Here is a 144179-nt window from a genome sequence, read left to right on the forward strand (position 1 = left end):
GAAGTACAAACACCCCCCTGTTTCAGTAGTAACAATTATGATCTTTTTTCTTATTTCTACTGAATATGCAGCAAAACGGCTTCATGCAGATTAACAATGCCTATTAACTTTAAAACCCATTTTTGAGCCTTTTGAAGATTTTTGGATACAATTTCTGGACTTTGCAGGCGCCTGCTCGGCCAATAAAGCATTTTTTCCAATAATAATTCATCAGGGTGACTTTTCGTAATCCTTGTTTATCATCATGATTAAAATAGAACACATTTCATGACGCGCATTTCTTATTTTACGCGAAGAATGTAAAAGGAACGCGTTCATAGCGACGGCCGTTACAAGGGGCGCAACACTAAATAAGCGTCCCATAGGATAACGTGTGATTTTGGCCTACTTCGAGCGCCATTCCTGGCGTCCCTGCAATACTTGGCAAAATAAATTTGGTATCAAATTAAAGCTCTGTTTCTGTAGATTCCAAAACTTTTGTCGGCATATATCGATGACCGTTGACTTTTTTCGCTATTTCGCGGTGCAAAAAATATGGCCTAAAAATATACTAAATTCACCACTCACATTTCAAAATCGGAAGTTGTCTTCATCCGCCACAGAGAATTGCTTTTGAGATAAAATGTCCGGTTTTTTCTGCATGTTATCATTGAAGACACTTGTCGAATTCATATGAGCTGATATTGAGTGATTTAAAGTGAACATGTCGGTAGATATGGTCGCTACAATCTCATACTCACTGTGGACTATATTAGCCGAATTTCGTTCTTACATAAAATGCGTAGTGATTTAGTGTTGCGCCCCTTATAAGGATTTAAAAGTTTTCAAAATCCACATTTGTCACTTATTATTAATTAAATTAGAGAAAATTTGTAGCTCAACACCGAAAATTTCATGTCTCTGCGACATTTCGTTCAAGAGAAATGATGTTTTAAAGATCAGTGCCGAAACGCGGAAAATCGCATATTTCGACTTTTCCTCCAATATGCGAGAGTTTGCACAAAACTCACTAAACTAGTGACAGACAACAATTTAAGCACGTCTTTGAACCAAGTTTAATTTCTTTTCTAGATTATCTGTCTTGCCATTTTGTTTTGGCAAGCACTTGTTAATGAGTGTGAAGTACAAACACCCCCCCCCCCTGTTTCAGTAGTAACAATTATGATCTTTTTGCATAGGCCTACTGAATATGCAGCAAAACGGCTTCATGCAGATTAACAATGCCTATTAACTTTAAAACTTATTTTTGAGCCTTTTGAAGATTTTTGGATACAATTTCTAGACTTTGCAGGCGCCTGCTCGGCCAATAAAGCATTTTTTTCCAATAATAATTCATCAGGGTGACTTTTCGTAATCCTTGTTTATCATCATGATTAAAATAGAACACATTTCATGACGCGCATTTCTTATTTTACGCGAAGAATGTAAAAGGAACGCGTTCATAGCGACGGCCGTTACAAAAGTTTTCAAAATCCACATTTGTCACTTATTAATTAAATTAGAGAAAATTTGTAGCTCAACACCGAAAATTTCATGTCTCTGCGACATTTCGTTCAAGAGAAATGATGTTTTAAAGATCAGTGCCGAAACGCGGAAAATCGCATATTTCGACTTTTCCTCCAATATGCGAGAGTTTGCACAAAACTCACTAAACTAGTGACAGACAACAATTTAAGCACGTCTTTGAACCAAGTTTAATTTCTTTTCTAGATTATCTGTCTTGCCATTTTGTTTTGGCAAGCACTTGTTAATGAGTGTGAAGTACAAACACCCCCCCCCCCTGTTTCAGTAGTAACAATTATGATCTTTTTGCATAGGCCTACTGAATATGCAGCAAAACGGCTTCATGCAGATTAACAATGCCTATTAACTTTAAAACTTATTTTTGAGCCTTTTTGAAGATTTTTGGATACAATTTCTAGACTTTGCAGGCGCCTGCTCGGCCAATAAAGCATTTTTTCCAATAATAATTCATCAGGGTGACTTTTCGTAATCCTTGTTTATCATCATGATTAAAATAGAACACATTTCATGACGCGCATTTCTTATTTTACGCGAAGAATGTAAAAGGAACGCGTTCATAGCGACGGCCGTTACAAGGGGGCGCAACACTAAATAAGCGTCCCATAGGATAACGTGTGATTTTGGCCTACTTCGAGCGCCATTCCTGGCGTCCCTGCAATACTTGGCAAAATAAATTTGGTATCAAATTAAAGCTCTGTTTCTGTAGATTCCAAAACTTTTGTCGGCATATATCGATGACCGTTGACTTTTTTCGCTATTTCGCGGAGCAAAAAATATGGCCTAAAAATATACTAAATTCACCACTCACATTTCAAAATCGGAAGTTGTCTTCATCCGCCACAGAGAATTGCTTTTGAGATAAAATGTCCGGTTTTTTCTGCATGTTATCATTGAAGACACTTGTCGAATTCATATGAGCTGATATTGAGTGATTTAAAGTGAACATGTCCGTAGATATGTCGCTACAATCTCATACTCACTGTGGACTATATTAGCCGAATTTCGTTCTTACATAAAATGCGTAGTGATTTAGTGTTGCGCCCCTTATAAGGATTTAAAAGTTTTCAAAATCCACATTTGTCACTTATTAATTAAATTAGAGAAAATTTGTAGCTCAACACCGAAAATTTCATGTCTCTGCGACATTTCGTTCAAGAGAAATGATGTTTTAAAGATCAGTGCCGAAACGCGGAAATCGCATATTTCGACTTTTCCTCCAATATGCGAGAGTTTGCACAAAACTCACTAAACTAGTGACAGACAACAATTTAAGCACGTCTTTGAACCAAGTTTAATTTCTTTTCTAGATTATCTGTCTTGCCATTTTGTTTTGGCAAGCACTTGTTAATGAGTGTGAAGTACAAACACCCCCCCTGTTTCAGTAGTAACAATTATGATCTTTTGCATAGGCCTACTGAATATGCAGCAAAACGGCTTCATGCAGATTAACAATGCCTATTAACTTTAAAACTTATTTGAGCCTTTTTGAAGATTTTTGGATACAATTTCTAGACTTTGCAGGCGCCTGCTCGGCCAATAAAGCATTTTTCCAATAATAATTCATCAGGGTGACTTTTCGTAATCCTTGTTTATCATCATGATTAAAATAGAACACATTTCATGACGCGCATTTCTTATTTTACGCGAAGAATGTAAAGGAACGCGTTCATAGCGACGGCCGTTACAAGGGGCGCAACACTAAATAAGCGTCCCATAGGATAACGTGTGATTTTGGCCTACTTCGAGCGCCATTCCTGGCGTCCCTGCAATACTTGGCAAAATAAATTTGGTATCAAATTAAAGCTCTGTTTCTGTAGATTCCAAAACTTTTGTCGGCATATATCGATGACCGTTGACTTTTTTCGCTATTTCGCGGTGCACACAATATTGCCTAAAAATATACTAAATTCACCACTCACATTTCAAAATCGGAAGTTGTCTTCATCCGCCACAGAGAATTGCTTTTGAGATAAAATGTCCGGTTTTTTCTGCATGTTATCATTGAAGACACTTGTCGAATTCATATGAGCTGATATTGAGTGATTTAAAGTGAACATGTTGGTAGATATGGTCGCTACAATCTCATACTCACTGTGGACTATATTAGCCGAATTTCGTTCTTACATAAAATGCGTAGTGATTTAGTGTTGCGCCCCTTATAAGGATTTAAAAGTTTTCAAAATCCACATTTGTCACTTATTAATTAAATTAGAGAAAATTTGTAGCTCAACACCGAAAATTTCATGTCTCTGCGACATTTCGTTCAAGAGAAATGATGTTTTAAAGATCAGTGCCGAAACGCGGAAAATCGCATATTTCGACTTTTCCTCCAATATGCGAGAGTTTCACAAAACTCACTAAACTAGTGACAGACAACAATTTAAGCACGTCTTTGAACCAAGTTTAATTTCTTTTCTAGATTATCTGTCTTGCCATTTTGTTTTGGCAAGCACTTGTTAATGAGTGTGAAGTACAAACACCCCCCTGTTTCAGTAGTAACAATTATGATCTTTTTGCATAGGCCTACTGAATATGCAGCAAAACGGCTTCATGCAGATTAACAATGCCTATTAACTTTAAAACTTATTTTTGAGCCTTTTGAAGATTTTTGGATACAATTTCTAGACTTTGCAGGCGCCTGCTCGGCCAATAAAGCATTTTTTCCAATAATAATTCATCAGGGTGACTTTTCGTAATCCTTGTTTATCATCATGATTAAAATAGAACACATTTCATGACGCGCATTTCTTATTTTACGCGAAGAATGTAAAAGGAACGCGTTCATAGCGACGGCCGTTACAAGGGGCGCAACACTAAATAAGCGTCCCATAGGATAACGTGTGATTTTGGCCTACTTCGAGCGCCATTCCTGGCGTCCCTGCAATACTTGGCAAAATAAATTTGGTATCAAATTAAAGCTCTGTTTCTGTAGATTCCAAAACTTTTGTCGGCATATATCGATGACCGTTGACTTTTTTTCGCTATTTCGCGGTGCAAAAAATATGGCCTAAAATATACTAAATTCACCACTCACATTTCAAAATCGGAAGTTGTCTTCATCCGCCACAGAGAATTGCTTTTGAGATAAAATGTCCGGTTTTTTCTGCATGTTATCATTGAAGACACTTGTCGAATTCATATGAGCTGATATTGAGTGATTTAAAGTGAACATGTCGGTAGATATGGTCGCTACAATCTCATACTCACTGTGGACTATATTAGCCGAATTTCGTTCTTACATAAAATGCGTAGTGATTTAGTGTTGCGCCCCTTATAAGGATTTAAAAGTTTTCAAAATCCACATTTGTCACTTATTAATTAAATTAGAGAAAATTTGTAGCTCAACACCGAAAATTTCATGTCTCTGCGACATTTCGTTCAAGAGAAATGATGTTTTAAAGATCAGTGCCGAAACGCGGAAAATCGCATATTTCGACTTTTCCTCCAATATGCGAGAGTTTGCACAAAACTCACTAAACTAGTGACAGACAACAATTTAAGCACGTCTTTGAACCAAGTTTAATTTCTTTTCTAGATTATCTGTCTTGCCATTTTGTTTTGGCAAGCACTTGTTAATGAGTGTGAAGTACAAACACCCCCCCCCCTGTTTCAGTAGTAACAATTATGATCTTTTTGCATAGGCCTACTGCTTATGCACCAAAACGGGTTTATGCATAGTAACAATGCCTATTAACTTTAAAACCCATTTTTGAGCCTTTTGAAGATTTTTGGATACAATTTCTAGACTTTGCAGGCGCCTGCTCGGCCAATAAAGCATTTTTTCCAATAATAATTCATCAGGGTGACTTTTCGTAATCCTTGTTTATCATCATGATTAAAATAGAACACATTTCATGACGCGCATTTCTTATTTTACGCGAAGAATGTAAAAGGAACGCGTTCATAGCGACGGCCGTTACAAGGATTTAAAAGTTTTCAAAATCCACATTTGTCACTTATTAATTAAATTAGAGAAAATTTGTAGCTCAACACCGAAAATTTCATGTCTCTGCGACATTTCGTTCAAGAGAAATGATGTTTTAAAGATCAGTGCCGAAACGCGGAAAATCGCATATTTCGACTTTTCAAATATGCGAGTTTGCACAAAACTCACTAAACTAGTGACAGACAACAATTTCGCATATATCTTTGAACCAAGTTTAATTTCTTTTCTAGATTATCTGTCTTGCCATTTTGTTTTGCCTAAAGCACTTGTTAATGAGTGTGAAGTACAAACACCCCCATTTCAGTAGTAACAATTATGATCTTTTGCATAGGCCTACTGAATATGCAGCAAAACGGCTTCATGCAGATTAACAATGCCTATTAACTTTAAAACTTATTTTTGAGCTTTTTGAAGATTTTTGGATACAATTTCTAGATTTGCAGGCGCCTGCTCGGCCAATAAAGCATTTTTCCAATAATAATTCATCAGGGTGACTTTTCGTAATCCTTGTTTATCATCATGATTAAAATAGAACACATTTCATGACGCGCATTTCTTATTTTACGCGAAGAATGTAAAAGGAACGCGTTCATAGCGACGGCCGTTATAAGGATTTAAAAGTTTTCAAAATCCACATTTGTCACTTATTAATTAAATTAGAGAAAATTTGTAGCTCAACACCGAAAATTTCATGTCTCTGCGACATTTCGTTCAAGAGAAATGATGTTTTAAAGATCAGTGCCGAAACGCGGAAAATCGCATATTTCGACTTTTCCTCCAATATGCGAGGGTTTGCACAAAACTCACTAAACTAGTGACAGACAACAATTTAAGCACGTCTTTGAACCAAGTTTAATTTCTTTTCTAGATTATCTGTCTTGCCATTTTGTTTTGGCAAGCACTTGTTAATGAGTGTGAAGTACAAACACCCCCCCCCCTGTTTCAGTAGTAACAATTATGATCTTTTGCATAGGCCTACTGAATATGCAGCAAAACGGCTTCATGCAGATTAACAATGCCTATTAACTTTAAAACTTATTTTTGAGCCTTTTGAAGATTTTTGGATACAATTTCTAGACTTTGCAGGCGCCTGCTCGGCCAATAAAGCATTTTTTCCAATAATAATTCATCAGGGTGACTTTTCGTAATCCTTGTTTATCATCATGATTAAAATAGAACACATTTCATGACGCGCATTTCTTATTTTACGCGAAGAATGTAAAAGGAACGCGTTCATAGCGACGGCCGTTACAAGGGGCGCAACACTAAATAAGCGTCCCATAGGATAACGTGTGATTTTGGCCTACTTCGAGCGCCATTCCTGGCGTCCCTGCAATACTTGGCAAAATAAATTTGGTATCAAATTAAAGCTCTGTTTCTGTAGATTCCAAAACTTTTGTCGGCATATATCGATGACCGTTGACTTTTTTCGCTATTTCGCGGTGCAAAAAATATGGCCTAAAAAATATACTAAATTCACCACTCACATTTCAAAATCGGAAGTTGTCTTCATCCGCCACAGAGAATTGCTTTTGAGATAAAATGTCCGGTTTTTTTCTGCATGTTATCATTGAAGACACTTGTCGAATTCATATGAGCTGATATTGAGTGATTTAAAGTGAACATGTCGGTAGATATGGTCGCTACAATCTCATACTCACTGTGGACTATATTAGCCGAATTTCGTTCTTACATAAAATGCGTAGTGATTTAGTGTTGCGCCCCCTTATAAGGATTTAAAAGTTTTCAAAATCCACATTTGTCACTTATTAATTAAATTAGAGAAAATTTGTAGCTCAACACCGAAAATTTCATGTCTCTGCGACATTTCGTTCAAGAGAAATGATGTTTTAAAGATCAGTGCCGAAACGCGGAAAATCGCATATTTCGACTTTTCCTCCAATATGCGAGAGTTTGCACAAAACTCACTAAACTAGTGACAGACAACAATTTAAGCACGTCTTTGAACCAAGTTTAATTTCTTTTCTAGATTATCTGTCTTGCCATTTTGTTTTGGCAAGCACTTGTTAATGAGTGTGAAGTACAAACACCCCCCCCCCTGTTTCAGTAGTAACAATTATGATCTTTTTGCATAGGCCTACTGAATATGCAGCAAAACGGCTTCATGCAGATTAACAATGCCTATTAACTTTAAAACTTATTTTTGAGCCTTTTTGAAGATTTTTGGATACAATTTCTAGACTTTGCAGGCGCCTGCTCGGCCAATAAAGCATTTTTTCCAATAATAATTCATCAGGGTGACTTTTCGTAATCCTTGTTTATCATCATGATTAAAATAGAACACATTTCATGACGCTCATTTCTTATTTTACGCGAAGAATGTAAAAGGAACGCGTTCATAGCGACGGCCGTTACAAGGGGGGCGCAACACTAAATAAGCGTCCCATAGGATAACGTGTGATTTTGGCCTACTTCGAGCGCCATTCCTGGCGTCCCTGCAATACTTGGCAAAATAAATTTGGTATCAAATTAAAGCTCTGTTTCTGTAGATTCCAAAACTTTTGTCGGCATATATCGATGACCGTTGACTTTTTTCGCTATTTCGCGGTGCAAAAATATGGCCTAAAATATACTAAATTCACCACTCACATTTCAAAATCGGAAGTTGTCTTCATCCGCCACAGAGAATTGCTTTTGAGATAAAATGTCCGGTTTTTTCTGCATGTTATCATTGAAGACACTTGTCGAATTCATATGAGCTGATATTGAGTGATTTAAAGTGAACATGTCGGTAGATATGGTCGCTACAATCTCATACTCACTGTGGACTATATTAGCCGAATTTCGTTCTTACATAAAATGCGTAGTGATTTAGTGTTGCGCCCCCCTTATAAGGATTTAAAAGTTTTCAAAATCCACATTTGTCACTTATTAATTAAATTAGAGAAAATTTGTAGCTCAACACCGAAAATTTCATGTCTCTGCGACATTTCGTTCAAGAGAAATGATGTTTTAAAGATCAGTGCCGAAACGCGGAAAATCGCATATTTCGACTTTTCCTCCAATATGCGAGAGTTTGCACAAAACTCACTAAACTAGTGACAGACAACAATTTAAGCACGTCTTTGAACCAAGTTTAATTTCTTTTCTAGATTATCTGTCTTGCCATTTTGTTTTGGCAAGCACTTGTTAATGAGTGTGAAGTACAAACACCCCCCTGTTTCAGTAGTAACAATTATGATCTTTTTGCATAGGCCTACTGAATATGCAGCAAAACGGCTTCATTCCGTTTAACAATGCCTATTAACTTTAAATCCCATTTTGAGCCTTTTTGAAGATTTTTGGATACAATTTCTAGACTTTGCAGGCGCCTGCTCGGCCAATAAAGCATTTTTCTCAATAATAATTCATCAGGGTGACTTTTCGTTATCCTTGTTTATCATCATGATTAAAATAGAACACATTTCATGACGCGCATTTCTTATTTTACGCGACGAATGTAAAAGGAACGCGTTCATAGCGACGGCCGTTACAAGGGGCGCAACACTAAATAAGCGTCCCATAGGATAACGTGTGATTTTGGCCTACTTCGAGCGCCATTCCTGGCGTCCCTGCAATACTTGGCAAAATAAATTTGGTATCAAATTAAAGCTCTGTTTCTGTAGATTCCAAAACTTTTGTCGGCATATATCGATGACCGTTGACTTTTTCGCTATTTCGCGGTGCAAAAAATATGGCCTAAAAATATACTAAATTCACCACTCACATTTCAAAATCGGAAGTTGTCTTCATCCGCCACAGAGAATTGCTTTTGAGATAAAATGTCCGGTTTTTTCTGCATGTTATCATTGAAGACACTTGTCGAATTCATATGAGCTGATATTGAGTGATTTAAAGTGAACATGTCGGTAGATATGGTCGCTACAATCTCATACTCACTGTGGACTATATTAGCCGAATTTCGTTCTTACATAAAATGCGTAGTGATTTAGTGTTGCGCCCCCTTATAAGGATTTAAAAGTTTTCAAAATCCACATTTGTCACTTATTAATTAAATTAGAGAAAATTTGTAGCTCAACACCGAAAATTTCATGTCTCTGCGACATTTCGTTCAAGAGAAATGATGTTTTAAAGATCAGTGCCGAAACGCGGAAAATCGCATATTTCGACTTTTCCTCCAATATGCGAGAGTTTGCACAAAACTCACTAAACTAGTGACAGACAACAATTTAAGCACGTCTTTGAACCAAGTTTAATTTCTTTTCTAGATTATCTGTCTTGCCATTTTGTTTTGGCAAGCACTTGTTAATGAGTGTGAAGTACAAACACCCCCCCCCCCCTGTTTCAGTAGTAACAATTATGATCTTTTTGCATAGGCCTACTGAATATGCCGCCAAACGGCTTCATTCAGATTAACAATGCCTATTAACTTTAAAACTTATTTTTGAGCCTTTTGAAGATTTTTGGATACAATTTCTAGACTTTGCAGGCGCCTGCTCGGCCAATAAAGCATTTTTTCCAATAATAATTCATCAGGGTGACTTTTCGTAATCCTTGTTTATCATCATGATTAAAATAGAACACATTTCATGACGCGCATTTCTTATTTTACGCGAAGAATGTAAAAGGAACGCGTTCATAGCGACGGCCGTTACAAGGGGGCGCAACACTAAATAAGCGTCCCATAGGATAACGTGTGATTTTGGCCTACTTCGAGCGCCATTCCTGGCGTCCCTGCAATACTTGGCAAAATAAATTTGGTATCAAATTAAAGCTCTGTTTCTGTAGATTCCAAAACTTTTGTCGGCATATATCGATGACCGTTGACTTTTTTTCGCTATTTCGCGGTGCAAAAATATGGCCTAAAAATATACTAAATTCACCACTCACATTTCAAAATCGGAAGTTGTCTTCATCCGCCACAGAGAATTGCTTTTGAGATAAAATGTCCGGTTTTTTCTGCATGTTATCATTGAAGACACTTGTCGAATTCATATGAGCTGATATTGAGTGATTTAAAGTGAACATGTCGGTAGATATGGTCGCTACAATCTCATACTCACTGTGGACTATATTAGCCGAATTTCGTTCTTACATAAAATGCGTAGTGATTTAGTGTTGCGCCCCCTTATAAGGATTTAAAAGTTTTCAAAATCCACATTTGTCACTTATTAATTAAATTAGAGAAAATTTGTAGCTCAACACCGAAAATTTCATGTCTCTGCGACATTTCGTTCAAGAGAAATGATGTTTTAAAGATCAGTGCCGAAACGCGGAAAATCGCATATTTCGACTTTTCCTCCAATATGCGAGAGTTTGCACAAAACTCACTAAACTAGTGACAGACAACAATTTAAGCACGTCTTTGAACCAAGTTTAATTTCTTTTCTAGATTATCTGTCTTGCCATTTTGTTTTGGCAAGCACTTGTTAATGAGTGTGAAGTACAAACACCCCCCCTGTTTCAGTAGTAACAATTATGATCTTTTTGCATAGGCCTACTGAATATGCAGCAAAACGGCTTCATGCAGATTAACAATGCCTATTAACTTTAAAACTTATTTTTGAGCCTTTTTGAAGATTTTTGGATACAATTTCTAGACTTTGCAGGCGCCTGCTCGGCCAATAAAGCATTTTTTCAATAATAATTCATCAGGGTGACTTTTCGTAATCCTTGTTTATCATCATGATTAAAATAGAACACATTTCATGACGCGCATTTCTTATTTTACGCGAAGAATGTAAAAGGAACGCGTTCATAGCGACGGCCGTTACAAGGGGCGCAACACTAAATAAGCGTCCCATAGGATAACGTGTGATTTTGGCCTACTTCGAGCGCCATTCCTGGCGTCCCTGCAATACTTGGCAAAATAAATTTGGTATCAAATTAAAGCTCTGTTTCTGTAGATTCCAAAACTTTTGTCGGCATATATCGATGACCGTTGACTTTTTCGCTATTTCGCGGTGCAAAAATATGGCCTAAAAATATACTAAATTCACCACTCACATTTCAAAATCGGAAGTTGTCTTCATCCGCCACAGAGAATTGCTTTTGAGATAAAATGTCCGGTTTTTTCTGCATGTTATCATTGAAGACACTTGTCGAATTCATATGAGCTGATATTGAGTGATTTAAAGTGAACATGTCGGTAGATATGGTCGCTACAATCTCATACTCACTGTGGACTATATTAGCCGAATTTCGTTCTTACATAAAATGCGTAGTGATTTAGTGTTGCGCCCCTTATAAGGATTTAAAGTTTTCAAAATCCACATTTGTCACTTATTAATTAAATTAGAGAAAATTTGTAGCTCAACACCGAAAATTTCATGTCTCTGCGACATTTCGTTCAAGAGAAATGATGTTTTAAAGATCAGTGCCGAAACGCGGAAAATCGCATATTTCGACTTTTCCTCCAATATGCGAGAGTTTGCACAAAACTCACTAAACTAGTGACAGACAACAATTTAAGCACGTCTTTGAACCAAGTTTAATTTCTTTTCTAGATTATCTGTCTTGCCATTTTGTTTTGGCAAGCACTTGTTAATGAGTGTGAAGTACAAACACCCCCCCCCCTGTTTCAGTAGTAACAATTATGATCTTTTTGCATAGGCCTACTGAATATGCAGCAAAACGGCTTCATGCAGATTAACAATGCCTATTAACTTTAAAACTTATTTTTGAGCCTTTTTGAAGATTTTTGGATACAATTTCTAGACTTTGCAGGCGCCTGCTCGGCCAATAAAGCATTTTTCCAATAATAATTCATCAGGGTGACTTTTCGTAATCCTTGTTTATCATCATGATTAAAATAGAACACATTTCATGACGCGCATTTCTTATTTTACGCGAAGAATGTAAAAGGAACGCGTTCATAGCGACGGCCGTTACAAGGGGCGCAACACTAAATAAGCGTCCCATAGGATAACGTGTGATTTTGGCCTACTTCGAGCGCCATTCCTGGCGTCCCTGCAATACTTGGCAAAATAAATTTGGTATCAAATTAAAGCTCTGTTTCTGTAGATTCCAAAACTTTTGTCGGCATATATCGATGACCGTTGACTTTTTTCGCTATTTCGCGGTGCAAAAATATGGCCTAAAAATATACTAAATTCACCACTCACATTTCAAAATCGGAAGTTGTCTTCATCCGCCACAGAGAATTGCTTTTGAGATAAAATGTCCGGTTTTTTCTGCATGTTATCATTGAAGACACTTGTCGAATTCATATGAGCTGATATTGAGTGATTTAAAGTGAACATGTCGGTAGATATGGTCGCTACAATCTCATACTCACTGTGGACTATATTAGCCGAATTTCGTTCTTACATAAAATGCGTAGTGATTTAGTGTTGCGCCCCTTATAAGGATTTAAAAGTTTTCAAAATCCACATTTGTCACTTATTAATTAAATTAGAGAAAATTTGTAGCTCAACACCGAAAATTTCATGTCTCTGCGACATTTCGTTCAAGAGAAATGATGTTTTAAAGATCAGTGCCGAAACGCGGAAAATCGCATATTTCGACTTTTCCTCCAATATGCGAGAGTTTGCACAAAACTCACTAAACTAGTGACAGACAACAATTTAAGCACGTCTTTGAACCAAGTTTAATTTCTTTTCTAGATTATCTGTCTTGCCATTTTGTTTTGGCAAGCACTTGTTAATGAGTGTGAAGTACAAACACCCCCCCCCCTGTTTCAGTAGTAACAATTATGATCTTTTTGCATAGGCCTACTGAATATGCAGCAAAACGGCTTCATGCAGATTAACAATGCCTATTAACTTTAAAACTTATTTTTGAGCCTTTTGAAGATTTTTGGATACAATTTCTAGACTTTGCAGGCGCCTGCTCGGCCAATAAAGCATTTTTCCAATAATAATTCATCAGGGTGACTTTTCGTAATCCTTGTTTATCATCATGATTAAAATAGAACACATTTCATGACGCGCATTTCTTATTTTACGCGAAGAATGTAAAAGGAACGCGTTCATAGCGACGGCCGTTACAAGGGTGCGCAACACTAAATAAGCGTCCCATAGGATAACGTGTGATTTTGGCCTACTTCGAGCGCCATTCCTGGCGTCCCTGCAATACTTGGCAAAATAAATTTGGTATCAAATTAAAGCTCTGTTTCTGTAGATTCCAAAACTTTTGTCGGCATATATCGATGACCGTTGACTTTTTTCGCTATTTCGCGGTGCAAAAAATATGGCCTAAAATATACTAAATTCACCACTCACATTTCAAAATCGGAAGTTGTCTTCATCCGCCACAGAGAATTGCTTTTGAGATAAAATGTCCGGTTTTTTCTGCATGTTATCATTGAAGACACTTGTCGAATTCATATGAGCTGATATTGAGTGATTTAAAGTGAACATGTCGGTAGATATGGTCGCTACAATCTCATACTCACTGTGGACTATATTAGCCGAATTTCGTTCTTACATAAAATGCGTAGTGATTTAGTGTTGCGCCCCTTATAAGGATTTAAAGTTTTCAAAATCCACATTTGTCACTTATTAATTAAATTAGAGAAAATTTGTAGCTCAACACCGAAAATTTCATGTCTCTGCGACATTTCGTTCAAGAGAAATGATGTTTTAAAGATCAGTGCCGAAACGCGGAAAATCGCATATTTCGACTTTTCCTCCAATATGCGAGAGTTTGCACAAAACTCACTAAACTAGTGACAGACAACAATTTAAGCACGTCTTTGAACCAAGTTTAATTTCTTTTCTAGATTATCTGTCTTGCCATTTTGTTTTGGCAAGCACTTGTTAATGAGTGTGAAGTACAAACACCCCCCCCCCTGTTTCAGTAGTAACAATTATGATCTTTTTGCATAGGCCTACCGAAGATGCAGCAAAACGGCTTCATGCAGATTAACAATGCCTATTAACTTTAAAACTTATTTTTGAGCCTGTTTGAAGATTTTTGGATACAATTTCTAGACTTTGCAGGCGCCTGCTCGGCCAATAAAGCATTTTTCCAATAATAATTCATCAGGGTGACTTTTCGTAATCCTTGTTTATCATCATGATTAAAATAGAACACATTTCATGACGCGCATTTCTTATTTTACGCGAAGAATGTAAAAGGAACGCGTTCATAGCGACGGCCGTTACAAGGGGCGCAACACTAAATAAGCGTCCCATAGGATAACGTGTGATTTTGGCCTACTTCGAGCGCCATTCCTGGCGTCCCTGCAATACTTGGCAAAATAAATTTGGTATCAAATTAAAGCTCTGTTTCTGTAGATTCCAAAACTTTTGTCGGCATATATCGATGACCGTTGACTTTTTTCGCTATTTCGCGGTGCAAAAAATATGGCCTAAAAATATACTAAATTCACCACTCACATTTCAAAATCGGAAGTTGTCTTCATCCGCCACAGAGAATTGCTTTTGAGATAAAATGTCCGGTTTTTTCTGCATGTTATCATTGAAGACACTTGTCGAATTCATATGAGCTGATATTGTGTGATTTATAGTGAACATGTCGATAGATAAAGTCGCTACAATCTCATACTCACTGTGGACTATATTAGCCGAATTTCGTTCTTACATAAAATGCGTAGTGATTTAGTGTTGCGCCCCTTATAAGGATTTAAAGTTTTCAAAATCCACATTTGTCACTTATTAATTAAATTAGAGAAAATTTGTAGCTCAACACCGAAAATTTCATGTCTCTGCGACATTTCGTTCAAGAGAAATGATGTTTTAAAGATCAGTGCCGAAACGCGGAAAATCGCATATTTCGACTTTTCCTCCAATATGCGAGAGTTTGCACAAAACTCACTAAACTAGTGACAGACAACAATTTAAGCACGTCTTTGAACCAAGTTTAATTTCTTTTCTAGATTATCTGTCTTGCCATTTTGTTTTGGCAAGCACTTGTTAATGAGTGTGAAGTACAAACACCCCCTGTTTCAGTAGTAACAATTATGATCTTTTTTGCATAGGCCTACTGAATATGCAGCAAAACGGCTTCATGCAGATTAACAATGCCTATTAACTTTAAAACTTATTTTTGAGCCTTTTGAAGATTTTTGGATACAATTTCTAGACTTTGCAGGCGCCTGCTCGGCCAATAAAGCATTTTTCCAATAATAATTCATCAGGGTGACTTTTCGTAATCCTTGTTTATCATCATGATTAAAATAGAACACATTTCATGACGCGCATTTCTTATTTTACGCGAAGAATGTAAAAGGAACGCGTTCATAGCGACAGCCGTTACAAGGGGCGCAACACTAAATAAGCGTCCCATAGGATAACGTGTGATTTTGGCCTACTTCGAGCGCCATTCCTGGCGTCCCTGCAATACTTGGCAAAATAAATTTGGTATCAAATTAAAGCTCTGTTTCTGTAGATTCCAAAACTTTTGTCGGCATATATCGATGACCGTTGACTTTTTCGCTATTTCGCGGTGCAAAAATATGGCCTAAAAATATACTAAATTCACCACTCACATTTCAAAATCTGAAGTTGTCTTCATCCGCCACAGAGAATTGCTTTTGAGATAAAATGTCCGGTTTTTTCTGCATGTTATCATTGAAGACACTTGTCGAATTCATATGAGCTGATATTGAGTGATTTAAAGTGAACATGTCGGTAGATATGGTCGCTACAATCTCATACTCACTGTGGACTATATTAGCCGACTTTCGTTCTTCCATAAAATGCGTAGTGATTTAGTGTTGCGCCGCCTTATAAGGATTTAAAAGTTTTCAAAATCCACATTTGTCACTTATTAATTAAATTAGAGAAAATTTGTAGCTCAACACCGAAAATTTCATGTCTCTGCGACATTTCGTTCAAGAGAAATGATGTTTTAAAGATCAGTGCCGAAACACGTAAAATTACATATTTCGACTTTTCCTCCAATATGCGAGTTTGCACAAAACTCACTAAACTAGTGACAGACAACAATTTAAGCACGTCTTTGAACCAAGTTTAATTTCTTTTCTAGATTATCTGTCTTGCCATTTTGTTTTGGCAAGCACTTGTTAATGAGTGTGAAGTACAAACACCCCCCCCCCTGTTTCAGTAGTAACAATTATGATCTTTTTGCATAGGCCTAGTGAATATGCAGCAAAATGGCTTCTTGCAGATTAACAATGCCTATTAACTTTAAAACTTATTTTTGAGCCTTTTGAAGATTTTTGGATACAATTTCTAGACTTTGCAGGCGCCTGCTCGGCCAATAAAGCATTTTTTCCAATAATAATTCATCAGGGTGACTTTTCGTAATCCTTGTTTATCATCATGATTAAAATAGAACACATTTCATGACGCGCATTTCTTATTTTACGCGAAGAATGTAAAAGGAACGCGTTCATAGCGACGGCCGTTACAAGGGGCGCAACACTAAATAAGCGTCCCATAGGATAACGTGTGATTTTGGCCTACTTCGAGCGCCATTCCTGGCGTCCCTGCAATACTTAGCAAAATAAATTTGGTATCAAATTAAAGCTCTGTTTCTGTAGATTCCAAAACTTTTGTCGGCATATATCGATGACCGTTGACTTTTTCGCTATTTCGCGGTGCAAAAATATGGCCTAAAATATACTAAATTCACCACTCACATTTCAAAATCGGAAGTTGTCTTCATCCGCCACAGAGAATTGCTTTTGAGATAAAATGTCCGGTTTTTCTGCATGTTATCATTGGAGACACTTGTCGAATTCATATGAGCTGATATTGAGTGATTTAAAGTGAACATGTCGGTAGATATGGTCGCTACAATCTCATACTCACTGTGGACTATATTAGCCGAATTTCGTTCTTACATAAAATGCGTAGTGATTTAGTGTTGCGCCCCCTTATAAGGATTTAAAAGTTTTCAAAATCCACATTTGTCACTTATTAATTAAATTAGAGAAAATTTGTAGCTCAACACCGAAAATTTCATGTCTCTGCGACATTTCGTTCAAGAGAAATGATGTTTTAAAGATCAGTGCCGAAACGCGGAAAATCGCATATTTCGACTTTTCCTCCAATATGCGAGAGTTTGCACAAAACTCACTAAACTAGTGACAGACAACAATTTAAGCACGTCTTTGAACCAAGTTTAATTTCTTTTCTAGATTATCTGTCTTGCCATTTTGTTTTGGCAAGCACTTGTTAATGAGTGTGAAGTACAAACACCCCCCCCCCCTGTTTCAGTAGTAACAATTATGATCTTTTTGCATAGGCCTACTGAATATGCAGCAAAACGGCTTCATGCAGATTAACAATGCCTATTAACTTTAAAACTTATTTTTGAGCCTTTTTGAAGATTTTTGGATACAATTTCTAGACTTTGCAGGCGCCTGCTCGGCCAATAAAGCATTTTTCCAATAATAATTCATCAGGGTGACTTTTCGTAATCCTTGTTTATCATCATGATTAAAATAGAACACATTTCATGACGCGCATTTCTTATTTTACGCGAAGAATGTAAAAGGAACGCGTTCATAGCGACGGCCGTTACAAGGGGCGCAACACTAAATAAGCGTCCCATAGGATAACGTGTGATTTTGGCCTACTTCGAGCGCCATTCCTGGCGTCCCTGCAATACTTGGCAAAATAAATTTGGTATCAAATTAAAGCTCTGTTTCTGTAGATTCCAAAACTTTTGTCGGCATATATCGATGACCGTTGACTTTTTTCGCTATTTCGCGGTGCAAAAAATATGGCCTAAAATATACTAAATTCACCACTCACATTTCAAAATCGGAAGTTGTCTTCATCCGCCACAGAGAATTGCTTTTGAGATAAAATGTCCGGTTTTTTCTGCATGTTATCATTGAAGACACTTGTCGAATTCATATGAGCTGATATTGAGTGATTTAAAGTGAACATGTCGGTAGATATGGTCGCTACAATCTCATACTCACTGTGGACTATATTAGCCGAATTTCGTTCTTACATAAAATGCGTAGTGATTTAGTGTTGCGCCCCTTATAAGGATTTAAAAGTTTTCAAAATCCACATTTGTCACTTATTAATTAAATTAGAGAAAATTTGTAGCTCAACACCGAAAATTTCATGTCTCTGCGACATTTCGTTCAAGAGAAATGATGTTTTAAAGATCAGTGCCGAAACGCGGAAAATCGCATATTTCGACTTTTCCTCCAATATGCGAGAGTTTGCACAAAACTCACTAAACTAGTGACAGACAACAATTTAAGCACGTCTTTGAACCAAGTTTAATTTCTTTTCTAGATTATCTGTCTTGCCATTTTGTTTTGGCAAGCACTTGTTAATGAGTGTGAAGTACAAACACCCCCCCTGTTTCAGTAGTAACAATTATGATCTTTTGCATAGGCCTACTGAATATGCAGCAAAACGGCTTCATGCAGATTAACAATGCCTATTAACTTTAAAACTTATTTTTGAGCCTTTTTGAAGATTTTTGGATACAATTTCTAGACTTTGCAGGCGCCTGCTCGGCCAATAAAGCATTTTTTCCAATAATAATTCATCAGGGTGACTTTTCGTAATCCTTGTTTATCATCATGATTAAAATAGAACACATTTCATGACGCGCATTTCTTATTTTACGCGAAGAATGTAAAAGGAACGCGTTCATAGCGACGGCCGTTACAAGGGGGCGCAACACTAAATAAGCGTCCCATAGGATAACGTGTGATTTTGGCCTACTTCGAGCGCCATTCCTGGCGTCCCTGCAATACTTGGCAAAATAAATTTGGTATCAAATTAAAGCTCTGTTTCTGTAGATTCCAAAACTTTTGTCGGCATATATCGATGACCGTTGACTTTTTCGCTATTTCGCGGTGCAAAAATATGGCCTAAAATATACTAAATTCACCACTCACATTTCAAAATCGGAAGTTGTCTTCATCCGCCACAGAGAATTGCTTTTGAGATAAAATGTCCGGTTTTTTCTGCATGTTATCATTGAAGACACTTGTCGAATTCATATGAGCTGATATTGAGTGATTTAAAGTGAACATGTCGGTAGATATGGTCGCTACAATCTCATACTCACTGTGGACTATATTAGCCGAATTTCGTTCTTACATAAAATGCGTAGTGATTTAGTGTTGCGCCCCTTATAAGGATTTAAAAGTTTTCAAAATCCACATTTGTCACTTATTAATTAAATTAGAGAAAATTTGTAGCTCAACACCGAAAATTTCATGTCTCTGCGACATTTCGTTCAAGAGAAATGATGTTTTAAAGATCAGTGCCGAAACGCGGAAAATCGCATATTTCGACTTTTCCTCCAATATGCGAGAGTTTGCACAAAACTCACTAAACTAGTGACAGACAACAATTTAAGCACGTCTTTGAACCAAGTTTAATTTCTTTTCTAGATTATCTGTCTTGCCATTTTGTTTTGGCAAGCACTTGTTAATGAGTGTGAAGTACAAACACCCCTGTTTCAGTAGTAACAATTATGATCTTTTTGCATAGGCCTACTGAATATGCAGCAAAACGGCTTCATGCAGATTAACAATGCCTATTAACTTTAAAACTTATTTTGAGCCTTTTGAAGATTTTTGGATACAATTTCTAGACTTTGCAGGCGCCTGCTCGGCCAATAAAGCATTTTTTCCAATAATAATTCATCAGGGTGACTTTTCGTAATCCTTGTTTATCATCATGATTAAAATAGAACACATTTCATGACGCGCATTTCTTATTTTACGCGAAGAATGTAAAAGGAACGCGTTCATAGCGACGGCCGTTACAAGGGGCGCAACACTAAATAAGCGTCCCATAGGATAACGTGTGATTTTGGCCTACTTCGCGCGCCATTCCTGGCGTCCCTGCAATCCTTGCAAAAATAAATTTGGTATCAAATTAAAGCTCTGTTTCTGTAGATTCCAAAACTTTTGTCGGCATATATCGATGACCGTTGACTTTTTTTCGCTATTTCGCGGTGCAAAAATATGGCCTAAAATATACTAAATTCACCACTCACATTTCAAAATCGGAAGTTGTCTTCATCCGCCACAGAGAATTGCTTTTGAGATAAAATGTCCGGTTTTTTCTGCATGTTATCATTGAAGACACTTGTCGAATTCATATGAGCTGATATTGAGTGATTTAAAGTGAACATGTCGGTAGATATGGTCGCTACAATCTCATACTCACTGTGGACTATATTAGCCGAATTTCGTTCTTACATAAAATGCGTAGTGATTTAGTGTTGCGCCCCTTATAAGGATTTAAAAGTTTTCAAAATCCACATTTGTCACTTATTAATTAAATTAGAGAAAATTTGTAGCTCAACACCGAAAATTTCATGTCTCTGCGACATTTCGTTCAAGAGAAATGATGTTTTAAAGATCAGTGCCGAAACGCGGAAAATCGCATATTTCGACTTTTCCTCCAATATGCGAGAGTTTGCACAAAACTCACTAAACTAGTGACAGACAACAATTTAAGCACGTCTTTGAACCAAGTTTAATTTCTTTTCTAGATTATCTGTCTTGCCATTTTGTTTTGGCAAGCACTTGTTAATGAGTGTGAAGTACAAACACCCCCCCCCTGTTTCAGTAGTAACAATTATGATCTTTTGCATAGGCCTACTGAATATGCAGCAAAACGGCTTCATGCAGATTAACAATGCCTATTAACTTTAAAACTTATTTTTGAGCCTTTTGAAGATTTTTGGATACAATGTCTAGACTTTGCAGGCGCCTGAGCGGCCAATAAAGCATATTTCCCAATAATAACTCAACAGGGTGACTTTTCGTAATCCTTGTTTATCATCATGATTAAAATAGAACACATTTCATGACGCGCATTTCTTATTTTACGCGAAGAATGTAAAAGGAACGCGTTCATAGCGACGCCGTTACAAGGGGCGCAACACTAAATAAGCGTCCCATAGGATAACGTGTGATTTTGGCCTACTTCGAGCGCCATTCCTGGCGTCCCTGCAATACTTGGCAAAATAAATTTGGTATCAAATTAAAGCTCTGTTTCTGTAGATTCCAAAACTTTTGTCGGCATATATCGATGACCGTTGACTTTTTCGCTATTTCGCGGTGCAAAAATATGGCCTAAAATATACTAAATTCACCACTCACATTTCAAAATCGGAAGTTGTCTTCATCCGCCACAGAGAATTGCTTTTGAGATAAAATGTCCGGTTTTTTCTGCATGTTATCATTGAAGACACTTGTCGAATTCATATGAGCTGATATTGAGTGATTTAAAGTGAACATGTCGGTAGATATGGTCGCTACAATCTCATACTCACTGTGGACTATATTAGCCGAATTTCGTTCTTACATAAAATGCGTAGTGATTTAGTGTTGCGCCCCTTATAAGGATTTAAAAGTTTTCAAAATCCACATTTGTCACTTATTAATTAAATTAGAGAAAATTTGTAGCTCAACACCGAAAATTTCATGTCTCTGCGACATTTCGTTCAAGAGAAATGATGTTTTAAAGATCAGTGCCGAAACGCGGAAAATCGCATATTTCGACTTTTCCTCCAATATGCGAGAGTTTGCACAAAACTCACTAAACTAGTGACAGACAACAATTTAAGCACGTCTTTGAACCAAGTTTAATTTCTTTTCTAGATTATCTGTCTTGCCATTTTGTTTTGGCAAGCACTTGTTAATGAGTGTGAAGTACAAACACCCCCCCCCCTGTTTCAGTAGTAACAATTATGATCTTTTTGCATAGGCCTACTGAATATGCAGCAAAACGGCTTCATGCAGATTAACAATGCCTATTAACTTTAAAACTTATTTTTGAGCCTTTTTGAAGATTTTTGGATACAATTTCTAGACTTTGCAGGCGCCTGCTCGGCCAATAAAGCATTTTTTCCAATAATAATTCATCAGGGTGACTTTTCGTAATCCTTGTTTATCATCATGATTAAAATAGAACACATTTCATGACGCGCATTTCTTATTTTACGCGAAGAATGTAAAAGGAACGCGTTCATAGCGACGGCCGTTACAAGGGGCGCAACACTAAATAAGCGTCCCATAGGATATCGTGTGATTTTGGCCTACTTCGAGCGCCATTCCTGGCGTCCCTGCAATACTTGGCAAAATAAATTTGGTATCAAATTAAAGCTCTGTTTCTGTAGATTCCAAAACTTTTGTCGGCATATATCGATGACCGTTGACTTTTTCGCTATTTCGCGGTGCAAAAATATGGCCTAAAAATATACTAAATTCACCACTCACATTTCAAAATCGGAAGTTGTCTTCATCCGCCACAGAGAATTGCTTTTGAGATAAAATGTCCGGTTTTTTCTGCATGTTATCATTGAAGACACTTGTCGAATTCATATGAGCTGATATTGAGTGATTTAAAGTGAACATGTCGGTAGATATGGTCGCTACAATCTCATACTCACTGTGGACTATATTAGCCGAATTTCGTTCTTACATAAAATGCGTAGTGATTTAGTGTTGCGCCCCCTTATAAGGATTTAAAAGTTTTCAAAATCCACATTTGTCACTTATTAATTAAATTAGAGAAAATTTGTAGCTCAACACCGAAAATTTCATGTCTCTGCGACATTTCGTTCAAGAGAAATGATGTTTTAAAGATCAGTGCCGAAACGCGGAAAATCGCATATTTCGACTTTTCCTCCAATATGCGAGAGTTTGCACAAAACTCACTAAACTAGTGACAGACAACAATTTAAGCACGTCTTTGAACCAAGTTTAATTTCTTTTCTAGATTATCTGTCTTGCCATTTTGTTTTGGCAAGCACTTGTTAATGAGTGTGAAGTACAAACACCCCCCCCCCTGTTTCAGTAGTAACAATTATGATCTTTTTGCATAGGCCTACTGAATATGCAGCAAAACGGCTTCATGCAGATTAACAATGCCTATTAACTTTAAAACTTATTTTTGAGCCTTTTTGAAGATTTTTGGATACAATTTCTAGACTTTGCAGGCGCCTGCTCGGCCAATAAAGCATTTTTTCCAATAATAATTCATCAGGGTGACTTTTCGTAATCCTTGTTTATCATCATGATTAAAATAGAACACATTTCATGACGCGCATTTCTTATTTTACGCGAAGAATGTAAAAGGAACGCGTTCATAGCGACGGCCGTTACAAGGGGCGCAACACTAAATAAGCGTCCCATAGGATAACGTGTGATTTTGGCCTACTTCGAGCGCCATTCCTGGCGTCCCTGCAATACTTGGCAAAATAAATTTGGTATCAAATTAAAGCTCTGTTTCTGTAGATTCCAAAACTTTTGTCGGCATATATCGATGACCGTTGACTTTTTTCGCTATTTCGCGGTGCAAAAATATGGCCTAAAAATATACTAAATTCACCACTCACATTTCAAAATCGGAAGTTGTCTTCATCCGCCACAGAGAATTGCTTTTGAGATAAAATGTCCGGTTTTTCTTCTGCATGTTATCATTGAAGACACTTGTCGAATTCATATGAGCTGATATTGAGTGATTTAAAGTGAACATGTCGGTAGATATGGTCGCTACAATCTCATACTCACTGTGGACTATATTAGCCGAATTTCGTTCTTACATAAAATGCGTAGTGATTTAGTGTTGCGCCCCTTATAAGGATTTAAAAGTTTTCAAAATCCACATTTGTCACTTATTAATTAAATTAGAGAAAATTTGTAGCTCAACACCGAAAATTTCATGTCTCTGCGACATTTCGTTCAAGAGAAATGATGTTTTAAAGATCAGTGCCGAAACGCGGAAAATCGCATATTTCGACTTTTCCTCCAATATGCGAGAGTTTGCACAAAACTCACTAAACTAGTGACAGACAACAATTTAAGCACGTCTTTGAACCAAGTTTAATTTCTTTTCTAGATTATCTGTCTTGCCATTTTGTTTTGGCAAGCACTTGTTAATGAGTGTGAAGTACAAACACCCCCCCCCCTGTTTCAGTAGTAACAATTATGATCTTTTTGCATAGGCCTACTGAATATGCAGCAAAACGGCTTCATGCAGATTAACAATGCCTATTAACTTTAAAACTTATTTTTGAGCCTTTTTGAAGATTTTTGATACAATTTCTAGACTTTGCAGGCGCCTGCTCGGCCAATAAAGCATTTTTTCCAATAATAATTCATCAGGGTGACTTTTCGTAATCCTTGTTTATCATCATGATTAAAATAGAACACATTTCATGACGCGCATTTCTTATTTTACGCGAAGAATGTAAAAGGAACGCGTTCATAGCGACGGCCGTTACAAGGGGCGCAACACTAAATAAGCGTCCCATAGGATAACGTGTGATTTTGGCCTACTTCGAGCGCCATTCCTGGCGTCCCTGCAATACTTGGCAAAATAAATTTGGTATCAAATTAAAGCTCTGTTTCTGTAGATTCCAAAACTTTTGTCGGCATATATCGATGACCGTTGACTTTTTCGCTATTTCGCGGTGCAAAAATATGGCCTAAAAATATACTAAATTCACCACTCACATTTCAAAATCGGAAGTTGTCTTCATCCGCCACAGAGAATTGCTTTTGAGATAAAATGTCCGGTTTTTTCTGCATGTTATCATTGAAGACACTTGTCGAATTCATATGAGCTGATATTGAGTGATTTAAAGTGAACATGTCGGTAGATATGGTCGCTACAATCTCATACTCACTGTGGACTATATTAGCCGAATTTCGTTCTTACATAAAATGCGTAGTGATTTAGTGTTGCGCCCCTTATAAGGATTTAAAAGTTTTCAAAATCCACATTTGTCACTTATTAATTAAATTAGAGAAAATTTGTAGCTCAACACCGAAAATTTCATGTCTCTGCGACATTTCGTTCAAGAGAAATGATGTTTTAAAGATCAGTGCCGAAACGCGGAAAATCGCATATTTCGACTTTTCCTCCAATATGCGAGAGTTTGCACAAAACTCACTAAACTAGTGACAGACAACAATTTAAGCACGTCTTTGAACCAAGTTTAATTTCTTTTCTAGATTATCTGTCTTGCCATTTTGTTTTGGCAAGCACTTGTTAATGAGTGTGAAGTACAAACACCCCCCCCCCCCTGTTTCAGTAGTAACAATTATGATCTTTTTGCATAGGCCTACTGAATATGCAGCAAAACGGCTTCATGCAGATTAACAATGCCTATTAACTTTAAAACTTATTTTTGAGCCTTTTTGAAGATTTTTGGATACAATTTCTAGACTTTGCAGGCGCCTGCTCGGCCAATAAAGCATTTTTTCCAATAATAATTCATCAGGGTGACTTTTCGTAATCCTTGTTTATCATCATGATTAAAATAGAACACATTTCATGACGCGCATTTCTTATTTTACGCGAAGAATGTAAAAGGAACGCGTTCATAGCGACGGCCGTTACAAGGGGCGCAACACTAAATAAGCGTCCCATAGGATAACGTGTGATTTTGGCCTACTTCGAGCGCCATTCCTGGCGTCCCTGCAATACTTGGCAAAATAAATTTGGTATCAAATTAAAGCTCTGTTTCTGTAGATTCCAAAACTTTTGTCGGCATATATCGATGACCGTTGACTTTTTTCGCTATTTCGCGGTGCAAAAATATGGCCTAAAATATACTAAATTCACCACTCACATTTCAAAATCGGAAGTTGTCTTCATCCGCCACAGAGAATTGCTTTTGAGATAAAATGTCCGGTTTTTTCTGCATGTTATCATTGAAGACACTTGTCGAATTCATATGAGCTGATATTGAGTGATTTAAAGTGAACATGTCGGTAGATATGGTCGCTACAATCTCATACTCACTGTGGACTATATTAGCCGAATTTCGTTCTTACATAAAATGCGTAGTGATTTAGTGTTGCGCCCCCTTATAAGGATTTAAAAGTTTTCAAAATCCACATTTGTCACTTATTAATTAAATTAGAGAAAATTTGTAGCTCAACACCGAAAATTTCATGTCTCTGCGACATTTCGTTCAAGAGAAATGATGTTTTAAAGATCAGTGCCGAAACGCGGAAAATCGCATATTTCGACTTTTCCTCCAATATGCGAGAGTTTGCACAAAACTCACTAAACTAGTGACAGACAACAATTTAAGCACGTCTTTGAACCAAGTTTAATTTCTTTTCTAGATTATCTGTCTTGCCATTTTGTTTTGGCAAGCACTTGTTAATGAGTGTGAAGTACAAACACCCCCCCCCCCTGTTTCAGTAGTAACAATTATGATCTTTTTTCTTTTTTTTACTGAATATGCAGCAAAACGGCTTCATGCAGATTAACAATGCCTATTAACTTTAAAACTTATTTTTGAGCCTTTTTGAAGATTTTTGGATACAATTTCTAGACTTTGCAGGCGCCTGCTCGGCCAATAAAGCATTTTTTCCAATAATAATTCATCAGGGTGACTTTTCGTAATCCTTGTTTATCATCATGATTAAAATAGAACACATTTCATGACGCGCATTTCTTATTTTACGCGAAGAATGTAAAAGGAACGCGTTCATAGCGACGGCCGTTACAAGGGGCGCAACACTAAATAAGCGTCCCATAGGATAACGTGTGATTTTGGCCTACTTCGAGCGCCATTCCTGGCGTCCCTGCAATACTTGGCAAAATAAATTTGGTATCAAATTAAAGCTCTGTTTCTGTAGATTCCAAAACTTTTGTCGGCATATATCGATGACCGTTGACTTTTTTCGCTATTTCGCGGTGCAAAAAATATGGCCTAAAAATATACTAAATTCACCACTCACATTTCAAAATCGGAAGTTGTCTTCATCCGCCACAGAGAATTGCTTTTGAGATAAAATGTCCGGTTTTTTCTGCATGTTATCATTGAAGACACTTGTCGAATTCATATGAGCTGATATTGAGTGATTTAAAGTGAACATGTCGGTAGATATGGTCGCTACAATCTCATACTCACTGTGGACTATATTAGCCGAATTTCGTTCTTACATAAAATGCGTAGTGATTTAGTGTTGCGCCCCTTATAAGGATTTAAAAGTTTTCAAAATCCACATTTGTCACTTATTAATTAAATTAGAGAAAATTTGTAGCTCAACACCGAAAATTTCATGTCTCTGCGACATTTCGTTCAAGAGAAATGATGTTTTAAAGATCAGTGCCGAAACGCGGAAAATCGCATATTTCGACTTTTCCTCCAATATGCGAGAGTTTGCACAAAACTCACTAAACTAGTGACAGACAACAATTTAAGCACGTCTTTGAACCAAGTTTAATTTCTTTTCTAGATTATCTGTCTTGCCATTTTGTTTTGGCAAGCACTTGTTAATGAGTGTGAAGTACAAACACCCCCCTGTTTCAGTAGTAACAATTATGATCTTTTTGCATAGGCCTACTGAATATGCAGCAAAACGGCTTCATGCAGATTAACAATGCCTATTAACTTTAAAACTTATTTTTGAGCCTTTTGAAGATTTTTGGATACAATTTCTAGACTTTGCAGGCGCCTGCTCGGCCAATAAAGCATTTTTTCAATAATAATTCATCAGGGTGACTTTTCGTAATCCTTGTTTATCATCATGATTAAAATAGAACACATTTCATGACGCGCATTTCTTATTTTACGCGAAGAATGTAAAAGGAACGCGTTCATAGCGACGGCCGTTACAAGGGGGCGCAACACTAAATAAGCGTCCCATAGGATAACGTGTGATTTTGGCCTACTTCGAGCGCCATTCCTGGCGTCCCTGCAATACTTGGCAAAATAAATTTGGTATCAAATTAAAGCTCTGTTTCTGTAGATTCCAAAACTTTTGTCGGCATATATCGATGACCGTTGACTTTTTTCGCTATTTCGCGGTGCAAAAATATGGCCTAAAAATATACTAAATTCACCACTCACATTTCAAAATCGGAAGTTGTCTTCATCCGCCACAGAGAATTGCTTTTGAGATAAAATGTCCGGTTTTTTCTGCATGTTATCATTGAAGACACTTGTCGAATTCATATGAGCTGATATTGAGTGATTTAAAGTGAACATGTCGGTAGATATGGTCGCTACAATCTCATACTCACTGTGGACTATATTAGCCGAATTTCGTTCTTACATAAAATGCGTAGTGATTTAGTGTTGCGCCCCCTTATAAGGATTTAAAAGTTTTCAAAATCCACATTTGTCACTTATTAATTAAATTAGAGAAAATTTGTAGCTCAACACCGAAAATTTCATGTCTCTGCGACATTTCGTTCAAGAGAAATGATGTTTTAAAGATCAGTGCCGAAACGCGGAAAATCGCATATTTCGACTTTTCCTCCAATATGCGAGAGTTTGCACAAAACTCACTAAACTAGTGACAGACAACAATTTAAGCACGTCTTTGAACCAAGTTTAATTTCTTTTCTAGATTATCTGTCTTGCCATTTTGTTTTGGCAAGCACTTGTTAATGAGTGTGAAGTACAAACACCCCCCTGTTTCAGTAGTAACAATTATGATCTTTTTGCATAGGCCTACTGAATATGCAGCAAAACGGCTTCATGCAGATTAACAATGCCTATTAACTTTAAAACTTATTTTTGAGCCTGTTTGAAGATTTTTGGATACAATTTCTAGACTTTGCAGGCGCCTGCTCGGCCAATAAAGCATTTTTTCCAATAATAATTCATCAGGGTGACTTTTCGTAATCCTTGTTTATCATCATGATTAAAATAGAACACATTTCATGACGCGCATTTCTTATTTTACGCGAAGAATGTAAAAGGAACGCGTTCATAGCGACGGCCGTTACAAGGGGGCGCAACACTAAATAAGCGTCCCATAGGATAACGTGTGATTTTGGCCTACTTCGAGCGCCATTCCTGGCGTCCCTGCAATACTTGGCAAAATAAATTTGGTATCAAATTAAAGCTCTGTTTCTGTAGATTCCAAAACTTTTGTCGGCATATATCGATGACCGTTGACTTTTTTCGCTATTTCGCGGTGCAAAAATATGGCCTAAAATATACTAAATTCACCACTCACATTTCAAAATCGGAAGTTGTCTTCATCCGCCACAGAGAATTGCTTTTGAGATAAAATGTCCGGTTTTTTCTGCATGTTATCATTGAAGACACTTGTCGAATTCATATGAGCTGATATTGAGTGATTTAAAGTGAACATGTCGGTAGATATGGTCGCTACAATCTCATACTCACTGTGGACTATATTAGCCGAATTTCGTTCTTACATAAAATGCGTAGTGATTTAGTGTTGCGCCCCTTATAAGGATTTAAAAGTTTTCAAAATCCACATTTGTCACTTATTAATTAAATTAGAGAAAATTTGTAGCTCAACACCGAAAATTTCATGTCTCTGCGACATTTCGTTCAAGAGAAATGATGTTTTAAAGATCAGTGCCGAAACGCGGAAAATCGCATATTTCGACTTTTCCTCCAATATGCGAGAGTTTGCACAAAACTCACTAAACTAGTGACAGACAACAATTTAAGCACGTCTTTGAACCAAGTTTAATTTCTTTTCTAGATTATCTGTCTTGCCATTTTGTTTTGGCAAGCACTTGTTAATGAGTGTGAAGTACAAACACCCCCCCCCCTGTTTCAGTAGTAACAATTATGATCTTTTTGCATAGGCCTACTGAATATGCAGCAAAACGGCTTCATGCAGATTAACAATGCCTATTAACTTTAAAACTTATTTTGAGCCTTTTGAAGATTTTTGGATACAATTTCTAGACTTTGCAGGCGCCTGCTCGGCCAATAAAGCATTTTTCCAATAATAATTCATCAGGGTGACTTTTCGTAATCCTTGTTTATCATCATGATTAAAATAGAACACATTTCATGACGCGCATTTCTTATTTTACGCGAAGAATGTAAAAGGAACGCGTTCATAGCGACGGCCGTTACAAGGGGCGCAACACTAAATAAGCGTCCCATAGGATAACGTGTGATTTTGGCCTACTTCGAGCGCCATTCCTGGCGTCCCTGCAATACTTGGCAAAATAAATTTGGTATCAAATTAAAGCTCTGTTTCTGTAGATTCCAAAACTTTTGTCGGCATATATCGATGACCGTTGACTTTTTTCGCTATTTCGCGGTGCAAAAATATGGCCTAAAATATACTAAATTCACCACTCACATTTCAAAATCGGAAGTTGTCTTCATCCGCCACAGAGAATTGCTTTTGAGATAAAATGTCCGGTTTTTTCTGCATGTTATCATTGAAGACACTTGTCGAATTCATATGAGCTGATATTGAGTGATTTAAAGTGAACATGTCGGTAGATATGGTCGCTACAATCTCATACTCACTGTGGACTATATTAGCCGAATTTCGTTCTTACATAAAATGCGTAGTGATTTAGTGTTGCGCCCCTTATAAGGATTTAAAAGTTTTCAAAATCCACATTTGTCACTTATTAATTAAATTAGAGAAAATTTGTAGCTCAACACCGAAAATTTCATGTCTCTGCGACATTTCGTTCAAGAGAAATGATGTTTTAAAGATCAGTGCCGAAACGCGGAAAATCGCATATTTCGACTTTTCCTCCAATATGCGAGAGTTTGCACAAAACTCACTAAACTAGTGACAGACAACAATTTAAGCACGTCTTTGAACCAAGTTTAATTTCTTTTCTAGATTATCTGTCTTGCCATTTTGTTTTGGCAAGCACTTGTTAATGAGTGTGAAGTACAAACACCCCCCCCCCCTGTTTCAGTAGTAACAATTATGATCTTTTTGCATAGGCCTACTGAATATGCAGCAAAACGGCTTCATGCAGATTAACAATGCCTATTAACTTTAAAACTTATTTTTGAGCCTTTTTGAAGATTTTTGGATACAATTTCTAGACTTTGCAGGCGCCTGCTCGGCCAATAAAGCATTTTTTCCAATAATAATTCATCAGGGTGACTTTTCGTAATCCTTGTTTATCATCATGATTAAAATAGAACACATTTCATGACGCGCATTTCTTATTTTACGCGAAGAATGTAAAAGGAACGCGTTCATAGCGACGGCCGTTACAAGGGGCGCAACACTAAATAAGCGTCCCATAGGATAACGTGTGATTTTGGCCTACTTCGAGCGCCATTCCTGGCGTCCCTGCAATACTTGGCAAAATAAATTTGGTATCAAATTAAAGCTCTGTTTCTGTAGATTCCAAAACTTTTGTCGGCATATATCGATGACCGTTGACTTTTTTCGCTATTTCGCGGTGCAAAAAATATGGCCTAAAATATACTAAATTCACCACTCACATTTCAAAATCGGAAGTTGTCTTCATCCGCCACAGAGAATTGCTTTTGAGATAAAATGTCCGGTTTTTTCTGCATGTTATCATTGAAGACACTTGTCGAATTCATATGAGCTGATATTGAGTGATTTAAAGTGAACATGTCGGTAGATATGGTCGCTACAATCTCATACTCACTGTGGACTATATTAGCCGAATTTCGTTCTTACATAAAATGCGTAGTGATTTAGTGTTGCGCCCCTTATAAGGATTTAAAAGTTTTCAAAATCCACATTTGTCACTTATTAATTAAATTAGAGAAAATTTGTAGCTCAACACCGAAAATTTCATGTCTCTGCGACATTTCGTTCAAGAGAAATGATGTTTTAAAGATCAGTGCCGAAACGCGGAAAATCGCATATTTCGACTTTTCCTCCAATATGCGAGAGTTTGCACAAAACTCACTAAACTAGTGACAGACAACAATTTAAGCACGTCTTTGAACCAAGTTTAATTTCTTTTCTAGATTATCTGTCTTGCCATTTTGTTTTGGCAAGCACTTGTTAATGAGTGTGAAGTACAAACACCCCCCNCCCTGTTTCAGTAGNAACAATTATGATCTTTTTGCATAGGCCTACTGAATATGCAGCAAAACGGCTTCATGCAGATTAACAATGCCTATTAACTTTAAAACTTATTTTGAGCCTTTTGAAGATTTTTGGATACAATTTCTAGACTTTGCAGGCGCCTGCTCGGCCAATAAAGCATTTTTTCCAATAATAATTCATCAGGGTGACTTTTCGTAATCCTTGTTTATCATCATGATTAAAATAGAACACATTTCATGACGCGCATTTCTTATTTTACGCGAAGAATGTAAAAGGAACGCGTTCATAGAGTCGGCCGTTACAAGGAGGCGCAACACTAAATAAGCGTCCCATAGGATAACGTGTGATTTTGGCCTACTTCGAGCGCCATTCCTGGCGTCCCTGCAATACTTGGCAAAATAAATTTGGTATCAAATTAAAGCTCTGTTTCTGTAGATTCCAAAACTTTTGTCGGCATATATCGATGACCGTTGACTTTTTTCGCTATTAAAAAGAGCAAAAAATATGGCCTAAAAATATACTAAATTCACCACTCACATTTCAAAATCGGAAGTTGTCTTCATCCGCCACAGAGAATTGCTTTTGAGATAAAATGTCCGGTTTTTTCTGCATGTTATCATTGAAGACACTTGTCGAATTCATATGAGCTGATATTGAGTGATTTAAAGTGAACATGTCGGTAGATATGGTCGCTACAATCTCATACTCACTGTGGACTATATTAGCCGAATTTCGTTCTTACATAAAATGCGTAGTGATTTAGTGTTGCGCCCCCTTAATACTAATTATGGCGTGTCTGTCCTCTGTCCGCGCGCTATCGCGTGCGCGTGGCTCGCTAACGCGTGCTCGCGGTGCGTATAACGCGAGCGCGCGGTGCGTATCGCGTGTGCGCGGTGGGCTCTCGCGTAGTGCTGCGGAGTACCGACGGGCGCAGTGCGAGCATCGGAAAGTATTACAGTGACTAACAGGTGCATCTCATCGGACCAATAGGCCTATTTTAAAGACATGATTAACATACCCGTTTGCGTTCACATTTCTTCCGATTGAATTGACGGCCTACATCCAGACACTACTAAAATTTCGGGGTATTTTTGGGTCCTCCGATGTGGTTGCAGGACAGGGTTTGGAAGAGGCGAACGATGGGTTTTCAGATTATAGGTTCCGAAGTAAGCGTCACAGCTACAAAACAGAGTTGATAGTTGTGTCATGAAGCAATTCCTGGAGAGGGCAATCCCTCATTTGCATGTGACGCTTTCTTATTTAAATTAGCCATTGTGTTATTGCTTAATATTCATATGTTATGGGGAGCACTTTACACCACCAGGTTGGGCAAGTCATGAATAATTGAGCGTTGTGAAGCCAAATAAACTTATTATTTCCCAGGCTTGAAAAAAAATTACAGGCAGAGGTGGGAATCGATCTCGGTACCTCCCGGTTAAAAAGCACAGTGCAAAACCGCTAAGCCAGCTAAATATCTGTTGTGAGACGTGTAACATTAAATCAATAATAAAAGACGTAGATTCTTATTTTGGGCTCAAATTGTAGAAAAGGGGAAATATTTGTCTCTGCTCTAAAGAAAATAAAAATTGAGATCTTCAAAACAAAATGTTACGGCACTATAAAAAAAAAAAGATTGATATCAAAATAACTTCATTTCACGAGGCGGCATTGTCACAGACGAACACTGTATAGGCTAAAACTAGGTCCTCACCACTAGACGACGTCGTAGCACAGTGGTAGAGCATCAGACTGGTGATGCAAAGATTGTTGGTTCGAGTCCTCCTGTCAGCAATGTTTGTTTTTGTGAATGCAATGCTACGATACCATTTGTTCAAATTTTTCTTATTTATTTGTTTCTTTTTTTATTTCTTTATTTCTTTATTTGTTTATTTATGTAAATAATTATGCTTGTATTTATTTTGTTTAATCACTCACTCACACTCTTTAGAAAAAAAGGGCTCTTGGTCGATCAGTTCATTTATTCGTTGTTTGATGGTTTGATATGATATGTCTATTGATTGAAATTGAATATCATATAATTTATTCATATTCATATTATTCATATTTATTGTTTGTGAATTGATTGATTAATTAACTGATTGATTGATTTGTTGAGCCGGTGCACGTGAGTGCGTGAAATGTTAGAGGTGAGTTACTTGAACAAGCCTAAATAAATAAATAAATAAATAAATAAATAAATAAATAAATAAATAAATAAATAAATAAATAAATAAATAAATAAATAAATAAATAAATAAATAAATAAATAAATAAATAAATAAATAAATCGCTTTCCCCTCTCAGCCTGCAAAAATATTGTGACCACCCCTGTTGCACATTCAAATTATTGGGATCCCAAATAATGATTAAATACATCAGATTTGTAGATGTAGGCCTACAGTAAAAAAAACTTTTTTTTAAAAACTAAACCGATATTTACATGGTAGGCGAAACCGTCAATAGTGATTAAAGAATTTTTGTTCAAAATAAAATTTCCATATCATAAGCGTTTCCGGACCTTTACTATTATCCTCCCCCCTCCCCAGAAGGGTACTCACGTATAAGGTTTTCCACGAAAATCCATAGACATGGGTCTCCCTTTTAGATTTTCGGTGCTATGTGTGAAAAACATGCCGGAAAACATGTTGCTTTTACGATTTTCAAGCTCAAATCCTTAGATATGGGTCCTTACTTTCCTGACAATCCTTAGATATGGGTAGGGGGCCTACCTATTTTCGGTAAAATCGTGACCCTTAGAAATGGTTATGGGTTCGGAAGCTTGGGCCGCACATCTCCGTCGAAAAATAATCCAAGTACCCGCCCCCTGGTTATCCTAAGCCTTTTAAAGCGTTTTAAGGCCAACATCGCACCCCTCACCCCAATTTTACCCTCCCCAGGACTCATAATTATTCACAGCCCCTGATAATCTCCTAAATTATTCATTATTGTTTTTTCGATGGACCTAAGCTCCTGTAATATGCATGCACATATTGAATACAGCAAGCTACATTCAAATTATACATGCACGATGCAAGTGCTATTCCAGAAACGCTGCACATCAGTGACATCACTTAATTAATATTACTACCGGTAGTGAATAGCGAGCTTCGAAGGTTGAAAGTGCGCCCGCTTTACTACCTGAGAGCAATCCGGTAGTGGCGTTTCAATTTATTACGTGTTGGGAAATCCACAAGATCAAATAGAACGGTGAGTGATGATTATTTACTTATTTTTAAAACAAACTTCTTAGGCCAGTTATAAACTACGTTCACGGCCGACAACTATAGTTTGAATGATATTTATTATCACACGAGGAAATAAAACAAACGAATATGGCGCCTCACGTGCTTCAGGTCAGGTCAGTGGTCAAAGGTTTTTTATCGCTAAATCGCTGGCTGAATATCGTATCAAATTCAAGTGATACACTACCGTCGTATTATTGACACCAATTCCTAATTTCGACATTACTATTGCGAAAGGTTATTCCATTATCAAATTAGTAGACTTTCTGTAAAAAACAAATCACTGGTGCCTGATGGGAAATACTAGTGCGCCATCACCGGATTGCTCCCTGCTCTGCTAGCTGGCGCACTTTCAAGCTTGCTACTCGCATTGAACAGGCAGAGTTCGCAAAACTAACGGCGTCGTTATTTGCCAACCCTAAAGGGATCGAAATTAATTATTCATAACCGATCGATAACTGGCCTCATTTTCTAACTAGCAAACCAGCGGGATTTGTCATAGGTTTGCGTTGATAATAGAACAACCGTGAAGTTAGTGTCACCCCCTTGGTTGTGTCTTAATCATTGAGAGACATATATATCGTATAGGTCAGGACAAGTATTATAGGTAACGGGCGTTGGGTAATATTAGAGATAGGCCTATCACGAGAACCGCCCAACCCGAGAACCGCGAAATCTAGTAATCTATAAGTTTGTCTTTTAGTTTGATTTCATGATTAAGTAAAATGTTACAGTGATTTATTAATATATAAAAACATGAAAAAGAAACTCACCAACAGATGTTTTCCCATCTTGTGCCAACTACGCATGCCTAACGAAAATCGATGCAAAACTCAGATTTTTCTTTAGTCTGCTATCTACGGATACAACACACAGGTATACGTGGAGCTTTACTTACATCACTATCAGCCGCTCTTGCAGAATCATGCGATACACGATAAGTTTCACTCAAAGCGATTCGAAAAAGGTCCCTTAAAATTCAACTTTTTCATTTTTTTAAATTCAAAATTCATTTTTTTACCAGCGAAATTGGGAAAATAGGGGTATTTAACTTGGACAGTCCGCGAAATTTGACCTTGAAATCAGCAAAATAGGGGGTATTTAATTTGCACTGTCCACGAAATTTGGATAAAAGGGGTACTTGGGAAAATCTGGTTATTTTAAGTCAATATTTAGTGTCACTGAAAAGGGGTGTTGGAAATTCTGGTCATTGAAAACCACAAAAAAGTGGTTGTTTTTGGCCAAATTTTGTCCTCGATTATGCATGAAAAAGGGGGGTAAATTTGATGAAAAATCATTGCAAAGGGTGTCTTTGTAAGATTTGGTAACTCTCATTGTTGCCAACTTTTGTGTTGAGTTGGGGGGGGGGGCGGGTTTGAGGCACGGCCGGAAGAATATAACTGAAACAATACTTAGCCTACTGAATAATTCCCAGGGCTATGAAAATTTTAATCAATCAATTGATTAGAAAAATATCAACAGTTAACAGTTTGTATGACGTGTTTATTTATGCAAGCAGGGAAGATGAGCAAGTCAGCCAGGTCAGTACGGTACATTTTCTGGGTACATTTCATTCACCGTAGCGTAGGCCCCTCGGTCCCGGGAGCTTTGTTCTATCATCAAATGCATTTATGGGCCTAAACCTCTATAATTTAAAAAACAATAAAACGAAAATACTTACGTTTTGTGCCACATCTTCTTCATGCATCGTCCAGGTCAAGTTTTCCTGTGATATGTTCTCGATAGAGCAACGTTCCACAACGTTTTTGGAATATAACTTACGGAAGACACTTACGGAAGACACAGCCGATTCGGATAACAAAATTTCGAGAAATGTTTGCATTGCATTTGCGACCGCATTACTTCGTGGTCGTCTGCTGCGCCCAATGTTTCAAACGTGAACAGAAAAAGTTTACAAGAAGCCGACGACATTAAAGTAAAAGAATCTTCTTACAATTTGCTGCAATATTTTACCTGTTGTTATAGATGGGTAAGAATGACTTTTAATTCAATTCGACTCATATCCAACATTCCAATGGCACTTGTTTCCGTGCGTAATAACACGAAAATAAAGTTTCACTTTGGTGCACCGCCCAGGACGCCGACGGAGAATGGAATGCGGAGAATGCGGTAGAGCAGGGGCATGCACCTGTTGTTTAATTCATAATTAATTAGCGACATGTATGGTTAGGGTTAAGGTTTAAGATTTGGTACATAGCACTGCGGGTTTTATGAATGTTGTTTTAATGATGAGATTATTATCAGAAAATAAAATGAAATGATATTCAGCTATAGGCCTACGGATGACAGTATTGACTTGACATTAGTAAACTGTTATTTTTTTAAAGCAAAAACAAAACAAAAAACGTTTATTAACTAATTAATTATAATTAATATTATTAACTATTTTAGCCCAAATTGAAGCTGAATTTTGCTATATAGTAGGCCAGTACGCGCGAAGCGTGCAAAACTTTGCAATTTTCGTACCCTATTTTGGCCAAAAACATGGTGTTTTTCGGCTAAAATGGAAGATGCACACTGCATGGTAAATCCGGCCGTCATCATCATCGTCGTCGTAATCATCATCGTCATCATCATAATTATCATCCTCATCATCCTTGTCATAATTACCATAATCATCATCATCATCATCATCATCATCATCATCATCATCATCATCATCATCATCAATATCGTCATCACCATCATCATCATTATCATCATCAACATTATCATCATCAATCATCATCGTCATCTTGCCGCGTTACCCTTTTGTCATGACACTATAGATATAAATACAGCCAAATAAAAAAGTCGCCACTAGTTCCATCCCCATTTAAGCAGAGTCTGATGAGTTTATGGCAAAATAATTTATATAATAATTTTCTATACACTTTTCTTCGAAGGTTGATACCAAATTTGATATCAAAAATTTAATCATCGTGAGCATAGGAGCCGTTGTTTGGAATTTCGTGCAATTTAATTGACCACGCAAAAGGCCAATGCATGGTATCAGCTTATTATGTGGCCTGAAGCAACCTGTACAGGAATCATTGTTCACTTGACTGCGCACAATTAAAAGAGCGGGGTATTTGATTTGCATTTTGACATGCATGGGTAAACCTTTAACCTGCCGGCCTATTCAGGCGACGTAATTCTTGGCACTCTCGCTAGCTCCGTGGCGTGATACAACTCCCCATGTGTTGGGGTGCACTAGGCCTATTACTTGAAACACTTTTATGATGATCACTGTCTTCTCCCCCGAATCCAACTATACCTCCTTTTTACTGGAATCCCTTGGCATGCAATAGTAGCATCAGGATCTCCGATTTGTAGACCCCACACATGACCACCTGAACAAAAACTAAATATTCTCATCAAATCAAGTACATGTACAAATATTTGTTTTGATGGACGAAATATGGGGGGCAAACTTTGACAAAAATGGGCTAAAAATTACAAAAAAAGGCCTCTCACAGGGAAAAAAGACTTCTCACAAGGGGGGGGGGCAACCGTCCAGTATAGGCCTACGCCACTGGTGAGAAACTTGATTAATAAATCCTGGGGGTGAAATGGGGGAAGTAGGCTTACTTCCAATAGATGACAGGTATGTGCCTACCACCCCTCAAAAGTAGGGGACATTTTAGTGAAATATAATTTTTGAACAAATTGGGTCATTATGTGCGCAAACTTAGAGGACCATTAGGTAGCAGATTGGGAGTGTCATTGGGTAAAAGTTGGTTTTTTTTAAACAAAGTGTTACCATGATCACTGGATAGAAGTATGAAATAGCACACTGTAAGTTTGGAGATGTTTTCTCAAAATATTAATAGCTATCTTAAGAACCATTGAACCAAATACTAGGCTTATACAGTTGTGTAAGTTCATACTAGTATTAATGCTTTTTTCATTCTGATTCCAAAATGGCCATGAAAATTCATATCATGAAAAGTTTTTGATTTTTTAAACTTGTCGAAGTTGTCGTCATCCGCGTGGAAAAAGTCAGGTTACTGAAGGTAGGTAATTGGGTTTGAAAAATAAATTAGGGGTTCGCGGGGTAGCAGGTAATGAAAAGGGGGTACTAGAACAAGGGGTTGTGGCGCCCGGGGCAAGGATGTATTATGGCGCCCCGCACCCATTTTTGAAACAATTACGCGCTCGCGCTCACACCACTTTAATGAAATTTGGTTACAATTTGAGATTTTGACTTTCACCGCTTGGAGCCTGGGGCGCCGAATCGGATTGTTTTTTATCCACCGTCATTTCGCCGCCCCCTAAATAAATGTGACGCCCAGGCACGTTGAACCCTTGCCCCCCTAGTTTCACCACTACAAGGGAAATGGGTGTCATTGGGCAGAAGCTATTGACAAGCACATACCCGTCACCTGAATCCTGAGCTGAGAGGGCCCAGCAAACACACAACTTTATACAGAAAAAGGCTTCAATGTTAGGTTATATCAAGGGTAAAAAGACGCTTTAATAATATTCATAAAACATTTATCACATAATCACAAAATTTAAATACCACAACGCGCTTGGCGCCAAAAGCGCGTTATGTTTATAATCATTTACTTTTTGAATGTAGGCAAACTGCTAAATTTCAACACATTGAACTACCCCCTCCAAAATAACCGGGGTTGTCTCTAAAACACTTAAAAGTTATGTGCTATGCGGCATTTTTTGTATTTTCCTTGTTTACCCATACTTATGCCTGTAGGTTTGAGTCACAACCCTTTTATTTTTCTTGGACCTAAGTCCAGAAAGATAGACACTTTTGACTTGATACACTTTTAAGTTAATAGCTGTTAATGCTGATACAGTATACCAACAAAGCACTCAAGTTTGCCATTTTACGTTATTTTTATTTGGCAGGTTTTTGGACAATTTAATTTCAGAACATTTCAGAGTAGAGACCATCCATCAATGTAAAATCTTTCCAAATGTTGTAAATATTGCAATATGATTGTTGCATAACATTTAACTTTTTGTATTACACTGCACTCTACCTTTAATGAATATTCAAAATTTCAGAGCGAGCTAGCAAGTCACCTGAGCATTGGGATCAAATGGTAACTTGCAGTCAAAATCATAAATGCATTGGCCGATTTCAATTCTGCTTTTGTTTTTGCAGTATTGCTTTGCCTGTAAATAACATATACATTACACCCAAAATCACATAATTTGGGTTAAAAAAAAAAGAAGAAATGTGTAAAAATAAAATAAAATAAAATAATCGCCTGACCTAATTGTTTCAGCCTGTTCTACCAATGTCACACATTTTTAGGCCTTAAGAATGAGATAATACCCATTCAGTATGCTATATGATATTGAAACCAAAAGAAAATATAATTACACAGCCTACTTAACTATCATAAGACACCATCAGCTGTTATTTTGAAGGTTCATCGTTCCACAGATTCATATGTGTAGGTGGAGCAACGGCCAAAGTGTTATGTCCTTGGGTAAGACATTTTATCTACCATGTCCCACTCCACCCAGGTATAAAATGGGGAGCTGTTAGGGAGTATAGGCATACCGGTGATGTTATTGTTGGCTGCCAAATGGTAAAGTGGTATGATATAACCAAGCGGCAGCAGAATAAATTTTAAGTGCTTTGATATCCATTTAAAGAGAAAGTCCCGCCAGAGCAGTTATTCTGGGGTGAACCAAACCTGCCTGGTTATCAAATCAGTGACAAGGTTATCTCTTAATTTGACAGGTGCTAATTGATGTTTTAATGTTATTGCATCAATTAGCACCTGTCAAATTAAGAGATAACCTTGTCACTGATTAATATGATAACCAGGCAGGTTTGGTTTACCCCAGAAGAACTGCTCTGGCAGGCTTCCTCTTTTAATTACAGATCTAAGGCACTATGACTACATTTACTTAAAAAGTAAAAAATACACAAGGATGTCAGAAATCATAATTATTAGCACTTTCTTAATCAAACAGCAATGCATCCATTATAGCATTATAAGGGACGCACCATTAGACTTCAAGGGTGGGGTTATAGGAAGTTTTGAAAAAAAAAACTTCCTCCACTACATGAGCAAAAACTGTAGAACTACAAATGCAACAAGTATTTGGCGACGAAAAAAACAACAACTTCGCCACCAATTTGTTTTTCCCCGACCCCAATTTGCTAACCCCCTTGAGGTCTAATGGTGCGTCCCTAAAGTTTGGAATGCATAAACTTCAAGATAGCTAACATGGTATCGCCCACAACTCGGAACATTTTCTTACATTTTTAAAAATAAAACACAGTTATAACAAAGTATTTTGGTACATGTTCATTATTATATTTTAAGAAAGAAATTAACATGATACAACCACATGGCAATGACAGCCCACAGCGAGGCCCCAATGAGGCTCATAGCTAGGCGTTCTGCATGGGTGTCATGTACTGGTTGCCAGGAAAAAGGAAAATTATGATGAAGTATCTCATGTCCAGCATACAGCAGAATTGAGTTCATTCCTACAGAGAAATCAGATATATAATTATTGCACAAACAGTCTATCATATCGAATTGATTAATTCGTATAAAACAATTCATCGAGTGGCCATGGGCAGCGCCATTAGACATGTTACAAGACTACCAAGTGACAGGTGATGGACCGTACACACACAAAAGAATAGGCACTTTTTTGATAATTTTCATAGAGGTTACTCACAATTTACCTAGCTAATTTATTATACAGCAGGGGTCTCTGCCTTTTTAATATGTTATGAAAAACTTAATTAATTTTAAAAATATTTACCAACGGAAATAAAAATCTATCAACAGAAAGTCTTGTTATGCTCTCACAAACTTAGAAAAAAATCATGAAAAATCCAACATTTTGGCCTAAAAATTGGCCGAGGTTACTGTTGTTCCATTCAAAAGCACAGGAAGGCCACCCACAGCATTGAGGTCACCTTTCCAGACTTCCTGTCTACTGGCAGTAATGGATACTACCAGTGCTAGCATCAATGAATTGTTTAAACAAATTAATAAATTCGGTATTATAGACAAGACAAATATTATCCTTTTTGTTTGTATTAGTTGGTGCTTGATAGAGATGTTTTCCCATATTTTGGGGTTAGACACTAGGATCCACGACATGCTCATCTATCAGGGGCACAGTTCTTTAACCCCAATACATTTGTACATTCATTGAATGACCTTTGAAAATTTGGGTACTAAAACTCATACTCTGCAACTTGAGGTCAAATTTTGCACTATCATTGTTTAATTGAGGTTATTGAACTATGCCATTAGGATGAGGCCATTGTGGTCCATAGTTAGATGATGTGTTCTTAAGAATGATCAGATAAAGACCTTTCAGTTGTCCTGCAATGCAATGATTATGAAACATGATCTTTATCCATGGTGTTGTCTTTTTTAAAGAAAGTTCTTGTTTGGATTAAAGTTTCCAAGGAAATAATTCCTAAGGATACCACACAGAGAAATATTGGACTATTTATTAAGCTAATTAAAAGCATACTGTCATGTTTTGGCTATGACTTTTTTTTTAAATCCCGACCGACCAATTCTGAAAAAGTTGTGGAAGACAAGTAAACAATCTATAGTAGAGGAGCATGGTTGTATTATCTCACATGTATGTATCGGACCAGGCTCAAACAAAATGCCTACAGTGTGTCCTCTCAATCCATGTCCCATTCAGCACAAAAGAATGACAAGTTAAATTGCAATACAAAGTAATTTATATGCATTAGCACAAGAAATTTATATCTGCAAAGGATGCCTTATATCATATTTTGAAATTGCATTAATTTTTTGCAGAGGAATCTGAAAACTTGACAAACGTTGACAAACGTTTAATCTTACAAGGCTTTGGGTTTTGAGAATGTTCCTCATTATGATTTATTTTGCTCCTGAAAACATCATTAAGTCCCACTACCATCAGCAGGGCCAGATTTACCATTGGGCCAAATGGGCCCGGGCCTAGTGCCCCCAAAATTGCCATCTGTATCTTCCTTTTAAGCCCCCCAAAACACCATGTTTTGGGCCAAAATAGAATAAAAATTCAAGATTTTGCCCGCTTCGCACGCACTGGTCCGTTATATAGCAAAATTCACCTTCATTTTGGGCTTTAATAATCTAAATTTGAAATTGTGTAAATGTCCCAATAAGATCTATGCTTGTCTCCCTTTAAATTGTAATCCCAGGATTGTAATGCTGCCGCCACAACTGTCGATATTATACCTAAACCAAACAACTTAGTTACTTGAGTGCACATGCCTTCCTAAAGGTGAGTTTGGGGCCCCCCAAAAAGGTAAATCCGGCCCGGCCATCAGACTGAACACCTAAAATAAAGGCTGATGCCTTTTGTCATTTAAAAATGACAAAAGGCATCAGCTTTGCACATACAATTTTCTTGCACGCATATGACAATTATTCATTTATATTATCACATTATAAAATTGAATACCTGAAGTGGAAGAAAGGCTCAACTCCATTTTTACAAAAATGAGGTAGACCCAGCATTTTATTGCTAGCATACAGTTTTTCCTTGTGTGTGAAAGAAGGGCTCAAATCCACTCTCCAAATAGTCTTCCAAGTACACTTAATCATGGTTCCCATGGAATAAAGGCCCAACTCCATTTCTTCCACAAATATGGGGAATATTATGGAGATGGACTTGGGCCCTTCTTCCACTTAGGTACTCAATTATTTGATTTGTATGCTATTTGGACTCAATTGGTTAATTGTATAAGCTATAAAATATACTATACAAATAGAACAATATACACAAATATTCACCTAAATAACAATTTCTGGGAAAATTTCCCCTATAAAGCCCATTTCAAATTTAACACTAATTCAACTTTCAGCACAAGTGTCCATATAAAAAATTGATATCTATAATTATAAAGGAGCTATAGAGGCCGTCAGCGCTTTTCAAGCGTTACTCATGACAATTCGCTGTAGAAGTGACGTAATTAATCGGATTAACTGCCATAGTAATAGATGAATACAATTTTGAATATATCGTCCTGCACTACAACGTTCACGCGGTACCTATGCATTGAACAAGATGGCCACTATGAGTATGATGTCACACTGACAGCCTCTATAGGACTGACAAAACCTTCATAATGTGACGGTACATCACGAATCAGCCGTAAAGTTGGCACCGGTCAATTTTGTTTTATTTCGTGTTTAGAAAATATATATCATATGCTTTAAAATGGTATATCATTTGACTTCAAACGATATCCAGAAGCGGGGTTATGGTTTGTTGTACTCTGCTCCTTCAACAAAATGGTACCTTTTTTCGGTTCTACATGTGTCTCTTTTTCCACATTGCTGGTAATAAACATCAACCAGTCATAATTGGCAGTAATTTCAAATCATCCCCAAGTCAACAAGGTTCAGGAATGTCCTCTCATTGTTAATTGTTGATTATACATACCTAGACAAAATACTGTAATAAAGCTACTTTTGGCCCTTTATGTTAAATGTATTTAAATTATCGTAGGCGTATTATATTTCTATATAATGTGTGGTATAAATGTGCTGGTTAACTAAATAATTCTTTAATATAAAGTAGGCCTTAAATTTCAGCATCATCAACTACAATGATGTCCGCGCTGCCCTGGCATGATCATACGCCCTCTATATTATTGTGGGCGGAGTCAACCTGGCTGGAAGTTGCCGCGCTAAACCAATCAGCTAATTCTGAGGAGTTGCGCATGAGCATTGAGACGGACTTTTGGCGTCGCTTTTTAAAACAAGTAGCGTCATTCCGACAGCAGACTTGATTCGTGAGAGACATAGTTTTTTTTTTAGCTCAATTATTTAGATTTACAGTTGATTTCTATTTCAACAGACAGAAGATCTGCAGGTGAGATGTAAAAGGGAAAAAGAGCCACTGCCATGCCGGCAGTGGCCCCTGCCAAATCCGGTATTTGGTACTAAATTTTAGGCCTAATTAATGACTAAATCAAATCTGGACATGTAACTTTTTATGTATTGTAAGCCGGCTCGCTGATGATATGGAGGCTGATAGGCCTCCTGCAGGTTCCTGATGGAGATGTGGTTACTACAATGGCTGTGCAAAAGGTTGAGTCTTTGCTGTATAATATCTGGTATCTTCAGCCGTGCGACCCATTTATGAGAGCTTCTTTGCTCCAAGGTGTCAATGCACATTTAAGATGACTGATACTGCCGGATGAAGCAAAGGTTAACCAGGGTTTTTAATATTTGGTTTAAGCTTAGCATATACTGTTTGGCCTATGCAGTGTGCGTGCATCGGTTAAGCTTTAACCTCAGCCATTGTAGTGAACCATATCTCTGTCATAGAACCGAGCCATGTACTTTTAAGCTAAACATCCCCCTCATTATTATAAATCAAAATCTTCCTGTGTCAACATTTGAACATCAAAAATAATAAACAACCCGCATGAACGCAAATGGAGTCTTGCCAATTTATCATTATTTCAATACTGTATGCACTCATGTCTAAGGCATGAAGAAGCCTAGGCATAAGCCGCGTGATATTTAATGCATGTTTTCGAATAGGTATTTAATGCTTGAGGTCGGCTGGCCTGGTGCTCGTAATTTGGTGTTAAAAATAACACCCTCTATTTTTAAAGACTCCCTTTCTGTATCTTGCTAGGTTGCGTTAAACTTTAGGCCTAAATAACAGGTAGGCATTTGTCAACTCCTTTGTAAGCTTATAAATGCCTTGTCATTTCTATCCCTCATTACAGCACGTAAGTCCACACAAAAACATTGTATTAACTTACGGCTTTGACTACGACTTTATGTAGACAGCTATTGCTGTTGATGGAATACAGTGATGAAAAGAAATAATAATATGAGAACTGTGAACATTCTACATCTTGTGTTTCGTCTGCTTACTATAATTAGGCCGTTCATTTTCATGTTGTCGACCCCAGCACGGGTCCGGCCCGTCCGTAATCTTGGTATACCGCCCTCTTAAAATTCTCATAATCCCCTCCCGGTTTTCCTGTTACACTGGCGTAGCGCGGCAGGATAAATTTTCTTTCCTATCAGGAAAATTGACCTCAAATTTATTTTATAAATCAGGAAAATGGAGAGTTTTATGAGAACGTACCGAAACAGGATAATAACTTTCCAATCTGGTGAAAATGGTTACAAAAGGGTAAAAAAAAAAAAAATGTAATGCCCTGTCAAAGCTTACGTGCAGATCCGATTTTGGATAAAAGAAATCGGGATGTTCCGTTAAAAATGGATTTATATAGACATGGGGCATCAGTCTCCATAATTAGTAAGCCTAATCATGTTTTTGAGCATATCACTGTAGAAACGGGTCATATTAGAGCCTATTGATTAATTGAAAAGGTTTTGATCCAAATGTGTTATGAAATTAAATGAAGGCAGTAGGCTAGGCTATCTATGAGCAAGAAATGTGAGTAGCAAAGACTCCTATTAATAGGCCTACATGGTATCGTTAGGACAAAATTTCCTGCATGATCACAACTGTCAAGTAAATTTTCAAAATTGGTTAACGGAAAGTATACATCAGAGTCTGGTACGGTATTAAAACAAAGATATTGTGGTGCTGTGCATGTCTTGTTAAATCTATACTAATAAAATAATAAGCGGTCTCTATCTGTCTATCTATCTATCTGTCTGTCTGTCTGTCCCGGCTATGCGTTTCGCCGCACTTCGCCGCATCGTGCTGAAATTTGGGATATAGATAGGTATTGGGAAAAGCATGTTGGCCATGTGGTTTTGAAGGTCATCGGAGGTCAAGGTCAAAGGTCAAAATTTCAAACTTTGTCCGATCGGGCCCAAACTTGGTGGGTGGAATCCATGATAGGAGGGGAATATAATGCGCGAAATAAAATCGAGGTCAACCGAGGTCAAAGGTCATTACGGAGGGTCAAATTTCAAACTTTGCCCGATTGGGCTCAAACTTGGTGGGTAGAAACCTTCGTAGGCCTATGAGGGGAGCATGAAAAACATTATATGGAGGTCATCCGAGGTCAAAGGCCATGGATTTCAAACTTTGTCCTCTCAGGCTCAAACTTGGTGGGTGGAATCCTTGATACGAGGGGAATATATGCGCAAAACAAAATTGAGGTCAACCGAGGTCAAAGGTCATGTAGGGGCTAAATTTAAACTTTGCCCTATTGGGCTTAAACTTGATAGGTGGAATCCTTCATATGAGGGGAGCATGAAACAAATTACACTGAGGTCAAAGGTCATCTGGGGTCAAACAGTATCGCTATCATGCCAGTGCTCTCACAGCATCAGGGCTCTCACAGCTACAGGTGCACTAGTATATAAATAAACAAACACTTCCTGGCCCTAAGAAGCGTGAACATAGGCCTAGATGAAATTTGTTTAAATTAGAGAAAATTTACCGGTAAATTGACTGACGTTGAAACTGAAATTAAGCAAATATAATTAAGGAGGGTCTATTTTATATCTTCAGGAAAGTCAGCTGATTTGGAAAGATGGAAACCCAAGAAAGTAACGTGATTTTACGATCGGGGAAGCAAATAGGATCAGCGAGTAATCAGCCCTCAAATGAGCAAATTTCAGTGCAAGAAGGTGCTAGCGCTAGCTCTGCAAATGGAACGACAAATCAAACCCCAGTCCCTGTCAGAGAGGCCCTGGTCCTTCTAATAACCAAGAAAATAGAGATGGTCTATCTGATGGTTCTGTACGTAGAAAGAACACAGAGACTGTGAGCCATTCCATTCCTCAGGTTCAAGAGGAGGAAGAGGAAGTTCCTTTTGAAGATGCGAGTGCCCTTCATGAATGGGCTGGTGGTGATCAAGGCAACGATCTTGCTGGTATGGTTAAACAGATTAGCGAGAATATTATATCTCAGTTAGAGCTCGTCTCCAAAAGAGATCAAAATACCCAGCAGATTTCTAGTAACCCAACTCCACCCAGGCCTTCTGAATCTAGACCAAATCGCAGAAAAACTGAAAGTAAGCCACGAACTTACGATGGTACTTCTTCCTGGCCTGATTACCTGATACAGTTCAGAATGACTGCGAAATTAAATGGGTGGGCTGAGGAGGAAAAATTGTTGCATTTAGGAGGATCTTTGGACGGTGTTGCTCGTGAGATTTTGGGGATATAGATGTTAGTAAGCGAGATACCTTTGAAGGCCTAGTCCAATGTATGGAAGATCGTTTTGGGCCCAGTAGGAAAGAGGAGATCTTTAAGACACTCTTGTGGAATAAGGTGCAGAAACCAAACGAAGATTTCCCAGATTTGGCTTATGGTATTCGTCGCATGGTGCGAAATGCTTACCCCAATGCTTCATTTGACATGTTGGAGCTAATGTCCAAAGATCACTTCATGAAAGCAATTAGAGATCCTCATATTCAGTATATGGTACAGTTCAAAGAACCTGACACCCTTGATGAAGCCATTCGCACTGCAATTAAACTAGCTGCTCGCGAAGAAAACGGAAATTCAAAAACTGGGGTACAAAGGTAGTATCGGTTTGCCGATCTATCCGATCAGAAAACCCGGATGAAACTGTTGCCCGTAGCCTAGTTAGCCTTGATAAGAGGGTGAGCAACATTCAGGGTCAACTTGAGCAACTGTTAAACATGATGAAGAATATGAAATTTTCTGAGCAACCCCGTCATGTCAGAGAACCATTCCCAAGCTCCAACACCATTAGGCTTACATGTTACTTCTGCAATAAGAAGGGTCATGTCCAAAGAGACTGCCCACGTAGAAATCAGAGAGCAAATTATCACTAAAAATTAGATCAAGTTGATCTCGAGGGTCGGAGTTAAACACCGGAAAGACCCTTTGCAGCGAATGAAAACATTAAACTGAGAAAGGATGGTGCGTATATTTCAAAAAGGTTCAAGATGTAGATTTATCTTGATATTGATTCTGGATCATTTGTCACTGAATTCTAATATTTATGAATAAACTCCTGTCACATTTAAACCTCCGTTTCTTTGACATTTCATCATGTTCATGATGACCGCTAGCGGTGTAAATTGAAGTTAAAAGGAAAAGGCATTTTCAAATTAGATATACGGTAGATAATAAAACAATTGAGCATGGGTAGCCGTAATAGATGATATCTTGGGCTACGATTTCTGTGCGCATCATTATGGTTGTTTAGATCTATAGTCAGTGGTGAGTTACCATTTGGGGAGTTACCTAAGTCACCATGCTATTGACGAGTTCATTGAATCGCAATATTGTAGTATATTATAGCTAGCAATCAAGATGTGATATTGCCGCCTGATGTGAGTGAATTAATGCTTATTCCTGCATTCTTCATAGATATTCCCTATTTTTATGCGGAGTTGCTGAACCTATACCTTTGAGATTACTGAGAGATGTGATTAAGTGTAACCAAAGGAGTTGTATAAATTCGGGATTCGAAAACGTGGTAATATTAGGATGTGTAATCCAAGTGATGAAATTCAGAAAATTGATAAAGAGACCGTTTTGCTACTTGAGCCGATTTTAAAGTCAGAAATAGTGATTCAGTTATTCAGAGTTTAATAAAGAAGAACTTAAACAATGTCAATAAGACCCCGAAATTGGGTAGGTTATAGATGTTACACCGATAGTACTCAGAAACCAAAATGGGAAGAAGTGAGTACTCGTGTCTCGTAATCTAACATTCTGTAGAAATTGGGAATGTTGGCGATGACTTGGTATAGCAGAAGGTGTGTTGTACCTTGTACGGTTGATTAGGGATTCCTTGAAACATGCCAGGGTAGTGTTTCCTGAAAGATTGCGTAAAAGCGCGCTTACGACAATTGCACGATGCGAGATGTTCTGGGCATTTGGGTCAAGACAAAATTTTCGAACGTGTTAAGGAACACTACTTGTGGGTGGGGCAGCATCGGGAGGTCGTTGAATGGGTACAAAAATGTCCCAAATGCATGCAAAAGCTGAAACCCACGACTACGTAAAACCCTCCATAACAAGCCACAATGTTGATGCCCCGATGGAGCGATTATAGATGGATGTATACTGCCCTTGCCAGTAACAGACCAGTAATGCGTTTCATGTTGTGTATTGGAGAAAAGTTCTCCAAATGTGTAACTTCTATACCCTTGCCAAATCAAGATGCTGGTAAACCATTGCTTAAGTTCTGATTTACCATATTATAAGTATTTTTGGAGTTCCAAAAAAATATACATTCAGATCTATAGGTAAATGTTGAAAGTAAACTTTTTAGTCAATGATGGTATTCATGCTCATAGTAGACGTGTTAGGAGTACGTAAGAGTATACTAGAAAATAAAAACAGGACCTTATAACAGGTGCTCAAATTAAATACTCAACAAAATCAGAAAGACTGGGATTTTATCTCCCGTATGTAAATATGGCCTACAGATCGTCTGTGCAGAGTATAGCACTGGGTTTACACCCTGAGGTATTTCCAGGTAGAAATGTGAAGTTGCCCGTAGAATCTGGTATTTTAGGCCTGCTAAGAAAAAGGGAGCGTGCCAAAAATTAAAATCTTTCTGGGACGGTCATATAGGCCTACACTAGCGTTGAACAAATAAATCGTAGGCCTATTTTAGACCGTATGGATGGTGGTAACGTATGCATAAGAAAACTAGAGCTGGACAAATCTGAATCTATATAAGCGAAGAAATTGATGATTTTTATGAGTCATAAGTCATTAGGCCTATGACTGCTGATATCCCAGAAACCCGGTCAAAAGGGGACGAATACTAAATAAACCCCAGTGGTATGGGATCAGTAGATAAATAGCAGATAACAAGGCCTACTAAAATAATTCATCGTAGGAAATATATGCATGACACGTCTATCAGTCTGAACAGGAAGTGGCAAAAATAAAACTTTTGTGATTAAAAACGTTCGAGAAATACGTTTGTTTTGTTTTTTCAGATTTCAAAATAAGTACCTTGGTATATAAATAATAAAAGAAAATTTATAAAAATAGAAATATGAGGGTTTATCCTCATCTAAATAGAAATATGAGGTTTTATCCTCATCTATGAGGGTTATCCTCATGACGTCAACTCTGGAAGCAGTGTTTTCGGAACAAGACTTCACCTCCAACTTTAGCGGACGGTAAAACGCGTACGTACAGATACGGCCAATCGGAAACGTGGCTAATCTTAGTTGTCAAGCAAACCATAGATGTTAAATGAGCAAACGGAGCTGCGACCACGACATGTTGTCTCAACCAAGCAGGAAGCTAAATGGCAGAGTTTATTGGATTTCGAATTCGGAGATACCAAAAAGACCAAAAAAATCCGGACAAGGGAAATAAATTTTATTATTAAATGCTAACAGTAAAGGTTGTGAGGAAAGCCTATGGTAATCCGAATACGTGCTGCTCTGGCATGTTCGACCACCACTGTTTGGGGCATTTAAATACTGGTTTAATAGCTTTTAATCATTTTTTTGTGCTGAGAAAGGTCCTGGTGTTTTAACACCAGGTGACTTTCGAATACTTGCTACTTGGGCAGGTGCACTTGAAGTTGACCAGTTCTTGTTCATAAAAAAAAAATTTATGGCTGAGAGGCATGATGACTCCAAATTGTTTAAATTACTGCATTGTTTTAACTTTAAATCTGATGTCAGAGTTGCGCGAATTTTCAAGCAAGAATTTAACATGCTTTAGCATGGTTTAGGAATGTGTTTTTCAAAGGTACGAGACCTGTTTGAGCTCCCCGTATGGGCTGGTAGTTGTTTTCAAAACTCGCGGGTATCATCCAAAACTTTTTGATAAAAGTTTCTGCGCACGCGTATTGTCATCAAATGTTTTCTTTGACACTCGCGAAATTCCAGTGCAAATCGTTTCTCTAAAATTGTTTGATCGTGATTCCTCAGCCATAATTTGTGACATTGTTATATGTTTGAATTCTTCTGAGAACTCTTGGAATAATTCAAGAGTATTGTTCAATTGTTGGTTTCAGAAGCAATAATAAAAATTTAGAATGTGCGTTTAAATATAGAATGTTTCTTCAATTTCGGATGACCTTTGACCGTATTTCCAGCTGCAGGATGTAAACAAAGGTACCAACAGGTATGAATGAGAAAAGCCGTGTAAAAGGTCGATCACAAAGGTCGAAATTAGAGACATTTTGGTAAGTTGGGATATGGTCAGAGTAATCAAAATGTATGGGTACGTCAGTTGACATTTATGGTGGATCGGTGAGGTCTTTCTACTGTGTTGTTTTGAAGAAAATAGAATGCACGAAGGTTAAGCTTCTGGTACTAAAACGTACTGGCAGTGGTAAATAAGCTGTGCGTGAGTTTAATACCTGTGTAGTAGAAGTAACCTCATAGATTACCGTGGTGTGCAGATGAGGTACTTGTTTATAAGGATTTCATGTGAGTCTTATTGGTTCAGAAAGTCGCTTCATTATTTTTATTGTTTGTAGTACGGTATGTCAGATTATTTCCCCCTGGAAATAATGTTCCGCCCGGTTGGGAGGAGGGTAATAAAGCTACTTTTGGCCCTTTATGTTAAATGTATTTAAATTATCGTAGGCGATATTATATTTCTATATAATGTGTGGTATAAATGTGCTGGTTAACTAAATAATTCTTTAATATAAAGTAGGCCTTAAATTTCAGCATCATCAACTACAATGATGTCCGCGCTGCCCTGGCATGATCATACGCCCTCTATATTATTGTGGGCGAGTCAACCTGGCTGGAAGTTGCCGCGCTAAACCAATCAGCTAATTCTGAGGAGTTGCGCATGAGCATTGAGACGGACTTTTGGCGTCGCTTTTTAAAACAAGTAGCGTCATTCCGACAGCAGACTTGATTCGTGAGAGACATAGTTTTTTTTTAGCTCAATTATTTAGATTTACAGTTGATTTCTATTTCAACAGACAGAAGATCTGCAGGTGAGATGTAAAAAGGGTTAGAAAAGCCACTGCCATGCCGGCAGTGGCCCCTGCCAAATCCGGTATTTGGTACTAAATTTTAGGCCTAATTAATGACTAAATCAAATCTGGACATGTAACTTTTTATGTATTGTAAGTCGGCTCGCTGATGATATGGAGGCTGATAGGCCTCCTGCAGGTTCCTGATGGAGATGTGGTTACTACAATGGCTGTGCAAAAGGTTGAGTCTTTGCTGTATAATATCTGGTATCTTCAGCCGTGCGACCCATTTATGAGAGCTTCTTTGCTCCAAGGTGTCAATGCACATTTAAGATGACTGATACTGCCGGATGAAGCAAAGGTTAACCAGGGTTTTTAATATTTGGTTTAAGCTTAGCATATACTGTTTGGCCTATGCAGTGTGCGTGCATCGGTTAAGCTTTAACCTCAGCCATTGTAGTGAACCATATCTCTGTCATAGAACCGAGCCATGTACTTTTAAGCTAAACATCCCCCTCATTATTATAAATCAAAATCTTCCTGTGTCAACATTTGAACATCAAAAATAATAAACAACCCGCATGAACGCAAATGGAGTCTTGCCAATTTATCATTATTTCAATACTGTATGCACTCATGTCTAAGGCATGAAGAAGCCTAGGCATAAGCCGCGTGATATTTAATGCATGTTTTCGAATAGGTATTTAATGCTTGAGGTCGGCTGGCCTGGTGCTTTCGTAATTTGGTGTTAAAAATAACACCCTCTATTTTTAAAGACTCCCTTTCTGTATCTTGCTAGGTTATGCGTTAAACTTTAGGCCTAAATAACAGGTAGGCATTTGTCAACTCCTTTGTAAGCTTATAAATGCCTTGTCATTTCTATCCCTCATTACAGCACGTAAGTCCACACAAAAACATTGTATTAACTTACGGCTTTGACTACGACTTTATGTAGACAGCTATTGCTGTTGATGGAATACAGTGATGAAAAGAAATAATAATATGAGAACTGTGAACATTCTACATCTTGTGTTTCGTCTGCGTACTATCTAGGCCGTTCATTTTCATGTTGTCGACCCCAGCACGGGTCCGGCCCGTCCGTAATCTTGGTATACCGCCCTCTTAAAATTCTCATAATCCCCTCCCGGTTTTCCTGTTACAATACAATGCTTTGTAACCTAACACTTGAACAGGATTTAGCCAAAGCAAACAAAGACTGCATCTATTTAAGGATTTTATAGAAATAGGTAGAAGCTTATTATCCTCTTCAGCAATAGGATTATTGATTGGTTCAAATGAGACACATGTCGCAACAAATTGAGCTACCTATGAATACGACCTTCACACACATTTTACACTGTAACTCAGAATACAATTTGCCGACTTTACGGCTCATCCCGGTACGTAGTGTACAGCCACATTTGTGCTACACGTTTTGATACTCTCCTGTAGATATTGCAGAAGCAGTTCACAATGTTTTTTATTTGACCGAATGAAGCTCTCTGGCATGACAAAAACTAGTGTCAATAAAAGTGGACCACATTGCCACAACATATTTTCAAAAATATCTTTATCAATTTAATTTGATTAATTTCACGTAAGAAAATTCACATGATATGTGGTGGTTAAGCTCTCCACAATACCAATAACATTGGGCTATTCCAGTTGAAATCCACACTACCCCTGTGGAAGATTTTGGAAATATGTTCCATAGGGGAGGATGTTTTTCAAATGTAATTGGTCAGGGTTAATCATTTTGAAACTCATACTCCCCCTGTATTATGGCTTTACCTATATATTCGACAACTGGAGTGAGTATTTCAAATGGAAGCTACCCAATTGTCTATTCTATTTGAAACTCATACTCCCTCTGTGGAAGACTTTAGCTAAATCTTCCACAGGGGGAGTCTGGATATTAAATGGGCTATCTGAGTTGCTTTTACACTTTGCTTTTCTCAATAATTCTAAATAACCCAGCAAACACAAAATGTTTGACAGAAAATGTTTAAATGTCTGGTTATATAAAGGGTATAAAAAGTTTTAATAACATTCCAAAAAGGAGGAAATAACCAAATTTGTCCCTTTTCAATTGGTATAACTTGGAATAAAATTGTATTGTGCCGAATGAGGCATCAAAATACGCAGAATGAAATTCTTTATCTATTGATTGATTTATGTGGTAAATTAGGCTTAGTGTTATAAGATATTTCTTTTGTTTGAAATGTATGGATACTTTTTTTGCGCAGTAAATAACAAACTTCTTATACGAAAATAAAATTATGAAACAAGCTGCAGTGCATGGAAAATGCGCTAAGCTTTTGTCAAGCTTTGGGCGATTTTGACTCCTTTATTTGCAAAATTTTCTGTCTCTCTGAATGGCCACCATGCCAAAAAGTGGCCCACCCAATTTGACACATGAAGTAATCCAAAATTGTTTAACCCCCTTTCAAAAACCTGGATCCATACCATAGCATAGGCACTATAATAGGCCTATCCTCATAATGAGCTTTTGTACCCAACAATTTATAATGAAGAACCCCCATCCCAAGACCTCCATCTGCTACATTAACCCCATGGACACTACTGGTCATCTAACAGCATTTCTGATTGGTTGATAACTTCAAATGCTCATTTCAATTACCAATTATGACTAGGCTTTAAACTATTTATGGTCAAACTTGCATTTGCAGATGATCTTACTAATACCCTCCTTGATTGGTTCAAAATTGGACACAATATTCATTTTGGCCAATCAGCAGGTAGTTCTCATGGGGTTAAATCTTCAAGAAGAATTTGATCCTAAACCAGTGATAGGACAGAGCGACCCATAAGGAAGTGGCAATCAGATGCATAGCAATCAATTCACTGTGTGTATTATCCAATGGTTGCCATGAGAAAGGGAAGTTGTTGGCGAACAAACCATGAGCAGCATAGAGAAGTATAGAATTCATGCCTAATAGAGAAAGAAAGCAAACATATCAGGCTGTCAGCAAGCAAATAATATTATATACATATTGATACATAATTTTATTGAAATTCATGCACACCCGCTATAGAAGACAAAACCTTAATCTTCCACACAGGGATACAGATTTCAAATGAAGTCACCCATTGAGGAAATTCCATTTGAAATTTGTGTCTTCCAAAGGCATGATAGGGGGTGTGTGGATTTTTTCAACTGGAATTAAAGCAGATTCAACCCATCGTGGGACGTTTTTCAACCTAATTCAGTCTACCGGGCGATCATGCATATTACGCTAAAGACGAAGTAAAGATGATTGACCGGCAGCCTGGATATGTTGGAAAAACATCCCACGATGGGTTGAATCAGCTATAGCCCATTACAAAAAGAGTCAATGGGAAATGGCTATGTGTAGCAATGAAGCAGTTTATTGCATGTTTTTGCAGATCATTGCTGCAGCTGTCATGAAATTTGCAAAGCATTTTGCCCCTGGCTGTTGGCATAGAAATATCAGTGTCTGTGTATTAAGTAAGCAAGTAATACCAACAAGCACATTCTTATCAACGGGGGTAAAGATAATATTGATTTGGTTCATGTTTTGCTAAAAATTTATGATGGAGCGGGAATCTGTATTTCAATTCTTCTTACAGAAGAATCCAGCAGCCTACCACCACCTTGCGTGTTGCTTACAGGATGGGAAAAATCACACCTACAGATTGTTTACCATGGCTCCTGACACTCAATTTGATCAGCAGGTAATGCATTGGGTGATAAGTGCAAACCTTTGTATGGCTGATTCTTTACGAAAATAATAATTATCAATTTCGGTCCTACTCCTTTGTTGATAAGTCAAAGGCATAATTATTTTTGTCCCCATATGTGACAGGCCAATGTGGTAGGGCTAAATCAGAGGCAGCCCACAAGCTAGATCTGGTCACCGTCCAATTGTAGCCGACACTTGAGCAGCTCTAAACATAGCAAGACAATGAGTATAAGCACACATTGATTTTGGCTCTCTGTGACCCACAAGCAAATATAATTGAGAGCCACTGGCCTAATTAAGCTATCCTACAATGGCTGATGTAAGGATAACAACTCCTATAGGTCACCCTCCTTTACAAACACACATGAAAACAATTGTTGTAGTAAATCTTATACAAAAAGTTGTTAGCACTTTATTTACATCATGATGTAACACAGGTAAAGAGTACTACATAGGCTAAATATTTGAGTTGAACATACAGATAAATTATGTAACATGAAATACAAGGAAACTTGTTGTTTTTGTATTAAAAACAAAACAAAAACACACCCCTTAGTAATTTATAGTGTACAATGCCAAACCTGCAAAGCCTCTGTCCACACTTTACCAGGGACATCGCAAGACCAATATGATTTGGGGGGTGTACAGCATGTTTTGCTGACGGAAATATTTTGTGAATTGTAGACCCAAATTTTTTTTGCCAGGACGGCGCTCCAGAATCTAAAAATGGGGGGGGGGGATTTTGTTTTTGACAAATATTTTAAAATTAGTAAATACTATAGCATTCACAACAGGTCTATTACGTAACAACAGCACAATTTCGTAACACATTAATATTTTATATGACATATGACTCTTGCAATTTGCCGACAATCACAGAGCTTTGACTACATTTGCCGACAATCATATGGTTTTGATGACAACAGTCAATTTTTGCTGACATAATTTTGTATTGGGGTGTCACCCCCCCACATACCCCCACCCTCTAGCGTCGCCCCTGCACTTTACAGATATATATTGGCTCATATTTTGTGGGTTGGTTGCGGAGGGCAAACAATTTTTTTCTTGGCCTTAGTATACAAATATTTAATGCCTGAGCATGCAATGGTAAAAAATATAACACATTCTTATTCAATGGGTGCGTCTTGCAAAGAATTCACGTAATTTGATTGGTATTCTGGTGTATAACATCTCACAATAGTTGATAGTGATATTAGTCAAGGTGCGTGCCGCCACGCAACGGCGGCACGCTTGTTGCTCCTCAATGATCGCGCGATAATGTGTTCGCGTAATACAAGTGCGAGAACTAAGAACGCGTTTCGGCGGCTTAGATGTTCGTGATGGTTTCGCTCATTTAAAACAACGGGATGTCCTCACAAAAGTAACTTTATTTTTTTCTGAAAAAAGGCATTTTTTCTCGCAAAAATTACATTAAAACTGAAAAAGAATGAGAATAAAATATAGGATTTTGTCTTTTGCCTTCCAATATCGTGTCATAATGGATGAGCTGGCCAATATTTTTATTGTAGTGGATACCGTCTGCGCCGGCAACCACTACTCAAAATATTGGCCATCCCATCCATTATGACACGATATTGGATAGGCAAAAGACAAAATCCTATCTTTTATTCTCTGAATGTCAAATTTGGACTTTTCCCATCACAAGGTGAAGCCGGGTAAAATGGAACAGTCTAAATATGACTGGAGTGTAATAAACAGTACTATTGCACTAACATAGGTATGCAATATTTGTCCTATACAATAATACACACAAATTATTTTCCTGCCACTGAATAATACCAAATATTCAATCGCTAAAGGTTAATAACTTTGCATCAGTTATAATTAATGTCCGGTATTGTGAAAAAATCTAAAAATTTTGCTTTTGAAACCAAGATATATCCCGATATCCAAAGCAAAATGTTTAGAACTTTCACAATACACAAAATACCACTGATGTCAAGTTACTAAGGAATTAATCACCATCACTTTTAGCACCTCACTTTCCAAAATAACAAAATTTCATTCTCTGAAATTTGTCAAAATAAACCATTTTAATCACAACTTACAGTTTGTCCTCAATAAAAAGAAAAAGAAAAAAGGAAAATTGAACAGGCTGATTTCTAATTCTATAAACTTACTCAACAAAGTTGCCAAAGCAATATTATGCTGAGAAATAAGGCCCCAAAAAATGTTTGGTTGCCCTCAGAGACCAACCAAAAAAATTGGAAATCTTGGGTCAGGTTTTTTTTTCAATCACTTTTTTTTAGAAGAAACCTTAAATTTGGACAGTATGAAGGACATTTAAATTTAGTCCAAAAATGCACAATTATTTACCAAAATTGATCAAGCATTTGTTAATACTAGCCTTTTCAAAATGGAGGAAGAGCCCATTAAAAAAAAAGGATCGCCCTTCCCTCCAAATTTTTGTCTTGGAAGGGCAACCAACATGGCACTGGATGAATCATATACTACACTTCAATTAGAGAATTTAAAAAAACCAAAATGCACCATAAATGTATAATTATTAAACAACAATGATGGTGATATATCTTAGACATAGTAAAAACATTAAGTTACATAAATATCATTCAATATAAAATATATTTCCTTGACTTCTATATATATATATTTATTTATATGTACATAAATTGTATACAAGCAGTTAACCCTGCATTGGTACCAATGTAGTTACAAAATTGTAAAATCGATGATAGCGATCAAAATAATGTTAGTACCACGACAACAAGCATTTTTTGATACACATTTATGTCCAACATTACAATATATACATGTAATATGAAAAACACAAGTTACACATGTTCATTAAACAACAAAATTGTTGGCTTACAAATGCTTGATCTGAAAGTAACTGGCTATTTCCTGATTTGTATATATATCACATTTTTCTTTCCAATGTAGAGGAGCAAAACCGTGTCTTTCTTGGGTCAAGTTTGATAGAGCACAGAGATGAGGCTTGACCTTACCCCACACAGGGTGAGTCAACAATATGTAATTGGGGTCAGATACATTCGAATAGGGCATAATTTAGTGTCAGAATTTTGCATAGCAAAATTGTGACAAAGTTCCATTTGTATAGCAATAATTATGTATACATAGCAATGACAAAAGTTTGTGTGATTGCATAGCAATTTGCCTAGATTGTGTAGCAAAATGTGATGCGATACCGGTTATATTATGCTCTCTTTGACCTCCTCACCACATTATCTTGTTAAATTAGCTGAAACTGAAAATATCTGTACTCAACTTTGTTAAGTCTTTGTGGAATTGTGGCCACTCTGGATATAATTCTGTTTTTGAACTTTTTTCAAAAAGTTGTACTTTTTTCTTGAAATTTTGAAAATACAGGTGAATCACTTCCTTTCCAAAAATATAAACTTTCATATATTACTCAAAATAGTCAAAGGATCAGACTCTGACAATCCCAATTTTCATACTTTCTTTTTTGTTCTCATGGTACCGAACAAATTGTTTTTGACTCTTGAAACAGATTCATCAGGATCGTTCATAGTTCATTTGATTGATAAAGGTTCTTTTTCAGATCCAATTAAAATGATACTCACTCAAGAAATATTTCAATTCCTATCAGGAATCTTGTTCACTCTGGTACTGGTGTTTCTAGATGTTTTTAGTACCAGCAACACTTCTGTCTGGTTTTGATGATGTCACCAAACTTTCTTGTTGCCGAGTATTTATGATCTGGTCATAAATTTTGTCCAGTCGGTAGGCCCCTCGTCTTTATTCATAGTGTTTTTTCCTCTACTCCTGATCCAGATTGCTTCCTTTAGCCAGTGTGTAGTTTTGTCGGATTCTTGATCAATAACCTGAGCCTCCTCCCACACTATGAATAAAGACGAGGGGGCCTACCAACTGGACAAAATTTATGACCAGGTCATAAATACTCAGCAACAAGAAAGTTTGGTGACGTCATCAAAACCAGACAGAAGTGTTGCCGGTACTAAAAACATCTAGAAACACCAGTACCAGAGTGAACAAGATTCCTGATAGGAATTGAAATATTTCTGAGTGAGTAGTATCATTTTAATTGGATCTGAAAAAGAACCTTTATCAATCAAATAAATTGTTTTTGAGTGTAATGGGACTACAGAATCAGTACTCGGTAGTATTGTTGTCTGACCATTACTGAATGAAATGACTCTCATATGATTTACAATGTTTATGTTATTTTTGAAATTTTTAGAGTAGAGTCATTGTCTTTGTTATTTAAAAAGATTTAAAAAAATTTGCCACCAAAGATGATTCAGTATGTACTCTTAAATAACAACCATCAACTTCATTATTACAATTTGGTCATAACTAAATTAATACTGATAGTACATGTAAATAGGATGCACCCTGGAAGCAACTTTATACACATGTTTTCACTTCGAAGCATTGCCTTGATTTATGATTGCACAATTTCTTGTCAACATGCAAAGCCAGTGTAACTTGAATACAACACAGATGTCATTTTGTGTTTAAATGTCAATATAATAATTTTATACATAAATGCAAACTAAAACAGCAGTTTACAATTGAATACCTGAGTGGAAGAAGGGCCCAACTCCAATTTTTTACAAAAATGAGTTAGACCCAGCATTTTATTGCCAGCAGATTGTTCTTCCTTGTGTGTGAAAGATGAGCCAAAATTCACTCTCTAAATAGTCTGCCACGTACACTTAATCATGGTTTTCATGGAAGAAAGGCCCAACTCCATGGAGTTGGGCCCTTCTTCCACAAATATTGGGCTAAAGAGGAATTTTGTTCATCCATGAAATCTGCTTTTCACTGCAATAAACTTTCTAGCTAACATATTACATGCTTCTACTTGTGCAATTAATGGATAACTACCAAATTTCTGTAGCTATTTATAACACATCTGCTTGAAACAGAACTGGCACTTGCAGTATATTAGTGGAAGAAGGGCCCAACTCCACCTCGTAAAGACCTGTACCATTGCCATGGAAACATCATATATAATTTCGAATGTATGTAATATTGTATGTTCATGTATAAGGTCCCCCTGAAGCTGAAAACATTCTGCCTATAAAACTTTACCAAATATTAAGTTTTTTCTTAATATCTCAAAAACAGTTTTGATGGAGTTGGGCCCTTCTTCCACTCAGGTATTCAATTATAGTAGATTCATTTTTTCTATACAAAATCCTTCATGGAGCTGTTGTCCTCAAATCAAATTCTATTAAATTAAGTGAGGTATCGTACTGCGCAAACCAAATTTCCCCATCCGCAAAATTGACTGATTTCTCATTTTGTGTTAAAATCATCAAAAAATTGCCTCTTATTTACTTCGTGATCCACAGCCTTCCTTATTCCCCTACTTACTCAGAAAACATTAAGATTTATTTTCAATTCCATTGGAAACTTTGGATTACATAATGGTTGTGTAAAACCTTATCTTGCAGATTTGTTGTTTGACAAAGACATTGTCCAATTTGTATTTTCTGACTATCGACCGACAAAAATATAACACAGTGGCCTACGGATGAGTTGAATTCTGAAGTCATTGCCTGGCAGTATGTGCACACATCATCACAATTTGCTTTGATTTTGCCTGTGCGCGCACATCATATTTTGTTCAGGGCCTGTGCTTTTAAACCTCCCGCCACATCACAATAAGGCTATTGAACAGTGTAGTGGTTGTATGCTGTTCGCTCAAGCATATCGATATACCGGTCCCTTGCCTTTGTTGATAAACATTGAGGTAAACTCATCTATAGGGCACTGTAATACACATAATTATGCATAACTCGCAAAGTCAATGTGCGAATCAACTGAAAGTTTGGAAATAAGCTTTTTGCATGGATATGTATTGAACCATACGAATGAATGTTAGAATCATGAAATACCCCTTTAAGTGTAACAATACTTGTACATAATTTAGATGATATATAGAACCCGATTTTGCTCTTAATAACGTCATTAGATCTTGACAAAGATGTTCTCATAGTACAACCCGAAGCTAATAACGACCCATAGTGTGGTTCCTATAACATCCATAGCTAAGAACTCGGCATGTGTATGATGCAATGGTTGCCATGAGAATGGAAAATGATTCCTCTTAAACAGTTCATGACCGCATATAGCAAGATGGCATTCATACCTGTGTGAGTCAATGATACAATGAGAAACAAATAGTGAAATGTAAGCATGAAATGTTCAAAATTCCAACCCAAATAGTCAACTTTGACCGATACTTTTTGTACAAATGGGCTTTTAAATTTAAAATCCATATTCCCCCTGTGGAAGATTTTGGAAATATCTTCCACAAGGGGAGTATGAATTTCAAATGTAATTAACACATTAGCAGCTCCATTTGAAACTCACTCTCCCTTAGTGGAAGATTCAGGTGGAATATTTCTCAGAGGGTGAAATGAAATTCAAATGGAGCTGAATGGAAATGGTGCTCATTCCATTTGAAATTCATACTCCCCCATGGCAGATATTTCGGGGGTAGGAAAAGCCCAACAATGTAGTCAAACTTTTTGACCTTCTCCACCCTAACAAAAGGAGTTTCATTTATAGGACATCATCAAACTTTTAGTTTGTTCCCTTGACAGTATGATCAAAAAGTTCAAATGGTGCAATTTGCTCAATTGAGTATCATATTTATTGGTTAGACTAAAAAACAAGTTTGTTTTATTGAAGTTTGTGATGCCTGAAAACCTAAATGCAAAATGTATTTTTTTAGTTTTATTAATTAAAATTTTTTTAGAGTTGGAATGTATGGTAACTTAAGCTTCAAATTACTTTTTATTTATTGTCAAATCAGTGCAGAGAAGGTTTGATATGAAAAAATGAAGTTTTAGGAAAATTATAGATTTTCGTAGGATATTTAGTGACTTCATATTGCTTGTAAACAAAATGTATGACAAAAAGTATCTTTAAAAATATTGTTTCAAAATGTAACTTTTTCTGAATTTTTCCAATATAAAAACAAAATGTGGTAAATTGCTTCCCAAAATGAAATTTGCACCGCTTACAGGAAACAAATTTGTTGTTTTTGTTGCCTTGCAGATTATCACGATCATATTCACCTTTGACTTCAACTTTTTCAATGCATTTTGATACTCAAACCAATGGATTTATGATACTGACAGCAATAATGATACTGACAGTAAGATATGAGACTTTGTCAACACATGGAAATGTACGTCCATTACAAAGTCAAATTTGTAACGTTTTTGGAAAACATTTGGTACCGCATGAAATGAGCAAATGAAAAAACATGACACGGCAGTTGGAATAATGAGAGTGCTTGCTGTTTCCACATGGCTCTTTAAGTATGGCTAAAACAGCATCAAAGAGGGACCTTTTATTACTTTTCTTTTCAATATGAGTAATCATCAGAACTATCAAACTGAATGAACATATCTTGTGATCTTCTTTAGCATTAAAGAACATTTATATGCTGATAACTTGCCTAACAGAATGAGCTATTCAAGTTGAAATCCATATCCCCTATGGAAGACATGGCCTTAACCTCCCACATAGGGGGTGTACATTTCAACTGGGGTTACTTTAATGGGTGACCCCATTTGAAATATACACTCACTCTGTGAGAGATAATGGTCATGTCTTCCATAGGGGGTTTATGGATCTCAACTGGAATAGCCCAATGCTTCATGCCCATATCTTACGAAGCAATCACGAGAAGTGTAGCGGGTTTTTGTGATGCAAGTTCTGTCACTTATCCTTAGCTATTGTCGATATCTGATAATACCCTAGCATGCCGTATATAGCGACACACGCAGCCAGATGACTTAAAGGTAAATTTGATGCTACATCGCTAGCCACGACAGATATTGTGCAAATGGTACCAGTGCTTTATCACTAGCAATTTTTTTCATCACACGTTTCGGGTGCCTGTATGATATGGGCATTAGGCAGACAATGTTTGAACTGATAAATCGTCGTCTGCATCACATACCATCATATCTCAAAAGGCTGCCTTGTGAGATTTTTTTAATATCATCATTTAATTGTGATGAAATACACTGTAAAATTACTTTATAAACTGAGCTCAAAAAGAAACTTATAATTTTTCACAAGGTCATATCTTGAAATCCTGTCTATCAAATTCTACCAAAATTACACACATGTTTACTTCAATGCTCTACGCTTAACACATGTCAGTAACCAAATAGTTATCCAACTGACACAACAGCAAAATGCACTGACATGGAACAGCTTCCTGGACCACATTCACAGCCCAGCCCTGTTTCACGAAAAAAGTGTATGAAAAGCAGAAAGCAGCACCGTTTTATCATCAGAGCAAGGATCTTGTGTGCATTCTCACAGATTTTTTATGCTGGGTGCCAAATGTTGGGCTGTGAAAGTGGAAGAAGTCCAGGAATCTGTCCCATGACAGTGCATTTTGCTGTTGTGTCAGTTGGACAACTGCTTGGTTACTGACATGTGTTTTGAGTAGAGTATTAAAGTAATCCTTTGTGTAATTTTGGTTCATTTTGATTGACAGTATATCTGTTTTATGTGTATTATGAATAAAAATTGAAATGATGAAAAAAAAAAAAAAAAAAAAAAAAAAAAAAAAAAAAAGGAAAAAAAAAAAAAAAAAGATATGACCTTGTGATTCACAAGTTGTAAAAAATTATAAGTTTCTTTTTGAGCTCAGTTTATATATAAATGTTGAGGTTTTAACACACTATTATAATCTCATGTCCATTCATAAAAGAAAGAAGCATGCTGAAATATAAAATAACAAAATGAAATACAACAATGATAATAACAATCACACAAGGCATCCTTTTGAGATAAGACAAGATGTGATGCAGACGACGAAATATTACATAATAAGCTTACCTGGGTAATAGAATGGAGCACCAGACCACCAGTTCTTCACATCAATGGTAAAATAACAGAAAGCCAATAATATGAAACCAGTCCCAGCATTGCAAAGAACAAATGATGTTGACCTGCATACAAGAATATTTCAATTCAATAATTGTCAGTTTCACCTAAAATGTAGTTAAAAAACTGCAGTTTACTTGTTAATATTAACACATTGATATGATAGGAAATGAGTCAAGGAAGCCAATAATCACATTCCCATACCCATAGGTCTTGTATTTCTTGAGTTAAGGCCAATATTATATCATTATGAAAGTTTTGAGGAATTTCCACTTCCCAAGAAAAATCATGTCCATGGGATGGAAATGACACCCCTTATATCAAGCCTTGGGATCTCCTTCCTTAAATAGAACCCATACCATCCCTTTTGTGTGTCACCTTTATTTGTCTCAAGATTTGCAAAGTCATGCTTTCTCCAACCCGCCTTAAATATATCCATTAACAGTCAAAGTCCCCGTCACATATTCATGAGGGCTGATCGTCCGATCGTCTAACAATCACGCCAGCGTTGCGTGCCTTCACGTATACACAATAGAGCGTTGCGTGTCTTTGTGTTTACGCGAAAGACCATAAAAATATGCGGTATGTGCATAGCAATTTCGTCTTTTGCTCTTCATGGAACTATCGGCCCTCATTGCCCGGTGGTGCTGAGACTGACTGTTTGTGGTTAGTCTGTAGTAGTCTGTGTATTCACCAACTTACCATAGATTTTTATTGATAGGAATCCAGCCATTTTCTTTGGAGCCATAACATAATAGGGTAGCAATCCCACCCTAAAATGAAAAACAAAAACATATGATTAAAAAACTGCAGTTTACTTGTTAATATTAATACATTGATATGATAGGAAATGAGTCAAGGAAGCCAATAATCACATTCCCATACCCATAGGTCTTGTATTTCTTGAGTTAAGGCCAATATTATATCATTATGAAAAACCTGATTACATCTCTTCTTATTTTCAACCTCGGACCCACAAAACATCTTATGCGCTTCGATCTGACGCTGCTGTCACATTTGAAGTGCCTCGCTCCAAGAAACAAGCTGGCGATCGCGCTTTTCAACAGTGGGGCCGCGCTTTGGAACGAGTTGCCCACCACTGTCCGAGGTCAAGAAAATATTACCATGTTCAAGAATCTCCTAAAAACCCACCTCTTTCCCACTGATTAGCTCTTTTTCCTTTCTTGTCTTTCTCTTTTTTAGCGCTTTGCCTACTTTTGTAAAAGGCGCTTTATAAATCGCATTGTTTATGTGTATGTTTATATTCATGACAGTTTTTTTATGTAACTCATACAAAGTTTCTTGTCTATTGATTATTTCTGCTATTTTTAGCGGCCAGCTGCAAAAGGACTAATGCACTCCGCGCCCATGCAATATTTATATTTCCATTGCACGGACACGGAGCTACCATAACAACGCTGACAGACGCGCCAGTTCAATGGTAAGAATATTTTCATTCGATGAAATATGAACTGTTCCATTCAACTTGGCAAAACCTTGTTGAATGGAACAGTGCATATTTCACCTCATGAATATATTCTTACCATTGAACTCATAAACATTCAATATGTATCTTTAGCTATTTTTGACCACTGCTAGAGAATCCATTACTGTCGTTTATATAAAACTATCAATTAATTATGCACACACACTACAGTAACATAGTTCTGTCAGCTTCGGGGAGGATACTGCCTTGAGTCAAAGCTACAGTTACAGAGGTTTGCAATACATTGCATATAAATTGCTAACAAGTATGCACTTAAATTTTTTCTAGCACATGACTCTAAAAATCAACAATCTGCAAACAAATTGAGTTGTGTGCAATTTTTCCCTTGCTTCACTCGCTATTTCCCTCAAACAGCTGATTTTATATGCATACAGCAATTTCCGCCAGACTCTATCCACATTTGGCCAAAAAATAGGTTTACATGCATACAGCATATAAAATATGGGTCGGTAGGTTACGCAGAACAATTTTTTTTTCATTGCCTTAACCAGGAGGGTGAAAGTGCATAGGAACAATGCCGGAACTACGTCACGCTATTGTTCGACTAAGGCTACATCATTTTTAACGCATGCGTGTTCGTCAATACAGCTTTAGTCTCCTCCACCTTCGCAACACGGTACGTGGAGTGACTGGAATCACACTGACGGCAGTGGAGAATACTAACTGGTCAGACAATTTAATTCTATCAAGCATATAATACCTGAACAATCACCGTCATTTGATCGATTTACTACAGAATATATTGTATACACAAAATATAATTTTAAAATTGTAAACCTGTTAACTTATATATTTGTGTACTAAAGTATAAGGACACGTGAATAGAATCATGTAGAAGACAAAATGGCCGCTAACCCGCCTATTGTCTAGACTTAGACTACATCTTCCGGTTTGTTATGTAATACTAGGATGCCTATCCCTTTGTATCGATCCCTGCCTTAACCACATGTACCCTATTCATTCCAATAAGCGCCCAGGGTGCTTAACAAAGTCATATTGGGTGGGCGCTTATTTTTTATACGGTTTACATATTTTTTTCCTAACAGGCGTTTATTAGAGACAGATTTACGTACGTTATAAAAGGGTCAGAGACGTTCTAGTAGCTTTTCTGATGCAGAAAATGTATTGCAAGTTTACACAGGACTTCTAATCCCCAAGCTATTTCACTGTATCGACGTCTATCCGTCACTTCAACAATAATCGTACCCTTAATTAGCAAATTGAAAATACCCTGGCTGGGCACTTATTGGGGCATGGGTGCTTATTGGAATGAATACGGTACATTAATTCTGTACCTAAGTGCTAGACTTAGGAGAGAGTCAATGTTTCTCAAAAAAGGTAAATAAAAATAACTAGAAGGTTTTATATTTGTACACAAATACGGCTATACCCGCATGTTATCGGTGTACACAAACTTACAGTCCTTATTTGCTGAGGACTTAGGTTGCTGTTGTCAGTCTCTCTAATTCACAGTGAAGCTATGCAATTTGATGGATTGAAATTCACAATCGCAATTTGATTAGGGAAAGCTATTCCAGAGGGAGTATGTAAATTAAATGGAACAGCCATTTCAGAGGGAGTATGTAAATTAAATGGAACAGCTATTTTGGGACCATTTCAGAGAGAGAGTATGTAAATTAAATGGAACAGCCAAAGGTATGTAATTTAAATGGAACAGTCTTAACGCTTCACACATAGTATTTCCAATCATCATCTATAATTATTATAATACGCTATTGAAATTCACAATATGCAATTTGATTAGGGGAAAGCTATTCCAGAGGGAGTATGTAAATTAAATGGAACAGCCCTTTCAGAGTGAGTATATAAATTAAATGGAACAGCCTATTTTGTGGCCATTCCAGAGGGAGTATGTAAATTAAATAGAACAGCAAATGGGTATGTAATTTAACTGGAACAGCCTTAACGTTTATGTTACCTATATTATAATTACGCTATTGTCTGTGAATCTGTTTAGTCCTACGTGTATGGGGTGGGATGGGATGGGTGTTATTAACAATATAATTCTCAGGTGCAATCTGTGTACAAACTCTGAGCCCTGAAGCTGCTTTATTTGATGATAAACGGATGGCCCTTTTTTAACATTTGGGGCCCTGGGGCCCATAATATTTGACTTATGAGGCTCATGTACATATGTTGAAGTATAATTCTCAAGTGCTATCAGTAGACTCAAGCTGGGCACTATAGCTGCTTTATTTACTGAGTAACGGCTGGCCCTATGTTTTAGCGTTTTGGGCCCTGGGGCCAATGGTGTGACATATGGGGCTCATATGTACATATAACAATATAATTCTCAGGTGCAATCTGTGTATAAACTCTGAGCTCTAAAGTTGCTTTATTTGATGAAAAACGGCTGGGCCTTTGCTTTAACATTTGGGGCCCCGGGGCCCATAATATTTGACTTATGGGGCTCATGTGCATATGTTGAAATATAATTCTCAAGTGCTATCAGCAGACTCAAGCTGGACATTGTAGCTGCTTTCTTTACGGAGTAACGGCCGGCCCTATGTTTTAGCGTTTGGTGCCCTGGGGCTCATATTATGTGACACATGGGGTTCATATATACATATAACAATATAATGCTGAAGACCTATTAGTGTACCAAATCTAAACCCTGTAGCTACTTTAATTTATTTGCTGAGAAACGACCGGCCCTTTGTTTTAACATTTGGGCCTAGGGCCCATACATGTGCCACATATGAGCTCTAGTGCCCTTGTAGTTTTATAGCTAGCCTTGTCAATCTGTTGCCCTTATTTTAACATTTGGGGCCCTGGGGCCCATAATATATGACATGTGGGGCTCATGTATACTTGTATATATGTGACCATCCACCACAAAGTGGTAGTAAAGTCGGCCCTAGATCATTTTCTGTTTATTGCAGATTTTAAAAGAATGCACTTTCAGCTTTAAGATGACACCTCAACCAGCTTCATCGGACATCTGGAAGTGAAGTTATGGTTCATCAAAGGTCAAATTCCATATATATTTTACACAGAAATCCATAAACTGTTTTTGATTGTATCTCAAAATGGAAAATGCCGACTTTACGACCAGTTTGTGGTGGATGGGCACATATAGAGTACCCCTGGATCTATCAGTGTACCAACTCAGGGCCCTGAGGCTGCTTCATTTGATGAGAAACGGCATGCTTTGTATTTTTACATTTGGGCCCCTGGGGCCCGTGACCTTGACCTCTGGGGCCAAGATGGGCAAAGGATAAATCTACGGGATAGGGCCCATAAGTGTACCACATATGGGCCCTGTGGCCCTTGTAGGTTTAGCGCTAGCCTTGACAGAATGTTGTGTTTGATGGAGGAAGAGGAGGAAGAAGAAATGGAAGAGGAGGAGAAGAAACCATAGGATGGCAATATACCCGTTCATGCTTCGCATGCGGGTATATTCGTCTCAGGTATAAAGAGACTAAAAACATGAATAAGTTGGTGTTAATCCTTACCAGAACTACACCCCATATAAGTAATCTCCTCAGCCTCTCACCATGTTGTTGGAAGAGCAGCAATATTTTTCCTGCCTAACAAACAAAAAAACAAACAAACAGAAACAAATAAAATGTTTTGCAGAGTTACTTTTTACTGCTAACTGTCCAGCGCATATTATTTCGCACATGTATAGGGAAGGACTAACACTTAAAAAGGACCATGCAAAACGTTATAAAACAATATATACACTGTGTTTTAGTTCCAGTATGAAGTTTAATTTACAAAATAATATACTGTAGCTTATGATAATTCAATGTCGCATATTTGCCGCTTTTAGTATTAATGGAAGTTTTTCATTCATCAACATCAAATACAATAGTATTCTAATACCATTGGTACAAAATCAGAGAGATCAGATGTTTTATAGCAAAAATCTAGAGGTGGTGCAACTACCTCCTTTCTTTAGACTCATTACAAAAATGTCTCATTAAGTTGAGGGTTAACCCCCTGAGCACTACCTGCCGATCTCATATTGCCTCTGATTGGTCAATTACATGATATCTTCATTTTAATCACCAATCAGAATGGAGCTTTGCAAATAATTCACCCCAATGTTGCTGATTGGTCCAATTGATAATGAAAACTTTGTTTTGACCAATAGGCAGGTAGTTCTCATGGGGTTAATATCTCCTTACCTGAAGACCTAGAAACGTGATAAAAATAGATGTGATGGACCCCAGGACGCCCTCTGGATCATGGGGCATCTCAGTTAGGTATACAATCTTCACTGTTGGATGTTGGTAGATGTGATTCACTCCTAGTATCCACCTGTCAATGTAGTTAGCAGCACCCCTGTACAGTTTGTTAACGATCCATTCACTCCTATCAATGGGCCTCCTGGTCCTATGTAACCACTGGGTAAGGAAGATATTAAATGTAGATGAGTGAGCTGATTCCTTAATGCTCTGTGTGCTAGCCATATAGGCTTCAACATAAAAAGTCCCAAGTTTTGGGATATTGGGCTATTCCAGTTAAAATCCACACTACTTCTGTGGAAGATTTTGGAAATATCTTCCATACAGGGAGTATGAATTTCAAATGAAATTAACATGTTACACAGCTCCATTTGAATTTCAGCTCGAAAGTTTCAAATGGAACTGTCTAATGCATTCATTCCATTTGAAATTCATACTCCCCCTGTGGAAAGTATTTCCAAATTCTCCACAGGGGTAGTGTGGATTTTAAATGGAATAGCCCATTTTCTCAAAATATCAAGAGCTATAGGATCCACAACTAAATAAAAGTTTCCCCCTAAATACTTTTTTACAATAAGTCGAAAAATATTTGACAAAATACAAAGGTGTAAACAGATGTGTAGCCTTATTTGTTTTATACATGGATCAAATTATAGCGTCACATGTCATTGCGTTCAGTCACAACGGTTCATTATGTAAAAAATTTGACTTCCGTTGGGCATCCAGGCACCGGTAGCAGAAATGTGAGACATGAGTACACTACCATTAGAGTGGAGCCAGAAGTTCTCCGTTTTACGGAGAATGGAGAAATTTCATGGAATTTCAAGTAGAAAATGTAAAATGGATTTTTGCAACAACATGAAAAATTTAAGCTTATTTGGGTCTAATTTCCAATATACATTCAACAGAATGCACAAAGCGATTAAATATTTCACTGAAATTTACTTCAAATTTATCATTACTTGGCTTTAGGGTTCATATATTTACAGTTTCATGACTTTTTTCGGCTATACATATTTTTTTCAGTGTTTTCTAATATGAAAAAAAAATCAGATTTCCCTAGAGTGGGTAAATTGTTAGGGTTATTTGTATAGAAAACGGAAAACAACATAGAATTTAACATTTACAAAACGGAGAATTTCGGACTCTACATTAGAGCAGCCATTAGCAACCATTCATACCAATAATCCAAAATATCACAAAATGGCTTATAATATTTGACTTACGTCGGGCATCCAGGAATCGGCATCAGGAATGTAAGACATGAGTACACTATCATTAGAGCTGCCATTAGCAACCATTCATACCAGTAATCCAAAATATCACAAAATGGCTTATAATATTTGTTCTGAAAAAACACACAAACACAATTTCATTTAGGATTGATTATTTAGAACACGGACAGAAAGAAAAATCATACTATGTAGGAAAATTAAACATAAATTTAATAAGTGTTCATTTTTTTCTAAAAATGCAAAATATGTTCCAAAATGCATTTTTTATATTGATGACAACATAGATCATGTCACATATTGTATGTCAAAGGTCAGTGCTTATTCATACATCTTTAATAATGTTAACCCTATGAGAACTACCTGCTTATTGGTCAAAAAGAAGTTTTCATTATCAATTGGACCAATCAGCAACATTATTAGAATAATTTCACCACACAAAAAAAATCGGGTGAATTATTTGCAAAGCTCCATTCTGATTGGTGATTAAAGTGAAGATATCACGTAATTGACCAATCAGAGGCAATGTTAGATCGGCAGGTAGTGCTCAAGGGGTTAAGATTACAGAAAAATCGGAAATAAAAACAAGAGCACATTAGTAACGCTAGTCCATCAACCTATAAGAGCCCTTACTGGTATATATGCTTACCATCATTTTTGGTGCATGTCTTTCTGGTGTAGCTGATATCCATTGTAGAGAGGCCACTACTAGGTATGATATACTAAAACGCTGCAACACACCTGGCACACGGAAATAGGTGATGCTATTGCCACCTGTATGGGGTCACGATGAATTTAAATTAGCATAAATATTATCAACGACAAGAAACAGTTTTTGTGTTTTTGTTTGTTAGCTTAAAACCTTTAGTTATCTGAGGTACAGGTCATTGGAAAACAGGACCGCCTCTGATTGAATAACTTAAGAAAAACAAATAAAAATACTACAATCCTGGTGGAAAGTCGTTGCCACACCTGCCAGCATTGGTGTTAAAAGCACCCACTCACCCAGAGCTAAGTATGTTATAGGTCCACATTATCTTTGTATAATAGTTGAAAGCGCACATTTATCTTACATTCTCCCCTTCCCATCCCCCATCTTTCAATATTGGGAGACTATAATGTAGAAATGATGACAATGTTGTCTAAATCAACACTGCAATAGGGGAGCAGGGAAGGATGTTGGCCAATTAATGCTTTGGTGTGGCAACCTTTTTCCCCAGGATTGTAGGCTTACATGATTAACTTTTGAAACATGCAACCTTAGCACCAGCCACAGACAACTACAGACTATTCAGATGGAGTGGGGTTTATCATCCACAAATATACCGTAAATGCCATCTTGGGCTGCAAACCAGTTTCAGAAAGGCTCATCACTCTTTGTATGAGAGCTTCCCCCTTAAATAATATCACCATCGTTCAAGTGTATGCTCCGACTACAAGTCATGGAGATGATGACATGGAGTGTGGGAGATTAAGATCATGTCTTCCATGTGAGAATAAGATCAAGTCTTCCATGGGAGATTAAGATCATGTCTTCCATAGGGTGTACTGATTTCAACTAGAATGTCCCAATTCAAGGGTTCTTGTAGCATTAGAATTAATATCATCATTCCCAATAAAACTTGACTTACTATTAAGAACACATCCTAGTGCAAAGAGTATAATAGTCCTCTTGATAATCTTGTACATCATCTTGGATCTCGGTACTTTGTACTTAACAAGAGCATGGAATGAGAGTGTCATGGATACACCCATTATGTACACAAACCTGAAATATTAAGCAAAGAAAACGTCTTCATTATATTGAAAATATTTTAACCTAGACCAGGGTCTTAGCTAGCCACCTGCCTGCCCATCATTTTGGACAGGCAGTTTATTCCTGGGACAGGTAAGATAAACACCTTTGACAGATGCTGAATTCTAAAAATAATGCTTGTTCAAGTTCTGTGAACTCAAAACAAGACCAGACTAATAAATCCAGGTTATAGCAATACCTATTTGAATTGACTGAACCCTCAGAAGGGGCATAGGTCTAGTTTATGTTTCCAGGATCAAATTGTGGACAGGCAGTTTGATGAAAATGACAGGCACTTGTCAAATCCTAGCTAAGACCTTGACTTGGGCTACAGAATCGCATCTCTTTTATTCCGGAAGAGATTCATTTTAAGTAGAGACTGACCGATCTGATCGGTAGCTTCCGAATCAGGCCGATTATTAGCTTATCGGTAGTGATCTGCATCGGCCGATTTTTCCTTCATCCGCCGATGTAATGCACCGATCACCCAATATCATGATAGTAATTGTTGAAGCTTAACAAGTATTCATTTATTGGTATATTTCTTCAACATAAACTAGTTAAATCAAGCGAAATTTAGCAAAAGAACAAGCTTTGTAGGCGATAAACCTATAATCATACCGTTCAAGTCAGTGTGAGTTTGCACACAGCCGTAGCTCTCTCAATCTGACATGCACGTGTTTAACCGGAAGCACAGCACTGTGACCCGGAAGTAAGAACTACGTAGTTCTTACTTCCGGTCACAGTGCTGTGCTTCCGGTTAAACATGCATGTCAGATTGAGAGAGCTACGGCTGTGTGCAAAACTCACACTGACTTGAACGTAAACAATATTAAAATGGGGCGATCGATCGAATGATTTCGACGGACTCGGACATCAGGGGAAAAGGTAAATTGAACTGATAATAATCGTGGTCAAATTAAGTATTTTAAATGAATACGGGAGTGTGTTTTTTGTGTTCAGAGCATACATAATTATATGGTAATACTTTGCGTATCGTACATGTACAAGTACCCTTTCAACATACAGGTGAAATTTACTCACAGCGATGGCAGCCATTGTTTACAATTGGGGAATTGGTAATCGGTGATCGAATCAGCAGATCAAAGAGGGAATTGATCGGTCAATCGGCCGATTCAGATAAGGACCTGATCGGTCAGACACTAATTTTAAGTATAGAAACTTGTAATATACATTTCATCTTGTCAAACCAATTATATTGGTTTGTTTTTATGACAAAAATATTACAGAATTGCACTGCTGTACTCACCATGGAAAAACTAAATCAGCAACAGTAAGACCTATAAAGTAATGAAGATTACAATAACATGAGAATGGTTATCTTGTACTGTCATAATTTGATCTAGGAACTACAATGCAGGACAGGAAGATATGGAGATCTGTCATGGTTCAGGAAAACTACCCGGAATAAGCAAACTTTTTGTATCAAGCAAGTTCAATTTTAGGAATTTGTATTCATTACTTTAAGCAATATTGAACCGAACGATGTGCTCACAAGAATACCCTTAGGCGACTTTTCAAGTAGGGTAGGTCGGTCGTAATTTGTTTTTGTTTTTCTGGAGGCTAAAATGACCCTAAAATATCACCCAAAACTCAAAACATCAGGCCAAATTTAATTTTTTTTCAAACATATTTTTCAAAAATTATAAGTCGAAATCAATAATTTTTGGCCAAAAAATGCTGATTTTACATGATTTTAGCAAAATTAAAAAAAAAAATTCTCCCAGATTGTAAAATCTGGGTAGGTTGGGCCCGTAAAACAGGGTTGTTTTTTCCAGCCTATTCCAGTTGAAATCCATACACCCCCTATGGAAGACATGATCTTATTCTTCCACAGGGAGTGTGAATTTCAATGGGACTACCTGAATGGGTGGCTCCATTTGAAATCTACTCCCCCTGTGTAGGAGATAAGGTCATACCTTGCATAGGGGGTGTATGGGTTTAAACTGAAATAGCCCAAATCTATCAGGTGAATAAGATCTCTATTGGTGACACAACCCAAGATTGAGTGTGAACTTGCCCCATGTGCAGCTATTTCTTTTCTTGTAACCTCATTAATTTGGCTAAAAATATACAAGCTGTATCAAAATGATTCGTACCCATCATTGATAATGGATGAGTCTGACACATCAACATCCAAATCATTTGTACATTACTTGTATAACAAGTCATAAATTAGTACGTATTCTGGACATTTCGAGAGTATCCAATGCTGCATTTGGAAGAGTTCGGCTTTTCACAAAACATCAAAATTGATAAGTACCAATCATTTTGATACAGCCTGTATATTACTTTCCTGATCGGCAACACTAACATTATTTCATAATTTTTGGGGAAAATTATGGAAATCTTACAATATTGCTCTACGTATCTTAAATTATTTGCTGTGTAAATTAAAATCATACAGAATTTAAATGAACAAATAAATAACAATAAGGAAAGAGAAAACAACATTAACAACAAACACAAAACAATAGTAACAATATATTAGTATAGAAATTACAAAGCAATATGCTTAGCATAATATGAAGGCAAAAGTAATAATAATAATGAATAAAATGATAAATCACAATCCAAGAAATTGTTCATTTCACACATGCATTATTTTCTTTTTATACTTGAAACTGGTGACCCAATAGTACAAGCATAATAATTGTTTATGACTACCAGTGTTATGATTAATTGCAAAATATCAAGTAAATAGGGCTAAAAATATTACAAAATGCTATGTAAATAGAAATTTAATAATTCATGTGATTTTTTATGGACGATCTCAATCTCAAATGAACGGAAATTTTTTTATTATAAATTTCTCATTCAAACAATGATCTCTCTCGGTACCATTATTTTTGTAGAAATGTAACAATAGTAGAATAACAGTTATATTTTAATCACAGTTTCAAATATTTTCTAGGGAGACCCCTGTTTTAATGTTTGGGTTTAGTCAACAGAACTGACAAAAAAATTCCATGTTTGCTATATATTGTTGGCAATATAAAAATGTTTAAGCCTTGTTTTTGTCAAAAATAACAAATTATAAATAAACTAAAACCTTTCCAGCTTGACAAAGGTGGTACTGGTACTGGTTTTATGAGCTGGGAGTGTGTATCTTATTCCAAAAGAGATTATACTGTTTGTAGGGTTATCAAATAAGTGACACCATCATACACACACTATTTGCCAGTTTCAACACAAACACAGATGATGTTATGGTAAGTATGATAGATGGTCATGTGGTACAATCCCGCCAATTAAATAACTACAATTTGGGCTATTCCATTTAAAATCCACACTACCCCCTGCGGAAGATTTTGGAAATATCTTCCACAGGGGGAGTATGTTTTCAAATTATAATTGGTCATAGTTAATCATTTTGAAACCCATTCTCTGGAGTGAGTATTTCAAATGGAAGTTACCCAATTGTCTATTGTATTTGAAACAATTACTCCCTTTGTGGAAGACTTTAGAGAAATCTTCCACAGGGGTAGTGTGGATTTTAAATGGAATAGCCCAATATGGATGAGTTAATACATTTAGAGATGAACATGAAGCTAGAACACAGTCACACACACAACAAACTGATGACTTTGTGAACAGGCTAGTTCCCACTGAAAGAACTCGAATCTACAGACCATATGGTACAAGGTGGTTTGTGAACCACCATCCCCACCTGACGTGGTAACCACTAGATCCCCACCTGACATGTTTAAAAGGGAAAAATGAACTTAAGATCTCAGGGAGGGTTGTGATGGAATGGAAGGTGGTTCTTAAACCGCTAGGCTTCCTGTCATAGCAATTTAACCCTATTTGACCCCATTTGACACATGACCCACCTCTGAACTTAATCACTGCCTACTTGAGATACATCTATGCTGTGAAGATGGACACCATACTCGCATAGATCAAGAGATATCATGCTGATATTTCACCCTATTTGACCTTCAAAATTGACCTTTGACAATGACAAATGACCCACTTCCAAACTCATAGACACCTAAAGCCCCCCCTTTGCCTAGACTACCCCGTAGTCCACTTGCCTATTGTGCATACTCTGGATATTGTATTTAAGCTTAAAACTCTGATTTAATTAATGTGTGCACAATTGATAGATTTTCACATCTGTTCTTTTCAGTCACCCTACTCCATCTGTTTGTTAGCTTCCCAAGTGGACTACTGACTTTGGATTGCGGTCAGAGATGCTTAACACGGCTGTCTATGAGCTTCTATGGATGAGATTGTCGGAAATCTGGCCTACTAAAATTGGCCATGATGTAATGCATCTTTAAATGGATCTGGCTTGTGATTGGTCGCCCGATCTCGTTATGGTTTAAATCCTCCGGTACCTGTCATTACCATTAATAACTACATGGTACACAAGTATGTGGCCTACCCCGCCTTTGTGTTGTGTAATTGCATGAACGCGTCAATAAGTGCATGAACGCGTCTTGTATTTGCTTGCGGTTAAATTTGATTGACAGTGTGAGTGTTAGGGACTTTGCCTGTTCAAAATCCCGTTTAAAATTGAAAGTCCATAGTCTATTTTTAACATGGAATTTCGCGATTAATAAACTGGCAGATTCTAAAATCAGAATTGTTCAAAGTGCCAATACAATTATGACATTATGATATGTTGCATTCAATAATATAAGCCTACGTACACTTTACTTTTACTGTCAATAATATAATTATATAAACTTTTTCATAACAATTTTATACTAGTATTTTGATGTAATTAATATCAGTATAATTTCGAGTTCAACTGAATGCTTTCATCATGATTAACATCAAAAATAGACTATGGCATAGTCTACCCTTTGCCAATTCTTGGTGGGTGACTAAAATGATGTTTACAGTGGCGTTACTAGAGGGGCAACTGAGGGGAAATGTGCCCCGGGCACCGAATTGACCAATTCAGCATCAATTCTGCGCCCCTTCAAGTGATGAAAGTCAAAATTTTTGTGCGCTCCACGTGCATTTCAACACAAATATCCATTCAGATCAATTTATGATTGAAATTCAACTTCATTATAACCAAAATTAATTAGTGGTACTTGTGCTGTGCAAATTTTCTTGTGCTCCACGCGCAATTGTTTCTAGATTCCTTTTGGGGGGTGAGGGGGCACCACTATGTATCCTTAGCCCTGGGCGCCACAACCCCTAGCTACGCCACTGGATGTTTGGCTTGTGAATGAATATGATTCATTACCATTCCAAGTAAAATGCTCAAAGAACCAATATTTTCCACCGCCAAAGTTGACAAAGATCATCACAACGATACATATTCTATAGTTAACAGAAAGGAAAATACAGAGAGCATGCAGATTTTTATTAATAGCAGTTTGGGTTATTGTAATTGTTAGGCTACATGCAGAAAGAGACAGAACATGCATTGCTAATATCATCCAAACCAACTAAATAATTGGCTGACACTATTTCATAACCAGAAATTCTTTGTAATGAACTTGATTTTTCATCAGGTTCGCTGTCGCAAGGGACAAAGTATAAAATTGATCCCGCCTGGGAATTAAACCCAGGACCTCAGGTATACGAGACCTGTGCTTTAACCACTCGATCTTTGGTTTAAAAACGTTTGGTTTAAAAACACACAGAAAACAATAGCTGATGCAAATAGAGTGTTGGTACACAGAGCTTGTGTATCTGTATGTGAAGCTAATTTATATTGTTTGATTTCAGGCTTTTCATGATCCACTGTGGACATACTTTTGGCCCCACAGTGTGAAAATCCAAAGCTGGGATTTACCATCGCATTGTACATAGATTAATTATGAGTCTGGTCTCTTTCACTCTAATCTCTAAGCTGTCACCTAATTCCAGTTACTCACAAAAAACATGTGATGTGATGAAGCTAAACGAGTCCTTTGTTGCTAATATTGATTTTGAGATACAGCCAATAAGAGTGAGTGTTGAAATTCCTTTGTATTTTATTTGTCTGAGTAACACTAAAATGACCATATTTCTGAAACTGTAAGTCCAATTGTGATGGGGTTTTAATAATAAATTTTGAGATCTTAAAATGGGGGCCCCGAAAAATGTTTGCGGTGAATTTTTTTTTTTTTTGCATCAGGCCTCCCGAACAAGTGTTTGTGAACGGTCCCCACTAAAAAAGGGTCTACAACTGGCCCATATAATGGACTTGATAACTGAATTTTTGATTTGTTTGACAATGACTCATTTCACTTGATCGCATCACACATGCCGTATGCATAAGCACAAATCAATTAGGGATTAATGGTTTGAAACAGTGTCATCCAATGGGGTCTTGTGAATAACTTGCCATTCCATCTTGCATGGACCAAAAACCAATATTTTCCTCCTCCATAGTTGACCAATATCATAAGAACTATACTTATGCTGCAAGTGAAAACAACATGTTTCAAGTTATTATCATAAGGACTGTATAAGCTCTTTCCATATTTAGGCAAAGCAACCATGCATGTTTAGAAGTCAGTAAACTTGAGTAAGCTGAAACATGCACATGAGTTTGGGGCTTTTTAACTTATCCCTCATAATATTACCCAAAATGCATCTTGCTCAAAATTGTCAAAGCAGCTTATTGGAAAATCATGATCATAGCTTACAGCTGCCACTTGCTCATTGGGAAATTGAGAGTTACAAATATGATGGCCAAATTTAAAACATGGCTGCTAAAACATTGTGTTGTAGCCTCAGCTGAATTGAGCTTTTATAACTGAAAATGCAGTGTTTGGTTCAACCTTGTTAGAGCCCTTTTTGGCTCAGTGGGACCAAGACTATTATCTTGTGAAATAATGATGTTCTCATTTTGAACTATGAATCACATTCTTACCCTCTGAATGTATCTAGGGACTTCAGCCGTTTAGGTTTGCTGGGCTGTTGTCTGTTGATACTGTTTCTATCTGATGCTGGTGGTACATGGGATGCTGTTTCTGGTGATCCAAGCTCCTGTCAAATAATCAAATAAACCAACATTATATAGATTATGTCACTGTGATTTTCTTATTCTGACAAAGCCAGATAACTATACCATTTTCACCCTGATGTGGCAGTGATGTCAATGCGTTCAGGCAGCTGTTTTGCTCGTGCATCAAAGGACCCACAAATATAGATGGTACAATATAAGGTATATTGTTGATAGCAATTGTTAGGCAAACATGATGAATGCTGGGAATGAAAAGGGTTAAAAAATGGAATTTGAGCCCTTTTCATTCCCAGCATGCATCATTTTTGCCTATCAATCGCTATCAGCAATATACCCTATTCTGGAAATAATATCCACTTTGATTGTTAAAATATGGTACTTATTTAGCGCCCCTCTAGATAACATACTTAAGCACACAGGGCACAGTGTCAACACCCTGTATTATAAATATTTTTTTCCATACAGCTCAATACTCTGTTGAAATCAATATTCTATTATTGACACAGATAAAGAAAGTTTACTGCATTGTGTTAGTGGACGTGCACCTGGATGGGCTAAACGCGTTCCTTTATACCTATATAGTATAAATGTCATTCTCAAAATTAAATATATCTCAATTTTTACATTGGATTTCAAATTTTTTACATTAAAAAATGCAGTAAAAGATATCCACAGCAAGCTGCAAGGCCCCGCTAATTAGTGTACTGATTTACGAGTGAGTGTACTGGAAACAAAAAACTCTGGTTTTACCTGAAAACAAATTTTTTTCTTATAATAGAAACATCATATGGAGTACTAGAGCATACACAAATCGTAATAATGTGTAGAATATAGAAACGCTGTGGTATCTCATATGATAGTCATGGTATGCTTAGCCTGAGTCGTTCGGCCTATCTCGAACAAAATCGCGATGCGTAGCTGTTAAAAAACGAGAGGATTCGCTGTACTATCACGGCAATTTTTAACACGAAGATATAAGGATGATGACGATGTGCAGGGCACTAGTTAGGTAGAATATGGTACTTGTGTTACACCTACATGGTAAAATACAGTTTGGTTTTAGTCAACACTTACATTGGTGACAAGATGATCGGTAGAAAAGCAACATAGAATTTTATCAAACCATCCATCTCTGAAGAAAAAGAAAACGGAAACAAATTTTGTTTTAGACTTTTTGTTTTAGATTGAATTAAACATGTAAAATAAATTGCATTTAAAGTGAAACAAATAATTAAATTTCTTTTGTGTGCATCTATGAAGATGTATGAACGGCAATCATGATCCATCTGGAAGTTCAACGATCTGGAAGATAAGAACATCTGACCTGCAAAGGTCAACATCCATTGCTACTTTCGGTCAGATGACCCAGTTTCAGTGGCGTGCGCAAGGGGGGCAGGGGGGCACAGGCCCCCACTTTTGTTGGTCATTCGGAGGAAATCAGGGGAAATTCGGGGGAAATCGGTCATTCCGCTCGTTTTTACTCCTAATCAGACTCCATTCGGGGGAACTGAACAACCTGGCCCCCCCCCACTTTCAATGTGCTGCGACGCCACTGCCCAGTTTCCCGCTACCATCAAAATCCAACATAAGTTGATATTGAAGACCTGTGGATGCTGGTCGCAGGCCACTAACCTCAACAATGTAAGTTGTGAGAAGTTGATTACAATTTTACTTTCTTGATAAGTATAAAATTGTTTTTGGTGTGAAGAAATTATGAAAAAAAAATGTTATTGTGTCGACCATCGGCTTACACCCTGCCAGCATGATGCATTATACTCTCTGATTCCAGAAAAATACACCAATAATTTGTTGGGATAAAAATATCCTGTTTTGCCAAATAAATTATAGCTACAAACCCAATCAATCCTTAGATAGAACTAACTGGCAATAAAAGTAAAAGTTTAATATTTGGCCAAGTTTTGGAAATAAAGGGCAACAATTATTCATTTTAGGGTGTTTTTTTTGTATGTTGTGACGATCAAACCCAAAGACTTGTATTTGTACTAAGACTAATTTCTGGTTATGCATTCTAATTTTTGGAAAACACATTTTCTAATATTTTTTATATCCAATTATAAAAAATAACATAAAATATTAAAATTATGAGCAAACTCTTAGTCTTCTCTCAAGCATTTTGATTACTTTTACATGTATGGCAAGTCAAGTCTTTGGACTGCAAATGTAAGAAAACAAGCAAAATGACATGTTTTTTGGATGTTTTCCCTCAAGTTGCAAAAATTTGAACTTTTATTCTCATTTAGTAGTACTAGAGGATTAGGTTCTAGATTTTAGCTGTTTCATTTGGCACAACAAGATAATATTTTTTTTAATCTAAAATAATTAGTGCTGTATTTTTTTGAAGAAAAAAAAGAGGATAAATAAATAAATAACTCTTTTGGTAGTACAGTACCATAAATGCAGCATTAACCCAACCCAGCAGACTCAGCATGTTGACCTGGCTAAACTCTTTGACTTTGCCTTGAGGTTAGGCAAAAAAAAAAGTTGTTTGGTTGTACTCCACCGACCGACCCGATTTTTGATTTTTTTTTTTTTTGAAAAAAAGAAGAAGTTACAGGCCCTAAATTACTTGTTATTCAAGGTTGTAAACCGGAGAAATACTGCTACTAAAAAATGCTATTTTTTTCTAAGTTGGATAAAGTTGTACATTTTGATTACTTATGCTTCTATTGAACAGCCAGGGACACATTGAATTAGTATGCATTGCTAGCTGGTTTTTTTTGGGTTTTTTTTACGTTTAAACAGCCAATTTTTTACCGTTTCAGCTGTTTAGACCATTAAACGGAAATCAACAGCCTTAATTCATACATGTATTCATGTTGCTGTACAACTGCATAAGTGTTTAATGAACCTAAACACCATGTAAAAACCTTAAACATTACACATTGTCTTTAACTTACTTTGCCTCTTTTGCTTCCACAAGGCCATTAAAAAAAAAAAAATTTTAATCTGACCGACCGACCTTACCTTTTTGGACCAGACAACCAAACAATTTATTTTTTTTGGCCTTATCAAGTGAACTTCCCAACGCCATAAAGGCATGTTGACATTAGTCTGTGCTTATCTTATCGTTTCAAGAACAGATTTTTAATGCACACTCAAAGTTCAACGATATCATGATAAAATGTGTAATCAAGAATAATTTGCTGGCAACATAAAGTGAATACCAGAAAATGGTGTAAGTAATCAGAAAACTAGCCCTATTCATAAATTTAGCCCTAATCATAAAATAAGCCCTAGAGTAGGAAAAACATCATACTTTTTAATCTGTGAGCTTTAACACAATAATTTTGTTGACAAAAGCATAACTTTTTAGCTATACTAATTTGATTTTCTTATTTAAAGGTGGGTGACCTGATTGACAGCCTCATCCCCAACTTTACCCTATCAAAATGCAGATTTTGGTATCAGGTGAAAGCTCTCATTAACATATTGAAATTAGGCATTCCAAATCGGTATATTTCCGAAGAATTCGTCTCAAATATGGTATACCACATTTTTGACTAATTCAGCAGTTTTTTGATGATATCTTCGGAAATACATCAATTTGGAACTCCTAATTTCAGTATGTTAATGAGAAAAATATGATCTCCTATTTGATATCAATTTATTACATGATCATGATGAGTATCATTAATAAAAACACTGTAGACTGCCAGTTTTACGCTGTATTAAATGTCAGTAATTCCATGAAGAATTAGTCACATTTACAATGAACATTTACATGATCTTTTTGCATGAATGCTTGAAATGGACAACAGTTTATGTTATAAATAAGTTTTAAAGAATTTGATTTTTCAAATATATCAGGTCACCTTCCTTTAATGTTAACTGTCTTTAGTTTTGTAACATGACCAAAAAACATTTGAAAAAAATATTGCTTCATTCTAACCACCAAATTATCGCAAAATATTAACAAAACAGACTCACCTTATTCCAGCGGCGATAAAAATGTACACAAGAGCAAATCCCCCATACACTGCAAGGGCTATGTAAATGGCTGGAATGTAAGGAATATCAAGTTTTAAAATTTACAAGTTAGAGCTGACAAGTGTACGCATAGTCATGCTAAAGAAGTTAAGGAGGTTTTCTGATCATTTTAAGCCAAAATAATGAGGTAAAATGAAAGAAAGCCACTAAGCCGCTTAATTGTTACGGAAAAGTGTCGGGCCGGTTAAAGGTCTGGGTCGAGTCATGTTAGCTTTCATTTGGAAGAGTTGGGCTGGGAAGAAATAAAACAAACTTGCCCAATATGAAAATGGACCTCCAACTAAAATCAAAGGCTGGGGGGGGGGGGATTGGGAGAAGATTGTTAAATGTTATTATGTTACTGTAGTTAGGCCCCCTAACTAGTACTAATTTTCTTTAAATCAGGAATGTCAGTGCAATCTCTTACATTCAACAAATCCAAAAATGTTATTAATGCGGAAAGTTAGTACCTGAAAAATATTTGCAAAATTGTTTGAAATGTTTCAAGCAATCTGAAATCAAGGAGTATCTTATTTAAGTTTTAAGTCATTAAACCCAAGTGATAATAGCATACATGATGAAATCAGACCATCCTGTAGGTGATTTGAGGCACATTTTTCCGTAGGATATTAACATGTGCAAACTTACGTATATTAGCATCTTGAGGTTCTCTGTTGATAGTAATAGGTTTTGTACATTCAACTCCAGAACTTGTCGATGTATTGCGATTGACAAAGTATGTGTATCTGCCTTCTTCTCCAAAGTGATAATACAATCTGTAGAAAAAAAGCAAGGAATGTGCTATTCCATTTAAAATCCACACTACCCCTATGGAAGATTTAGCTAATGTCTTCCACAGAGGGAGTATGAATTTCAAATAGATTAGACATTTGGGTAACTTCCATTTGAAATACTCACACCAGCTGTAAAGTCATAATGCAGGAGTAGTAGGTTTCAAAATGATTATATAACCCTGACCAATTACATCTGAGAAACATACTCCCTCTGTGGAAGATATTTCCGAAATCTTCCACAGGGGGAGTATGGATTTCAACTGGAATAGCCCAATGGCATTGAGACAAAAAAACCCATGTGTGACAGAAGTAAAATCAAGGGTAATCAGTGAGGCAAAGCTTAACTTTTGATGCCCCCCGCAAAAAAAAATCCAACTGCTGATTTCTCATCTTTACACTCCGACCCTGAGTGACCCAGTGGCGTATAATCGAGTTACCTCAAGTTTGTCAGTGATATATGTGCATATTTTGCTGGCTGCAGTATCAAATCTTGCATGTAAAGGTAATTGCACAGAGCGTACATGGGCAATTTGTCGGCATGCTTGCGGCGCAACCGCAAATATCACTGCCGAACTTATTGAACCAATGTATAGCCAGGCATTTTTCAGTGGGAAGGAGGCAAAGGCAACCTTTAAGGGGGGCAAAATTTGACAAAAATGGGTTAAAAAGTACCAAAAAATGCCTACAAATCTTAAATACCAGGGTAGCCAGCATCCCACAGAAGGGGGCTAGGGGGAAGATATCTCACAGGGGGAGGGAGGGTGGGGAGGATGGCATCTGCCTCCCTTGGCTATGCCACTGGAGTGACCCAAAGCATAGAGCAACCAACTTACCGGCAATATTGTATTGTGTCATCCTTACTATAGATGGCGATCTGAAGCTTCCACCTGGTATCCATATATAGCACTTTGGTAGACATCTGATGTACATCTCCCAGATACCTTAGTTTACACTGTAAGGAGGAAATACAATGGTTTACTTTTCATTGGCTCAGTGGGATAATGATGTGTGTCATTAGACTCAGTGACACAAAGATGTACATGTATGTCATTAGGCTCAGTGGCACAAAGATGTATTTGAATGAACACGACTGTCAACACACAGTGCGACAATTGTCTGTGTATACTGTGTGCGTAATGCTGAAGTGAATGCCAGCACACTTGTGAAGTATCCAAGGTCGTGTGTTCGTCTACGGTTGGATTGTGTACAGCTGTTGGCAGAGCTGTGTTCATTCAATGGACATTTTTATTATAGGCTCAGTGACACAAAGATGTATGTCATTAGGCTCAGTGGCATAAAAATATATGTCTTTAGCTGCATTCATTGCCTGTAATCAAAGTACCAGTGGCGGCATCAGGAAATTTTATTGGGGGGGGGGAATTGAGGGGGCATTGAGGGGGAAAGTGAATTTCAGGGGGGGCAAAATCAACAAATTTTGCGAAAAATTGCAGCAAAAAGTGGAAATTTTCGTAATTTTGGGTTTTTACTAGGGGAAACAGGGGGGCAAGAGCTCTGACTGGGGGAATTTTCCCCATAATTCCCCCCCTGTGGGGCAGCCACTGCAAAGTACATGCACAAATATGCACTCACATCACAGAGGCAATCACATTTATAGCAGGTCAACTGATGAGGCAATCATACACCCAGAGTGATTTGATATCTTTGTGTCGCTGAGCCAATCAAAATTATCTTTACCTTGTAACACTCATCTGAATTCCCCCATACGTGAATACCTTCATCCAGATTATTTGTGATGTTTACATAGGCAGTATCATATGTGATAGGGTGGTATCCAAATTCATCAGTGCTACTCGCCATGACATTCCCATCAGTCTTTTTAGGTTCATCCGTCAAGGTGTAGATTGCCAGGATGTCACTATCTTTTTTGTTTGGTAATTCTACCAGGTATCCTTCATCTATCTTGTTGACATCAACTGGAGTATCAACCGCTTGTGCTACATGTACATGTACAAGGAAAAAACACAAATATTAAAAATAGCTCTCGCTTATTCGTAATTTATACTTTCTGCCATTGACAAACATTTTATCACATGTGCTATTTTGTGAAGTTTAGGGGACTAATCACCCATAGCTCTTTGTATGAGACCTGGTATATAAAATGGTGTTTGGAAGTATAGGAACTCACAAATGTTAGCATGTGCACAAGTTTACAAATCAACCATGTTAAGGCCAGAGTAATGGATAACACATTCGTCCACGCCCAAATTTGAGATTTCTTGATATTTATCAACACTAAGATGTATTCTTTCACTTGAAACTGATAAAATACAACTTGTTAATATTTACACGTATTTTTGCTTGATTTATTTCACTCTTTTCAACTCTAAAAAGTCACATGGCTCAAGACAGCTTAGTAAATTGGCGGAAATAATGAGTCAGAAATGCTGAATGCGAAATATTGTGGATTCGCGTCGTGTGACGCTTGGCGCAACTCTCATGCCGTATGTCCAACGCAGTCAAGGCGCGTTCGGTATGTTTTTAACGCCGCAAATGCGGTGTAAACAACACAAAATTTGCAGTCAAAATGCCACTTGGATTTTTTAATTATTTTGAATTTTGGCGCACTAAAAGCAGACATTATAAATTCATTGTTGCAAAAAGATACATATTAAGACTATGCACCCGATACAGCTTTTACAAGCGTGAAAGTCTTGCCGTTTTAAAATATAAGGACATTTTGTGCATAATTTTGACATTTTTTTACTAAAACGTCGATTTCTCATAGTTCACTTTTGACAATATTGCACAATTTTTGTGACAAGATAACTCGAAAAATATGCAAGCAAAAGGTAAACTTTTTGCACTATCGTTTAGAGTACATCAAAGTCTAGGGAAGGTTTTCTCATTTTTTCAAAATATTTGTTTTAAACAAAAATATACACCATTATGTGCAATTTTTAGCTGAATAGAATAACAAAATTGCTTTTTTCACATGACATGTTTTTTTCAATATTTCGAAAACAGAGACGAATTTCAAACAAATAAAAAAAACCTTCCCTAAGTTCATGTCTCTTCTTCATTAAAAGCTAACTGATTTTTTTTTACTCCGAACTGGTTTTTTTTTAAGTTGTCACAAAAAATTGGGGTAAAAAGTGATTTTTGTGATTTTATCAAAAACTCAAGATTTTTGAAAAAATCGGACATCACCATGGGATTCCTTGACTCATTTCCTTTCCAAAAATGTATAGTTTTATATACTTTGGAGATACAATTCAGAAATAATGATGCTCGAAAAGGTCCATGTTCTCTCCCATTACTCTGCCCACTGAGAAGGAAAAAAACTTCACCGAGAACAAAAAAAAACACATAGAGAAAGCAAAAAAATTCATTAAGGAAAAAAAAACCACACTGAGAAAGAAAAAAAACTCCACCAAGAACAAAAACACTTAATCCAGGATAAAAAAGATCGATGAGAATAAAAAACAACACCGAGATAGAAAAACCCTTAATTGAGAAATAAAAATACACATCCAGTTAACAGATATAGGTTTGAAAGAAAGAAAACTAATCGAGAATTGAAAAAAAAAATCATCGAGCAGACCAAAAAATCTCCTCCACAGCCAGTTTGGTTAGCCACAGGGTAGCGTTAACCCCGATCGGGGGTGAATGACCCCCGAAATTTAAAAAATATTAATTTTTCACCCTCCATATATTGGGAATGTGCAAGCTCGGGGGTGAACTCTGACCCTCTACTTTTGGACCTTACTCCTACCCCTGACTACACTGCAAAATATTTTTCACCCCCGAGATTTAATTCTCACCCCATGTATTTGGATTTTCTGCAAGCTCGAGAGTGAAAAACACAGGAAAACAACCCCCGACTTTCGGGCCTTAATGCTACCCCTGGTTAGCCACTCCACACCAATAGCCGAACAAAAGGTAGAAGATGCCCAGATCGTGCAGATGTGTAAACCGATTTAATTTTTCACATATCATCAGCCTGCTACAATAATTCTCAAGTAATATTTTTGTAATTTTGAGAAGTACATGTACAAAATATGGTTCAAGCATGCATTTGAGACAAATTAAAGGGACAAATCAGAAATAATTAGGGTGATTACGTAACTGATTATCGTAGCAGGATGATGATATGGCATTTTTAAAACTCTCATATCAACATGATCAAGAAGCAAAAAAAAAATGTTTTCCTCACGAAAGAATAATGATGACAGAGGTTTGCCGATGGACATCTTAGCAAGGATATATACTGGAGAGAATCCATAGTGGACTGGAATACAATAGAACAATAGATGATTGGAATGGGGTTTTAATGATTTGAATTTTGAAGGGCTATATAGAACATGGAAAAATATGAAAAGATGGGAGGGAACAAAGAGAGATCAGAGAGGGGTGGGGGAGAACAATGATTTTGATAACAGTTTGAATTTGTTTTAACCCCTGAGCACTACATGTACATGTACCTGCCAATCTAACATTGGTCAATTACATGATATCGTCACATTCATCACTAATCAGAATGAAGCTTTGCAAATAATTCACCCCAAGTTTTTTTCCGTAGTGAAATTATTTTAACAATATTTGCTGATTGGTCCAATTGATAATGAAAACTTCTTTTTGACCAATAGGCAGGTAGTTCTCATGGGCTTAAACAACAGGGTTACATGATGGTAGTACGTGGACAAAAGACAAACACATACATCTGGATTCAGGAAAGAGTTGAAACTTGGAAGAACTAGCAGGATAATGAATTACAGATGAAGATTGGCATAAAACTGAAGATAAAAGGTCTATTGATAAAACAGTGATAAAACTGAGCTGAGGCAAATCCACTGGGCCAAATAATGCGGGTGAAAGAGCTCTCAACTCAAACGAGACAGATTTACGGCTACTAGTACTATGGTTCAGATTTTCTTTGGGGGTACCAGTACCCAGTACCCTATCCCTAAATTGGAAACTTTTTAATATAATCATAGCTTGTCAATGTTATTACATGAAGATGATCTTGTGAGTGCCGGAGCTTTGGAGTGCTCCACAGTTTGCGATTGCGAGTGCTATTGGTGCCCTCCCGGGGAGGGATTCTTAGTGGAAATATGGCCATGGGGATGTGCGGCAGATTTGGGTTGCATTTTTAACCATGTTGGTTTATTGATGGTCCTTAATGACCAGGGGTAGCATTAAGGCCCGAAAGTCAGGGGTTGTTTTCCCGTGTTTTTCACTCCCGGGCTTGCAGAAAATCTAAATACATGGGGTGAAAATTAAATCTCGGGGGTGAAAAATATTTTGCAGTGTAGTCAGGGGTAGGAGTAAGGTCCAAAAGTAGAGGGTCAGAGTTCACCCCCGAGCTTGCACATTCCCAATATATGGAGGGTATTTTTATTATCAAAACAAAGAAATCACAGAGAAATCACATGGAAAAAACAAAAAAAAGCAGCATACAAAAATAGATTACAGTGGTACAACTAAAACATTATACAAGTGAAAAACTAGAGAGTTACAATTCAAATCTCCATTTTTTTAAATGCACAGACAATTTACCTTTCCTCTTAGCAATATAATATTCGGTATCTTTAAGAACATTCAGAAAAGTTTTAAATGAAACTAAAGTAGGTTTTTTGTCTTGAAATTTACACAGATAGATATGATATTTCAAACATAAGCAAATGTAAGTGATATATTTATCTAAGAGCACTCCAAATAATTTATCAAATGTGACTCCTCATACAACTGAGCCCGGATGTCGCCAATCATCATTTTTGAGATATTCAACCAAAATATTCTGCTTGAAATTAGCTTTAAAATGATGTATATCATGTCTATAGTACTTGACATTTAAGTAGTGAAAATCAATAAAACAGTCAATAAATCCTTTCTTTCCTATTGTTTATTGTTAAGTTCGATGGAGCATATCTCAATAGTGGCACTGGCGACATCCGGGCTCAGTTGTGGCGAGGAGTCACAAATGTTGACAAATCAAAATCAATGTCATGTTTAACTTTGATAACTTGAACAAGCGCCTCCCAAATAGGTAAAACAATATCACAATTGCAAAAAATGTGGGAAGAAGTTTCCGGAGCTTTATCACAAAAAGCACAGTTGGGAGAATTTTTTCTTTTTATTTTAAATAAAAAATCATTAAAAGCAACATTTTGGCATCATGAAAAAATTTAAAATAAAATGAACGTAATTTGGAACTAATGGAACATTTGAAATTCCTAAGATGAATTTCTTCCCAATCCTCCGAATCCACAGTGAAGCCCGCAAAGGTTTCCCAGGAGGAAATTTGTTTATCTGGAAGGCACTTGTCCAACATCAACGAATAAGCATATTTAGGAACTTTTGGAGCATCAATTAACTTCTTCACAAATAATTCAAAAACATCATCATTTTGAATATTAGGATACTCCAACCACTCACATGGAATATTCTTAATAAGAAAATTATAAAATCTCTTATCTTTATGAGATATACCAAATTTCTCAATCAACTGATCAAATGGAAGAACAATAGGTTGAGGCCCATCAATATTTAAAAGGTCAATGATATTGCAAATGCCTTTGTCAAACCATTCATCTGAGTAAAAATACTGTTTCGATTTGGCTGAGTCTAGAATTAAACCATAAGTACTGCAAAGCACCCAAATCAGAAAATTTAATATCCCAGGTATTAAACACTGCTTTATCTCTGTAAATAATGTACCATGTTCTAATGGCATCAGCCAGTTGAGTATTGCCCAGCTTACGAATAATACTCTCAGGGGCAAAAGATTTCCATAGAATATCTGTATCTGGATGAAAAGATTCCAAAGCCAAAAGCTCAATGGTTTTCCATGTACTTTCATAATTATTATCTAATAAACGTTTAACCCATGAAATCTTCTGAGCAAGAGCAAAAATGTATGGATTAATCATTCACAAGCCAGCAACTGAATAATCAGAACACATATATTTTCTTTTAACCCTATCGTTACCACCACTCCAAATAAATTTAAAAAATAACTTTTCTAAATCTTTAAAAAAGGATTAAGGAATTTTAATACGGTACATAATAGCGAGAAGAGGTACAACAGCTGAGGCAACAAAAGCGACTTGACAACACAAATTTTACCAAGCAATGTAAGATTCCTAGCCCTCCAACAATTTAAAATCTGCTCAATTTGTTTCAGCTTAGGCTTAAAGTTAAGATCAAAAATCACGTTTAAATTAAGAGAAATGTGAATGCCCAAAGTTTTGAATTTCATATCTTTCCAGATGAGACCTTGATTCCTAAAAGGAAAATCTTGATTTCCTTTTTGCTACCAATCCAAATGGCTTCTGATTTAGAAAAATTAAGTTTGCAACCAGAACAAATCTCAAATGTGTTAAAAGTAGAAAAAAGATTGTGAAAAGAATCCGCGGAGCCATTTAGAAAACATGTCATATCATCTGCCAACATAGAAATTTTTAATTCTTTATCAGCAATTGGAATGCCCTCAATATTGTTATTTTGCCTTATTGCCAAAGCTGCTGTTTCCATAATAAAAAGGAACAAATATGGATAAATAGGACAACCTTGAAAAATTCCCCTATTCATATCAATACCTGTAGTGAGGAATCCATTATTCATTACATAACTCTTCCTACATGAGTAAATTGTTTGAATCCAGCTAATAAATTTATCCCCAAAATTAAAGCGTTTCAAAACTTCAAAAAGAAAATCATGACTTACACTGTCAAACGCTTTTTCTATGTCCAGCAAAAGAATAACACCTGGAATGTTATTGGCATCAGTGTGATCAATGATATCTAAAATAAGACGAATATTATTGCCAATGTTTCTACCTGTAAGAATTAACCAGATTGATTGTAGAGGGTCAGAGTTCACCCCGAGCTTGCACATATTGCCAATATAGAGGGTGAAAAATTAATATTTTTTAAATTTAGGGGGTCATTCACCCTCGATCGGGGGTTAACGCTACCCTGTTAATGACAATTTTGTTTCAGAAAGGGTGTTTTTTTTTCAAGTGCCAAGTATTATGTTACTTTCTTTCAAAGCGAAGTCTTTATTTTATCTACATAGTACAAATTTTATTGAATGGCAATATTAAACAGATAATACTTCAAAGGGAAAATGTGGGGGTAAAAATACTGATGAGATCAATCAATCAAAAGCCATTATACCACTGAACCAATCTGGTGTCAATAGGTTACCATGGTCATCCGGGTACAAATATTACGAAAATTTTCACTCCCTTTCTGCAGCAATTGATTTTTGCCCCCCCGACATTCACTTGCCCTCCCCATGCCCCGAAAAAATCCTGACGCTTGCGACACTCATGGACACTTATAATTAATCATCTAGTCCGAGGTGCTCTGACGATAACACTCCGATTGCCAAGTAATCTACGTGTAGTCATGGTAGTAGGGTTCGATTTAGAGGGGTTTTACATGCACAAATGCATGTAACTTTGGCTCTGTGCATGTAGAATTTTGCCCGTGCATGCAAAATTTTGTGTTATTCAGCCCATTTTGAGGAAAAACCAAAGTTGTGCACGTAAATTTTATTTTCTAAATCGAACCCTGCATGGTAGTAGGCCAGTGGGACAACGGAACCGCTACGTGAACAAGCTATTAATCATCATGTAGGTACATTTGTATGAGAGGGAAACGTCAGTTAACACATAATTTTAGTCAGCCAAAATGGCCTAAACCGGCAATACAAATTTACATTGAAATCTAAAAGAACCGCTTGCTCAAGGAAACCTTCATAAATATGTTGTCTATACTTCACTTGACCCAAATATATGATTTTTTTTGGGGGATTTTTTTGGGATTTTGATAGCAGTTCCATTAAAAAAGCTGCTATCGTCATGAGACTAAGATCTAGAAACACCCCCGAAATGCTTTTTTGGGGAATTTTGCAAGCTGAATCTTTTTGATGAAAGTCAATCTTTGACTAGATGTAACTTTGCTACGGAAAGTGCTATGACAAAAAGGTTTTCAGTGTTAGCATTCTTTACTCAAGGGCTTTAATTTGATCAATAAAATGATGCAGTTTGATGGCAAATTTGAATTCACCTGGCATACAGGCATCATGGGGATTCATGATGTGTAGATAGATTTCCATGAACATTAGGGGTGGTGCAATAATTATGTGTACCCCGGGGTGAATTCTCAAAATGGTCTGCCAAAATCGCTTGTCCCCCCTTTGGCCGTGCCAAAAACCTTTGCCCCCCCTTTCGACGTGCCAAAAACCTTTGCCCCCCTTTTGACGTGCCAAAAATCTTTGCCCCCCCTTACACATGCAAGATTTTGGGGACCCAATTTAAAACCTTAAATTGTCTTAACATATAATGCGAGTGCAGGGAGCAGGAAATTTTGCATATTTGAACGTGTTCAGAACGTTTTCCTACGCCTTTTAGGGCGTAATATAGAAACGTGCCCAAAATATCCGTACAAAATTGCTTGCCCCCCTTTCGACCTGCCAAAATCGCTTGACCCCCCTTCGACCTGCCAATTGCCCCCCCTTTTGGCCTGCCAAAAATCTTTGCCCCCCTATAATTCACCCCGGGGTACACATAATTATTACACCACCCCTTCATGATGATGAATATCATAATCATGTAAATCATGTTTAATTAAATTTGCTGCATTTTGGCAGAGGTGATCATTATTTCTAGGCTGTAGAGAGTTATTTCAACCCACTCCTCATCTCGTTGAGCTGATCCACATGATCCATGGATCATGATTCATGTGATGAGCATGTGAGATTCATGGATTTAAAGGAAGGGGGTACTACACCCCTGTGGTAAATTTGTGACTATTTTTGCATTTTTCTCAAAAAATAATAACACACTGGTAACAAAAGTTATGTATATTATTGGGACAAGGGATCCAATTACTACACTGAAATTTCAGTAACTCAAGACAAGCGGTTCAGCATATATCATTATTTATATGATAGGAAATGAGGTACATTCCTATAGTGAGAATTCCAATTGAATGAACGCAGCTTTTAATAGCGTGACGAATTTTTGCGTACACTGCGTGATGTATGCCAGCGTGTGCGACTGTGCGTGAGTAACGCGAAGTGAATCCAAAAATGCCAACGCACTCATGATTGGTTAGCATTGTATCCAAGGTCGTGCGTTCGCGTTGTAGTTTGAAATACGCGATATACGATCGCGGTTGGATCGAGTGCAGCTGTTAAAAGCTGCATTCATTCAATTGGAATTCTTACTATAGTGGTACCTTATTTCTTATCATAAATATAGTATGCTAGGTGAATTCAAATTTGCCATCAAACTGCATCATTTTATATCAAATTAAAGCCCTTGAGTAAACAAAGCCAAAACTGAAAACCTTTTTTTCATAGCACTTTCCGTAGCAAAGTTACATCTTGTCAAAGATTGACTTTCATCAAACAATGTCAAAAGATTCAGCTAGCAAAATTCCCCAAAACGGCATTTCGGGGTGTTTCTAGATCTTAATCTCATGATGATAGCAGCTTTTTTTAATGGAACTGCTATCAAGATCCCTCTAAAATTCCATGTGCGAGTGACTTATCACCATAAAAAATCATATATTTGGGTCAAGTGAAGTACCGGTATAGAAAACATATTTATGTAGGTTTCTTTCTTCGGCCAGTTGTTTTAAATTTCTATGTAAAAATGCATTGACATTGTCGGCGAATTTGGCTGACTAGCAAATGTGTTTGCCTGGCATACCTAATAAATAACGAACCGCTTGTCTTGGGTCACTGAAATTCCAGTGTAGTAATTGGATTCCTTGCCCCTATACATGTATAATACACATAACTTTTGTTACCAGTGTGTTATTAGTTTTTGAGAAAAATGCAAAAATAGACACAAATTTATCGAGGGGTGTACTAGTACCCCCTTTTAACGCGGCTGTGTACTCTAGACATTGTTTCTTTCGCGAAATTGAGTTTTTTTGATATGTTTGTACTTTGTTATGTTTTTCATAAATACAAGGAATGAAATCCAGATTTGTAAACTCCACCTGCAATATTTTAAGGATTTTATTTTACTATTCCACTCGTGTTTGAAATTGAAAAGGAAAGAAAATCTTTGTTGTACCAGCAGGGTACACGCGGCATAACAACGCATCGCGCGCGTATCGCATCGCAATTTGTTAACGCACAAATCGCTTACGACATGCCGACGCTTATCTGCATGTGCGGCGCATCTTATGGAAAAGCACTGATTTCACAAAAACCTAGTGTTCAAATGGCTCCGTTTTAGCTGATAAAATGTGGGTTTTTCAAGTTCTTTCCCCGATTTAAATATCAAGTTATGAATGGATTTCGCTCAAACTTCTCAAGGGCCGTGGATTTACGCGATGTTCATGTAATGTAAGGTAGAAAAACGAAAACTGCCGCATTCTCCTGTGAGATTCGATGAAAGTGCAAAATGTGATCACTTTAAACTTCAACGGCCATTATTTCAATGTTCATTTTCTCGGTAAAATGACGATTTAGGTACACGATAACTCAATAAATACAGCATCTATATGTAAGCAAATATGATCATCGTAAGAAGCATGATCGACTCGAGAAACGGTTTTCCCATTTTTTTTATATTTTGGTCTATTTCCGATTTTAGGCATCATTTTGTGCAAATAGGCGTTTGTGAATTTTTAAAAGTTCATTTTGATGCCTTTATTGCCTTATATGTTCAATATCTCAAAAAATAAGGCCAATATCAAAAAACCAAAAAAATCGTTTTTGGAATGGAGCCTCAAGATTGAGATAAAAACAAAATAAAATATTTTGGAAAGAGTGTTTTTTGTTATGATGTACCAAACAAATATTGCCAAAAACTCACTTTTTGTGATTTTCTTCATAATTGTTGTTCTTACACCAAATCTATATTTATATTAAGATTCATTGATGTCTTGCCTTTATAAAAATGTATACTTTTGTATGTCTTGCGTGAATAATTACAAAGTTATTGCACTTTTACTACATGCATACATGTCTGAGAGTACACAGCTGCCTTAATTAAGTAAGCTTAAAAATGTACTGTCTTACCAACACTAAACAGCACCACGAAAAACAAGCAGCGTGAAACCACCGCCATGACTCGCTTTAATAACTCATTCATTCCGAGAATACAAACATTTACCACTGAAAATGTTATATTTATTAATTAAAACACGTAAGTTCATGTCACAAGACCACTTCTTTTCAGCTTTTTGTGGCGTAGCTGACAATGACCTTTGGCCGACCCGCAAACTCGGTTTAATGGGGTCAAAGGGCAATGACACACCTGTTGTAGTGTTTACAAACCCACACATTTCGGTGCAACTTTGTCCCGGGAAAATCGTGTTTATTGACTTGACTGATTATCTTACAGACGATTGAAGAGGCAATATTTATGGAGTGTTTTGTTCTAAGTTGCCTGTGTAAGTTGTTTAATGTAGAGCATGACGAATATGTTTGAATATTACACAAATTATAATTTGTGCCAATCATGCATTTGATTTTGAATACGTTGACAAAAAACAAGTCGATCATATATCTGCAGGGTGCAAAATTTGACAGCCGACTCTGATGTAAATTTAATTGTAGTTTCTTGTGGGGTTATCTCGGTACAGGTCTGGTCATGTGGGTAACAGCAAATCCTGAAGTGTGCGCGGGTGACTAAATTATGAAATGGTTTATACCACTCGCATGACTCAGTCATGTCTGTAGTTTTAGTGTAAAAAAGGTGAATTTTACACTCCATCGCCAAGGGCTTTATAGTAGGTATGCTAGGTGAATTTAAATTTGCCATCAAACTGCATCATTTTATATATCAAATTAAAGCCCTTGAGTAAACAAAGCCAAAACTGAAAACCATTTTTTCATAGCACTTTCCGTAGCAAAGTTACATCTTGTCAAAGATTGACTTTCATCAAAAAGTTTCAGCTAGCCAAATTCCCCAAAACGGCATTTCGGGGGTGTTTCTAGATCTTAGTCTCATTATGATAGCAGCTTTTTTAATGGAAATGCTATCCAAATCCTCTAAAATTCCATGTGCGGGTGACTTATCACCATAAAAAATCATATATTTGGGTCAAGTGAAGTATAGAAAACATATTTATGTAGGTTTCTTTCTTCGGGCACTTGTTTTAAATTTCTATGTAAAAATGCATTGACATTGTCGGCGAATTTGACTGACTAGCAAATGTGTTAACTAAGGTTTGCCTGGGTTACCTATTTATAGGCAGCCAGCCGTGTAGGGAGTGTTTTACATATGCGTGGGAAATACAACCAAAACAAGATACAACAGAAGAGGCTTTTCCATACAGTGAACAATAAACAAGAAATAGAATCCAATGTTTTAAAACATATATATATATATATATCTGCACAAGCGACTGATAGCCTATAGTATTGATGGTTTCAGGCTTTAAATGATAGCAAGAAATGGAAATCACCCCAAAGGAGAGGTTTAACTAGGGGGTACTACACCCCCTGCCCAATTTTGTGCCTATTTTTGCATTTTTCTCAAAAATTATAGCATATTGGTGACAAGTAAGATATGTATAATTATAGGGGCAAGGACTACAACTACTGCACTGGAAATTTTATTTCAGCACAGACAACAGTTGTGGAGTTACAGTCAAAAATGAGGAAAACCAATATTTGATCAATAAATCAATAATTACTTGCCTTGAATTGCTAAATTTTCAGTGCAGTAGTTGTAGTCCTTGCCCCTATAATATACATATCTTACTTGTCACTAATGCGCTATAATTTTTGAGAAAAATTCAAAAATAGGCACAAAATTGGCCAGGGGTGTAGTACCCCTTAAACCGTGAAATTGATCGCTACATCTTAAGGGATGGGGTATGAACGTTTGGACAGTTTTTATTGTGGAACATTAGGCCCATGAAAGTCAATTCCGAGTTTATCGTCCCTTTTTTTTCCCAGGTTGGTGAGGTGACTTTTTCATTTTTCATTTTTTATTTCATCAGATTTCATTATTGACCTAAAGTGTGTGTTGATTTAAAGCCACACTCATACATGTTATTTATAAACATGTTTTTATATGGGTAGGGACTAGAAAAGTTAGAAAAGAGCCTGGTTTTGGTTCCAAGTTATAAATTTATATGTTTTACAAACAAAAATATATGTTTCCAATTGCTAAAACTGGTGAAAACACTGATACTTTGAAAATAATGAATTATTTTGGCATTTTTGAAAATTTGACGCGGGTGTTTTTGGTTTCCAAAAAGTGATGCGGGTGGGGGACGATAAACTCGGAATCGACTTTCACACGCCTTAGAGCACATCAGACATATCGAATTGCATTCTGAATACGAAGAATGTCCTTCTGATATCAAATAATTTTGATTTTTGAAATTCGCAAATGTAATACCGTACACATTTTATGGCAAATGATTAAAAATTGATATTTTTGATATTTAACAGTACTCGAAGTAAACTTTATAAATCTGATGATTTATACTTAAAGTGTATGTAGGTGGGATGAAAAGCTGACGATCAATTGAAAATTTTGACCTTTAGTATTGAAGATATGGATCTTTTTCCCAAAATACAAAAAAAATAGGTCTTTTGGGGGAAAAAATCCATATCTTCAATATGAAAGGTCAAAATTTCTAATTGATCGTCGGCCTTTCCTCCCAGGTACATACACTTTAAGAATATATCATTAGATTGGTAAAATTTACTTCGAGGACTGTTATATATCAAAAATGTGAAAAATATCAAATTTTAATAATTTGTCATAAAATTTGTATTTGATCGTGAATTCAAAAGTGAAAATTATTTGATATCAGAAAGACATTCTTCGTATTCAGAATGCAATTCGATATGTCTGATGTGCTCTCATGTCCCAAAAAAATACTATCGAAGCGCTCAAAACACTCATTCCAGATCCCTTAATGGATTCACATTATCCTCCGGCGGAAATGTCAAACTGTCAATTACAACGTCTACTACGAATGAATGAAATCGGTGTCGGAACAAGGATTGTTACTTGTAAACAAATCGTTTCGCCGGCATGTTTCAAGAAATTAAATTTACAATCTTTTGATAATTAGTTAGGGATCGTTTTATTTTAACCTCTGGCATGAGAGATTGAGAATGTGGGTTAAAGATAAGCCACTCTGTGTTCTCATTTTGCAACTAAATATAGGTTTCTCATAAAGCTTAAATTTGCGGGCCATGATGCTGGCCATCCATGTATTTGAAACATGGCGAATATACCAAGCACCCTCACTACATTCGGGTCTGTGAGGGTGCTCGACCAGGCATATGTTTTACACACCCGAAAGTGTAAGTTACACACCCACTTTCAGGGGTGGATCCAGGAATTTTCAATTCGATAGAGACTCATCGAAATAACTTTCTTTACAATTTCAACATTAACAGAATAAATAACCTCCGGTGCAAAAAATTGCACCACTGTCCCACAAAAAACGATATCAAGGCACTCTACATGTAGCATCGAATGCGTAACAATCGTGTGCAAATTCAAAGCTAGAGTTCTCGAGTAAGTCGCTCAGCGATGAAAAGGCGTATTATATAAATTCAGGAGCTTTATATTTCATTGGGCCTTCTGGCTGAATGTACATTCAAAATAGCCAGTATTTTAAGTGGAAATGAGTTTAATTTTGCAAAATTGTAGTTTACCTGTTTTCCATTTTCAAATACTATATTATTTTTTCTGTTTTCTGTAAAAATAGAAACTTTACTTTAATACATGTTACACTTTAGTCAAAACCATGCTTTTTTAATACGAGTTTTTTCCAAAACCGAGCAGTTTTACATTAACTACTCTGATATCAAAGTTGGATTTGCCAGATTATTTTCATTCTAAATAGTGTACTTTTGTGTACTTTTCAATTTGATTTTACAGGGGCTGTCTTTTGAAATTTGCAGGAGAGCATTTTAAAATAGCTCTTCTGGAACCTTCAAGGAGAGCTGTTTAGAGCATTTACAAAAGAACTTAAGGAGAGAATGGTCAACTAAGGAGAGCTAAAAATCACTCTCCTATAACAGATTTAAGGAGAGCAGTAGAGAATGATTGCTCTTGCTCTCCTCAAAAGGCAGTCCCTGATTTTATGGTAGGCAATCACAGGGAGCACTTACATGTAGGGGCTGTGCAATAATTATTTTAATTTTTAAATGGTGTGCCAAAAATTGCTTGCCCCTCCTCTTGGCCTGCCAAAAATTGCATGCCCCCCTCTCGGCCTGCCAAAAAATCTTCGCCCCCCCCTTGAAGATGCCAAATTTTTGGGTTCCCAATTTGCAAACTTTAAATGGTCTAGATATTTTGCATATATTTGAACATCCTTTCTGTAGTGTTTTCCTAAGCCTTTTTATGTTATTTAAAGGGTGCCCTGTAAATGTGTGCCAAAAATTGCTTGCTCCCCCTCCTTGGCCTGCCAAAATTGCTTTCCCCCCACTCAGCTTGCCAAAAATCTTTGTCCCCCCCAATTTTACCCTCCCGGGGCTCATAATTATAATTATTGCACAGCTCCTTAAAATGGGAATTTGCATGCATATAAACAATGCATTTAAAATACAATGTATCCGAAGTCAAAAATCATCATGAGTTGCTTATATTAGGTGGGAGGGGTTACCGGTAGTGTTTTTCATGTTCTATTGTTCTTGGAGCTGTTGTCAGTGGGGTTAGAAAGTGCATCAACCCCGGGCATCAACCTTGAGAATAAAAACTTCAAGAAGCAACAGATGACTTGTCACTCAAGATTCCCTGGAGGAAGTGTCTGGTTATTGGCAATATAATGTAACTGAGCATTGCTGAAAATGAAGTATTATATGAGTAGTTAAAGCAACAATGTCAGATTTCTTTTTGTTTTGTTTTTCATAAAGTGATGAATAAAATTAGTTCAGTATCAGATAACATGAACCAGTTAACCTGGCAATGATTGATTAAATTGATATCACATTGCGACGGTGAAATGTGCTCATGGACTTGAAAATTTAATTACAATTTTTTTGTATAATTTCTTTTTTTTTTGGGGGTACTTTGTTGTGTGTAATTTGGCAGTACTTAGGGACCGTTCACAAACACTTGTTAGGGGGGCCTGATGCAAAAAGGAGGGCCCTTAAAAATTTTGACCCTCCTTAGGGGACCCTGAAATAAATGACCACAAATTTTCCTGGGAAAATTGAGATTATATGCTTTTCTATGGGGTTGACCCATAATTTTCATGTCATAAGGGGGGGCTAAAATTGTTGAGGTCTGAAAAGGGGGCCGAAAAATGTTCATGATAAAATTTTTGCATCAGCCCCCCCCCCCCCTCAACAAGTGTTTGTGAACAGTCCCTTACTGATCACCTATTACTTCTAGAATCTGTGCCTTTATGCAGGTATTGATATTCCTCTCAAGGGTATTTATGAGCCCCAGGGGATGTATAAATTTATTTTTATTGCAAGTTCAGCTTCACATAAAAGATATACAGGGTAATTTTATATACAGTAAGCCAACGAATTAAGGTACCCGTTGTGTTCACCCCTGTATATCCTAAATAAAGAAAAATATGTCAAAATTAAAATAAGCAGCCAATACCTGTACTCTTTAGCTCTGATTTAAGACCTTGTTGAAATTGGTTGAGAATTAAAGAAACAGTGACCTAAATCCTAAAGAAGAAACACAAACTGCAACTTTTAAATTGACATCTTCCTTGGGTTTTTGGATAGTCATGTCTTTATTTCTTGCACAATTTTAACGAATGAGGTCTTAAATTCGAGCTAAAAGATGCAGCTATTGGCTGCTGGTTCCAATTCTGACATATCTGCCTTTGTTTAGGATATACAGGGGATGAACATAACTGGTACCTTAATTTTTTGGCTTACTGTATAGGCCTATACTGGTAGCTACATCAGTAAGGGATGAGGAATGAGTCTAATATTGAGGGAGTATGGGTATCATGACGATGATGGCAACATCAGCTAATGATTTCAGAAGTTGTGCCTCATATTTAGCGGGCTGGCATTTTCTTCGGAAGGGGGTCCCAAATATTTTGGTTGACTGGAGTCAATTTTTTTGTGACCCCTCCTATCGCGGGCAAATTTTTTTTTACGACCCCCCTATCTTGGGTAGAAAATGTTATGACCCCCCACCCACCACCACCCCTTCCACCTACAGACTCAAGACCAAATCCAAGAGTGAAGAAAGTGCACGGACTGCTCGGAGCACGTTAAAGTTTTTATCGTAAGTGTAAAGAAGGTGCGCCGAGCGCGTAAATTTTTTTTTGCATTATATAGCTATATATTGTATGCAGTATTATACACATTTTGATTGTGAAGTTAAAGAATGCACACACAGAAAATTTTGGGTCACCAGCCCTTAATAATTCTATAACCCCCTATTTTGGGTGTTAAAAAATTATAACCTCCTATTTTGGGTCTAAAAATTCTATGACCCCCCAGTATATTTGAGACCCCCCTTCCGAAGAAAATGCCAGCCCCCTTAGCATGTTTAAGTGATATGGTATCATATATATCATTCCTTTGCTTCGCCATGTGCATTTTCAGAGAAAATTTCATGTTAAATGGGCGTGTCTCTATTTACCTTTTGCATCATACTTGTATTAAACTTAGAATTACATTTTATTTTGTCCATTTTGTTGTTTAAAACTTTCTGTACATATTTATCAATATCAGGAGCCATGTAACATCAGGCTGTACTGGTTTGACTTCAAAATAAGCACTGTGCAGAAGCAGGACACGTATCAGATGTCTACGCATCCATTAAATGCTGGAAACGGAATCTTGTCAAACGCCACTAAGGAAATGGTGGTATCAAAAGATGAACTAGGTAAGATGATATATGGGGTGTGGATTGGGCTATTTAAGTTGAAATCCATACACCCCCGGTGGAAGACATGACCTAATAATATTCCACAGAGGGAGTGTGAATTTCAAATGGGGTTATCCTGAGACTAGTATACAGTCTGTCCACATAGAAGTACAAAGTAAATAGACCTCGTAAACTGGAGGTATAAGAATAATTATTTCAGTGCAATGCGTGTGTAAATGCTTCTTTGGCACGCCAACTGCTGCGCGATTTGTACTTGCCGAGTGCACTACGTTCTTTACGCATCGTGGTTTTTTGACATGCAGTGCGTGTGACGCAAAGCATCGACCCCCGATGCCACAGATTTGGTTTGTACTTCTATGTGGACAGACTTACCTGACTAGTCTCAGGGTTATCTGAATGGTTGACTCCATTTGCAATCTACACTCCCTCTGGGGGAGAATATGGTCATGTCTTCATATGGGGTGCATGGATTTTAACTGGCCCATTTGCAGTCCAGTGATTATTGGACTCGCAGTGTAGCTGTTAAACCAGGTCAGGTTTTGAGGAAATACACAAGTCCTTTAATGCACAGTGCAACTGATTTAAGCCATGTGCTTCCTTGGAGAAAATCTGGCTGGCCATTTGAAGTCAGAATGCATTCTAGAACTGGCCAAGTGCCCTCCAATCATGACATATTAATTACCAGCGTGAGCAGCGAGCTCAGGCTGGTCAGTACTGGTTATTGATTGACTAGTTGGGATTTTGCCATGGATCTAAAGTAATATACGTATGCATTCATGTGCCAAAAGAACTCCATCGGTAGACATGGTTATCTGGCTATTTGGAAACATATTTTTAGATAAATAATTACTTGAAAAGTATGTTTTTGATACGCAGTAAATCATGCTCTTGGAACACATGCATAGTCCCCTAAATGAACACAAAGTTTTAGAAATTGGATATAGGAATGAAAATTAATTATTAAGCATTTCTTGAAAAAATGTGGAATCCAGGAAGCTCATTTCAGAGAAATTTTGGAATTTGAAGGGACATTTTGGAATTTGAAGGGACATTTTGGAATTTGAAGGGACATTTTGGAATTTGAAGGGACATTTTGGAATTTGAAGGGACATTTTGGAATTTGAAGGGACATTTTGGAATTTGAAGGGACATTTTGGAATTTGGAGGGACATTTTGGAGTTTGAAGGGTCATTTTGGAATTTGAAGGGACATTTTGGAATTTGAAGGGACATTTTGGAATTTGAAGGGACATTTTGGAATTTGAAGGGACATTTTGGAATTTGAAGGGACATTTTGGAATTTGGAGGGTAATTTTGGAATTTGGAGGGTAATTTTCCTTCAAAATGTAAGAAATACATTTTAAAATATGGAAAAGTTTGCTGTACTTTGAGTGAATTTAACTTACCTTCCCAGGAAATTAATATTTTTCCAGCCCTGATTAATTTGGTTTGACAGTCAGTGTTGACATAGAAATTGATGTTGAGAAATGATTGAAAAGAGGTGTTACTTTCTTTTCTGCAGTTTTTAAATAAAATTAAAAACAGGGAAAATATGACACAACATCCAATGGGGGAGTAATACAAAATATATAAACAGAGTTAAAAACCTGACGTTTCAAAAAGACAAAACTTTTCTTTTTCAAGGAGTAAAATAGGAGACCTGCTCTCAATATAGTGGAGACAGATTGCTAGTGTGACCTGAGACGAATATACCTTATATATTCGTCTCAGGTGTGACACTGTTGTATCCTTTTGGATCCATCCTTTGGTTCCCTGCTGGTTAGTTGGAACAGATTTTCCCTGTTTTTATATAGTTTTTAAATAGTTATAAAACTGGAGTCAATATTTTGGGGATGTATTAAGTTTTCAGGAGTAATCCAAATTTTAAGATTTGTATCTTTATTCTATTCCCAAACAGAAGTTTATAAAATAACACTGATTTTTATTTTCCCAGTCTATTATTTTTGTTTGCTTGCTTCCGTACTTAATTTGAGTGGTGTCAGACACTCCAACTCTAATAGCCTTCCACTTTTGTCCTCCATTGGTGTCCTCAAGTCTGCTGCCTCCAGTCCAGTGTAATCTTCCAGAATGTCAATGTAGGTCAGAGCAGGTCTTCCAGGTTTCCGCCTCCCATGCTTGATTATCTATAATGAACCATTTTTGATGCGTGCTCCTCACTTCTGGAACAATGATCAGCAAACCAGATTCTTCTTTCCCTGATCTTGTGGCTTATTTTTGGAAGATCTCCTTATAGGTTTGCATTTTGCCATATATGTTTCTTCCAATAAATTGAATATTAACCCTAACAAGGAACATGCTTTTTTGCTATCGGAAGGCAGAGAAGGAACGAAAAAGGAGAGAAGATGAAGAAAGATTTCACTTGGCACCCCAGGGAATTGACCCTGGGACCCCTCGGGTGCCACACACACGATCACTGACCTCATGCCACGGGGGAGTCGCTTGCCCGGCCAGCGACTTGGTGCCCATAAATGACTTAGGGTGATGATTGCGCAATGCCATCACTTGGAATGCATGCATGCGCAGTGGTTTTCCTTGTAAGATTTTGTAAGATTTTTAGGTGTTAGGGTTAATATAAAAGAAAAAAATATGAATATCTTGATTAAAGAACAGTTCAAATCATTTAAAATCATAATTGATGTGCTCCACAAATAAAACTTGATAATAAATATTAAGAAAATATTTTACTCTACACTACAAATCATTAATATAGATGACAGTTCACACCTTGCATATAGTTATCATGTAGGATCAGCAGTACAGAGGAAATCCCCATTTTCCAAATTACCACTGAAGCTCTAAATTCAGGTCTGCCGCATGTCTCAACAAATCCCTAGTATTAAGACAGAGCTGTCAAACTCACTGGCATCAGGGGAACGGTGTACTGCCTATTCCAGAAAAATACAGAACTAATAAAATATCCTGTTTTGCCAAATGAAACATAGCAAAATCCTAATCCTTTAGTTAGTCCTACATGTAACTAGCAATAAAAGTCAAAGTTTAATATTTACGGTAGCCAATTTTGGGAAATAAGGGCCAAAAACATGCGTTTTTAGGGTGTTTTTCGTATGCTGTGACAATAAAGCCCAAAGATTTGTTTTAAGACTAATTTCAGTTTATGCATTCTAAATTTTGGAAAAGACATGTTTCATTCTTATAACCAACCATTTAATGTAATACAATTACAAAAAAGTGAAAATCGGAGCAAAATTTCAGCATATACGATTCAAGATTTTGAATGCTTAGACTTGTTCCAAGTCTGTGATTTTTGTGACTCGATTGTCAAAAAAACATGCAAAAATGCATGTTTTTGGCTCTTTTTTCAAGAAATTAGTAAAATAGTGAATTTTTTCTTTTATCTGCAGTTAGGGCTAAATTCAAGGATTAGGATTGAGCTATGTTTCATTTGGCAGAACTTGATAATATTTTTTTAATTCCAAAAAATTAGTGCTGTATTTTTCTGGAATGGGGAGAAGGGCATGATTCATTGATAAACATAATAGTCTGCAAATTGTTTTGTATGTGAGTACATGTATGTAGGTGTCTTAAGGGGCTACTCATTCTCCATCAGTTGTCTTTCAAGACAGGCAAACTTATTGCCTTCGACAGGTGCCGTTTTATATTTGCGACACTATCGCACCATGGGGGCCAATGCAGGTATTTTTGAAAATTAATGTTATTATAATCATTATATTGAACACCAAAGGTCTAACATTCTTGAAGTTTTGTATTTTCTTATGTATTTTATTGTTTTTACTCCATATTTTTGCTTTTATATATATCCCAGAATTGCTGCATTTGGCCTCCATGGACCAGATTGTGTCATATTTATGATTGGGTATTAAGTTTTGTTCAGCTGTGAAATATATAATTCCTAAACTCTTTGGCCCTACAGACTTTTTATCTAATCCCATTCTATTTCCAGTAATGTTCAAGTTCTAACGAATATTTGATGACGTAAAATCAATAATATGTTTCTACTAGATATTCTACGTAACATATTATCGATTTTATGTCATCAATGATTTGTTAGAACTTACTGGAAATAGAATGAGACTAGATTAAATAAGTGTAGATATGTTACATATCGAATACTCAGAGTCTGTAGTGGCCCTTAAAACGTGAACACACAACAAAATGGACGTCCATGAGGCGCTACACCCCTGTAGAAAGAATTTAGCCTGTAAGGTCCATCATTTGCGGTATAATGTCAGATCCACAGAGTGGCAATTAATTGTCAGATTTGTGTATAAAAGTCCACTACACAGTTTCAAATCTGAAATGCCAGTCCTTGCTTGCCGGTATAAAATCCAAGGACCAACTGTTGCATGTACATGTACATGTATATGATTATGAGTAGGGTGTGTGTAAGAAGATGAGGGTGAATTGAGATACTCCAAGAAAATAGTCAATAAAACTAAACATAGAATCAGTATATTTTCCTGAATTTCCTCCAATTTTTGCATATTTGCTATCCCTCATTTAATAAACCTATAACATGGTACATTTGTAGCTTGCAGCATGGTCTGGTGAGGAAATATAGGGAGGAAGCTACACATTGACTTTGTATTTCCTGGCTGCAATTTTTGTGTATAGGCCCCCAGGCCAAGATATCTAATCAATGGACAACATTATGTACAAACAATGTATATGGAGCTCACCCAAAAGAAGCAGAAATATGAAATATATGAACAAATTTTCTTTTATCAGTAACAATTAATAACATCCTTCCTATGTGATGACTTTAATGTAAATGAAAATGTTGCACTTTTTTCAGAAATTTTCACCAACAATACTGTCAGGTATTTTGTGGTATATTAAGAAATTTGGGAAGCAGCAAAGTTGACTAAATTTCATGTCATGTTTAGTTTTTACCAAAAGTCCTATATTATACAAAAATGCACCATCAATTGTGCATTGACAGATTATTGCATTGCTATCAATCAATCAATCAATCAATCAATCAATCAATGCCTATGATCCAAATGAAGCAATTGGCTCATTCGGAAATTGTAATAACAATCCAAATGAATTGTTTTGCACCTTCGTTAGTAGCATATTTTGTCGGCTGTATTCCATAGTGGCGTATAGTGGTGTACCACGAATAAACAACTTTTCAAGAAATTCAGGTTTGAAGAAATGCCAATTTAAAATCAAGTTGTGAAAATCAGACATTCATTATATTTTGTAAATTATGTGAAATTTCTATAGTAAACTAAATAAATTTTATTTTTATATATTTTTCAAAAGAAATAAAGACAAAATGAAAACAATAAGTACAAAACTATATGTCACTATGGAAACACACAAAATGCAATACCCTAACCTTACGCCACCTTGATCGCTGTGTAATTCCTATTTATTTATTTTTTATATTTTTTTACATTTCCGGAAGTAAATTATGAAATTTCATCATAAAAAGAGCAAAAGAAAATAAAAAATTAGGGGAATGATACCCTCATAGCCTATTCCCCGATCCCTAGCATTCGCTAAAAAGATAGTACTCCGATCAAGCGTTCGGCTTACTCGCTTCGCTCGCACCGTTTCAAGTGTTTTTATCATCAGCTACTGAATACATACTTGCAAATATTATATAAGAAATTTGTTCTTTCAATCATAATATCCTCTGTGAAACAAAACGATGAAGAGTGTACATTTTATCTGTTTTCTTCTTTCTCAGACTCTACAGAGCATCACCATGTCCTTCTCACCGGAGTAGCTGTGTCGGTTGCGTCATGTATCATAGTTGCCTTTGTTCTCATATCCTGTATATATTTTAGGTAAGGTGTATAAAACTGTAGAGCTGTGATCAGACCAGTGATGGCACCAGGGGGGGGGTGTCCCAAATCTTGGGCTTTCCCCTTCCTACTTTCCTACCAGTCAAAATAAATTAGGGAAATTTTGACTTTTTTGGGAAAATGACAAAGTAGAGACAATTTTTGGGGTCTCCCCAAAAAATTCACCCCCTAATGACCCCAAGAAAATATGGGGCCACCAGTGCCACTACTGGATCAGACTAATTGTGTGCTTTCCTTTCAATAAAAAAAATAATAAATGAGGCCCACATGGACAGATGTGTTAAGTTCTGTACTTCCAAACCAAATGAGGCTCACATACAGATGTGTTAAGTTCTGTACTTCCAAACCAAATGAGGCTCACATAGACAGGTGTGTTCAGTTCGGCACTTCCAAGTCAAAAGGGCTATATTCCAGTTGAAAGTCATACAAGTTGAGAGCATGATTTTTGGCATTCAGTGAGAGCAAAATAATAAAAACATAAGTGGGGTCATATGGTGAGAGATGTACCGTTTGGACCTAAATTAGGGGGGCATTTGGTAAGAACATAATGACCATAAAGTCCAATAATTTACTCACGTTTTTAGACATTTCATCTTCTGATCGGAAGACTTTTTGTAATTTATGCGGTCTTTGGGTGATAGCCATAAGAGCCACACAGAAGATTCTAGTTATAAATGGTTTCAAATGTTTTTTTTTAAAATCAAAATAAGTAACAAAATCAGTGATATTGAAAATTGCTGTTTAAATCGAAAAAATGAGGGCCTTTGGGTGACAGAGCGCAGAGCGAATGGAAAATAAGGGGTCTTTGGATGACGGAGCATGTTTTTAAAAAAAATCAAACAAATGTGATGTCTTTGGGTGACAGCGATGCTGGAAAAGGGGCTGGGTCTTTTAAGACAGCTCTACATACATGTCACCTCCAAAGTAGGAGTGCCCACACCCACCCCTACCACCAGGAGAAAAATACAAGATCTATAACTTGGTATTGGTTTGTACAATTTGTATCAAAACAAGGAACAACATTATAATGGAGACCACAATTAAGTGAGATAGGGTAAGTAGTGTCTTGGAAATAATATTGTGAGTGTGTTTGCTATTTGGAATGATTCCCCATTTGTATGCTGCTGCCAGGTTCATTGACTGGGCTAGTCCAGTTGAAATCCATATCCTTTATGGAAGACAGGGCCTTAATGTTCCGCACAGGGAGTTTGAATTTCAAATGGGGTTACCTAAATGGGTGACTCCATTTGAAATCTACACCCCCTGTGTGGGAGATTAATGTCAGGTCTTCTATCGGGGGTGTATGGATTTCAACTGGAATAGCACATTTCTGAAGAAATTTAATTCATTCCATTTCTTTCCTTAGTTTTAAGGATAACCACAGGGATCAAAATAACTAATAACACTAGAATCTAGTCAACTGGACTTACTATTTTTGAGTGGGAAATTTTCACATCCAATCCTGAACGCATCATCAGCCCTACTTATTGTCTGGCGGCAAAAGTTCATTGATCTGTGAAACGGATGTTGTAGTATCACAGGTCACCACCTTTGAGTTCAACCTGAGAGGTATCTTCCTGATCGCTGAACTTTTGCCACCAGACAATCAGTAGGGCTGATGATGCGTTCAGGATTGGACATGAAAATTTCCCACTCAAAAATAGTAAGTCCAGTTGACTAGATTATAGTTAATATTAACACTGTTTACTACCTGGATGAATGATAATCTTCACAAACGTAATAACACTAGAGTATTTTGCACCTGGTGTCCCAAGACTTGAAATTGGTGCTCTGGAAACATGTCAGTTTTTAAGTATAAGATGTCCATTCTTCAGCATGTGAAATTTTGATCCTTGAATCAACAAAGATCCTTGTGAAGGCATGCACAATCCCTATAATTCATGTATAGATTTATTTTTGATAGTGAAGGGTAACACAATCAAGAAGTACATTATTACAGTGGCCTACTATCATAGGAGCACAGGGCACATGCCCCCCCCCAATCGTAGCACACCTCCCCCATCGGAGTAAAGAAATTGACAAATTCCATAGAAAAATACCAAAACTTGAATTGTGCCCTCCAGCAAAACCAAAAAGTCTCCTTTAGATTAAATGTTTAATTGATTTATATTTAAAAATGCTACCATAATGAAATAATTTGAATTAGTTAATTGACAGATTTGATCTTGAATTTGATATCTATGAACAGTCTATAGACTAGATACAATTCAGATTGTCTAATTAATTCACTGTCCTGATGTTGAACATTGTTCAAACTCTTACTACTTGACCCTGTCCACAATGCATGTAACCAATTCAACCTCAATTCATTGCCATAATATTTCCTTTTTGGTGCATGCAGTTTTGTTGTTTCAGTTAATAGAGATCATATGAATGATGTTATTGATATACTATATTTGGTTCCTAACAACCAAGTATTTATATTTATGATAATTTAGCATTTTCTTATTCATATTTCAGCTAGCTTGTAAGACACTGTTTTACATGTATTTAACTCTTTTATTTCCCATCGCTTTTATGTGTCTTTACTTCCTTTATTCTTGTGTTTTTAGAGGGGTACAAACTCCTTGTTTTTTTGTATGTTTTTTGTTGTTGTTTTTACTATTTTGTCTATCCTGAAAGAGACTTTGCAATCACTACTGTTTTGTGTATACGGTACTATACATGTAGGTCAGGGGTTCGCAAGTAAAGTATCTGAAGCTCCACTTATAGAAAATAAAATTGCTCAAGCTCCACTCTCTGAGCGAGTGAAGCATCATGGCATGGGGTCCAGGGGCCCACTCAATGCCCCTGTTTTTTTTCATGCAGTCAAGCGCCACTTGGCTTGCGTCAATGCACCATGCACCACCAGTTGAGAATCCCTGATGTAGGTGCTAATTTGATTCAAGTTTCATAAAATAAATCCCTTTCCAAACGTATCACTACTAGTGAACTCAAACTTGGTAGCAATGATCATCATTGAGTGGGGACTTGTGGTGACCTCAAAGATGTTGAGGTCAAGGGTCATCTTTGGGTCGAATGCAGTCAATGTACAAAAATACTAAAAATATTATCTAGATCATTACTAAGGTGGGTCAAATTACTTCTTATGGGAAAGGTCAAATGGGGTGTCAAGGACAACAAGGTCAGAGGTCACCCATAGGTCAAATAATTTACTAAATTTCAGAAAATGGCTGCTGATTGGGCAAATACTTCCTGAAAATAAATTTGAAAGTGTGAGAGTTGCATTTTAAAAACAAGCATAGGTAATCAAATGGCAAAGGTCATCTGGAAGTCAAATTGTTGCTCTGATTTGATGGCAACTTTATGGAAAATATGCATGTCACACATTGGCTCCCTAGTTAAAATAATCACCCTTTTGTAATCAATAATGCCCAATTCAGGGGAGCTTACCGCACCATTGATGCGCATGTTTTATTTGTGCCTGCTACCAGTCCCTGCATTGACAATCCCCAGAATTATTGACTGGAATTTGTTTCATTTGTGCATGTAAATATTCAGTTCTCTTCACAGTAATTTTGCCGATCATGCCTCATATCCGTGTTAACATCCGTGAATCTGCATCACTTTCTGTTTTTAAGAAGTCTCTTAAGACACATTTGTATAATTAATTATATTTTTGCTCTGTATATATTTTGCTTGTGTATATATTTTGGCCTTTTGCCACCTTCAATATTGTTTGTAGCGCTACGCTCTTTATGTAGCAGCGCTTTATAAATGCTCAATATGTATCTATGATGCCTGATCAAACCTCACACCCATTTGATAATGTTACAAATACTGTTTTGTGTTGTAACAGAAAATGGAAGTACAGAAGACGCCCAGCAGAGGATGCAGCCTTTTACACCAATGCTGGTTTTGATGACTTCCCACATGGTCCATCAGATCTTATTACAGCAAAGGTAAAAATAAAAGTTGGAGATTAAGAAAGTACCGTAAAAACTTGATAGTTAGCATATGTGCTTACTATCGAGCGCTTTTAAAACATGCAAACATGAAGAGCCTCACCACAAAAGTGTAAAGGGTTTTGAGCAAATCATCAATACACATAGTTATATACGAACAAGTAAACTTGCAAATGTGTGTCTCAACCCCATTAGCTCAGTTGGTAAAGCGCCGGACTTTGGTACAATTTCATGTTTTCAAAAGCGCTCGATAGTAAGCATATTTTGTTTGTTTGTTTTATTTCTTCTTTAACCTGGGACACTCAATCAGTTGAAAACACAATTAATCATCTGTTCTTCCTTGAGGCCCAGGGAAATGTATGCTTACTAAGTTTTTACGGTAGTTCACGTCTGACGACAATGTCAATCAAACTCCCCACAGCCTGTGATTGGCTAGTAGCGTGTTAAATATGATGTATCTGGTGCTTTCTTTAGAGAAAAGAAATTTGCGGAAATGGTGAAGGATGTTGATACTAAAACATTGTTGACATCATGTACAAAGTTTTCCTATCGCTAAGATATTACCCAGGTAACTAAACACCTGAGATACGGCATACTATTCTTTTTTTAAATGTTGTTCCAAGAGGAACAATTTGAGACCACTTTGATCAAATTTTACCCCTGTGGATAATGGTGAAGACCAAAGTTTGACAATTGACCTTTATGCATATAACTCCAGAACTGTACATCGGAGATATGTCAAACTACACTTTTTCTGAATCCCTAATTATGAGAGGAATGTTGGTATGGGTTTTACCTGGAATCAATCAATTTTGACATTTGAGCCCTAAAGCGGCCATTTTTGTTTTATGCAAAGTAACATTTTTCCCCAATTCCATTTTTTGTCCTTTTTGGATATATTGTTAGGGATGTCTTTTAGAGATACTTACAACAAAAAACATTGATGTTCCAATTTTGTGTGGCTCAAACGTAAATAGACTTGTCTATTGGTGAAATAGGGCCATGGTTTACATGAATTTTCCAGAATTTAATTAATAACTTGTATTTCCATATATCTTGTATTTCCATACAGAAATTGAAGCAGGATTCATCTACTCCTGAAGTGTATCCAAACAATGCAGCTGCGTTATACAATCTATCAGACTTACCCCCTCACCCTGCAGCTCAATTCAACAAACCATACCCATTGCCTTATCAACTCGACCCGGAAGGCTACGTAGAACAGAACCTGTACGCGTCTCGCTCACCTAAAAACTCACCGCAAAGGGCGATGAGTAAAAACAACGGAGGAATCCCCTCTCAGAAACCGGTACCTAACAACAATTTATCCCAGGTACATCCCACCGCTGTTGCTATGTCACATGATAGGTCACATGATATCATGTTCAGCAATCCCGGTGCTAAAGATAAGGATTTTACACAGAAGGATGAGAGGGTTGATAGCGTGGATGGGGTAGAGTCTGGTTATGAGACGATTGATTTGGGAGAGACGCCTGATGAGAACCAGGATGGTTTTGTCTTGGCCAATCCAGCAGCATTTAAAGAATATGTATAGGTAGACAAAACCTTGGAAGGAGTTAAATAATTGGACTATTCCATTTAAAGTTCACACTCCCTCTAGTGCAGACGATGGTGGACTACATTATTCAATGTGGCAACAGCCAAAAGCGTAAACAAAACAGACAATATGGCGGCAACACTGCCTGCACGATGGGCGCAATTATTTTTCCCGGAGCCAAGATCCGTTCTTAGCTCTATTGGCGGGTGGCCCCATTACAGAAAAAAAATGCACAAAATATATTTCCCAGTGCAATATACACATTTTCACATGAAAATAAATAATTTTAAATTCAAAAAAAAAAAAAAAGAAAATTTTTAATCATCGCCGGGATGGGAATCGATCTCGGGACCCTTTGTGTGGGCGGCGAGATCCATAACCACTACACCACGTAAACTCCTTGACTCACGGAGGGAGATGTTCAGTATATCTCGTAACATATCGTGCGTTATTCATACAAAAAAATTAAAAAACAGTACTTACAATGAGGGTCACTGGCGAACCTCAAGGGATTTAGACTGATAAAATAGTGCTTAATAACATACGTACAGTTTTGGAATAATTTGAGACATTTTTGTGTTTACGTGTAAAACCAATGACAACGTCAAAATTGAGCCAATCTTGGCCGGCCCCCCCTGCTCTAGTGGTAGATTGGACTTATCTTCCATGGGAGGAGTATAAATTTTAAATGGAATTAGCACATTTACAAACTGTACTTGAAACTCAACCTGTCTGTGGAAGATTCAGGTTGATGTTTTTTCAGAGGGTGTTTTAAATTCAAATGGAGCTGCCTAATGTGTTCATTCCATTTGAAATTCATACTCCCCTTGTTATTACTTCAGTAAGGGCTCTAACTGAAATTCTTGACACATGACCAAGGCAGGACACAGACAGGAATCCTACCAATGTGTATATGCATTGGATTGTGGCTATTCCAGTTGAAATCCATACACCTCAGATGGAAGACATGTCCTTAATCTTCCACACAGATGAAGTGACCTCTTCAGTGCAGTTACATTACACTGTATAAGCCAATATTTTCATGTCAAAATATTTGCTTAAGCCTGCCCCATGCGTAAAATGCATTATTTACAGTTTCTGGCCGAGAAGAACGGCACTTGTTTACATTTTGAGAGCGTGCGCAGCGTAAACACAGAAGTAGGTTTCTGATTGGCTAATTCAATCGTCTGACAATCATAACAGACCGATAATCTGATTAGCTGATTGTGCATCAAAATGTTGGTCGGCGCATAACGACGCTCTTGAGAGGAACACACAAAGCTCTGCGTCTGCATATGTCACTCATTAACAGGGCGCTTGCATCAATTTGAGCACGGTATTACCATTCTTCTCTGAAACCGAGTGTAATATTGTGTGCGTTTATAATTTCGCAGTTGTGGTTGGATTCTTGAAATTCACGAAAATAAACTTGTCATGAAAATATAACCACTTATTATATACAGTACTTCGTGCACACATACAAATATACGAGGGGGTATCCAAAAGTTTTTGACATCACCCAGAAGCAAAGGAGCTATATCGATGAAATTTTGTCAGTGTAATTACTGGTCCTTCTCTACATTATGGTCCAAAAATGGTCTCATGCCCATCTAGCATCACCTGTAAAATGGTGAAAATTGAGGCACGCAGCGTGATTAAGTTCCTGCATTTGAAGGGTTAGGCCTACAATGCTCAGAAAATCTATGATGAAATGAAAGCTATCTACGGTGACGATTGCTCGTCATATGGCACTATTGCTTTTTGAAAAAGGAATTTCCAAACTGGCCACATGTCCCTCACAGATGAGCCAAGAAGTGGACGTCCATCACTTTCGGATGATGCTGCCACAGTGAAGAAATTCAAGAAAGTGGAGGATCTTATCATGAAAAGGTTATGCGCCTACTGCCCATAGCGCCACCTGTAAAAAAAGTAAACATACTTATGAGACCATTTTTGGACCATAATGTAGAGAAGGACCAGTAATTGCACTGACAACATTTCATCGATATAGCTCCTTCGCTTCTTGGTGATGTCAAAAACTTTTGGATACCCCCTCGTACAAGAAACAAATGAGTTTTAGCACCAAAACCGGACTTAGAAATAGTATTGTAGTCCGGGCTCCCTATAAGGTAAATGTTTATGCCTGTGTTTGAATACAGGTTGAGTGTCCATCTCTCTTTCTAAGCGACTTGTGGCCAGACTCCCCTGTGTATGTTGTTGCTGTGGCAAGTCCACCACTCGTCCCATACAACGAGTACCTGTAAGTTTTTCTTGTCATCATAAGCCGGTATCCATTTACACCTGGGTTAACCCCTGAGCACTACCTGCCGATCTAACATTGCCTCTGATTGGTCAATTACATGATATCTTCATTTTAATCACCAATCAGAATGGAGCTTTCAAATAGTGTGGTGAAATTATTCCAACAATGTTGCTGATTGGTCCAATTGATAATGAAAAATTCTTTTTGACCATAGTGAATAGATTCATCAGGTTTGTAAGACATATCAATTAGACATTTTCGCTTGACAAAACCAGTAAGTTTTTACTTACTCTAATATTTCGTCCTACACGTCGGAGGACTTCTTCAGATGTGAATCATCTGATCCACTTTCTCGGGAAACTGACTTCCGGTTGTGATTGCCCTGGCTGAAATTTGATACACTTTTGATACACCACTTTTGATACGTATGAAAAATGTATGAAATAAAAGGCTTTGAATTGGAACCCTCATTTCATACACTTTTATGTATCAAAACTGTATCAAATTAACATTGCATACACATTTTATACATATCAAAAGTGTATCAAATGCCAAGATAATGTATCAAAAAAGTATCAAATGAAATGTATCCTTTCATTTCATACATATTTGATACATAATTATATCAAAAGTGTATCAAATAAGTAACTGTATCAAATCAGGGTTCCAATTTAAACTGTATCAAATTAGCGTTCAAATTTTTATCCTTTCATTTCATACACATTTCATACATAATTTATATCAAAAGTGTATCGAATATGTTACTGTATCAAATGAGGGTTCCAATTTAAACTGTATCAAATTAGCGTTCAAATTTTTATCCTTTCATTTCATACACATTTCATACATAATTTATATCAAAAGTGTATCGAATATGTTACTGTATCAAATGAGGGTTCCAATTTAAACTGTATCAAATTTGCGTTCACATTTTTATCCTTTCATTTCATACACATTTCATACATAATTTATATCAAAAGTGTATCGAATATGTTACTGTATCAAATGAGGGTTCCAATTTAAACTATCAAATTTGCGTTCAAATTTTTATCCTTTCATTTCATACACATTTCATACATAATTTATATCAAAAGTGTATTGAATATGTTACTGTATCAAATCAGGGTTCCAATTTAAACTGTATCAAATTAACATTCAAATTTTTATCCTTTCATTTCATACATCATTTATATCAAAAGTGTATCGAATATGTGACTATCAAATGAGGGTTCCAATTTAAACTGTATCAAATTAGCATTGAAATTTTTATCCTTTCATTTCATACACATTTCATACATAATTTATATCAAAAGTGTATTGAATATGTTACTGTATCAAATGAGGGTTCCAATTTAAACTGTATCAAATTTATGTTCAAATTTTTATCCTTTCATTTCATACACATTTCATACATAATTTATATCAAAAGTGTATCAAATATGTTACTGTATCAAATGAGGGTTCCAATTTAAACTGTATCAAATTTATGCGTTCAAATTTTATCCTTTCATTTCATACACATTTCATACATAATTTATATCAAAAGTGTATTGAATATGTTACTGTATCAAATCAGGGTTCCAATTTAAACTGTATCAAATTAACATTCAAATTTTTATCCTTTCATTTCATACACATTTCATACATCATTTATATCAAAAGTGTATCGAATATGTGACTGTATCAAATGAGGGTTCCAATTTAAACTGTATCAAATTAGCATTGAAATTTTTATCCTTTCATTTCATACATATTTGATACATAATTATATCAAAAGTGTATCAAATAAGTAACTGTATCAAATCAGGGTTCCAATTTAAACTGTATCAAATTAGCGTTCAAATTTTTATCCTTTCATTTCATACACATTTCATACATAATTTATATCAAAAGTGTATCGAATATGTTACTGTATCAAATGAGGGTTCCAATTTAAACTGTATCAAATTAGCGTTCAAATTTTTATCCTTTCATTTCATACACATTTCATACATAATTTATATCAAAAGTGTATCGAATATGTTACTGTATCAAATGAGGGTTCCAATTTAAACTGTATCAAATTTATGTTCACATTTTTATCCTTTCATTTCATACACATTTCATACATAATTTATATCAAAAGTGTATCGAATATGTGACTGTATCAAATGAGGGTTCCAATTTAAACTGTATCAAATTAGCGTTCACATTTTTATCCTTTCATTTCATACACATTTCATACATCATTTATATCAAAAGTGTATCGAATATGTGACTGTATCAAATGAGGGTTCCAATTTAAACTGTATCAAATTAGCATTGAAATTTTATCCTTTCATTTCATAAACATTTCATACATAATTTATATCAAAAGTTTATCGAATATGTTACTGTATCAAATGAGGGTTCCAATTTAAACTATCAAATTTTCGTTCAAATTTTTATCCTTTCATTTCATACACATTTCATACATAATTTATATCAAAAGTGTATTGAATATGTTACTGTATCAAATCAGGGTTCCAATTTAAACTGTATCAAATTAGCGTTCAAATTTTTATCCTTTCATTTCATACACATTTCATACGTCATTTATATCAAAAGTGTATCGAATATGTTACTGTATCAAATGAGGGTTCCAATTTAAACTGTATCAAATTAGCATTGAAATTTTATCCTTTCATTTCATACACATTTCATACATCATTTATATCAAAAGTGTATCGAATATGTTACTGTATCAAATTAGGGTTCCAATTTAAACTGTATCAAATTTGCGTTCAATTTTTATCCTTTCATTTCATACACATTTCATACATAATTTATATCAAAAGTGTATTGAATATGTTACCCTGGTTGAAATTTTATACACTTTTGATACGTATGAAAAATGTATGAAATAAAAAGTATTTGAATTGGAACCCTCATTTCATACACTTTTATGTATCAAAACTGTATCAAATTAACATTGCATACACATTTTATACATATCAAAAGTGTATCAAATGCCAAGATAATGTATCAAAAAAGTATCAAATGAAATGTATCATTTCATTTCATACATATTTGAAAAGTGTATCAAATATGTAACTGTATCAAATCAGGGTTCCAATTTAAACTGTATAAAATTAGTGTTGAAATATTTATCCTTTCATTTCATACACATTTCATACATAATTTATATCAAAAGTGTATCAAATATGTAACTGTATCAAATCAGGGTTCCAATTTAAACTGTATCAAATTAGCGTTGAAATTTTTATCCTTCCATTTCATACACATTTCATACATAATTATATCAAAAGTGTATGAAATATGTAACTGTATCAAATCAGCGTTCCAATTTAAACTGTATCAAATTAGCGTTGAAATTTTATCCTTCCATTTCATACACATTTCATACATAATTATATCAAAAGTGTATGAAATATGTAACTGTATCAAATCAGCGTTCCAATTTAAACTGTATCAAATTAGCATTGAAATTCTTATCCTTTCATTTTATACACATTTTATACATAATTATATCAAAAGTGTATCAAATATGTCACTGTATCAAATCAGCATTCCAATTCTAATGCTGGCCAGCGGGACCACCCTATTTTTGATACATGCCATTTGATACACTTTTGATATAGTTTTGATACACTTTTTGATATAGTTTTTTGATACACTTTTGATAGTTTTTGATACACTTTTGATACAGTTTTTATACACTTTTGATACAGTTTTTATACACTTTTGATACAGTTTTTATACACATTTGATACAGTTTTTCAAATTTCAAAATTGGTCCAATCAAGCTCAAATTTAACAAGAATTATCCTTACATGATCTAAACATATTTGCAAACATTAATGACCCCAAAGCTCAAAGTGAAGAGGTCAAAGGTCAAATTTTGAAATTAGTCTAATCAAGCTCAAATTCAACACGGCCCTCTACTGCCAATGCTGACCTCTAGCACTTTCCCCCATCACGGAGCAGCTCAATGCACTTTCCCCTATCAACGTTCAAAATTACAACGCAATAGGATAAATGTGTGAGAAAGTATTGCAAAAAAGAAGCAAAACCCAACCAAAATGGAACATACATACATCGGAGGGCCTGCTTGGAAAGCAGTGCTTGTCACTGAAGTTGTTACCCTATACAGGCATATGCTATATTTATGCTTAATACATATACATAGAGGCCCTATATATAATATATAGTAAGCTTACCTTATCAGAACAAAGTCAATAAAATATCCTCTTTAATCACAGTCCCTGATTACAACTACATTGTAACCTAATGTGCAGTCTACAAGCATGTTTGTATCTTCATCATGATAAATAAAACACCATAATTTGCTCTAAAATACAGTATATTTCCAAATGCAAATCCTGGTGTTAACTGCATGCATGCCACATGGCCAAATTTGAAAATGATGAGTCATTATCTAGACATGTGATCAGTTATTGATACAGTTTTGATACACTACAAAAGGTCAGTTTATGAAAGTCCAATTTAATACGCTTTTGATACACTGTAGGCAGCCAGAATTTGACTAAGTACAATTTGATACACTTTTGATATACCTCTAGCCACCAAAAATTAACTAAGTTCAATTTGATACACTTTACATACACTAAAAAACAGGCAAAGTCCAATTTAATACACTTTTGATACACTGTATGCAGCCAGAATTTGACTAAGTCCAATTTGATACACTTTTGATATACATCTAGCACCAAAAAGTTCATTTTGATACACTTTACATACACTAAAAAACAGCAAAGTTCAAATTTGATACACTTTTGATACATTTTTGATACAGTTAGGTGGTATTTGATACAGTTTTGATACCCTATATTTTCAGTTGATACATTTTCAATACACCCTTTGTATATCAAAACTGTATCAAATTGCCGTTTCATACAGTTTTAATACACTTTGATACACTTTTGATACACTTCTTGCTGTATAGAATTTCTGCTAGGGTGGTCTTGTATTTAGTCTTTAAAAGTGGGTCATATACGTGCTTGAAATCATAAAAACAGGTGAAGTCCAGAATTTAACTGATCACTTAAAGCAAGTTGACAAAACGGACAGTGTAAAATTCACATACGAGGAAGAGAAAGAAGGGCAAATACCATTTCTCGACACGCTTATTGTTCGGAAACCTGATGGTACGGTAAAGCTCCTGGTATATAGGAAACCAACCCACACTGACCAATATCTCAGTTTTAAGTCAGAACACCCTCTCCATCAGAAAATGGGTGTTGTCCGAACTCTATTTGACCGTATGTACAGCGTGGTCACGGAAGAAGCGGATAGAGTAAATGAAGAAAAACATGTGCGTGGAGCCCTTAAAACCTGTGGCTATCCTAAATGGGCAGTAGACCAAGTCAAAGAAAAAATGAAACAAAAATCTAAAGCGACTGTGAAACCTAGCGCAATGAAAGATCAAAAGAATGAGGACAAAAGCAAGGGGATGGTAGTGCTCCCTTATGTCAATGGAATCTCTGAGCGAGTTCAAAGAATTTTCAAAAAGCACAAAGTAGACACTGCAATGAAGCCCCATCAAACCCTCAAAAGATTTTGGTCCACCCAAAGGACAAGAGAGACAAACTAAAGACAGGCAATTGTATTTATGAGATCGGCTGCCAAAATTGCGATCTTAGTTACGTTGGTGAAACCTCTTGTTTGGTCGGGATTAGGCTCGCAGAACATTAAGCGGAGGTTAAGAAAGCGAATGAGAAAAGGTTCACTCGGTCAGAGCGAAGGGCATCAGAGCAAGAACAAACAAAGTCAGCCATATCTGATCATGTCGCTAGAGCAAATCATGTTGTCAACTGGGAGGACTCCAAGATACAAAGACCATGAATAGAGAGGAAGGCACTTATTTCCTAAGTCACGTATATGACCCACTTTTAAAGACTGGATACAAGACCAATCACAACCGGAAGTCAGTTTCCCGGGAAAGTGGATCAGATGTTTCACATCTGAAGAAGTCCTCCGGCGTGTAGGGCCGAAATATTAGAGTAAGTAAAACTTACTGGTTTTGTCAAGCGAAAATTTCTAATTGGTCTTTTGACCAATCGGCAGGTAGTTCTTATGGGGTTAAGTGAAGCAAACAGGATTAAGTGCCTTGCCCAAGGACACAACACATTAGCTGTGATGTGACTTGACCCCGCGACCCTATGATTGCTGACCCGATCATTTAATTGATAAGTCATTGCCATGTGTAAAAAGCATGTAAGCCATGAAGGTAGTTTTGAGGTGTTAGGATCCTTGCTGACTGTATGCAGAAACTATGATAAATAAACACTTGTATAGTTCCATCCATCAATGCAATCAGTGCATTGTACTGTGAAGTGTTTCAAATCGTCCGTGGTCTGCAAAGAGGTATGTCTGTCAGCTGGTGTATGAATAATTGCTTGTGATAGGGTATGCACTGTGCATGAGTATACTGATGGATATTGCAAGCAATCATACATACTACATACTAAAATTAATGGACATAGGTCTTTGTGCCACTGAGCCATTGATATAATATGTATGTGCAAACCAGTTAATAATTTTGTATGTCGTGCATTTGTTTAACGTGACATGTATCGAAAGTAACAACATAGTTTAAAATTCTAGCAGTGTTTATATTTAAGAATTTTGTGCTTGATTATATTTGGACAATCAACTCATCATAAGTAATTAGCTAGAATTAGCCATTTGTCATATCTGATTGTTTTGACATAAATGTAGGCTACTCTTGCTGTATGATATTCTTTTGTTCTTCATATTCTTTTGTTCTTCCAAAGAAGCTCAGTGCCAGTGCAATTGATATTGTATGTAATCAGGTGCAGATGGGGTTACAGAAAGTAGTCTTAAGTCATTTTCTTAGTTTGATCCCATTCAATTAAGGTATCTGTGGTCCATTTCACTAAACTTTTAACTGTTGGTAACTTCAGTAACCGTTTGTAAAGTTATGAATACCCAATACTAGACGTTTATAGGTTAATGAACACGTATTACTTGTTGGGAGATAAATTAGACAAAATAATGCACGCACGCTGATGTTGATGCATCTAATGCAAGAGTCCTGAAGGGGAGAGTGCATTAGACCCATCAACATCAGCGCAAGTGCATTATTTTGTCTAATTTATCTCCCAACAAGTAATATGCTTTCATTAACCTATTTCATACACGAGTAGAATAAAACACATGATTTTTGCTGTTTTTATAACAAAATTATCACTAAAAATATTGGAAAATAGAACCAAATATAAATGCATCAACCCGCCCGGAAAATGAAACAAGCCTACCGACGCGTGCGAAAGCACTGTGTGTAGTACGCGGAGTGCACATTATACACAATCAATGCATGGTTTGGATTTTTCTAAGGCTTGCTCTAATTGGTTCTTGCTATCTAAGAGTGTATGAAAACTTTACGAAGGGTCCCTCTAGTAAATCCCTATTACTTACGAAGGGTACCGTTCATAAGTAAGTTTAGTGATATGGAACTTACGACTCATCGTAAGGTACGAACAATTTCGAGACTTTGTAAAGTTAGTGAAATGGACCCCAGGTCATGCAAAATTTACCTTATTATTTCCCAAATTGTGAAATAATTAGAATGGAGCTTGCGAGCAACTTTCTTGCAAGACATATCAAGCATGTTAGGGCTCTTACACAGAACAGAGGCAGGACAGAGCTATGATGTTTCACATAGCACACCCCTGAGGAACACACAGGGGGGTTTCCCTGCACTTGCACGTGTGTATGTAAACAATAGATTGGATTATAATCCCACCTGGGGTGTTTATTAACTGTACTGAACTTGAACGTTTTTATAATAAGGCTTTATTTCTGTGGCAGTTGAGCCAAATGCCTTAGAATTTTTTTAATGTGAGAGGCTCACCACACCACACATACATGTATAATGCCTACTACTAGCCTTCCCAGTACATATTTATGCATCTGGGTCAAAGAAGCAATATAGATTAAGTGCCTTGTTGCATTGAGTGTGTTATATTTAATATAGTGGTATTAGGTTCGCTTGACCTCATGCTTCAAAATGGGAGTATGTTAACTCCATGAAAACTACCTGCCGATTGGCCAAAATGAATATTATGTCCAATTTTGAACCAATCAAGGATGGTATTAATAAGATTATCTGCAAATGTAAGTTTGACCATAAATAGTTTAAAGCCTAGTCATAATTGGCAATTGAAATGAGCTTTCAAGTTATCAACCAATCAGAAATGCTGTTAGATGACCAGTAGTGTCCAGGGGGTTAAACATGAGACTAGGTTAAACTCTGTAATATTGAACTATCACATACCATATTGTCTGTAATAAATGCCCAGGGCAGGCAATTTTTTGTGGTAACTATGGAATTACATTTGTAAATGCAAGAATGTAATTTACTTCTACCATAATTTGGCAATTAACTGGATGGAAGTTTAAGTTAAAAATAGGTTTTGTCCATGCAATTTAGCAATTGTGACAGCCAACATTCATATGACTGATGCAAGTTTTAAGCTTACTCACACGATATGGCAAGGGAATGTTTTGCATATCTGTCACTTTTTCGTTGAAAAATTGCAGGGGTGTTCATCAGAGGGGGAGGGGAGTGTTTTTTTACAGACAATACACTAGAATTCCATCTGCAAGGATACTTATATGCCTCTAAATGAGGTTTTTTTTTTTTGACGAACAAGACGAAAGACAGACACCCTCTACAATACATGATTTGGAGTTCCGTTAACTACATTCCTGATACAGGCAGCTGTACAAACATGTATTATTGTAAGACCACTCTATTGTAGCAGCATGGATACTGATATTGGACTCTGTCATTCTTGATATTTGCTTAAAAATACTCTGAATGAAGGCGCCATGATGGTGTCGCAAGCTACGTCACTGCTAACAAAGACTCTGAAAAAGGTAACTTTTTAAGCAAATGTCACTATTGTAATGTTTTTTTGAGGTTGTCTGCCTTTTGTCATAAAAACCTCATTTAGAGGCATATATGCTTGGAGACGGAATCTACGGTACAGTAGTTATGTCCTGTATTGAATAGTGAATGGTGATTAGGATACATTTGTCCTGTAATCAAACTCTGACGATGTTGTTGTTTATATTGTCAGATACGTTGTCATAATTGAATGAAATTCATTCTGATCCTCAGAAATTGGACATGAATGACAGGGTACAACTGTGTGCAGGGTATAGCTAACTACAAATGCTGAACTTAAGCTAATGTTATACTAGGACTAGAGGATAAAATAGCTCTATATCAGTGTGTTTCTATGGGTCTTACAGTTGCGTTGGCTGACAAATCAAAGTAACTGTTGTAGATTTTATTTCTAATTATACCGTATGGTATCGAAAATTGGGGGTGGGACTATACTCGAATGTGGTACTATACTCGGACGAATACGGTAATAATCAAAATTTGACCCTATTTCTGTAATAATGGGAGAAACAGTCATTTGCAGGTTCCACTTTGCAATGTCTTAACCCTAACCCGCCAGTGGCTTTTTGGCTACGGGAAGGGAAAGAAGGAAGGAATAAAGAGAGAAAACAAGAAAGAAGTTGTTTGCTCTTGGTGGGATTCGAACCTGAGATCCCTCCCATGCCAGGCACTGGGTCGGCGACACTTTGCCACAGGTCTTGGGCTTCGCTGGCCAGCGAAACTGTGCCTATATATCACTTAGGGTGATTGCGTCATCACACCACATGGGATGCACACATGAACAGCGCATATACAAATGTATCAAGTAGTATTTTGTAGTACTCAGGCGTGTTAGGGTTAATGTAGGTTATTTTCTATTGATGTAAACAGGCATTATTCTGTCTTTTGAAGGATAGATGCCAGAGAAATACATGATGTCCAGGGAAAGTGAATTTCAAAACTGCTCATGGGGAATAATCTATTAGCCTTTTTGAAATATGGCGGACACAAAAGGAGAGGGCGTACTTTAATTTGGGTAATCTTTTGTCAGTGGAGAAAGCATACAAAAGATTATTGTGACTTGCGTTGATGGGAGTGTGATATAGCGTATAATGTGAAAAAAAGGGGCGTGGTCTGATTTTTTTTATGCTCTGTTTTCTACCTTGCATTGAAGCCTACCATAAAAGCAATGTTTCCAAATATCAAAATCTCTGTTTTTTTGGGAAAAAATATGGGATGAGGTAGTTGATTGGGTTACACTTGGACAAAAAGATTGGAAAAAAATCTAAATTTGTGCAGTTTTCTTCATCTTGATGTAAAACACAAAGAGAAATTAAATGCATTTGTATTCTATTGAATGTATTTGTCATAATTTAACATGATTTTGTAATTCACTTTAATAGTTTGTAAGTAATGTAAATCATGCCTTAATTTATAATTTTATTATGTTTATGATAATTTTCATATATTGGGCTATTCCATTTAAAATGCACAGTACCCCTGTGGAAGATTTTGGAAATAAGTTCCAAAGCGGGAGTATGAATTTCAAATGGAATGAGCACATTTGGCAGCTCCATTTGAATTTCATACACCCTTTGAGAAAGATTCAACCTGAATTTTCCCCTGAGGGAGAGTGAGTTTCAAATGGAGATGCTAATGTGTTAATTCCATTTGAAATTCATACTCCCGCTGCAGAAGATATTTCCAAAATCTCCCACTAGGGGGTGTGGATTTGAAATGGAATTGCATATTTGATGTGGCTGGGGACCATTATTCCAGATAAGTATCCATTCTAAGAAATTCTAATCCAGATAAGTATCCATTCTAAGAAATTCTATTCAAGATATGTATCCATTCTAAGAAATTCTTCCAGTAAAGTTGTCATAATTAGAAACTAATCACAAAAGCATGTAATGGTTATCATAGATTTATATATATTTTGTAGGCATCCATCAGTTTATAGTTATTACTATTTGTATATACAATTGCATATTGACAAACATGATGCGAGGGTGTAAGTATTGTTTATATGATGTTTATATTTTGTACCTTAATACAAGTTATTGAAGAAATGTTGTAAATATTTTTGGGTAAGAATTCTCCACATATCAATGATACTGTGTTCATTGGTAGAATCATAGGTTTAACTTTTTGATCCAAGAGAAAGAGTTTTATCACTTTGATGTACATGTACCTCTTTTTATAAGGCAAAAATAATTTATGTCATTAAATTGAAGTTGAACTTTTGGTCCAACCAAATTTTATTTTCTATCTGGGCAATTTTAGATGACATGCCACATTTCATAAGCAACAGATAGAAATGTCAGACATAACTGGAATTTTAGATACAACTAACAGTGCCCTCCCATAAAAATCCCACAGGCAAATAAGGCCACATACCCTTAATTCTTGTTGGGATTTTTAGAGGACGGAAATGCATCACAGTCAGGTTGTTAATTCCAATAGAATTTGGACATGTGTGTTATAGGGGAAGGGGTGGGATGAAGAAAAGACATTATTTGAAGTATTCATATTTTCAATAGGCTGACCAAAAATATAGTATTACTATTGTTAGTAAAATGAAGTTTGGGATTGCTGAAATTGAGCTATAGGGGAAGTGAGCAGTTTGCACATGAGACTCTCACCTTTTGACCATATGAGAACTACCTGCCTATTGGTCAAAAAGAAGTTTTCATTATCAAATGGACCAATCAGCAACAATGTTAGAATAATTTTGCAACACAAAAACATTGGGGTGAATTATTTGCAAATCACCATTCTGATTGGTGATTAAAGTGAAGATAACACGCAATTGACCAACCAGAGGCAATGTTATATCGGCAGATAGTGCCCGGGGGTTAACTCTTTTTTTTCCTATATTTGTGCTGTTGTGTATTATCGCACAGGCTTTATGTGCATGGTTAACCAATAAAGCTATGCATGATCCTGGAACCTAGGAGTGAGTGCAGATATCAGAACTGGGGATGATCCCTCTTTTCTTTTCGAATAGCTCTGACACTCAGCATGCTCAGGGATGACTTTTCCTGTACCCAAGACAAGCAGCAATTATGTGACTTCCGTACCATGGTTAAGAGTGCCCATTATTTAGAGGAAAAAATGGCCCATCCTAAATTTGACATTGAAGTGAGTTTTTGGCTATAAATGCCACGGTGACCAATGTATTGATTACATTAATGATATTTTACTATTTTGTATGTCAATTTTGATGAGTAAAATAAATTTATTGGACCACATTACTCTGTATATTGAGGGGTTAGTGCAATAAGACCCTATCTGCAGTAACCCTATGCAATAAACCAACCAGAACGGTATAAAAATGAATGGCAGCCATGTTGGAGGACAGTTCTAAGATGACAGAAGCTTAGGACTCTAGTACGATTCAACCACCATTCATATATATCACCTGGTTTATTGTATTATCATGTGAATTGCTGTGTGGAGGCATCCTGGTGCACATAATTTGATTTAAATGAGGATGAGTGACATGATCATACTTCCATAGGGTTTATAGATTTTATTTGACAATTTCTGTATGTTGTACACCACAGCAGCTGAAGGGAGTATCCCATTATCAGCGTTCGAAATTTTGGTTGCCCGGTTGCCCGGGACAACTAAAAAAGTTGCCGGACAACCAAAAATACTGATTCGGTTGTCCGCCGGACAACCATAAATCTAGCCAAAAGTAACATTTGTAGGCCTACGGACAACCAAAAACTTAGACGGACAACCAGAAATTGTAATCTGGTTGTCCGTGGGACAACCATTTATTTTTCCTAAATTCGAACACTGCCCATTATGCTTTGCGGTACCATGATAGAACTGAATGTGTCATAGAAAATGTACACAAAATCCCTCACTTCAACTTTAAATAACTCGCTTAAATCAGGGAAGCTTAGACTTTTGTTTGCAAAAATATGACCCCTAAAGTATTGTGAAACTATCCATACCTCTCAATATCTAAGTGGCTCTTGTTTATATTTTGTATACATTTGCTATGGGGCATGCAGATATACTGCAATGCATGATGGGATACTCCTTTCAGCTGCTGTGGTTGTACACATCTAAAGACACAAAATCTGCAGATGGGGCCTCTGTACAGTACACTAACCCTTCAAAATGTTCTTGGCCACCCAGATTTGGATGCACAGTACATAATTGATAACTCGTGCCTTATATGATAACTGTACAAGTATAAGTTTACTATAGAACCAGAACTATTGATCTTTATAATAAATAATGAATAAATAATGGTTAATAAAGTTCTGCATATTGCTTGTTGCTCGAGAAATTGGACAAAATAATTTACACAATGTTGAGACGTTGATGTGTCTCTTGCAGACATAAATGCATCCACCTCCCAAGAAAAATTAATCAATCCTACGCTATGGGAATGTGTTTGAAAGCACTGCGCATTGCGCAAGTGCATTTTTACACACATGCTATATAGGAGTGGATGCCCACTTGATGTGTCCATTTGATATGCCCACCAATGAGGTATCAAAATGTACACAACAAATTTTCCCATCCATTGAATAGCCCCTGGTTCATTGAAAATAGCCCCTAGTTCCCTGTAAAACCCTGTGAACCAGGGGCTGTTTTTTTTACAAAGTAGCCACATGTCTGGTGCTTCTTATTTCCCAGCCTGCCCACCATTGCCACCAGATGCACTTGGGTGATATAGATGTTGAGGGGGGGGGGGGGGTGTAAGGCCATGTCTATAATGGATTTCAACAATAGTCCAATTTCCAGATATTAAAAAAACCCATCCTTACCATTATTTCCAGATATTAAAAAACCCACTCCTTAACCACTTTTGGCCTGCCTGTTCAAAATTAGAAAGGTCGCTAGCTTAACATGACCAGATGATTACCTCACTCAAGTGTAACTGGGAGACAAGTAGTTGCCTTAGTTGTTCATAGTTCATAGAAATACAAAATAAATGTACTAACCATCAAATGGTTTTATAAAGATGTAAAATTGGTTTCTTGTTAGTGTATAGTGTATTTGTATATTTTAGAAATTGAATAAGGTGATTGCTTTAGTGTTTCAAAAACATGAAAACCTTCCTTTGGGAAGGTAATTTAAACATTGCCCGTTAGAAAGAGATAATATTGTATAGATTTAATCTTGATTTTAAATATATACCAGGACAATTGCTTAAAATTACAATTTAAATCAAATGATTTGTTTTAAAAAATCACTGATTTAAATCAACTTCTTCATTTTGTACCATTTTTGTTAAATGTAAGTTACTTTCTTTTTGAAATTAAAAGTTTTACTTCATTCCTAATACTTCTACAACTTTTGGATACAATTAAAATACCTCTATGATGTCATTTAATCTATTGCTAAAAATTCATCTTCAAGGTGCAGAATTCAACAGGTTTTTTCCCATGAATTTACCAAATGTTTTCTTTGAAATTTTCACATGTAAAACATGTTTTGATTTTTTTGTATAGGATTGCCCATATGTCTAACATTCCACTGGTCTCTTTGACTTAATCATGGGGTATAGCAGTTCTTGGATTTTAGAAAAAACATCTGAAAATTTGGTTTAAAAAAAAATCAGATTTATATCAAATAAATTGATTTATTTTTTAAATCCCTGTTCCGGTAGCACTCTCAGGAGATGGGCAAACCAGTATCGGTTGCTCAAGTGAAATATATGATTCAAATTGTGATCTATTATATGAAGTAAGTTACTTTAATTTCATAATTTTTCATCATTTTCAGCGCTACTAACCAATCGCAGGCTGTGGTAGTTGATCGTCATACGCAAACTAGTGGTTTTTTTTATATCTGACTCCACATAAAAAGCATGCACATTTTGATAATGAAACCATGCTTCTCAGTTTGTAAGGGCAGTTTTTTTTTTCACGAATGGTGTTTCTTCATCAAAAATCACCTGCTACTGTATTTCTTTAATATTCCACAAGCATGTACACTTGTAGATACGAATATGTTGACCTGGTTTAGGTCATTGCAACTCAGCGATCACATAGAAGTATATGGTATTCACTATACGAAATATGCTCATTCAATCAGGCTGAGTTCACATAGGAGTATACTATGTGAACTCAGCCTGATCGAATGAGCGTATTTCGTATAGCGAATACCGTATACTTCTTTGTGATCGCAGCCTAAGGGTTTACTTTGTGGATTTAATTTATAATATTGACCCAATTGTGATGCGATCAAGCAAAATCAGTCGGAACTCAGAAATATTGATTTTCAGATATTTAAAAAAAAAATCTGAAAAATAGGTTCAATAATCTTCACATACGTTTTCAGATATAGCCAAACAAATTAAGGAAATATTTCCTTTTGTTTTGGAAACTCTTTAATTGCTCATATCTTTGGAACTGGTTGTTCAATTTCAATTGGGTTTTCTGCAAAATCCAGCTTTGTAAATGCTTTTTACTATCCTATAAGAAACTGAAAATGTAATATTTCCGAGTTCTGACTGATTTTGCTTGATCGCATCACAATTTTGTGCCATAACGTCACATGTTCAGCAGCAGGTGTAATGGGCTATTCCATTTAAAATCCATACTACCCCTGTGGAAGATTTAGCTAAAGTCTACCACAAAGGGAGTACCAATTTTGAATAGAATACTCAATTGGGTAACTTCCATTTGAAATACTCACTCTTGTTGAAGATATAGGTAGAGCTATGATACAGGGGAGTATGGGTTTCAAAATTATTAACTCTGACCAATTACATTTGAAAAACATATTCCCCCTGTGGAAGATATTTCCAAAATTTTCCACAGGGGTAGTGTGGATTTCAACTGGAATAGCCCAATGGAAGAAACCATGTGAGGGAGTCCTGTTTTATATGTATTTGTTATAAGGTATTCATTAATTTGACTGTACAAAATTGGTAATTAACTTTTGATGATTTGAATTTATTCTTGGATTAAATCATACATTCCTTTTGCAGAATTTGAATAATAAATAGATAGTAGTTTATGTTAAGACCAATTCTTGTTTGTATGTGTTTACTTTGTTGTGATATGAGGAAGCAATTGGGGGTGTTCCAGTTAAAATCCATATACCCACTATGTAAAACATGACCTTTAAATCTGTAATTATATATTTTCATGAGAACAAAACCAAAATTTACTCACTAGTTCGACGGTTTCGCTTTCCATGGTCGAAAAGCATCATCAGAATATTGATTGATGATCACTTCTTCCGGTTGGACAAATCCCAACCACAGAGGGTGTAGAATTGTCACTCAGTAGAGGATCATATACATGACTTAGATAGTGGGCCCGTCGTCCCTATTCATGATGTTGGGTCCTCTTCTACGAATCCAGATTGATTCCTTGATGAGTCTTATATGGGCATTGCACTACTTGCTAAGAATTTTTGAATTGTCCCAATCTATTACGTGGTTCTGTTGAACTGCATGGTCTGCGATAGCTGATTTTGATTGTTCAGTTTCTGACTGTTTGACGTGTGTAGTTTTGTCTTTTCCACCCTCTGTTTCTTTTTGATGCTCTCTTGAGTCGCGTTGCAAACTTCCTTCCGGTCTCACCAACATAAGTGTAGTTGCAATTGGTACAAGGTATCTCGTAGACACAATCCCTGCTATTAACCCTAACCCCACCCGTGGTTTTTGTGCTATCGGAAGGGGAAGAAGGAACAAAAAAGGAGAGAAGATGAAGAAGAAAGTTACTTGGCACCCCCGGGATTCGAACCTCAGACCCCTCGCATGCCACGCAGAAGATCCCCAGCATGTAGCTACACAGGTGGCGTTGGCCCGGCCAGCGATTCCCTGGGTATATATGACTTGGTCTGATTAAGCGTCATCAAGTCCCGTGGAATGCATGCACGCAGAGCGGTTTTAATAGTGAGCTTTAGTGAGTCCTAGTTGGGTTAGGGTTAAGGAGGCATATATGAAAAACATGCATATAGCTTAATGGGGTCAACCTTGTCCTTTAGGGTGGACCAGAAGTTTGCGGAGGCTAGTGTTTGGCTTCATGGCTGTTGCTATGCAATGTTTTCAAAATGTCCTATTGGCTTTTTCCGCAAGCCCTTCCACGTAAGGAATGACAACTAGTCCTTTGGTTAACTAGTGAGTAAATTTTGGTTTTGTTCTCATGAAAATGTATTATCATCAAACCTGATGAATATATTCAATGACCTTAATCTTACACACAGGGAGTGTGAACTTTAAATGGGGTAACCTGAATGGGTGATTAAGGTCAAGTCTTCCACAGGGGTGTATTACAACTTTCAAGCCCATCGGAACATTATAACCAGTAGGCACATTCTCCGATAAAGTGTCCAAAAAGCCAAATCTGTGTCGCCCATAGTGTCAAGTCGTATTCAGACTTGTTTCGTCAGAAAGAAATGACTTTTATTAATATAACTAATACTTAGGAGTTGCTTTCTAAAATGTGTGGGGCTGGAGGTTGTAACATGCCTAGAAAGTATAAAACAATAAAGCTGATTATGCATGTCCATTGTTTTCCTCCATGTCGCCAGCCAAGGTACGTTCCATTATAATGTGTCCCTGTTCGTTAAACATGCGCCAGCATAATAATGGATTATAGGTACTTTTCATTAGTGGTATCATGCCCTAATTATAAAGTATAAAACATCACAAGCGCAAGTTATTAAATTTTTCCAACAGGTCTTTGAGACTATGTCGCCAAAATTGTTCACAGATACGTTACCATATTTCTAATGAATAACAATCTGTCAAAATAACTGGCTATATGAATGTTCCCATATGTTATGGATCAAGCAGGCTCTATAGTTATATTATATATGTGGTACATAACACAATGGTTTCAAAGTAAAAAAATCAGGTCTATTAATGGCAAAAATCCTGACGTTACGTTCATGCGTTCACAGATACGTTACCTAAATTCTACTCCCCTCGGAAAAAACGCTGTGATAAATGAAGCCAAATACCATACCAGACTTTAGTACATTGGGTGATGACTGGTCAAGTATGGGTATTAAGTCGGTAAGTTTTTACACTTGCACTATTAAGACAAAAGTGGGAAAGGGCTTCACAGATACGTTACCACTGATACGTTACCCCCAATGCGTACAAGTAATATTGCTCAAAAATGAAGTATTGTTGAAAAATCACCCATGCATTGTTTTGTGTTCTGAAACTATTAAAGTTTACGATTCTGAATGATTTTCACGAATTCTTCGTGGTTGGCATTTTGCAATTCCTGAGCCCAAACTTGGACGCTTTATATGAGAATGGGCCAGTAGCAGCATGAGGGGAGGGGATTCCCCCCAACTTTATCACACCCGTAGTAAAAATAAGAAATGGGTTAAATTGCCACTAACTTTTTAGACCAAAAATGCAAAATTTGGCTTTCTTCCCCGAAAATTTGTTTGCCATAATATATTCTGACACTAACTGGGTAAGAGGGAAAATTGTGTGTACCACTGGTTTGGAATGAAAGTTACTGAGATGAGGTAGGGTGTTGATGTAACACATGGATCCAGATAGCCAGGGTACCAAATATTAGCCTGGTGCAAGGCCCTGAAAATGGTGTCAATTTCAAGTGTTCAAATGGATTCACCCATTCAGCAACCCCATTTGAAATTCACACTCCTTCCATAGGGGGTGTATGGAACTCAACTGTAATAAACCCAATTTGTGGATGCAGAAGCCAGGAGTTGCTATAGACAAATCAGATGAGCCAAATGATGGTCAGAATTCAGTCTGCCATTACTGGGTCCCGTCTGCACCAAACTGGTGTTGTTACTGCCCAATTGGGTGGATTAAATCCGCTTAAAAATCGATGTTGAATTGTATTGTGTTGTAAATTTTCATCATTCTTTTGTCTATGTGTAACACTGGTGATGGAATGCGGTTTAATATCCCCGCTAGGGTGGGGCGAAAACCACTTTTTTTTCTCGGATCGACTTGGAACTCTCGGATAATTTTACTGGGGTACATACTAGTATTGTGCTGCAATATCAGTAAGATCGAAGCATGTTTCACCCAGGCAGTAGATTTTCACAAAATCCCTACTTTTTTGCTATTTCTTACTGTATAACTCTATATACGAGGGGTATCCAAAGTTTTTGACATCACCCAGAAGTGAAAGACCTATACCGATGATTTTTGTCAGTGTAATCTCTGGTCCTTATGTACATTATGGTCCAAAAATGGTCTCATAAGTATGTTTACTTTCTTTACATGGGGCACTAGATGGGCAGTAGGCGCATAACCTGCAATATGGTGAAAATTGAGGCACGCATCATGATTAAGTTCCTGCATTTGAAGGGTTAGGCCTACAATGCTCAGAAAATCTATGATGAAATTAAAGCAATCTCGGTGATGATTGCCCATCATATGGCACTATTGCTTTTTGAAAAAGGAATTTCCAAACTGGCCACATGTCCCTCACAGATGAGCCAAGAAGTGGACGTCCATCACTTACGGATGATGCGGCCACAGTGAAAAAAACTCAAGAAAGTGGAGGATCTTATCACGAAAAGGTTATGCGCCTACTTCCCATCTAGCGCCACCTGTGAAGAAAGTAAACATACTTATGAGACCATTTTTTGGACCATAATGTACATAAGGACCAGTGATTACACTGACAAAATTTCATCGGTATAGCACTTTCACTTCTGTGTGATGTCAAAAACTTTTGGATACCCCCTCGTAGAGAAATCAGTAGAAACAATCTGGGAAAAGCAGGCATTCAGATGCCATCCTAACCAATATTAAACACTTTAGGTAGTTTGTTTGGACACTCTAGAACATCACCAAATAGCAAGCAGTGTCCAATTGGTTACCATTATTTTTGCTAAAGACACGTATGTAAGTTAAATATTAATGATATTTGAGTTGCTATATTAAGGGGTAGGGGTAGCATTATGGAGCATTTCCCCAGTTCTACTCAGTCAAATTTCCCAAATGTGGTATTGTTGCATAGATATGATCTGCAGTATTGCCAAAAATAAATGATATATGATTTTCGGCTATCCGTGTTTTGACCAGAGGTCAAAAGATCACAGTCTTGAAAATTACTACAAAAGACGTCACATGACCCTTTAACCCCTGGTCAAGTCAGAGCTGCTCTAAAATCATATCTGCAGTTCATATCTACCCAACAAGACCAAGATTGTGAAATTTGACTCAGTAGAACTGGGGTAATGATCCATAATGCTACCCCTCCCTACCCCTTAATTTAGCATCTCAAATATCATCAATATTTAACCAATCTTTAGCAAAAATAATGGTAACCAATTGGAGACTGCTTGCTATTTGGTGATGTTTTGGAGGGTCTAAACAAACTAACCAAATTGTTTAATATTGGCTATGATGTCATCTCAATGCCTACTTTTCCCAGGTTGTTCCTACTGATTTCTCTATATAGAGTTACAGTAAGAAATAACAAATAAGTAGGGATTTTGTGAAATTCTACTGCCTGGGCGAAACATGCTCCGATCTTACTGATATTTCAGCACAATAGTAGTATGTACCCAAGTAAAATTCTCGGAGAGTTCCAAGGCGATCCGAGAAAAAAAGTGTTTTTCGCCCCACCCTAATCCCCGCCAAGGCCACATCATTTCACATTTTAGGTGGGATAGACCTAAGGGGGGACCCAGCTATGGCTGCCATTGAGGTGTAGGAATGTGTGAAATTGGATTCCTCTATAGAAAAACACACAGCAAATACCAGCATATTTTTCTTTACATTCATGTGGCTTTTTTATTCAATCCATGTCATAATATAAAATGTTTGAAATTTATAGAACTATATGAATAATAATAATGATAATCAGCTGTTAATAGAGTGACAATTATGTTTAATCACACTACCTGTCTACTTTGAAACGATACGATAGTCAACCAAGTTGAAAAGAAACAAAAACAAAACAATGGTCCATTTCAATGGCTAGATGCATATTATTTACAAAATGGTGGTTTTTCTCGTCATAAAGCTTACAAGAATTTCACCAATAGAAATGTTTTCAATTTTAATACATATACATCAAATTGATCATGTTAACAAGACAACACAAAAATAATTACTCGAGTTGGACAATCATTAAAAAAAAAGTTTTTCAGTTTTGTTTTAGTTTTTGAAGACAATTAGCCCAATCACAAACCAGACCAATCTGGCCTATTTATTACAAAATGCACAAAAATTCTAGTATGCATATGAATGACCAAACTTCCAAAACACATCAAGTGCAATCCTGGGGCAAAATTCTTGTAACAATAATATCCTATTTAAATTACATCATCAGGGTAAAGACAGGCTGTATCAACCTCCCTGGACTGCATGCCATTTTTTGAATTGTAGGTGTAGGTGAACAGTAAGATGGCCATGCAGAATGGGGAGTGGATACACAGCTATACATGCCCTCCAAGCAGGGGTAGCGTTAACCCCCGATCGGGGTTGAATGACCCCCTAAATTTAAAAAATATTAATTTTTCACCCTCCATATATTGAGAATGTTCAAGCTTGGGGGTAAACTCTGACCCTCTACTTCTGGACCTTACTCCTACCCCTGACTACACTGCAATATATTTTTCACCCCCGAGATTTAATTTTCACCCCATGTATTTGGATTTTCTGCAAGCTCGGGAGTGAAAAACACGGGAAAACAACCCCGACTTCCGGGCCTTAATGCTACCCCTACCTCCAAGATATAACAAAGGATCATATCCCTGATATAACTCTTTAAAATATTGTTACACGACTTTGCCAGGCTGGGCTAGTTTATATTTTGGACCTTAGTATTGGTGACACAAAGCTCAGTGGGCTATTCCGGTCGAAATTCATAACCTCCGCGTATTACGCCATATGTGCGTCCCAATCAGATTGCTCTTTAGATGATATACGCATTTGCAGCGCCGGAGGTTATTGATATCCATCAATGACCTCCGCGTATGCTTATGCGGTACAATGACTTCCGCGTGTGCGCATCTGTTGCGCCGGAACACTTCATGCGCGCAACTACCATATTTGCACACGGCGTGATTGCGCAGTGCTGTAATTGGTAAGTCCATTTTAGCCTGTTCGACTTTTTGAAGGGCGAAATATAAGTTTTGATAAAAATTGTTATTTCAACAAATTTCAGAGAATAAAATCTTGAGATTTGGTTGAGTGGCGAGTTAAAAATGACGGTTATGAATTCGGTTAATAACTTTGCATCAGTTATATGTGACACGATCAAGGGGAATGAGTCGGATGTCGCTAATATTGATTTTGAGATATTGGTAAAGAAAGTATTAAAATTCTTTTGTTTTATATTGTTTTCAGCGATTGATAAATTGACGTAACTTCACAAATAAAAGTCGTATCAACATGGGGTTTTCAGTTTCTGAAAGCTCTTAATGTCCTCTTTAGAAACATGTGTAAAACTCATTTTCGACTAGGGCCGACATGTGACTCATTCCCCTTGATCATGTCACATATGTCGGGCATTGTGAAAAATATACACATTTTGCTTTGGACCTCGGCTGCGCCCCTCAGGATATTCCTTGGTTCCAAAGGCAAAATGTTTAGATTTTTCACAATGCCCTCCAAATAACTAATGTGCAGTTATTAACCTATAATTCATACATGACCTTAATGTGACTTTCAAATGGGGTTGCCTCAATTTGAAATCTACACCCTGTGTGTGGGAGATTAAGGTCATGTCTTCCATTGGCAGGAGTGTGAGTGACCACAAATAAAAAGTCAGAAAACAGATATGAAAAGTCTGAAATAATTATGGAAAGCTCCTTTGCTTTTGTACATGTACAGAATAAGTGCAGGAAAAGAGCTGAAAAAAATTCTTAATTCAGATTTAAACCTGAATTTTCACATCTCTTCATTTCAACTGGAATAGCCCATTTAGCTTGGGCGTGTCAAAATTGGATCCTAGCTGAAGGTCCGTTCTTACTACGCAGCAATTGCTTTGACGATATATCAATTACTTTTTGCCGCAACTCGTCGCATTGTAAGTTGAAATGCATTTAACTTTATTGCGATATCGCAATGCAGTATTTTGCAAGTGCTGCAACGCAACGTATAGCAATTGCAGCATAGTATGAACAGACCATAAGACTAACTTAAACACAAGTCTTCATCAACTGTGTTTCAACAAACTCGGTTACCTGGATTAAACTTTAGAAGTTACAATGAACCACAATAAAAAATACAAAGTTTTTTGCCCATGTCACATGCATGCAGCTGTTGCACAAGTTACCATTTTTCTAAAAAATCATATTTTTTGTTAAAGGTAGCATTCACATATCAAAAGGATATCAAAAACTGTTTAAATTCAATAGGTTGAATAATTCTCAAATATACTACTTTATTTACTTTTACAAAAAAATGTTGTGATTTGGGGAAAAATAAACAAAAATTGAGCATACATATATGCATAAAACATGGGTCAAAAATAGTAAATTGTTACTTAAAAGTCTATGACATTGTTACAAATCGTTGTTGAACAGAAAAAACCTCCTATGTGCTTGTGGCCCCTGAACATGTGTAAAACAAAACGGTCAACAGGTTACATAGGAGGTGTTGCTTTAAACATGTTCAGGGGCCAGTGACACAGGAGGTTTTTCCTGCCCAACGACGATATTTCAAAGGTGGCAAGACCCAAGACTCATCATGCGAATGTCCCAAGCGTTGCTGAATCAAAACCATAACATAATACATGCCAAGTTGCAAACATAATTAATAATATACAATACTTTTCGTAGCTACAAAACAAATTCAAACCTACGGTCCAACTGAGTATTGTTATTGTGTTCTCACATAATATTAAAATACCTCCTTGTATTACAATGATAATAATCGTATTTACATCATATTAATCTATAAATTAAAATACAATCAATGATTGGGTACCAGGTTAAACCAACCACAAACAGGGGTTATTTTCTGCTAGTAACCCGCCGTGGAAGACAAGACCTTAATCTTCCACACACTTAGTGTAAATTTCAAATGGGGCTAACCTGAATAGGTGACTCCATTTGAAATCTACACCCCCTGTGTGGGCGATTAAGGTCATGTCTTCCATAGGAGGTGTATGGATTTCAACTGGAATAGCCCAATGCATGTACAGGGCTCCACAGGTTTATTCTGTTATACATTTTTAATTGTACAAACATCTTTCAAAGTCCTTGCACTACTTTTGCAGTCTTTCAAAAATCATATATTATCATCATCAGTGGGCGCTGGCCGGGTAAAATCAATATCTGTGTTTTGCAAACAAATCTGTACAAGAAAATCAACCAATCGAAAGATAAAAACTCTGTTTTACTGTTGCTACGTTTAATTCTCGGACACATGTATGTGCCAGGCGATGTGTCGGGGTGAGTGCATACTTTGCATAAGCTCCCGGCTGTTTAGTAACATCATTGTGCAGCATGATTGGTGTTAAATTTTTCCAAAGTTCTGCATAGTCATACAATGTCATAGTTCTACAATGTCATACACTTGCATGACACACTCGTCGCTAACTGGACATATTCAGAGAATTAAATATACCAACAGTAGATGGAGGCTCTGAACAAAACATTATATCATGTAACCAATACACCAATGATACAAATGATGGTAGGCATTTACACAAGTTTTGTGATGACAATCCTGTCATGAGACAAACATTAAAGCGCTATTTCAGTTGAAATCCATACACCCCTATGGAAGACATAACCATAATCATCCACACAGGGAGTGTGAATTTCAAATGGGATTACCTGAATGGGCGACTCTAATTGAAATCTACACCCCGTGTGGGGAGATGAAGGTCGTGTATGGTCTTCCATACGGTCTATGGATTTCAACTGGACTAGCATATGCACTGATTGATAGATATACTATTACATGTAAAAACAGATATGAATGCCTCCAAAAATCCAGAATTCTAGAGAAATGTAAACCTGAAATATTGACAAACCTTGGACAAAAAGTTTTTACCTGAAATTACAAAATATATGCAAAACAAGTGTTTTTTTAGTTTCAGGAAAACAACCAAATTTAAAACAAAACCACCACATAAAATGTTCCAACATTTTTCCTATACAAATTTTATCAGCCAGTCAAGCTGTATATATGTACATATATTTAGTTTTTATCAACTGTTCATTTTCAAACAAAACAAGAAAACATAAATAATAACAACAAATGGATAACATGGGTTCTTATGCAGATTACATGTATTTACATGTATTCAATCGGTTACCAGCCTGTACTATATTTTCAACATTCTATAGTTTTCAACAAGGTTCTTCAGCGGTCTGCCGATTTGGCGCCGTTTATAGTGTAAACACGGAAGTGGAGTTCTGATTGGTTAATTGAATCACATCTTCATCACATGGGCACCTCATTTGCTGATCAAGCTACGCAATATCACTTGACCCAGACGTGACCTAATTCTTTTTCTTTTTACGCGATAATTAGGGAGAGCTGTCGGACACTGTTGAAGGACCTTGCCGAATACTATAAATACATTGTATGCCATCGTCAGCATGTCCACATTCGGCCTATCCTTCATGTAAGCCTACACAAAATTAGCCTATTACCAAGACTTCATTGAGGGACTACATATCTTTATTCATAAGCTGTACAATCCCTGTCTTGATACTAGGCTAACTC

General features: G+C 36.7%; 3 protein-coding genes across 3 annotated transcripts; 1 reads left to right on the forward strand and 2 right to left on the reverse strand.

Annotated features, from left to right (window-relative positions):
* Positions 1–60619: 60619 nt before the first annotated feature.
* Positions 60620–75876, reverse strand: LOC140159115 (heparan-alpha-glucosaminide N-acetyltransferase-like). Its single transcript, XM_072182470.1, is given in 10 exon segments — positions 60620–63064; positions 65785–65897; positions 66535–66605; positions 70816–70890; positions 71494–71651; positions 71654–71712; positions 72780–72901; positions 73435–73559; positions 74417–74553; positions 75851–75876. Coding segments are annotated over 9 exon segments (948 nt in total). The 5' UTR covers positions 74541–74553; positions 75851–75876; the 3' UTR covers positions 60620–62963.
* A 4964-nt stretch (positions 75877–80840) lies between these two features.
* Positions 80841–98497, reverse strand: LOC140159579 (heparan-alpha-glucosaminide N-acetyltransferase-like). Its single transcript, XM_072183070.1, has 8 exons — positions 98311–98497; positions 87997–88256; positions 87135–87253; positions 86156–86283; positions 85469–85538; positions 82595–82652; positions 81428–81543; positions 80841–80973 (listed from the first exon to the last, which is right to left on the reverse strand). Exons 1-8 carry the CDS (start codon positions 98381–98383, stop codon positions 80841–80843), a joined length of 957 nt encoding a protein of 318 aa, XP_072039171.1. The 5' UTR covers positions 98384–98497.
* Positions 98498–104955: 6458 nt separating this feature from the next.
* LOC140158276 (uncharacterized) lies at positions 104956–116426 on the forward strand. The gene is made up of 4 exons (XM_072181386.1): positions 104956–105076; positions 110777–110876; positions 114715–114817; positions 115893–116426. Exons 1-4 carry the CDS (start codon positions 104995–104997, stop codon positions 116373–116375), a joined length of 768 nt encoding a protein of 255 aa, XP_072037487.1. The 5' UTR covers positions 104956–104994; the 3' UTR covers positions 116376–116426.
* Positions 116427–144179: the final 27753 nt, after the last annotated feature.

This window comes from Amphiura filiformis, chromosome 8 (assembly GCF_039555335.1).
Source record: "Amphiura filiformis chromosome 8, Afil_fr2py, whole genome shotgun sequence".
In the NCBI taxonomy this organism is placed as follows: Eukaryota; Metazoa; Echinodermata; class Ophiuroidea; order Amphilepidida; family Amphiuridae; genus Amphiura; species Amphiura filiformis.

Bases quoted from the DNA above. Each gene is read 5' to 3' on its own strand.
- LOC140159579 (XM_072183070.1), bottom strand. From the start codon at position 98,383: ATGAATGAGTTATTAAAGCGAGTCATGGCGGTGGTTTCACGCTGCTTG. The intron at 88,257-98,310 runs GTAAGACAGTAC...ATGTACATGTAG, and splicing joins CGTGGTGCTGTTTAGTGTTG to CACAAGCGGTTGATACTCCA. The intron at 80,974-81,427 runs GTAAGAATGTGA...TTTCACTTGCAG, and splicing joins TCCCTAGATACATTCAGAGG to CATAAGTATAGTTCTTATGA.
- LOC140158276 (XM_072181386.1), top strand. From the start codon at position 104,995: ATGTCTACGCATCCATTAAATGCTGGAAACGGAATCTTGTCAAACGCC. The intron at 110,877-114,714 runs GTAAGGTGTATA...GTGTTGTAACAG, and splicing joins ATATCCTGTATATATTTTAG to AAAATGGAAGTACAGAAGAC. The intron at 114,818-115,892 runs GTAAAAATAAAA...ATTTCCATACAG, and splicing joins CAGATCTTATTACAGCAAAG to AAATTGAAGCAGGATTCATC.